The sequence below is a fragment of the Dromaius novaehollandiae genome, chromosome 6, assembly GCF_036370855.1.
Source record: "Dromaius novaehollandiae isolate bDroNov1 chromosome 6, bDroNov1.hap1, whole genome shotgun sequence".
NCBI lineage: Eukaryota > Metazoa > Chordata > Aves > Casuariiformes > Dromaiidae > Dromaius > Dromaius novaehollandiae.
In genome coordinates, this window is record NC_088103.1 from 25,707,212 (window position 1) to 25,848,317 (window position 141,106).

Sequence of the window (141,106 nt, forward strand, 5' to 3'; positions counted from 1 at the left end):
AGTTTATAGGTGTGGACAGATGACAACAAAAACAGGGTTAGGTAAGATAACAGCAGGGAGTTGACTCTAAAGGTAAGGGGATTAAATATATATGTCTCAAGTAGAATGAAATTAAGGGAGAAACCTCCTGGCAGCAAAATCCACTAAGGAAATTCACTATTTGGGGCTTTTGAAGATTGCGCTGAAGAAAAAGGCTACAGGGAATATTTCAGTGCCAGAAGAGCCTGAGCAGATGTTGTAGTACAATACATAGCACAGGGCGTGGGGAACCACAGTTCTGTTCTTGGCCCTGATAACAGCTCACAGTACAACCTCACTGCAGACTACATTTGGCACATGCTCAGATGCTGCTCCCATCCCTCCTACTGTCTGCATACAGAAGTCTCTCACCAAATTCAGTAGCTGGGATAGCCAGGCTACTGGCCAGGCTCTCCCTTAGAGGTAACACAAGCATCATGGCTTATGGGCCCAGGTGAATAATAATAGTTCTCTTAAGTTGTCTCAGAATTTGAGGCGGCATCTCATAATTCACTTGAAAGCAACCAGAGTCAGATCAGTCTCCCTGAAGAACCATGAGACTTCATGGCAGGCATAACAACACATACAGAAAGGGGCAACAACCTGAGGATGAGGTAACCCACCTTTAAGGGGTAGATGGCTCACTCCCGCTTGGGCTAACACAGGGATAAGACAATCAGGCTCTGCTGACAGGACATCTCTTACAACCCACTTGTGCAGCTCTGATGCAATGGGGCTCCAGATTTCACATGGCTTACAGGACTGCAGGGACATCAGGAGGTTGTCTCAAAAATTTTGTTGTGGCAGGAAGTTGAAGCATGGACATACTGAGCATTTTCACAGTCTCTGAACTTTTTCTTGGAAGATAATCAACAGGGCAGTGAGCGTATTAAGCTGGAAACTACATTTTTATTGGGGTTATGTTTTGAATTGAGTTTGTGGGGGGAGGGAAGAGAAAAAAAGGTTTTTCATGTTTCTGTCAACATCTTTTCCTCCCCAGCAGAAAAATTCCTTACTAGTCTGTCACAGGCCCCAGAGAGGTGAACTGGATGATCTAATTGGGCATTATCTCAGTCTTCTCCAATTTCTCTCTTGTCACACAGTCTGCTTTTTGACCTATGCCAAGAGAAACAACATTGGCATGCATCCTTTTTGGCTTTGACAGAGCCTGTTTCTGCTCAGCTCTCTTCCACAAATTCTTTCTAGTTATGCCATCTCATCCATTCACTTTACTCTTGCACATTTAACACCATAATTACAACAGACAAGACTAAAAATCACACTCACCTTTCTCCACCTAGTGCTGTTTGTTTCTTGTTCTTTGTACTTCCTTCAACAGAGACAATGAAAGTCAGCTAGTCTGTTCCACTTTTTGTTTATGGTCAGATTCATTTTTCAGCCTTTCTTCTTGAACCCAGCTATTTGCAGAGAACTACTTTGTTCAAGAACTTGCTCTCTTTCTCCGCTCACCAGTTGTCTGCAATCAGCTGATCATTCCCTCCCATCCGTTTGAAATGATTTGCTGAGTAATGTCAGTGAATTATTCAAACTATCTTGGTTAGCTTTGATTGGATTGAGGGGTTGTGTGCTCCATTTCTCTTCCTGTGGGTCTCCAGTCACTTTTCAAGTCAGGTCTCAGGTGAGAATCCTGGAGTTTTTAAAACAAAATTATTTCCCATTAGCTCCTGCTAACTTTTACTTAGAAGTGCCTCATTCCACAGATACTCTGGCTAGTAAACTTGTCTGCTGGAATATCATCAGAAAACACACATCTAAGAGGTAAATCCTAAGGAAATTTGTTCAAGTTGGATAGTACATTCATGGGAGATATTTGCTATGTGATTTTTGAAAGCATTGTAGGGTTGAGCTCAGTAACACTGCTGTAAATGTGGCCAGATTCTTTGACACCAAACAGAATGCTGAGAGCTCTGGACTTCATCCAGCAAAATATTTAAGCACATGAGCAGCTTAAGAAATGAAGCGCATGGTGAAATATCTAGCTAGATCAGGGCCAAAACATTTGACATCTCACAAGATTGCTCTGTAAAAATGCTTTTCATTAAAAAAAAAAATCCATTTTTCTTCAAAAAATAGATTAGGAATTATGAACTTCCTTCTTAGAGAAAATTCAATGTGGTTGTCTAACTTAAAATTATCCCTTTAACCCTTCTCTCTGTGGGCAGTTTTTAGAAAAAGGGTTCTTATATGTTGTCAGTCTGTTATACCATGAAGTCTATCTCTTGCTGAGAAGTCGGCCCAGGAAGCCCCTGATGGTTTTGATCATTGGGTCCCATCAGGAAAGGGAAGATGATCTGAAGGATACAAATACAAAAAGACTCATAATTTACAAGGGGTACTTTCCAAAACAGTGATGGCAGCAGGACATCAAGGGGCTGGCCCAGATTTGGAGGTCAGTTACACATGTGTAAACCAGACTTGCACTCTCTGTCTTTGTCGACCAATTACTTGTACTGTGGTTAGCACAGGCAGCTGAGAGATAGAGATCAGAGCCCTCTGTGCTAGCTACCGGCGTGAACGCAGAGTTACTGTCCCACAGACCTTCTGTCTAAATAAACACCGAAAAGACTGGGAGGGGAAACTGAGTCTATCCAGAGGGCAGAGGGAAGAGCTCTCCCCTCTCCCTGCCCAGAAGCACTGTTTCTGGGGCTAGTGATGGAGGAACCTGCAAGAAATTGGGAAGATCCACTGCTCCCCACTTAAAAGACCAGCTCACAGGCTTAAGAGGGCTGGCAAATGACTTACAATGTTCTCCTCTGCCCACTGCCACCTTCACCAGCCCAGCCTTGCGTCCAGCTACCAGGGATACTGGGAATTGGTGGGGGCAGGTAGGTAAACCAGTACCTTCCAGAAGGAATAGGTCAAGAGGAAATCAAGTCAAGCTAGATGGCCTTTACTGAATCCTCCCTCTTGGGGCCATAAATACGTGTCTTCCTCAGTGACCCTCTGCTTCCGCTGCCATTCCCCACTGCCACCCCCCCACCAGTGCAGGCTGCTCCTTGCCCTCTGCAGATCATTGTCTCCCTGCTAATTGCCCTGTCTAGGAGGAACAGGTCAGCAGCTTCAGGTGAGAGCCAGGCAGAGCTGTTAATAAGTAAATGATAAAAAAAAAAAAAAAAAAAAAGTTACAGAATGAGCCTGTTTCTTGCCAGGACTTGTCTTGAAATTTGGCACCTGTAACTGTCCTGTTGTAAAAGGGCTCAAGCTTTCTTTCTCCCCTTGATCTAAAACTCTGACAGTAAAATTGAGCTCAAACCCAGGGCCCCAACTCTGAAAAGAGTGCATGCATATATGTGTGTGTGTGTGTGTGTGTTTATGATGTGAGTCTTCCCAGCTCAGAGACTGCCCTGATAGCCACATGGTACAGACTGTCTATGTCACTAAATAAAACAAAACCTGGAAACAGTGTGCCCCCAGATCATCCATACTGCTTAATTACTTGCTGGCTCTCTGGCACAGAAATGGATCAGTCTCTAGGCAGTGCCTGGCCTTGGCCTAGGGAACAGCATGTGCCACAAACCAGCCCCACTAGACAGTATGGACAAATCCTTCAACATGATGCCGGCACACTTTGCACCCATGGACGTGCCATACCTCAGGCACGCAGCACTCCTGCCCTTAGCTTCAAGCTATGAAACACCATGCTGGTGGGCTGATGCACAGTTTTCATGTTATTTCAGTCATTCTTGGACTGAAATAAACACTCCACCAAAGAGAATAATTATGTCATAGTACCAAACAGGAGGCCCAGGGCCAGTGGCAATGCAATGTGTGCAATGTGGATATGGCCAGCCGGTGCTGCTTGGTCTGAGAGCTGGAGAAAAATTCCTGCCTGTTAGATTTATCCATGGGTTATATGTAATCCAGCCATTGGAGGAGGCCATAGAGGGACTTGCACAGAGCAAGGTTTTGGACTACTCCCTAGCTGGCAGCTCCTTCCCAGAATGAGACATTGCAGGAAGAAGCCTCTGCTGTTGGGAGACCTCAGAGCAGACTCATTCCCAGCCCCAGCAGCAAGCATCAGACAGAGGGCCAAAATACCCTGAAATGCCACCCGAGGCTCTCTGTCCTGTCCCATCCCATCCCATTGGAGATGCTGTGGTTATTGCCCCCTCAAGGGCATGGCCACTCCTTCTCCTGCCTCTTTCCAGGAGGAGGTGCTGTAGGGTGATTGCCAGACTCCTTCATTCCCATCATTTGTGAGCCTAACCCTGTGGGGTCTCGTATTCCTTTGAAACCCGAGTTGTGTTGATGGATATATTTGCTGGGTGCCTCCCTTCTCTCCCGGGCTGGGGCTGCCCTGTCTGGAGGTTCTGTGAGGGAGAGGGGTCTGGAGTTTAAGAGCGTTATTGTTACCAGAGGAAGGAATTTTTGGTCCTATAAATCAGAGGCAGGCAGCAGTAGGGCCAGCATACTTGGAGTGTGTGAACAAACTTCATTTCCTGGGAGACTGGCCTTCAATCACCCTCTGTCATACTCCACTGATCAGAGGTGGACATGAGAGGAGTTCATTAAGGTGGAAGAAAAATAATATAATAGGTCCTCCCCATGCATGCACTATTCCCGACCCCTGGGGGTGACAAGACACCCCTTCCTTGTGCTGAGATCCAAAACACACACACGCACACACACGATACACACACAACCTTGCTCACCCTGAATATGCTGGTATTCCTCTGCCTAAGCAAATTTCCTTCTAAAAATGGACTCCTTGAACATAGCTCAAGATTTTCTCTGGCTACTTTTCAAATGATCCCAGGTCCACTGTTTGTTGACTCACTTTGTAATTCTTGGCTGTACTCTACCAGAGAAGAATCAGGCCCAGCACTTGCTGTAGAAGGAATCAACAATTTTCCAAGCAAAACAAAAAACTGAAAAAATCTCCAAGCTGATTTCATTTCCTGGTGTTCTAAGTGGATCTATCTATTTTTCGAGAAGGGTATCCTCTGCTGTTTCTTTTTGCCTTCCTTTACCACTACTGATTTTGAAAATTATCAGAGATAGAAGTAGAAAGAATGACAAGTAGGGGAAAATTTTTAAAAAATTAAATACTATGAATGAAAACAGAAAATATTTTGAGTAAAGGATACAGAAAAAGTTTCAAAAATTGACAATTGTTTATAAAAAGTTTTGTGTTTTCAAGAGCAAATCCCCAGCCAACTTTTTGTATGGAAACACAGAAAAGAACTCTAATAATTCCTGAGAGGCTGAGCTGCTGTCTGCTTTGAACTGATGCTGTGGAGATGTCAAGCAGAGAAAAAGCTCCTTGGACTTTTGAGCTCCATTAGGTTGGGGGCATCCATTTGTATGGTTTTTACAGCAAGCACATATTGTGAGGAGAAATTTGATTGTTCTGACCACTTCAGAGACACTTCCTTAGCTGTTCCTATGTTTTCAAAATACAAATACAAACCAGAGAGTTTGGGCTCACAGGATTCAGGTGACTGATACAAGATAAACTATTTTATTTTTGAGGTGCTGCCCAAGTGCAGCTTGAGGTTGGCAGACCTTTGGTGCTCTCCTCCTTGTTCTTGGTGAATAGAGGCACTGAAGGTTTAGTGAGCTTCTTGCAGGCAGTTTGAGTAGATACCTAGTTATGGTGCTGCACTCAACTCCAGGAGGAATTTGTGGTACCAGTCAGGCAGGTGAGGGAGAAAAAGCAGAGGTCTCAGTTCTGCCACCTTTGGATACAATCTTCAGACTCTTCATCTCTGGCACATAGATGCACCCAATACGCCGACGAGGAAACAGAAGAACTTGGCCTGAACTGAGCATAGGGATGGACCATCCTGCAGAGTGCAGGCCAACTGAACACTGAGTAGATGGAGCCTCCGCTCATGGACCTGACTTCCCATGGCAGAGCTGCACCTTTCTAAGGAGCCTGACACAGTCCTGGCACTCACATTGGTTCACATCGCAGCAGTCACAGTGGTGGCTTTCTGCAGCAGACCCAGTCCTCAGCATCTGCTGGCAGTAGAAAGCCCAAGAGAAAGCCCAGAGACCCAAACTTTCTGGGAAAGAAGCAGAAAGGTGATAAGCCTACGAGGATGGAGGGATATGCTGATTCAGTGCACCCTCTCTGAAAGTCACACCAAGAAATTCCTTTTCTTGTGATCTCTCTCAAGACTTGAACCCACCATCTGCTGACAGGGTCTCCGAGGAAGGCAGCATCAGACATCCGCAAGCAGATCAGCTGTCCTAAAGAGCTGCAGACTGCTGCTGGTTTGAGAAGAAACTGTGCGAGTACCTCTTATATTAGTGGGCATAACATCTGTGCTTTCTGCTTAATATCAACATGGATGATGAGGCAAAACAGAGTAGTCTTCAATCATCCCAGAAAGTGTTGGAGATTATTCTCAGGTTTCTTGTGTGGACTCTTACTGCACAGAAAACATAGAACTGTTTTGTACCAAAGTCTTCTCTAGAGAGCTCTACCAGGCATTTCAGTGGCACTTGATGAATGGTTTGTGAAGGATTTTACAGACCTCCCAGATGAGAGAGATTGTTGGAAAACAGGACTATGGAGTGACATTTGCATCCTGGCTGTTCATCACCAGACAGGCTGTTTACAAACCTGCATTTTTATTTAATGTGTCAAAAATTTCTGACTGGACTTTTTACACTAATATCTAAAAGGACAGCTCTGCTGTTGTTAGTGGATATACATCTTCATTGGTTTCAATGCTGTTTAGCATATCTGCATTGAAGAAAAGTTCGCTGGGTTTGTTGGGAAGTGCCAGAGAAAGGAAAGATTACCTCCAAGCTCTGCTGGACTGAAAAACAAATGGAATAGAAAACTGAGCAAAAAGGTTAAGACCATCACTGCAGCGGAGGGAAGAGAATAGTGTGCAATATGGGCAATGCACTGGAGCACACCAGCAAGGGTAAAGGGACTGTGGCTGGAGATATCCAAGGATGCTGTCAGAAGAAAGAAAGTATGTGAATGAGGTGTACCCTATGCCCAAACACAGCTATATGCCCCAGCCCACTCCCACTACATCAGAGCTCTGTTTGGGTCATTAGTGCTTGTTTTAATTTATTTAGCCAATTTTATCGCTGGAAACACACGGTGATTTACAACCTTTCGTGAGTGCACAGATTAATAAGCCTTCTCCTCACTTCCCCTAGAGACAATTAGCACATAGCCATGATGGGAAATGACTGTGAGGAACAAGCCAGCAATATGCTGAGAGAGCTAGACATCAGACTGAATTCTGCCTACAGACAAGGTTGCTTGAAATCCACCACTCATGCTCAATTCCTCACTTGGAGAGAAAAGCCTCACCCATCATGATACTGGGCAGAAAGCACAACAAAGCAGACTGAACAGCTCTTGAGGCAAATTTGGCCTGCAGGGCAGACAGCTTGGATGTGAAGTCTTCCAGAGAGCTGGTATCTCTGCGGCCAGAAAGAGACAGAGACCCCAGCCTCGTGCCTGTTATGCTAGTGACTTACAGTGGGCCCTTGAAGCCCCCTTTGCCTGCTTAGACTGCTCCTGATCTTTGAGGCAAGAATGGCTTCTTAACATGTCTAATTTCAGTGTTGACCCTGCTTTGAGCAGGAGGTTAGACTAGAGAGTCTCAGTTCTTAACACAACATGACCCCAAATTGTAATGGGGTCTGAAGAAGTGTCTTAGCAATTGTCCTTAAGGCTACAGACTTGACTGACCACTTCAGAAGGCTGTAGCATTAGGGTGGCCTGTGTCTTTAAAATCCCACTGAAACATTATCAATAAGAGATTGAAAAAATTTCCAGTTATTTTCCTCTCTTTATTTTGCATTTGTTTGTTGTTTCCTTTTCCAAAACTGTCACTTCCTTTCTTTTGATAGTGGCAGTGGCTTCTGCAATACCAGTGTTTGCTCTGCTCTCCCTGCAAAGCTGGGGTATACAGATGTGAAGGACCTGATGCTGTTCTTCCACTCCTCATCTGACCCATGCCCACCACCCTGCTAAAGATGACAGAAGAATGTGTCAGTTATCGCCACTCAGCAGTGCCCTTTGCTGCACCTGCTGTGATGCTCGCCTTCTCCTCAGGAGCACTGTCTTTCTTGCTGCCCTCTGGAAACCCCATCTGTGAGCCTCTCAAATTGAACTAAAGGCCCTAAGAAAAAATCTGGGTGTGACACCTATGCCAGACCAGCAGCTCCTTGGAGGAGAAGGAGCTGTGTTTCCCTATGCCCTTGAGCACCTAATTCTTGCCTAGCAAAGAAGAGAAACCACCAGCTCTGTGTGTGCCCACTGCCTTCCCGGCAGTTGCAGCCTCTCAGATTTTACGGGGTGTGTGCCCCATGCAATGGTATACTCTCATGAATAACACTGTCTTGGTTTTGCTCTCCCATGAGGGGGTCCATCAGGTCCCAGGGACCACATCTGGCAGGTTGTCTATGGCTCTCCATGGAGCTCATTGCCGTGGTAGGGTCCATATGGACATCTGTAAGGAATATTTCTAGGGCTCACTTCAAAATGTCATTGAAGAATCCGATTTCTCATCACACTGTCAGAGCCTGTGCTCTCTCGGGAGTATCTCCTCTCAGTCTACAGCTCCTCTTTCTCACTGCTCAGACCGTCTGGCCATCCGTCCACCCCCGTTCTCCACAGATTCCCCCTCTCCCTTCCCAGAGCAGCAATGAGGTTTGAGGTGGCAGCTGTATTACAACACATTACCTGAGCAGATGATGGGTCAGGGATGCCGAGAGGAGCGACTTTTGTGGTGTAACCATGCTGACTATGTTGCCTTTTCCTCCTCTCTGAACCCAGCCCTGCTGATAGACATTAGCAGGTGGGAGGCTGGTTCACTCCAGAGAGCCTTTGACATAAAGGGAGTTTTCACCCCACCTCTCCATCAATCAAAACTTAAACTTATTTGTGCTTCTATGCTACTTCTTAAGTAGAGAAAATAAAAACTGGGTTTAGGAGAGTGCAAATATTTAACAATAAAAAAAACACATTAATTTACCCTTTTTCATTTCTACAGAAGGAACCTTAATGGAGTCACATGACTCTTATTCTAAGTGATAAACCACAGGTCATAAAGCACCACTTTATCACTCTGCACAAGCAGTATAAATAACAGCTATTACCCAACCTCACTCCATCTGATAAGCTCAGAGATTTTCTAATATACATTTCTGATTTTTTAAATAATATTCATGATCATTTCCTCTTGAGCGTTATGAGTCTCTGGCTATGTGGCCCTTGAAACCAGGGCCTGCAAGCCCTTGTACCATCTCCCTGATTTATGGCCACGTTGGTTGGGACTGACGCCCTAATGAAATCTGTGACACTGCATTAATGGGGCTGTTTGTTACCACCGGAGTTCAGCGGCTGGCTGTAGTCTCAGAGCTGTGCTCAGGGAGGCACACACAGAGTCTATAAAACCCACTGAGCGGGCAACAAACCCACCCTACCTGCACACACCGCGACACCACTGCACGCATAAGCTGCCTGGCGAGGTCCGCGAAGCCCATCGAGGGTGCGAACAGCAGGTCACCGCTCCACAGGAGACACTGCAGCTGCACAAACACAAGGAGCCTGCGACAAACTCAGGGTCTTCCCCAGGACCACAGCTACACACACAGGCACACATCTCTCAAGCGTGTAATTAATACCCAGCCCCCTGTGTGCAGCCATTCAGTTGCACAAGCCACAGCAAATGTGCACCATCAGATTATCTGCTAACAAGCACGTGTGTATGGACTGTAACCGACACATGGCCCTTTGACATGCCGGGACTGGGCAGCCGAAACACGACGTGCGCGTGTGCGAACAAAGATCTCTCCACACCTGGTTTGGTCCTGCCCAGGTCTGTTTTCCCCTCCACCTCGGGGCTGAAGCTGCAGTACAGAGCACAAAACATGCCTGTGGTGTGCGTGCATTTCTGTAGCAACATTTTCCAATGAGATCTACTCCTGCCAGCTGAGACACCAAAAGTCAAATAGCCACCCCGATCTAATCAAAACTAATGGCAGTTTGGGTGACGATTCATGTCCTCAGCTCGGAAACACTGAGCCAGCATGTATGCAACAGAGATCTCATGTACCCCTTGCACAATAAAACATACCTACAGGAGAGATATTTTAATGCCAACATGCCCTATATAGAGCTCAGTCTTGAAGCTACCATAGTAAACAGAGAGAATGCCAACTTTCTTTAAGGAAGGTGGGTTGGCTCCTCTCCTTGGGCTATGTACTGATTCAGAATATTTTAAGATATGTACATGCTTAAGTATTTGAATCTATTATAGGCTGGCTTTAGCTGTTAGTCCTTTTTTTTTTTTTTTTTTTTTTTTTTTTGTAATCAACCACTATCAGCACACACATTTTTTTGAGTTTTATTTTTTCTTGGTTGTTATTGTTTCATTCTTCCTTTTTAAAAAAAGCCTAGAAAATCAAATGCAAAAATTTGTGTTAATGCAATGCAGACTCCTGTGCAACAAGAAATAAAAATGCTGAAGGTGAATATTTAGCCTTAATTCTGCCTTGGAGTACAACACCTAACGCCTGGCAACAGACATTTATTACCTATCAAATAACGCAACACAGTATACAGTTTCTTCCACCTTAGGTACCTATGAGGAAGAATCTTCATTCCTGTGTACTTCATTTTACAACTTCTAAAGCAGGCCCAAAATGTGCGTTCATTGAACTATAAGCCTTCTTCAGAACAGAAAACATTCTTCAGAACATTTTGGTGTGAAAAGTGGCAATATTGCCAAACACTTTGCTGTGCATATAAAATTCTGTGCCTTTTTTCAGGATTGCTTTCCTAGCATTTTTAATAACCAAAATGGCTTACCAAGAAATTAGGGGGATGACCAGTTCAAATCTTCTGGAATTTTTAAATAATTAAAAATAATAAAGCATTGAGCTTAAAATTGACAATTTAAAAATAGTAACATTGATATGACTGAGTTCCATTCATTCTGAAGAGGAAACAACTTTGATAAGACCATATTTTTCATAAAATGAGGGTGGTGTTTTTCTATCAGATTTCTTGAATTCCAACACCATAGAAATGTGGTATATCCTTACTGATAGACTTTAGTGGGTGAATTCTCTTCTCTCTGCAGCATATATATGTTAATGATTTTCTCAGCACTGACATACAATAAGTTTAACCTGATGATTTTTCCTCTCACTCAGAATTACTTCTCTGAGCAGTAATTTAGTGGGCAGTTCTCAAATGACAGCTCGGAGAAATACACACACCATGTTTTGTTAAGAGTGTATTTTAATGATGTCTTGCTTGACTATGTTTCCTTTTTGTAGAATTGTAAATAATTCCTACTCTTCTTGTGATCGGTAGCTGGAGGAACACAAGACTGGAGGAGACCAGCTATGCTATCAAGTCCAGTGCATCTGCAGTCACAGACGACTGCAACAAGTGTTTAGTCCAAAAAAACTGCAGAATCCCCTCCCTATGCCACAAGCAGCAGAAGATTTCCCCAAATCCTGAACCAAACTCAGTTGTGCTCAAAAGACCAAAAAAACTTAAAAATAGTAATAGCACATCACAGGAAAAGAGCAGGAGATACCTGGAGTTGGAGCATCACCCGCCTACTGGGAAATGCATGGGCAAGGGAGTGTGTTAAGTGAATGTTCCCGCTTGATCTCAACACATGCAAATGTAACTCTAGCCAGGCACTAGATGTGCTCTCCTTAATGACATTACTGAACAGATTACATAAATGAGTGAGAATTTATGTACAGAATTTGCATGTGTTTGCAACTGATCTGAAACTTATAAATACATTTCTGTATTTATACGCACAAGTAAATTAATATTGATTTCCAACCACCAGCAACACCAAAATGACATTCAGGTGCATGTTTCCAGGTGCAAAGCAAGTGAATTTGCAATGAGAACAGTAAAAGTATGGATGCAGTTGTATAAAGAACAATTTGCATTACTTGCATTGCAGCCATGCTGGCAGATCTCAGCCACTGTGGGTCTCCTGTGCTCGGCACTGCACAAACGTATTGCAAAAGCCAACTTCTCGCCAGCGCCCTCCAAGCTGCAGTGAGACACGCGGCTCAGCATAGCCACACGGGTCTAATTCCCAGGTAGGTCCTTTCCAAATACAAGGGCTCATTCCCTGCCCTGAAGAGCTTTCTTTCATTGGCAGCACAGCTCAGCTAGATGGGTAGGCCATTGAAGATTTGCAAGCCATTGACATTAGCTAACTCAGGGACGTTGCAGCTACTGCAAGTGCCATGCCAGTTCCTGCACTGCCTTGCTGTCACCCCCCTGCACTGCTCTGTCACCCCAAATAGCTCCTGTTTGCACACATGCAACACACTGCTCCCCAGCGTCCTACCACCCCCCGCAACTCTAACACAGCCATGCGTTCCCCAAAGGGGACCCTCTCCCCTACTACCCACCTTCCAAAGCCTCTATCCACTGCTTCCCTCATCTTCCTACAAAGGCTCTTACCTTTCCCAGAGCAGTGCCACAACCCCAGGCAGCAACGGTGGGCCCCAGAGGCACCATCCCGCTCTCCTCCCACTGCTTCCCCAGTCTGAGAACAGAGCAATTTTGGACAGGGCTGGAGAGGGCGAGGGGAAGAAGAGCTCTCAGGGCTGTGAGATTCAAGTCTGTACCCCTCTCTTCTTCACTGAGGAAGTCAACTACTTCACCAAGGCTTTGTTTTTTAACCAGGGTTTTACAATCACGTCTTTCTGGATTTGCTTTTTTTTTTTTTTTATCTTTCCCTGAAACTCCTCCTGATGTTCGGTGCATTTTTCTTGGGTATGCTTTATTGTTTTTGGGTTGTTTTGTTGTTATTGTTGCTTGCAGCCACTAGAGAGTTCCCCTTCCTCTGGTTAATGGCCCATTAACTAGTTCTCTCCATGCGAAGGGTAGGGCCGGGGAATTGCTGAGTTCTGGAAAATCGTCACAAGCAAGAAATGTTTTGCCAATAACAAAATCCTCTCTTCTCACAGAGGGCTCCGTGAAATGGGGCGGTGAGGGGGGGACAGGCAGGCAGCCCTGGGGCGAGAGGGCTGAGGAGCTGAGGCCGCAGGACCAGGGTTAAGGGCGGAGGGAGCCTGCGTAGTTGCTGTTTCTTCAGAAAAGGAGCTGGCTGTGGGGAAGAGGGGGGAGAGGAGACAGGAGTTGGATTGTTAAAGGATTCAATGAGCTGTGCCCAATGTATTCGAAAGGTGCTTAAGACAGGCAAAGCTCCTCACAAAACACACACTGCTGAGAAACAACACAGCCCACATGCACCCCTGAGCGGAGGGCACACACCGAACCTGCCGACTGCGGAGAGATGGCCCAGCTCCCCCCCCATGCAATCATACCCCAGGGCAGTGAACCACGTCCGCTCGGCCGGCAGACCGGGACCCAGACCTCTGACTGCCCAAACATCCCAGTTATGTGCCCCGCTGGGCGCCTGCCCCCCACACTTGCGCCCACTCCTGTGGCACAGGCACCCCACATCAGCAGCGAAGAGGGAACCAGCTCAACCCCTTCCCTCCTGTCTCCTTCCTCCAGCTACACTTTCCCAGGTAGAAAATGATTGACAGCTTTATGTCATCACATTGAAACAAACCCCAAGGTCAGTCCAGAGAGGAGATGCAGAATTTTGCATGGACCTGAAAAGGGGAAGAAAAAACAAGTTCTGGTGGGACCAGGAGGACTAGTGGAACATGGTTTCTGAAGGCTTTGTGTCCTGATTCCTTGGCCCTTGCTCCATCACTGTTGTAATGACCTCAGCTGACATCCTCACCTCCAGCGCTTCCCCGCAAGGACCCTCAGCTTATCTGCTATCAGTGGCTCTGAGCCCCGTGCTGCTTGGCCACTGGGCACATAGGTTCTGGCTGGCCAGCACAAAAGATGTGCAGACCTGACCATCACTGGCACCAGCAGGAATCTTCCTTCTTTAACCTGCCATTAATTTTTGTTCCTCTTGCAGGAGAGGAATAGTCCGGGGGGTTCTGCCCTTCTGTCAAGGAAGGTTAACACTGATGGGGAGTTTACGCATTATTGTGCTGAGAAGGGAGACAAATGGCAGACAGTGCTATTGCTCAAGCTTTGTTTCCGTGAGTGTAACTTAAAGAAAGGGGACAGGCTGTTTCATCAGGGAAGAGTTTAGGCTCATGGTCATAAGCAATTGGCTCACCACAGTCTAATAAGTTACCACCCACCAGTGAAGCTGCAGAAATCACTTTTCTTGGGTGTCCTGTGGCCGAGTTCCTCTGGAAAGGCAAAAATCTCTCCTGTGAGGGCTTCTGGAAGGCAAAGGGTGAGAGACAACCGGCACACACTCAGGCTCCATCACCGTTGGCGCAGCCAGTGGGTCTGGCAGGGGAAGCCACACAGCCACAGCTCCATACCTTGAGGTGCCTGTGTGCACTCACAGAAAGGACATGCTTGATTTGAATGCTACACAAATACAATCTCAGCCTAACACAACTACCACGAGCTAGGCTGGAAAGCAGCAGGACTAATGTACTTCTCTCCAGTTTCCATGTTCGGCCAACCCACCCCAAATACTTCAAGCACACAGAGCCACTGCTGTTGTTTCTGGTACCTTATATACACCTTCCTGTAGCATCTCCCAGTCTTTGATATAGTTACTTTCCCAACACTGCAAATCAGATATTCCCAGCTAGGAGTCCTGGAGCCACAGGATAATTCAGATCAAGCTCCTTGGAAGGAAAGACCATGTTTTTGATGTGTACAGTACCTAGCTCACCTACAGATTACTACAACTGATACAGCAACAGCCCCTTACCTCCTGTTTTTCATGCATCTCAAAGTGCATCACAAGTGAAGTAATCAGTCATGATTACCACCTTTAAAGATAGAGAAACTGAGGAACCATGTGACAGAGTGACCCAGTGTCTCCCAATAGACTGGTGGCAGGTACAGCAGAGATGTCCAAGTTCCTCAAGTTACAATCTGGTCCTTGTGCACCAGGAGCTCTGCCTCTGGGTCTCTGGCATGCAAACGGGATTCACGGTGTGATGCTCACACTTGTCCTGCTGTCGCCTTGCCTTAGACCAGCTTTAGATCAGGGGTGGTCTAGGACTGGAGGGTGGCAGGGTGGGAAAGGGAAATTCCCTGACAAGCTTTTGCCTCGCAGAAAAGCCTGAAAGAAAGTTCAGCTCAAGGTCCCGGTGAAAAGGATGTCTTCAGGCCCACCCGCACTGGCCTCCAGTCACTCCTAAGCAGTGAATTTGTCTGGCTGAAGTTCTGGGGAAAGTGAAAAAAATGTGTATATGGAGACAGAAACTAGCCCCACCGACCACTCACACTATTTGACATTAAAAAGTGCTGACAGCAGAGAGGGAGGAAAGGAATGGAAGAAGGGCCACTTTCATCTCATGACAGTATCCTGCCAGCCCCCAGCCACCGCGTCTCCCGCTCGCCCCACCCCTCCTGGCCCCTTTCTTTACGAGGCATTTTATTAAATAGGGTCACAGCCTGCGTTGGAGTCCCTCCCACAGCCCAGGCAAAATGAAAACACTCGCCTGCCCCCATGGCACCCTCCCCTCCCAGATCTCTGGCTCCTTTGCAGTTTCCCCCTACTCGAGAACGGCGATCTCCACACCACTACAACCTTAAAGTTTTCCAGAGAAACATCAAGGCAAAGGGCTCTAGGGAGGGTGAAGGTCTCTCCCCATTTCTTTTTTCTTACATTAATTATCTCATTTAGTTGAAAGAAAAGTCCAAAAATGGAGCTTTCCCTCAGCAATTTATGATGCTGGAGCAGTAATTTATGGCTTGATACAATTTTATTTTGCTCATTCTTTACACACACACACACACGCACACACACACACACTTAAGGAGACACTAACCCAAATTTATCACACTAAGTACCTGCCTGCTGAAAGTAAAGGACTGGACATAATTTACAGAGCAAGATGGGGAGGAGTTTGTTTGTGCTGGGGGCGGGGGGGGGGACATTTAGAAGAGTTAATGTTTGATAGTTGGTCTTTGAAGGCAGGAGGCTCCTCTGGATAGAAAGAGAAAACTCAACTAATTAAAACTGATGTATCACTTTCAGGAGAAGAATGTGCCAGTAACGAATCTGTGCATGGGTGGAAACAATGGCAGGCTGCCTTAGAATGGCAACTTAGACATCCACTAGGAAAAACATCCTGATTTCAGCATCAGACCGATAGGGTCTGAGATCTATTTTACCAGGGCAGTAGCCAAAACCTTCTGCCAAAGTGACTGGCCTCATGCAGGTCACACAACTCGGGTGCAGAAATAAATGTGGGTCATCAGTAGGGTTTGAATCACGGCCATGGCATGCCAACAATGTAAACCATTGCAGCTCTGGTTAGGGGAGGTGGTGGGGACCTGCTGCTGCAGCTCTGCTGTTAACTGTGTTTCAGTAGCAACCAGTCAACTGTGGATGGCTAAAGAGAAGGTCAGTGCCTGCCCCAAAATACTGACAGGCAAAGCAGAGAATGACAGGGAGAGAGCAGAGGGCACAGAGAGGGGTAAGTGACTTCTCCAAGACCACCTTGCACATCAGCTGCAGAGCTGAAATTATGGCTCGGGATTCATGCCTGTGTGGCCAGTGCTGGGGGCCTTCTTTTGTTCTGCTGGGGGGCTCATGAGAAGAAAACCAAAATCCCGGTTTGAGGGGGGGGATCTCACCCATTATTCCACTCCACCAGGGAGACCACCAGCAAAAATAGTTCATCACAGGCCTGTTGTGAGGTGAGTGGCTGTGCGAGGCCTGGGCATTTTGGAGGTTATGAGTAGTCTGGCTGGGACACTGGCATTAAGGCTTTCATTGGGCATTACGAGTCAAGTGAAAGAGGGTTTTGGGCGCACTGGTCTTGGCAATAGCTGCATCTGTGAATTGATGGGTGCCCACGGATGAATTAAGGCTCAGCTTTCCCAAGTCCGTGCTCTGGCTGAAACCTTACATCTTGCTGTACTTACCTCTCTCCAAACTAGACTGCCTCCAGGGGAGCTGGAAGGGGAGATCAGATGGGAACATCCTGGCTTTGTCTCTGCATCTTCCAGTGTATCTTCCTGAAGTGTCCTCTTCCCACCTACAGATAGATAGATACCTGTGACCCTAGCACCTCCCCAGCCAGCCCTCCTCTCCAAACCACTAGGCTTGGTGACCTTCATGGCCAGAGGAGAGCTCCCTCCTCGCACTATATCCTGTAAGATGAAGGCAGTAAAGTCTGAGCAATTAAGTATGCCAAGAGGAGAAACATGTGCAAGGCATCTCAACTGCTAGTTACTTTCCTTCTGTGCACGTGAACTTCCTTAACTTCACGAGGAATCTCCATCCGTCTTCCAGCTAGGAATCTGAGCCATAGGACTCATCCAGTGACTGGGACATGGGTCACATAGCAAGCAAATGCCATTAAATCTATGTCAGCTGAGGCCAGGTAAGCCCCCTGCAGCCAAACCGTTCTTCCACTTTGGGAGACCTTCGGTTGCCTTGATCAGGCACTGGCCTTAGCCTCTATTCCGCTTTCTTTGTACGGGACTAAGTGCACAGTTTCCTCTGTATCACAGATTTCCTTTTTCCCTTAAAACTCTAAAATACTGAAAATCACCAAAGTAGAAGGTAAGTATGGGGATGGAGGAAGGAGGCAAGAAGAAATGACTTTTTGTTAAAAAAAAAAAATAAAAAGGGGGCTCCACTGTAAAAATTATTTGACAACTGCTTGTTACCCAAATGTAGATTCGTTCAAAAAGTCCCTTTCTGAAAAGCGTGGTCAAGCGGTAAGTGTCCCTTTAAAGCAATATGGTTTTGCATCAGGCAAAAGTACACAAGACAATAGCCTGTGCTTGTCAATCTATGCAGCAAATTTCTAGAGCAAAACAACAAAAGCCCCAGAAGGTGATTTGTATGTAAACACAGAACACCCGCTCAATTTGGTAGGAAAGGTGTTATTTTTCTTGCTGCTTTCTCTGTAGACATCAGCTTGTTCACGAATCTTACACCAACCCACAGCAGTGGCATTAAACAGGTGAGGAGAATAAGGTTTTTTCTTATTGATTTAGGGGCAGTTTCATTTGTAAGCGAAAGGGCAGCTGTCAATAGACTGCATGATCTAAGGCACCAGTCCAGAAAAATGTTAAGCACGTGAGCACTCTGAAGCAAGCATCAGATTCAGGGCTGTCGAATCGGGGCCAGCAGCTCAAAACGTGCTTTATTTCATGTTGCATCATAACTGTATTGCATGAATGAAAGAGAAGTATTACTAAATGGGAGGCTGGACAGGGAAGAAGAAAACATGCCTATTCCTTGTCCAGTAATGTTAGCAATATATTTATAAAAACAAAACAAGAATAATCTTCATTCTTCTGTGCTTCTCAGGGAGCCCTGTCTACATTGTCTGTTTTGTTTAGATTGCACACTCTTCACAACAGAGATTATCTGTATTTTCTGTCTTGTAAAGCACTAGACACTTTTATATAATAGCAATAATCTATAAAATACACAAATAAAAGGATCAGAGCAAGCAGTGATATTGCAGAATTGTTTCTGCCTAAAATGAACAGCGAACATCTAGTTAAAAATATCCGTGTTTCTTTAGATAATAAAACGTGTGTGTGTATTTGTGTGTGTATGTGCATGTGCAGGTATACATATGCGCATTCAGTGGGGGAAAAGAGACGAGGAGTGAGTAAGTCCTTCAGATCTCTAACTGTGCAGCCCCTCAGCATCACGGAAGTACCCGGGGCACAATCAAAGCCGACCGAGGCTCTGAGGGAGGCAGTGGAAGTACGCAGGATATTAAGAGCAACAGCCCATCAGGCCTGCGGTGTCAGCCCTTACGGAAGGAAAGCTGAACCAGCGCGTCAGCGCGAGTTGTCCTTATCCCCATTTAGGAAGCAGGGTTGGGCAACGCAAAGTTCTGGTAAGAAGAAACGAAACCAGGATATCTGGGGTTTAATCCCCCATCCCCCAGGCTGCACCGACTCAGCGCCTTGTACCAGCCTCCGCCTCTCTCCTGGTTCTGCTTTTGTCATCCTGAACATGGGGCCGACGATTTTCCCCGCTCCCAGGGTGTTCGCGTGGAGGAGCTGGGGTAGGTGCAGCCCTGAGCCAAGGGAAGGGCTTGGGGGAGCTGCGCTGTGCGGCAGGAGCGAGCGGCACGGGGAAGCACGACGGCCAGAGGGCAGAGAGGAAGGGTTGAGAGGGGAAGGCCTATAATCCCCTTGGTAAATCCACGCCTGAACTATAAAAGGATAATCCATGTGCAGCCCTGGCCCCACTTATAGGATTTAGCTCTTAGTGTGGAATACTAATATTTGGCTGTTTGTTTATGCCTGTAAACTAATTTGGCAGTTTCTTATGATTCTCACAAGGAGAATTTATTCCTATTTTGATATTACTCAAAGCCTTGGGTCCTGGAGTCAAAGGATTATATGCAAAGCTCTGAGCAGACTTTTTTAATCCTTTCTCTTAAGAAATAACAATTTGTTGTGGGTACAGCAAAATGCTTAAAAACTGGTCAGCTGTTCCACAGCACAATGGCACCAGAAAAGAAGCCACACAGTAATTACTTTTTTTTTTTTTTTTTTTTTTTTTTTTTTAACATGGTGATTTTTGAGCCAGTTTCACAACTGTGGAGGAGAATGGGGATCAATCCCATGGCTTTTGAAGAGTCAGGTACGGTTGAGCCAGGCTCTGTTTATAGGTTGATACTGCCTTGCTGAGTTTCAATGCTTGGTTGCCTGCTCCTAACCCAACGGCATTGCTGTGGGATAGCAGTATCACAGGTAGAAAGAAATAAGATCCTGCCAATTAAGGTAATATGCAGACTTCTGGAAGGAAGGGGGCAGAGGGAGAAAAAGCCACGTGAAAGGATCAGGAATTCAGCCTTCAATTAAAAAGTAACTTTCTAACCTTGGACAATGCAGAGAATGGCTTGAAAATGTGACACACGCACCCCCTTAAAACAGAAAGCCAGTAAAAGAATCCCAGCTATGTTATTTTTATAATCTTGATGGTTTGAGGGTTTGTTCTTTCATTTTTGAAGAGTTGAAGTTGATAATACTAGGAAAGCAGTGTCTGTTTTTTAATGCAAAAAGTAGTTTTCATTGCAAAGTGTAAAGAAATGGAATGAAAACCATGGTTCTCTCTAAATGTATTTGTTATTATTCCTCTCCCAGAGTCCTAAAAGAAATTAAAGGTTGCAACTATAATAACAGTTAGAAGCAGGGCAAGTTACACTGTTTATTAAAGATTTGCCACTCAATTCAGGAAAAGATTTAATTTTAATTCTGTGCCCGAGACCATCTATTCTGAGAAGATTTAAGCACATACCTAAAGTTGAATAACTGCAGAAGGGCTTCACCAAATCAAGGCCTTGAGGAGAAAGCTGTCAATAAAATATGAAAATTTATCATGACAAAAAATCTCTCCCTTAGTAAAAACTGAGGCAAAACCTAAAAAACAAACCTTCATAAATCGGGCAAACAAGACAGGCAGATAAGAATCACATCAGACAGTGGAAATGAGGCAAAAACAATTTAAATTATTCACACATTTCGAAACTTCACACGGCTGAAAAGGGAGGGTGAAACCTTGTTGAATATATCAGAGACACAACCAAAATTTGTGAAAAGCAGTTTAAACTGGAAACACTAGGTACAAATCCTACGAGTCCAACAGTGAGAAGTTTTTAGAGGATGCATTTGCATATCAGTACCTGTTCGGTTTTTTTTTTTTGCCTCCTCTTCAGATCTTACAGTGACTGATTCTCTCATATGATTTCAGCTTCTCGGGCTGCCTCTCTTTCAGAGCTGCCTGGACAACAAACTCCGCTCAAGGCACATTTACTTACCACCTAGTTGGGCTTCTGTACAGGAGCAGCACAGCAGACCGGCAGCCGTGGGGGAGAGAGGATGCTTGGGCACACCGTAACGCTTTCGTTAATTCCCACCGATACCCGGCGAATCTACGTGTGGTTAAATACACAGATCTGTTGTCATTTTTACCCCTCATTCAAATGTTGACAGGCTGTTCCGTCTCTGTTAAAAACAGTTAATAATTAATCTTTAATGATAGGCAGATTTGAAAAATATTTTTACATGAGTGATATTTTCCCAAATTTGTTACAAAGACAATGGGAAGGGGACAATGTATTCATACAGACAAAGGGAAGGGGGTGTTTGGCTGTCTGCTTTTGCAAGGGTTTGGACTTATTTTTGGTTTTCACCTCTTTTTTTCTAAGCTTGTTTTTAGTGACAGGATTGAAGAGCCCCCCAGATTACCCAAAACTAGGGAAAAAGCATATCACACCAAAGATCCATTCATTTAGTTTATCAAAAAAATCAAGAGGTGACTTGCTTCCCGCATACAAATTCTTTCAAAATATCAGGTACTAAAAAGCTCTTTAATCTGCCTGAGAAACCCACGACAAGAATCAATGGATAAATGCTGAAGCCAGACAAGTCCCAATTAAAAATCAAGCACTGGACTATTTTTATTTTGCTTTATTTTTTACAAGGAAGTCAGGGTGATTAACCATTAGAGCAAGCTATTAAGGGAAGGGCTAGAGTCTCCCTTTCTCAACATCACCAGATCAAGGCATGTATTCCTTCTGGAAGTGGGGCTTTATTCACACAAGTTATTGCATTTAATAAAGGGGTAACGGGGTAACAATTTCTGGCTCATGCTACTTAGGAATCCATTAAAATCATCTTAAAGTGTCTTGTGAGCTTAAACTGCATGAACAACTTCAGGGCCCTCAGCCTATTCTAAACAGGAGGCTTATTTTAAAAATTAAGGAAAGTGAGAACAACCCCCCCCAACAACTTAAAAATTATTTTTATTAAGGAAAAAAAGGGTGAAAAATTTGTAGCAGCAACAACAGATCTGAAGTGAAAAATGATCCCAGGATCCGGGACAGAGCTCTGGCAGCAAGTTTGCTGCCGCCCAGGGCCCAGCGCGGCTCTGCCCCCAGAGCCGGCGGCCTTCGGGGAAGGAGCTGCTCAGGCTCCATGGAGAATCCTGCCTTGCCGATTTCCAGCTGAGCAGCTTTCCACACTCAATGGCCGTCCCCGCTGCTTTCATGCAGGGATGTACTCTAGCTCGGAAGAGAGCAGTTCTGTTTAGATAGCCCCCAATCCTAGCTTTACCTCATCCCTTCCAGCAGAGTCACTGTAATTAAGATTTGTTAAGGTTTGGAAGAAATCTCATTAATCAGATAAGATCTGAACTTTATTTTCTTTTTAAAGACCCAATTTGATCTCTCTTGCTTGTGATAATTGCTCTCTTCTTCTGACATGGAAATTCATTTTCCAGGCACATAAAACACAATAGATTTCCATTGTCAACAGCAGCAACCCCACGAGAGTTGAAAATATTCCTCCAAAGGCTAAAAAGGGTGTTGGGAGCAAGCAAATCCAGACACAGGCAGGGAGAGGGAGAAAGACCCTTGCAGGCAACACAGGCCTGAGGGCTGTTGAAAAGCAGTGGTGGGGGAGAATAAGGTTTGTGTGGTCTGAAAAGGGGCAGGGGTGTGACAGGAGAAGGGGGACAGCAAGAATCCCATTGCACCCCTTGGGATGTGGGGCTGAGCTGGCAGTTCCTACCTAGGGACCCTGCACAGGGGGGAGAAAAGTTGTTGCCATTCTCAGTCCCTGACCTGGGGGAAAAAAAGCCTCCTTCGCCCGAGTTTATCAGAAACCAATGCTTCAAAGAACGATCAGAAAAGCTCCTGGATGGCTGACATTTCACATGAGGCAGCACCAGGATAAATGACACAGTGTGAAATATACTCTACCGCATCAAATCCTATCAATCAGCAGGATTCCTGGTTTCTAAATGTCAGGTGTGGAATATGAACTCCTTGGGAACATCTGAATTGGAGGATGGCTCCCTTCCCCACAGCTCTCCCCCAGCTCCTTGCAGACACCAGTGGTCCTCCCCCACCTCTCCTTACCGATGGTCACTACGGGCAGGCGCTGGGCTGGGAGACGGGGGCCTTAGCACAGGCAGCTCCTTGAGCAGGTGCGCCGTGGGATAGAGGGGGACCAGGGCTGGGGGTGGATGCAGATGGAGGGGCTCTTTCAGAAGAAGGCAGCCTCTCTAGCCCCAGAGCCCATGGGGTAGACAGGGAATGCATGCCATCCCCCTCATCAGTCCCTGCTGTCCACAGCCTCCTCCAGCTGCAAGTACAGCATGGGGAACGTGGTGGGAGAAAGAACATGGGAGGTCCCCTAGCTCAGATATCAGCTCCCTATCTCCTGCTAACACGTGGGAGATAAGAGGGGCAGTAGCACCCTGTGTGCTAGCTGAGCCTCACCCCACGGAAAACCACGCACACAGGTAAAGTGTCACCCACGGGCTAAGGGGACAAAGGAGGAAATAACCAGGAAGAAAGGAGCAGTCACAGCAGCTGCTCTGCCCCTCCTCAGCCTCGGCCTGTCGGCCCTTCTTCCTCACTGTGGCACTTCAGCCAGGCAGACGGGCACCAAATCAGGAGCTGGGCCTACCCTCTTCCCGCTGCCCAAAGTCCTGTGCCCTATCACCCCGCTGGCATGCCAGGCTAAAGCCAGTCCTGATGCCAGTCCCCTCCAGCGTGTGCTCTGCTCCTTATGCCAGAACAAGGCCAGGAGAGCCCCAGCCCCAGCTGCACCAAGAAGCCCATGGCTACAGGCAGCCTCAGCTGTCCTGAACTATTGCAGAGAGAATAAAGCTGAGCTGCAGTTTTCCAGCACTTCCACAGGGCCCCAAGATCCTACAGAGGCAGCAGTCTCTGTCACAGCTCATCCTGGCCACCTTCCGGAGATGCTGATGCTTGGGGAGGAACAGGCAGTGATGGGAAGCACTGCAAGTCACTTCGGAGCCTCCCAGAAATTGCTCTCTCTGAGGTGGCTGGTCAGCAAGACGGGCTGTGGGTTAGCAGATGAAACAAAGTAGGGAGAGCACCCTGCACCTCCAGCCATGGGGAGGCAGAGACCAGACACAGCTGGAACATGCAAAGACCAGCAGTGCTGCAGAGGTGTTAATAGAGATCTAGGGTGAACGTCCTGGCCCTGCCTGCCTCTCTCCCTCTCTTTGCAGAGAGAATCTGCAAACATATTAATCTCATCTCACACACAAACCCTCTGTCCTGATCCCAGAATCCATATATTAGGAGATTTACATAAATTACCAGCTATCAATAGGGCACATGAGGTGCAACGGCTGAAAGCCAGCACCCTTGCCAAGAAAACAGTACAAGAGGATTGGAAAGGAGGGAGAGGGAGGGGGCTGCAGAGTGGGGTGCAGTGCACAGCCCCAGGGAGCAGGAGGTCTGGGATGGCGGTGGCTGGCCATGGTCTCTAGGTCTCTCAATTTTACAGCCTTACCTTGCTCTGTGGAAGCAAAGGCCTCCTCCTCCTCCTTGCTGTGACAGCTTCCCTCAACATCTCCCCCACAAAGGACCTGGGCAAGCCAGCCCTCCCTGCCCTCCGTTGCCCACCGCAATGAGCACTGGGATACACCCTCTGGGGCCACGGCCTGGTTGGGGTAGTGGGTGCATATCTAATAGGGACAAGGCAATAGGGCCAAGCGCTTCACAACACTGCCTTGCTTTATTTGGGACTTTGCATTTGCCATCTAGCTCGAAGCTTGCCGTAGCCTGTGGTCTCCCCAAGCCACAGGAACCCAAGACATAGAGCCCTCCCAGAGCATTCAACACTTCCTCCACTCCCACTTGTTTCTTCCTGAAGTGTTTTGTCTTTCCTGGGAGAGCAGCAAGCAGTGCACATTTGCTCAGCTGCTGACCTCCCCACCCAGCCCATGGCAGGGTGCTCCTCCCCTTAGGGTGCACTGAAAAGGGCATTAAAGCCTCTCTGAGCTGCAAAGAACATGGGTGATGCTTAATGAAGGTTTTGAGAGCCAGGTACAGAGGTCTGGCATGTCGAATCAGATTAAAATGCCACCACACTTGAAAGAAACGCCCCTTCCAACATGCTTCCCAGAACAGACCTGCTCCGTAAGGATGCCAAGCATAAAGCAGACGCAGAACCTCAAATGTGTGCGAGCGTGAAGGTACGCCAGGCTGATGCTAGTTTGCCAGTTCCACTTCCCTTGGCACTGGAGCCAGGGCAGAGCCCCATTTCCACTACTGTAAGTCCCAGATACCCAGAAAAGGTGCCCTTTCCTGGGCAAGCCCGAGGTGAGCTCCGAGCTTGCAATGGGATGGGCATGGATCCTTCCTGAGAAGGCCAACGAGCCTCATCTCTCCTGCAGTATTTTTTAAGCCTCTTAGACTACAGCTCTGGAAAACTCTCCTGCCTCTGAACAGTTGAGGTCCCCTTTGTCACCAGCCGTTGGCCACCTCGGAGAAGAGCCTGCTTTTCCCGCAGTGTTTTGCTGCCCTCTCGGGCCCAGCGCACACATTGCAAGCCCCCCCCCCCCCGCAGGCCCGTGCCTGCACCCTTCGTCAGCGCCCTCTCTTAGAGGGCACCTAGGCACAAATTGTTCCTTCTCCTGCCAGGAAAAAGCGCAAGTGAAAAAGGGAGCCAGGTCCCTGGTTTGGGTCTGGACCAGGTGAAGGGCGCAGAGAGCAGCCAGAGGGGCCCCAGGGAAGACCCAAGGCGGTCTCAGTCCCAACCCCTCAGACTGTGGAAGAGAGGGTCAGAACGAGCTCCCTATGCTGCAGTGTTCATAGGAGCTAGAGCATCACCTCCACTTCAGAAGGGCATTACGGGGCACCCGTCCTTCCTCCATTCCTCTGGACAGATGGGCATCACCATAGCTCAACCTAACATGGCCATGGACTCCTGGGATTTTCTATGTCCCACGCATGTAGTGCCGAGTACCGTGTGATCCTGGCTACCTCCAAAGGCTGCAGCCATACTAGTTATCTGAAAGCTTTCTCTAGGCCTGAAGCACATCCCAGTGTTATTTCTAGTACTGGGGAAGATGGAAAAGCAGCCAGTGGTGAGAAGAAACAAAGCAATATGAGCCATAGAAAAGAGGCCTGGACTTGATTTACCTGCTAGAGAAGAAAATTAAAAAGGGGAGAACTTTTCTTCAGCTTTCTTTTTCCACTACCATAAAACAAAGTGAAGTGTGAGAAGTCAACATTGGTTCACACACACACCTTCCTCGTAGCAGTGACTAGAGTACGCACAGACCTCAGCAGAATTATGTTGATATAGGACAACATGTGTGACACCATGAAAACATGACTTACAGCAGATACTTCTAATTGCAGTCATACAGCACTTAACACACTAGTCGGCATCCTTCCTGCCTGCAATGCCAATGTGCAGGTGTAGGTACCTGCTTCCATGTATGTTCCCGGTATCTGTGTACACAGGCTAGGAGATGCAAATCCAAACCAGATCTAGCATTTATGTTCCATAAATGGAGGCTGAAAATGGATTCAAGTTTACAACCAGCATCTCTGACACATCAGGACTCCGTGCCAAGGGACAGAAGTTTCATGGGAAAGCTATTGCTATGAGACCCCAGTTCAGAATTAGATTATTGACCATTCTGAAAGTCTGTCTCAAAACTTCTGCAGTGGTTCTGGCATCTGGAGTCCAAACTCCTTTCCCCCAAACCCAACCCGCAAAACCTTGCAAAGCCTAGGAGATGGGGTTCTGCATTCACCTCTTCCTGTCTGTGCAGTCACATTTCACACTAGCACCTGAGGACCACCTTGCTGTCCCATTTGCCTGCAGCTCAGCCCATTGAGGGAACTGGGAGCTCCAGGCTGTGCTAACCTGTCACCCACAGGCCACCTCTAAGGCACTGAGCTACCAGGGACCTGAGGTGGGTGCCCTCAGCTGCAGGCTGAGAACACCCCCCCCCCTCTGTCCCCAGCAAGCCCCTTTGCATGTGCCAAGGCCCCTGTGCCCCGTGGGTGGCCCGCACTGCCCATGGGTGGCCCGCACTGCCCATGGGTGGCCCACGCTGCCCTGCGCAGCTCCACGCAGACCACGGGCTCCACGCTGTGGCCAGACTGCAGCAGCACACAGCAGCCCAGGGATGAGGGCTGGCAGGCCTGCAGGACTGGGAGCCCCTTCCCCAGCCAGTCACCCTGCGGTGCAGCAGCTTTGCCCAAAACACACCTCCCCTATTTACACACTTCCACAGGAGGATCACGGTTTTGTCTGTCTCTGCCTTCATTCTCAAGGGAGTTTTCATTGCTCTCCTCCTCTGCTTATTCCAGAGACCTGGATGTTGTCCCAGGGTTCCTGTCCACGCTAGTGTCCGCAAACCAGATCGCAGCACAGCCCAGGCACTTCAAAATTCATCCCTTTTGGGCCTGAAATCATCTCTCTTGTTCCCATAAGACAGCTCCCTGTTTGTTCTTTCACTTGCTAGGCAGCTCTGAATTTTAGCCCAACTATGAGACTGTCTTTAAGCATTTAAAAGAATGCCATGCCCTGAGCTGTCAGATCCTATGACTTTCACGTCCCACCGCAGCCGTCCTCTTTAACTGAAACTCTCCTATAAGTGCACCACTGCTCACTCTCCCATAGGGCCGTATGCCAGGGCCAGGAGTTACCATGGAAATTTGCCTACTCACCCTTACTCTTTTTCTATCCCAGTACATGTGAGCACCTGCAAACACATCCAGCGTCAGGCAGGAGCCCCACCACTTGGAAACTGCTAGGCAGTGACTCTCTGGTTGTGCACGAGGTGCAAGGCCATAATCCAGTGCCAATACTGTCTTAACAGGGTGACAAGTTATAACTCAGCAATAGGAGCACAGCTTGCTGGAAGCACCAGGCAATAACTCCACCAGCAGGTAGCTAGCAGGAGTGCTGCTCTGCTCTGGAAGGAGGGAGAGGAGCCCGACAGCTGTATGGAAACTACCAGAGGGGACAATTCCTTGGCCAGCTACACCAGGAGAGACTGCTCATCACAGTTGCTCCTGAGGTGAGAAGTAACTGCCACAGAGCTGAAGAGCCACTTCAGGAAAGACTGGCCTTCATCGCAGCAGCAGCTGCAGAGCCACTTCAGGAAAGACTGGCCTTCATCGCAGCAGCAGCTGCAGGCAGAAACAGCACAGCCAGCACGTGGCCTGTACGGCAAAGCCTCCCTCGTGCTGGACCAGGATGACCAGCAATGTCTGGGTGTTGTTCAGCAAGGCCAGCAGCAGGCCAAATAAACCAGAAGTCAGCACAGCAGGTGGAGCAGCACCCAGAGGTCAAAGGCAACTTGATTACTGTGGGCCAGGGGAGCATGCTGTTTTCTACCTGGTTATGTTGACAGAGAAAGAGAAGAACCTGAAGAAGCAGCAAAAACAGACAAGTTTCAGTCGAAAAAATGAGACCCAGTGATGGGTTTTACATGAAGCAATGAGGCCTTTTCACCTCTGGAGCAAATTCTTCAGAGCAGCAGTGGATTTTCTGTCCTGATGCTTTAAAACCCTGGCAGGAGACCCTTTGGGATGGATGGGTTTAGACAAAAGAAAGCAGGAGAATTCCCTCAGTTACTCACAAGCTTACACTCAGTGACTGAACAGCCGCTCTTGACTTAAAATTTGTCCCTGGCTCTGCTCGAGCCTTATGGCTCCTTCAGGTGTGACAGACAGACTTGCTTCCAGTACTGCAGCAACCGTGTGGGTGAGGACAATGGGACAGTGACTCAGCTGGGTTCCTAAACTCCACTTACTGCAGGAACAGCCAGCACGTGCGCTCCATCAACACTCCCATTTGCAGTTTGCCCATCTGGATATCAAACCACCTGCTGCCCTGGTATGGCTGACAAACTCCCCGTTTACCCTGTTGGCAGCTTTGGCAGAGCTGTGCACATTGGCAATCCTGGGATGCAGGGAAACCAAGGAGCAAAATGCGATGCGGCAGCAACCAGTCCCAGGATCACTGCATTCTCTTCATTACCCCTTAACCCAGCGCCTGTTCTCCTCATTGAAGCCAGAGTGAGGCAGAAGTCAGGCAGCTCTGCTAGAGGTCCAAGCAGGAGCTCAGTGAATGATATAGAGGGCCAAGAGAACTGTGCTACCAGGGCATGAGCCCTCTGAGCAGACCTGTAACAGCTCCAGGGACAAGGAGACCAAAGCCATTCGGAGAGAGTTAACAGCAGTGCTCTTGATTTGGTGTGAAGTCCATAGGCCAGATTTATCATTCCCAAGGATAACTACATGACAGCTGCTCCGGGCAGCAGACTGGCATCAGGCAAAGGCCTGAGTTTTGGAGGCACTGCCCACCCACAGTCACCCGCTCAAGTCAACTGTGCCTGTAACAGCAAACAGGAAAGAAACAGAGGGTGAAACTAGGTGGAAGAGCTCTGCCTGGTTTGCAGCACAGTTACTCCTCTTTCAGCCAAGCTGGAGAATGAACCTACAGAGTCGGCTGTCCCTCCAGCCCCAGGCTGGCTTCTGAAAGCATATTAAAGTAGAAGGAGGCCTTGTCAATGGGGCAAGAGGCTTCTCTTAGCCTTGGGCTTACTCAGCCTTGGGCTGCAGCAACCAAGAGGAGCAAGTTTCCATTCTTGATCTGTGTTAAGAGCACCACCAGTTGTCCATCTCAGAAGAGCAGCTGGGCCACAGGCCCGGCAGAGGATTGTACCAGTTCAAAGGGAGCAGTTTTCTGGTTGACCCACTGTCTACAAAGTCTCTCACAGAGTTGCTCATGGACTTACACATGGTCATAAACCGGAAGACCAACCTCTATGTTACCCTCTCAGTGCCCTTCACGGGGGTCGCAGCAACTGTACTGTAACCCTTGGGAAGAGGCAGCTGCCAACAAAAGTAGAACTAATTTGCACTTCAGGTCCAGGGACAGACGACAATTGTTCACAGGGAGGCATGAAGCACCCCCACTCTGTTAGTCCTCCTCCAGAAGTACTGCACCCCTTGTGAACAGCTCAGCAAAGCTTCCCCCAGCTAACCCAGCATTTTCCCAGCAACTCCTCAAGGAAACATGGACATATACTCATGAGTTGCAGGGCCCTGCTTCAGCCTGTTGTTCACTCACTCAAGCTGGATGACAATGCCATAACTGAGAGCTCCCTTAAGGGTCCAGATGCCCCGAACCTCTGGCTAGGCCAACGCACATCTCAGACAAACACACAGTAACAAATGCCTCAGAGAAAATCCTGCCTTCACACATTTACTTCCACTCATACTTGAATCCCCTTAATCTCCACCCCCACCTAAGGCTCTGCTCCCTTCACCCCTGAGGCTTCCTGCTTACCAGTGGCCAGACTCCAGCTCTGAGGCAGGATGGGTAAGGCTACTCAGCACTGACATATTTGAAATCGAGGGAACCTGGAGCAAACCTGGATCATTGTGGAGAGCTTCAAGAGGCTCATAAGTCCTGAGCATGAATTTTTCTGCAGCACCACATGTGCAAGGCTCACAACACAGAGGAGTTATGTGACAGACAGGGGAGAGGGCAGATATTAGCTGGGAGTGATGACACTAACTTACTCAGATACAGAAAGCATTACTGCCTTACTGTCCCCTTCTTCCCTGTGAAAATTGAGCATAACATCTCCATCCAAATCCCAGCAGATGTGATTCTCTGTCTCAGCTGACAGGAAGTAAGAGCTGGTGTTCTCAGCAGAGAGCTGAGATAGATGCATAAAGACTCTGTTGCTCTGGGCACCATACGTACACGGTCTAGGAGACCTCTGCCTCCAGATCTATGTGCAGACTGATGAGACAAAGCAGGCAAAGCGCAGGGATTATTAACCCCTTCTTTCATGTGAGGAATTGAGCCTCAAAACCCCTAGGCTTAGTGCTGCCGCAGTATGGAAATACTCAGAGAAAAGATCAAATTGGCAAAAAGCTACAATCCATGGGTAGCAAAGCAGAGAATGGAGTAGGCAGGGAGCAGAGTTCAAGCAAATGCAGAGCCCTTTAAAAGGGGTAAGCCTTGAGAGGAACTCTACAATTGAACTAGACCACAGCGGAACAGTTTTTGGGTTTTCTGGGCAATCCTTTGAGGGCTACCTTCATTTGAAGGTTATAAAGACAGAGGGGGACTCCTCAGAGAAATGCATCTGTATTCACAAAAACAGATTATATATAAAGGTGAGCATTCCTCAGCTTGATTTGGTAGTAGGACAGCAGCTTCCCTGTAGTACTTACATTTCAGCACAAGCAAGCATGCTCATAGAGCTTCTGTATTAGTCCAGTCCCTTTGTATAGGAGGTTAAGAACTAAGAATCTTGGTGTTTTTCCTCTGGCAATAAGAGGGACTGACATAGAAAGAGGAAAGAAGCACGGGCAGCATTTGGGTCCTCTTGTCAGCTCCAATCCAGAAGTGCTGGTGACACCAGACAGGTCATGGCATCTCTTCCCCACTTCCATTTACTTAGATGATCTCTGTGTTGAAGAACTCAGTCTCTATCAACATACATCAAGTAGAGCGGCTTTTAGCTGCTGCTGTAAACACCATGAGTGCCTAAGATGGCAAGTGACACAAGGCAAGAAATATAATCTTTCTTTCTCACATACCATAGTTAAGGAGCTAAGACTAAAAGAAAGGATTTCTTAAATAAGAACAAACATGTAATGGAAATAAACACTTAAAAGTAATTTATTAAAAGCTTCTCCTATCATTATGCTCAGTTATTCCATCCAGAGCTGAGTACTCAAGTTTGGCAGATATGATACTTAATCCTAAATTCAGCCCCAGGGAGTTTGCCAGATAAAGCCAAAGACATGAAGACAAGTCTGCCTGTAATATCACTAAAGTGCTGGCACACTATCACTTGCAGTTTCACTCTCCAGGATCAGACCCCACATCCAAGAAAAGGCATGTTCTCATGGGTGTCTACAGGTTGGCATGAAAATGAAGAGTCCTACGGTGAAAGGCAAGGAGACCCTGTTGCTTCACCCACAATAACTTAGGGCACTACCACGTCCTCATGCTCCTGTGAAGCAGTCACTTGTGACTTGTAGCCCAGAAACAATGGATTTGTCTATTTTTATTTAATTTGGGCAGTTCTCAATGTCACTGGTTAGTTTGGGAAGATTTCTCCCCAGAAAGGATCAGAATCAGTCAGGCCTTGCTGGACCAATTTTGCATTTTGATACCCTTTTCACTCCTTCAGAAGCCGTTTCCCTCATCAACTGCTGAGCAAATTTGTCACCAGATCCAGGATCTTAGGGCTATCAAGAGCTATCAAGACTATATTTCTCCTAATATTTGAGCCATGCTTCTATGTCCAGTGGGAGATGTACTGGCAAGCTGCACTTCTCCCTTCCTCCCGCTCGTAGGCAACCTGCCTAATGTCAGAAAAAGGAAAGATAGCATAGGTCAAGAGGAGAAAAAACACCACTTTGGTACTTTTGCCTTTGGCCAGTCAAAGAAAACTGCTTTCATATGCTGGCCTGACATGCCTTTGTCCCCTGCAAGTAGCTGGATCAAAGTGGGAAGTTTGGAGACTGACAACCAGCTGAGGCAGTGAAGTCCCACAGTGTTAGATACTAAAGACCGTAGTTCAGCTCCAAGACATGACACAGCTCCATAGCAGGGCACAAAATGATTGCTCACAGGAAGGACCTGAACTGCTGCAGGCTCTGCAATAGCTGAGAACATGCTTCCCCAGGCAGTGTCAGCAGATGGAGACTGGAGACATAGAAGTGAACCGGACCCATAGCTCCCTTTTTGGGAGGCCAAGCCAGCCATTAACCTGCAGTGACTCCATAGCTCCTGACCACAGCCAGGCCTGATCCACCTAGCCCATCAGTTCTGCCTCATTGACTGCAGGCAACCTCTTCCAAATGCTGCTGTAAACAGCAGGCTCTTGGAGGAGGCTGGAAGGTGGCCCTGGTAAGGTTCACAGGCCACCTCCTGGCTCTCTCCTCTCAAAGCACAGACACCTTGCCATGTGAAGGAAACCTTTGGCAGCTGTCTTGTGCTGGGAGACAGGGTTTGTTGAGCTTGGCTGAGTAATCCCAGCCGCTCCCGTCACTGCAGCTGCATGCATCCTTGTTCTCCCAACGCAAGGATCGCTGCCTCGCTGAATCACCCCATTAAATTGCTAATATCTTATTGTTCTTTAAGATTTTGAAACTTGCTGCGAAACGTTTACAGATAATTTTTTTGCCTGCAGTCACTGTGCCTAATGCCCAGTCATTGAGTGCCATATGTGTTTATATGCACTGCAATTTTCCACTTGATTACATTTTACCACAAACACTTTCATCCACTCCGCAAAGACAGCAGCAACACATCCATAACATTCAGAGCAGCCCAGACAGACAGAACCCAGACACAAATATCTCCACTGGCCAGGACATCTCAAAATGTTAGATAAGTCCAGGTGACCTAAGCTCCAGTTCCAAAGTGTCCAAGGTCACAAACACCTGTCACCTAAAAGCAACATGCAAAGTCACCCTCACGCTTCAGCTTTCCTGTTATGCATTGGGTGCTGCTCAGAGTACAGAACAGCTGCACAATGCAGAGATGCTTGCAGATAACTGAAGATGGCTCAGATCTTCCAGGAGACATGGGATGACCCAGGCCACTACAAGGATGTTTATCACCTGGACCCAAAGCTGCAGCAACCCATGGAGACAATAACAGTGTTGCATGCAAAAGGATTTTGTTCATTCTTCCCTCCCTGCAGCACAGACCTGTTCTGAAACTGGAACCTGCACCCCTGAAAGTGAGCCTCCAGCCAACTGGGGGTTATCCAACTTGTCCATGCTGGGGATCACAGCTCCTGATTGCAACACCCTCCCATTCGCAACTAGGCAAGTCACTTTACCACCCCACTGCAGCACAAAACACCCTGCCAGGAAGGTCAGCCATTGCCTGAGGACAGAACTCCCCTCAACTCCAGCTGGCTCAGGGCCGCAGAGGTGGTTATACAGCCAGGCACAGCCTTCCAGGATAAAACTGGCAACAGATTCATCTACACAGCAACACTGATACCCCTGTGTGAGCTAATGCATTTCACTGACTGAGCACAGCACTGAGCAGAGGACCTGACTCAGCTCCGATAATAAGACCTCAGCAGTGACCTAGGCCTCAGCACTGCGCTGATGTAGCAGCACTGCTTCAGTTATGCAAACGCCTCTGCCCTAATCCTGTGCTGTCCCCACCTGCTCCACTGCATGGTATGGATGCTCACGGGGAGAAGTGACAAGCATCTGCCGCGAGAGAACTAAGAGTTCCCAGTTCAACGTTGTCAACTCCAGCCTGCCCTACTAACCAGCTCTGCAGAGAAATAAGTGCAAGTTCAGTGAGGAATCTCTGCACAGCCCTGGAGACCAAAGAACATATCCCATGACATCCTGCCACAATAACTTCTGCATACAGAAATAAAATAATCTGATAATTCCCATAAATCCTGGAAGATATGTATTTTGTCACTGTGACGCTACATGATGCCCAGCCACGAGTGCATGCAACAGGCATGAATCCTTAAAGACCTACATCCCATCGGGGGGTTATTCATGACTTAAAACAGGCTTTCTAGGATAGCCATCACTAATTGCATTGCTTAGACTCCATTTCTGCTGATCCTACGCTTTCTTCCTGAAAGCTCCCAGCACTGAGATAAACTGTTGAAGACCTTGGCCATTTTGCCTTCTTGTTATATCCAAGAAGGAAACATTACTTCTCTTTTGTGGAACTAACTGTCCAGGAACAGGTCATTTACTGCTGCAAAATAAAGCCCTAATGAATGATTTGCAGTCCTAACTGAACACAAGGGAGCAAACATAACTTCCCCGAGGCCTCACACTGGAGACAAGACTGAAGCCAGTAGTGACTGCTAGCCTAGAATCACAAAGCCAGCCTTCCTCACCATTGACACGTGAGTACAAGCTGTGGAAAACGAGCCAGATCAGCTAGCCTAACTGCCAACAAAGGTCAACACTGCTATGCCAAGCATCTACAGGCCTCTCCAACAACACTGTTTAGCATTACTGGCACAAAATCAATATTTCCCTGAGTTTAGAGCAACTCAGCAGTGACCTTGGCAGAGGTCACTCCCAAGATGTGGGGCAGCATGTCTGTCAAAGGGAGTGGACACTGCCTTTTGATCTGCTGGAAAGTGCCTCTTAGCTCCTCTCCAGTTCAAGTCATCTTACCTGCCAGAGATCTGATGCAGTCAACCACCAAGGGACCAAAATGCCTATTCCAGATGAGTTCATTACCCACCCTTTGGACTTGGGGTGCATGAGCTCTTCGGTCTGTACTTGAAAGGAAATCTTCTCATGATGAGAAGAAAAACAACTGGGTGGTGCAGGAAGTAGGTGGTGTAGGAAGTAGGTGGTGTTTTTTTCCTCAGCATCTTTACTGAACCTATCCAGCCTGCTGCTAGTGGGCCCTGCTGCTAAAACTGACTCTCATGCCTAACATGTAAGGCAAGAAAAGTAGCTCACAGGGTAAGCAGTAACTACTGATGTTTCATAAGAGGGTGTGAGCTCCCAATTAACTCTGGGAAGCTATCACCTGTCTGGCTAACTCCTCACAGAGGTGTAGCTGCATTGAGCTAGGGGATTTGGCCTTGTGCTGCTGCATAGCTGTCTTGTCCCATCTCAAGAAGTGGTGACTTCTGAGCACAAACATCCACTTCCACCTGCCCTGCTCTGTGCCCATCCTGAAGAGTTAGGGCAGTCTTGTCCTGGGGCCTTTCAATAAGGATGATCCTGTTCACTGTCTTCTAGACTCAGTTCAGGACTTGTTGAGCTGTGTGATAGGAATATGAGACAAGAGGACCCCTTTGGACACTGTGTCCACTCCCCTACCTTACAATATGTGATCACCTTGTGTAAGAACTCTACATCGAGTTCCATCTGACTTACAGTGCAGCATCCTTCACTTCCTTTTCTACTTCACTATCTCCTTAACTTTTGTAAATCTTCGTTACAATCCATTGCTCTGCACAAAGGGTCTCTAGACCTCCCCAGAACCCCTGAGAGAGTGGATTTATTCCAGAGCCTCTCCTACCCCCTGCAGAGGGTATTTGCTTTCAAAGTCTACAAACTTCTTTCCCCATAGCAAGGGCAGACTCACAGGGGAGCACTGCCCCTTATGGAAGCGTAGCTATTCCTACATGATGCTAAGGTAGCATGGGAAAAGAAGTGTATTCATGTTAAGAGGAGAAAGAATAAATCTAGAAGTAGAGCATCCCTTGGTCCCATGCAGGGGGGATGAAGGATGCTGTACAGCTTGATTAGAGTGCATGCAAAACACTTTTGGGAGTATGATATGCCCCAGTCCACCCCATATCTATTTCAGTTTGGAGGCAGAGCATTTGCAATCACATATACCATGGCCTGAGAGCTCCCTTGGCTGCAGATGGATGGAAGGCACCTTGATTACAATGTGACAATCCATGTGAACCATGACAGACACTCAGAGGTAACTTCCATCCTGCACAGGGCAAAGGGAAGTTTCCCAGGGCGGTTTCCACTCCCATGTGCCAAACCATGCCCATTCTTTTCCCCTTGATGATCCTAGCCTGCTCTCATTCCTTCTCCCACAGATTTTCCCTCCAGCCACTCTGTTGGAAGCTGGTATTTTTCTGAGCAGCCTTGTTTCTTCCCAACTGCCTTTGCACTGAAACCAAGATTTGAAGGGGAGCTTGGGGAAAGGGAGGGGGGGAAATATGACACATCCAAGCTATAGTGAAACAACAGATTCATCACAGCTGAGGGGGGCCCACATGGTGCCCCAACTGGATGCTGTCCCAATGCCCATTTCCCCAGCTGGCTCTGCTGGAGTTCTCCCTGCCGCTTCCCTCTGCCTCTTTGTGGCGATGTCACTCCAAGAGAACTGGCTGGTCTGATTGGCAAGAGAACACGAGGGGTGTCAAAGAAGGTGCTCGCAGACATTTCTTGGCCGCCTCAAGGAAATAAAGGCCATCGCTGAGCCTGTCAAAATGATTAATAGCTTACAGGGAATGAGGGGGAGGGAGAGGGAAGGAAAAGGAAGGAGTAGAGACAGATGGGATGGGGAGAGCTATAAACAAACTGCAAAAGCAGGAGACAAGATTGCCTCTGTGCTGGGAAAGAGGTAGAAGCAAGGAGCTTGAGGAATGCTTCAGGTTGTGCTTGGAGTGAGTTGGTGGCAGACGAATGGACCCTTCAGAGTCCCAAATTCCTCTCAGATTTCCACTCCTGTTCCCTCCAGATTTGCATCAACCCTGAACATCAGCTCAAAGAGCATTAAGGTCTGCCTTGCCACAGTGGTGTCAGACCTGACAAGCCAAGGAACACTGCCCAGCCCTACAAGTCTCCGCAGTTCACATGAATGGACTTAAGACCAGAAATTTATTACCTCAGATCCCAAACAGGGCTATACTGCCCCTGTACCTTCCAGCTCTACAGCCTATGATAGCTAGCATTAGAACCAAGTCCCCGCCAGCACCACTAATTCTTTGCTACCTGGGGCTTATCACCCCAGTGAAATACAGAACAGGTAAGAGCAACTTCTGAGAGACTGTCAAAAGCTTGGACTCTGGCAAAGGAACTCCAAGCAGCCAGGCTTGGGGAGAATCAGTCCAGCATCCTTGGTACTAAGCTCTCCCACAAAAAACACTCCCTGGGATGCCACTGTTACCCTCCCATATACCCTCTCTGTGGGCAAGAGACTGTCTTATTATAGAGACAGGTGATTTTACCTTACTCCTTTATCAGCTTTCAGCTCAACTAGAACCCTCAGGTAGCTTATTGCATGAGGCCATCTGTGCTTAAGAAGTTCACAGAGTACACAACTTGCAGCAGATCTCCTCATAACATAAGATTATGTAGGCACAGGATAGCACATACTCTCTTTCCTATCCTGGCTTCGCAAGGAGTTTCAAATCAAATCCAAGGTTCTTCTCATCAAGACTTTCAATGACCCAAACCTGGGTATTCAGGAAAAAAACCCTGAAACTCTGGGATGAAAATCACACCTGCAGCTCCTGTTATCCAGCACAATGACATTTCCTACAGCAAGGGCAGTACTTTTCCATGTCAATTGCTGGGCTTTCTCAGGGTTTATTCCATGTTAATCGGTGAATTCCAACAGCAGCTCCACATTATCACAGCCTGCTTTACCATTCACACAAAACATAAGGTTCTCCAGTTGTAAACATTCTAAACACGCATTTAACATCTTACTATGAAGAAGAACCAGCCCTCCCCCTATGCATTTAAGCGGGAATGAAAGTCACTACCTGACACATCTAGCAGGCTGAGAAATGTGACCAATGATTCTCTTAACAATTCTCAGGCACTAGCTGAAAAGCCCAGTTAGATCCTGTCCTGAGATCTGCAGTGCTCTCTTCCATTTTTGAGTTCTTCTGGTAAACAATACCAGCCACAGGAAGAGGCTGAAAATCCAATCTGCTAATATTTGTCCAATCTTGGAGCCAGCTGGGCACAAGGACAAATTGCTCAGCTCCTCCCCTGTGCAGGTATCTGCTTTGATTTCTACTCACAGACAGAATAATCACCCTGATGGAAACCTCCACCCCAGGTGAACAACCTAGCCTTGCAAAGACACAAGTCCTTACTGAAATCAATGATTCCAGTAAGCTCAAGTCTTAGGACAAAACATCCAGCAACTTTACATGCCCTGGAACTTGCCTGTAATCCACCCCAAATTATTTTCATTGATCTAACAAGAGGCAGTCTTTCTTTCTGGAAACCATGCCCAGTTGTTTAATTTGACAAGACTTTGAAATACAAATCCATCTTATCCTTTAAGTAAGAGGACTAAAAACATGTCCTACAGCCTCCCCTCAATAGTATACACTTCACACGAACACTACTCCCACTGCAATATGTCCAAAGCTTCTCATATCTGCTATACCAGGTCCCTTGCAAGAGCCTCCTGTTCTTCTTTTGACTTTAGCCATCCCATCATATCCCTTCTCTCCTAAATATTCTTTCTATGTTCCATCTTCAGCTTGCTGTTTGCCTGGCCAAGCAGCACTGCAGGCTGTGACCAGTTCCAACCTTTATGCATGATGACAGACCAACTAGCTACTGCCTTTTCCAAACGATGAGAGCTGAGCTGTCCTTGTGCTCCCACTAAATAAGGGCATTAAGATGGTCTCCTCTACTAAAGCTCTAATTCATGTCATGCTCCTACCAGTTGTGTAGCTTTAAGGTCTGCAAGCTTTGTTGAAACAGGGAAATGGTTCAGGAGTTACAGGGAGAGACACTGGTAGACTGATCTCAGGAAAGAAGGAAAAAAAATCTATCACATAAATACAACTATTTCTCTTTACTTTAAGAGCTCTGAAATATCTTACCAAACTTCCTCAAGTTTTCTCCATATGAATATTTCCTGCTGGACAGGAAACTTCAAACAGACATGACTTAATGTGACAGAGTTGATGGAACAGTCTAGGCTATAATTCTGGAGGCAAACTAGCTTTTGGGTTGAACGTCTCTCTGTGCCTTGCTTACCACTGGCTTATTGGGTAAGCTGGGCCTTAGATAGCTGATTACATCCAATTCATAAAATCTAGCCTGTCCAAAATAAACAGAAGGATAGAACTGTAATGCTGCATGACAATGGCAGGCTCAGTGAAGAACTCCAAGCTAGAGGGAATCTAGATTTTATTTGCACAGGGTCTGCATTTAACATAGGACCTTTGTGATCAATGGAATTAATAGGGGGTTGTAGCTTAAAACAGTCCCTTGCTGTGTATGATTCTTGTGTCAGTAGGTTCTTCTAAAAAAAGGTAATCCACAAGTTTTTCCTTGAGCCTAACTTGATCAAAGATACAGTGAATTGTTAAACAGTTTCACCAGGAGTGAAAGGTTAAGGAAAGAGGGATGACAAGCACTACCTGCCCTTTCTCTGGGGCGAGATAGGTAGGTCTCCAGTCCTCCTCTCTCATAATTTAAGCCTGTGCTCTGGAATGTTCTAGGAACCTTAAATAAAGAGGAAGAGGGGTATGTTTACTCTAAACAAGATTACACAACATGATAATGTGGAAAAAAAGGATGTTTTTCGCTGGATGTTTTTTTCCAACTTGATTGCTCTGAGAGGGTTAATAACCACTCAGTGGCTGCTACAGATGCATAACATTATGTCCACTAAACAAACAGGACTGCGTATTGAGATCGAAGTGCCATTCCGCTGAAGGGAAGGGGTTTGACAAAAGTTGTCATATTCCTATAAATCAGTTCAGCATAGGTGTTGCAGCAGGGAGCACTGGTGCCCCTGACTGCCACGTAGCCATTTGTCCCTGCACTTGACCTGACCCCCTAGCCACACCTTGCTTTGGTGGAATATAAGCCCTCACCTGAGGGATATGATTTTGCTCATTAGTGTAAAGCTGAAGATGTTCTGCTCACTATATCCCTGTCTGTGCCTCCTGACAGCAGCAGTCAGAGAGAATGCCTTCAGAGACGACAGCTGTGAGAAAAAACAGGTAGTTTCATGTGTTCTGATAATTTGATCGAAAAACACAAAAACAAATAAATGTGTATCACTGGATTGTGCTTGGCTGGATGATCAGCTAAGCCAGCAAATGACAGAGACACAAAGCAGTCACAACTGTTTTCTTTTATTTACCTGTCATGCATCCCATCAGGTTCCTCCTTGCTTTCATAGGAAATGACATTATCAGGAGAAGAGCTGGAACTGTTTTCGCTTTGCTCATCCTAATCTTTTTGCATGCCAGTCAAGACCCCTTCCAGCTCTTCTCCACTAGAAACTGCAAAGTTGTATTCAAGGTTTGGGGAGGGGAGACTCTGCAAGAATTTAAGTTGTGGGGTTTTTTTTCTTTTACCTTCCCCCTGGCAATTCATGTCCAGGCACTGAAAAGGAAGCACAAACTGTTGATGGGGCAGGTAGAGGGCTCCAAAATGTCATCTCCCTTATAAAGCAGTTGGCTGAGAATCACTGTACAGCAAGGGAAGGATTTTCCTGCCTTCCTCCACAAGCTTTTCAAGTGAGCCAAGGCCCTTGCTGCTGCTCCATAGCTCAGCGGAGGGGGCTCTGTAGAGCAACACTAGCACTTGGGAGTTGCACAACTTACGGGCTTCACCGTGGCTCTTGTGGCTGCCTCCATTGTTTGCGGGATATTCTCCCCCCCCTCCCTCCTCCTAACAAAGATTCTGATTAATGATCGCTCATTCCTAATTGTCAAATTTCTTTTCCTTCATCCTGTGTCTAATCACCAGTGACAGAAGCCATTACGCAAATGAGAGCAGACGACTTCCCACAACTGTTCTCGTTGGTAAAAGCCTTGTAATTTAAAGCTCTGATTTGTAAAGGAAAGCTGCGTTTCCCCAAGGCGTCCGGGCATCTGTTCCACTTACGATCCAAGAGCCTCTACTTCCGCTCCCTCCCCCCACAATTAGTCCTCCGTTTGCAACAAATATTTGACTTTGTGAGGCAGTAATTAGAACTTACTTTGCATGTGTTTGTCACAGTAGCAGCATCTCCTCCCCTTTCCTTGGGGGTAACCCTACACAGCACAAATGCAGAGAAGTGCATATGGAAGATGGTGACTTCAGAACTTGCCAGGACATGGACAGAAAAGCTGCTCTCTCCGCAACAGGAATGGAAGATGGAGACCATAAAAGAGTGCCAGGAAGCTCCTCATACCCATGTGGCAGAAGGGAAGCTTAGAGGAAAGCACTATGAAAAAAACATGCCAGCGCAGTACTTCCTGCTCCGGCTGCTGCTCCACTTCCAGGGGAGGGAGAGCAGCATGATTTGATCGTGCATCAACAGTAAGGCCTGTTAAGGGATTGTCAAGACCCTGAGCACACTCTCCCCCTTCTAGGGCTTTGATTAGCCAAGTTAAGGAGTAGTTGGCTTTGTTCAAAGTCAGCTTGCTCATTGGTAAGAGGTGCTGTGAAACAAAAGAAGCCTCAGCCTGGACTTAACTCCTCTTTCTTGGGAACACCTTTTAAGCTGAGGCTCTACTTCCTCCTTCAAGCACCTCTGGAGTGCTAGAGGCCAAAGCAGGGAGAAAAACAGCATATCAGTCTAAAAACCCATGCTCTTCTGTCTACAGGAAAGCTCTGGCAGCCAGGATCTATGAGGATTAAGAGAAATGTCTCTCCTCCCTGGAAAAATCCCACTTTTCTAAGAACAGGGGAATGGGGGAAGCAAAAGAGAAAAAAGATATTACACGACCTAACAGAAACAGCAAACCAGGAAGACTAAAAGTATGAGGGAAAACCTTCAGAGTCTTATCTGGTTTTTAAACGACAGTTCTCGTTCCTCAGCTTCCTCTATTCCTCTACATTCCCCGAGACATTTCTAAGCTTTGCAGTACCATCCATTCATGTTACCCAAGAGGCATGTGGACAACACAGACTACAGGATCTGTCATACTGAATACAGAACACTGTATTCAGTAGACCAGTAACAACTGTGTGTTCAAAGAGATTATGATCCCAGCAGGCACAGCATGGAAGTGTGAATGCCCATGGCCATAGAAGACATATCCATTTGCCTTTCCTACTTTCTCCATATCCATATTGTCCCTCCAAGGGTGAGGAGAGAATGACAGTTGTGGGACCTCAGTATCGGACAGCTCCTTGACACACATGCCCCCCAAACCTCTATCCTCTATTCAATTCTCCCCCATAATACACATCGGAGACTTGCCACTAATGTTTCATTGATGCCAAAGGGGCTGTAGAGCTAATATTAATGTAAAATAAGTTGTGTTGAAAAAGTAGAGAGGACTCCACCACCCAAGGCCGCCAACACACAACAGAGGTACAGTGGAAGCCTCCCACCAAAATCACCTTGTCCAAAGTGTGATTCAGATTAAGGAACAAGGGGAGCACAAGATATCCCAAAGAGAAGCAACTGACACAATTCATTAGACTTGATGGTGTAGTTTGCTCTGTGAGTCAGTGACCAGAGCATAAATCTCCCACTCAGGCCAGCAGGGAAGGGAATTTGTTCATACTTGACAGAGTTGAAGGATACAGTCTCATTCCCAGCTTTCCTCGCAAACTTAGGGGAATGGTCAAGGGAAGGTGGTGCAAACACACAGTAATGAAGTTAGCACTGCTATTTCGAAGGCAGCTCTAGAGACCACAAGCCTTCGCTAGTGAAGAATACAAGCAGAGTTATTAGAAAGACTGAACAATAACTTCAGATGCACATCTCCTTAAAAAGCTCTCCTATCTAGACACTCACAGAATAAGAGCCGCACACTTCTGTTGTTCAACATTGGTTGTATTTAAGAACTACACTTCAGAAGGTACCGTGTGTTTTTCCACACCCCACCCCCTGCATTCCACACACACCCCTAGCATAGAACACACAGAGCTTCCCAATACCATGGCAAGGGGCATCGAAAGCACAAGGTGAAAAGGGAAGGGGGGAGTCAGTCCATCAGTGCATTGTAAATGAGCTTTCACAAAGTCAAGTGCAGCAAAAACTGTTCAGACACTTAAAAAGTTAGACCTTTGGCAAATAAAGAAAAAAAATCCTTAAGTTCCACTTGTACCATTCTTTCTCCACAAGGGATGTGAACTCCCACCCTGAGCTTCAAGAATTGATGGTGCCTAACAAATAGTACTTGAATCTACCATGTGCTAAGTAAGTAGCACAGAGCTGGAGTCTCACTTAAACATCTTCCATCTAACAGCAGAGGCTATGCATGTGCCCCAGATTCCTGGGAAGGCCTTGTTTTTGGCCAGAGTCAGTAGCCTGGCCTTCTTCCCCACCTGCCCAAAGGCGGAGTATTGATAACCATCCAGCTGAGTGACCTTTAAATCTAACCAGAGCTCTGAATAGTCTACAACAAGTAACACAGCAATCAGATTACTCAGTGACATGGACATACTTTTTAACAAGGGCCCTGCAGCTGCCAATTACACTTCATTTTTTTCTTCTGACCTGTAAAGCAGCCACAGAACAAGCCCCTGGGACCCCCTGTTAGAGAAGTCTTCCACCTTTGTACAAAAGAAGCTCACAGCAAGTGGTATGTAAGCTGTCTCAGCACAAGATGGGACCTGAAGCCAAAGATACAGAGTGCTTCCTCAGCAGCATCTTCTCAACACATTTATCAGAAACCCATGTCAGAACAAGCCCTGAAGAACAAAGGAAAAGCACTGGGAAGTCTCAATTGAACAATCTCCCACTAGTCTCTGGGATGAGTTAGAAGAAGCTGTTTCATACTCCATCTATCTCTAGCTCCTGGGACACATTACAACCACACCAAATATACAACTCCTTTGCTCCACCCCCCAAACCAGGAACAGCAAGGCAGTGCACAGTAGCAAAAAAAAGCCAGCCTCTATATGAGTCTAAGGCTTTTGCATGGAAGAGGTGGAAGAAAGCATAAACGATTTTTCAGGGTTACTGCTGAAGTCTCTAAACAGAGGCTCCCCTGGTTCCTGTGCCCTGTTTTTTGTTGCTTCCTGGCCTGCTAATGTCAAGACCCAGAACATAAAAAGGATGACTATAAACTTAACCACATTCAAACAAAAAGCCCTGACGTCTTTCACATGACTGTACAAGGAAGGGAACCACACACTGACATGAATTAAACTGATGGACAGGAGCCACACAACATCACACAAACATGCGCACCTGTGCGCAGACACACACACACACACACACACACACACACACCCAAGTTCTTGCAGTTTCAGTAAAAAGGGCACTTCCCATGTTAGTCCAAGGAGCCGGCACTCCCTGGTGGGGAGAAGGGAGGCTCTGTACCTATCTGACATGGCATTTTGACCTTATAGCTCAGCATCCCTGGAGAATTTCTTTTAAAATGTAGCTAAAACATCCAAGACTTGAAGAGCACCCTGGTGTTTATGCATCTCCCTTCATAATGCTACATCCCCTTTTAACCATTCTGCAGCTTCAAAACAGCAGGAGAGAAGCCTTCACTCTGCAGAGAAAGCTGCTGTCAGAAGGAAGGAGGTTTATCTATACTCCTGCAACACGGATGCCATTTGGACAGCATAGGATTCGGTGCTCACATACCAGATGAATTTACTCTGATCTCTCTATTCTGTATCAAAGTCCCAAGCATAAGTCTTAAATTGAAGGAAATGAATCATTTGTCCAGTTGCTCCTCACACACAGGCCATCACATGTTCATTTCCACTATACAAAAAGGTGCCAGAATTGAGCATGGACAGGTCCTCTAACAACAGAGGACTGTGAAATCTAACATTTCTCATCTTATATCCACTGCAGGCACCAACACATAAACCCAGCCAGGGAGACCAAACCCCAGGAGGCTGAGGAAACAAGACCACTCCTGGTTCCCCTCCAAGCTCTTCTTCAAATGCCTGAAAATCCTTAAGCAACATATCTGAGTGCCAGCAGCCATGCTTCTTGTTGTGGCAAACAGGGCAGAGGGAGGGCAAAAAAATAACAAGTTAGTGAGCATGAATCCAGCTTCCAATAAGTGCAGACTCTTTCTTGGGAGGTTCAGTTAGATGAGAGTGGAGGATGGATGGGATACTAATGGTTCTGCAGTTCCAGTAGCCCCCTTTATTGTAGTGGGGCAGGGACAGGGATGGGCCAGGAAACCCATCAGTCTGTTAAGTGCTGCGTGCAATACTAGCGCTCAATATCTTCCATTGCTTGTGAACAAAGCAGCTCCAACATCAGTCACCCGGGCAGCCAGCCATTAGTCATACCGTCCCTTAATCATCATATTCAACAAGGGACCCACCTGTTCAAAGCAAAGACAGATCGTTAGCTAGAATAGGTACACAGAAGTGGCAGCTGCACAGCCTGCTCCCTCCCCTTCGTAGCAGCTTATGAGCTGAGGAGCTCAGGGTAGAGGATCTCAACACACACACTGAGCCTACACTGAATCAATTTCAAAGTATCTTTTGAATTAAAACACTGGGACACCCCTGAGCACATCCCTCAAACATCCTACCACAGTCACAGGAGTTAACCAGGATTCTCAACCAATTTGGATTGTCACCGAAGTATCCCACTTGCAATGGGTTGAAACTTTTTAACTTCCCATCCTAGATTTGTGCTTTCTCATGATGTTCAACTAAAGAGACAATACTCATCAGGGACTGCTTTTTGCAGGGCAGAGAAGGAATGCTCTCAGCCTCTGTATTCTGTCTGGTCCTTGGGGTCACTTGGAAGAAAGTCTAGGACTGAAACCTTTGCTAAGGTTTTGTTTTCAGCCAAGATCACTCCTATTTCACAGTATTGCCTGATCAGCAAGGGAAGAACTTCAGCATGCCATGGCATTAAGATGATTCCAGGGGGAGAAGCCTGATCTCACATGGGTGTGCTAAAAAAAGTGTTGCTGCCCTGTGATAAGGGTTACTGACCATGAAAACATTTCTATTCACATCCAGTATTTCCACTTTCCTATCAACTGATCTTCAAAAATCATACCCTTTGTACTTCAATCTGCTGTTATTTGACATAACAGCTGGTTAAAGTTGCAACAAAATTCAGACAAGGCTAGGACAGGTGGGAAGGGGGAAGCACATGGCTTAATAGAAGAGACTGCTCAGATGTCAGGGATTTGTGCTTTGGCAAATACTGGGTATCTATTTTTCTTGTGGCTGCACTGAAGGCTAATGAGAGTTTGGGAGCAACACTTTTTCCTGGCAGTGCCCAGAGCCAAAGTAAACCTCCCAAGTACAACAACAATTACTCCCTTGTTTGTAGTGACCCTCTCCAGCATCATAATTTGAGGAACTTGCCTTTTGTAGCCCAAGGGCATTCTGAAAGCAGAGCATGAAGAACTGTTCAGAGCAACACAATGCTGCTTTCTCCCAGCCCACAGTGACACCTGCAGAGCCAAGCTGGCATCTTGACTTTTGTGCTAACCCACAACTATTTCAACAATTTGATCCTTTTTCATACCTCTTGTGGATTTCCTAGGGCCTCTCCCAACATCTTCTCAATGTTCCTCATTATCGCCACTTTCTGATGAGCCTTTAATGGATATTCAATTCTCTTTGGGGTAGGGGCACCCTGAAATATGAAAAATAGCTCCTTGCATGCTTACTGAATTAGCAGATTATTCCACTCTCTCCCAGCTCTTCATTCACAATATAAAAGGGAGAAAGCAGCTTTCAGCTTATGACAAGTCCTAAGGCATAGGATTTGGTGTATCGAAGTTCTCGTATTGACAGCGCCTGCCAATACAACTCCACCTGAAAAAATCCTCCGGCATAAAGCTATCCAGGGTGCACAGAAGGGTGCATATACTCACCTTGTACCAGAAGTTCACAGTGATGGTAATCCCCCCATTCAGGAGAGATTCAATGTGGTGCCACCTGCACAGAAACCACACACACAAAAAAAAGAAGAGAAACGATTGCTATAGCCTATGGTGAAATATCCTGAAAAAAAGAGTTCAGACTGCACTAGAGAGGCCTTGACCTATACCTCTATCACCAAAACCGCAGAACTTCTGGAAAGCTCTCCTTATTTAAATACAGATACTTTTCTTGCACACATTAGTGGATAGCCCACACAATAATGTAGTGCCAGAGAGAATTATCACTTCCATTTTACAGATGGGAAATAGAGCCAGACTGGTCCAAGTTATTACAGCAAATGCTATATTGCTGGGAAAGTCAAAACAGAATTCTCTTAAAAGCCAGCCCAAAATTTTGAACAGAAAACCCTTTAAACTTCTGTTTGCGCGTCACCACGCACATCCTTCTTACCAGTACATAGGTATGTACAGCACATCGCCTGGACCCACCACCGTTTCATAGCCTACAACACTCCGGAAGTTTGGAAACTTCTCATAATCTGGATTGTCAAAGTCCACCTAACACAAGGAGAAATATGAAACTCAGAATAATTTCCTGCAATGACAGCCCTCATTATTGGCTTTCAGTATCAAATCCTCCTGGTAATCTTGCTATATAACTTTTACATTCCCATTAGTGCCTAACTCCAGAGTGAGGTCCTGCAGTACCCCCAAAGCACCACCAACTCAAACAGGGGTCCGGAAACTTATCTTCAAGCAGTTTGTCTTCCACGAAGTGAACAATGAAACAGAACAGAGGAAGCAGTACCAGCAGCCTAGCCACACCATCAGGAGTAGATGCTTATAATCCTAGCACTTGTAAGTCACAATTGAAAATCTTTTGACCAGAACAAACAGAAGGACTGCTGGTCCTTCCATTTATTCTCAACGTGCTCATCAGTTAACAGATCCGAACACAGGTGTTGCAAAGCATCAGAAAGGGGTATGTGGCTCTAATTTCAGGGCAGCTTCCTTCCACCTACCATTTTTACAAATGCCCCCTTTCAGCATGGTGAAGAGGATAGATGTGCTACTCTCACCTGGCTCTGCCTGTCACATGGGTGGTGCACAGGATAAGGGTAGAGGCACTCAAACTGATCAGGAGGGAACAGGATACATCTCTTGTAGCCCTTAATCTGAGCAAAGAAGTTCTGCTGCTCATCATAATGAGCTGGTGTCACGTTCCCTGCATAGAGAAAAGGCTGATAATCAAAACAAGACATTCTCACATATACTTATGAAAGTTATAAACAAGATATATTCCATGCTAGAGCAAGGACAGTAAATACCCTTCCACATATAGGGAAAACTAAACAAGGAAGATGTTACATGTTACAAACTGATCATTATATCAGTCAGTCTTTACTAGAGCAGTTGCTACCCTGCTCAACAATTTCCATTCTAAATTCATATTCAACAACTTATGTTCTGCAGAATTAGGATTTCCAGCTTGTCTCCACAAACAGCAGATGGTGATTGCTGATGGGAAGCTTTTTCAGAAAATCACTCTGTTTAGTTGACAAATTGAGGGAGGACTTTCACAGAGTACTATTAGTCTAGAGAAAGGGAGTCCTATAGGTTGATTTTGAAAAAAGCCATATTAATTGTGCAAGAAAACAAGTAAACAAATCTTGTCACTGGGACTTCATAATACAATTGCCCCTCCTCTGTCCCAGGGACTGATTAACAGAGTTATCAAGACTGACTGCCACCACTGGATCTTAAATATAATCGTCTTAAAACACAGCGCGTCATTTTATACCCCTCGTAACTATCTTTTTAAGGTTGCTTGACAACTCAGGTATTACTGTTTTGAGTTGTTCTTTTTATGTATTTGCACCATGGAGAATTAAGATTAGAGAGAGTTAAGGTAACAGCTAACCCTATAACTTCATTAAAAAGATCACGCAACCAGATGCTTCCCCAGAGACATTCCTTTTTTCTAGCACAAACTGGTCCAAACAAATTCCTTGGTTATTGCAACTAACCTGTTCATAACAGGATTTTAGCTGATCATATGACCCACAGAGCAGCACTGGTGCCGTGCTTTTATATGAGGTTTTCTTCTCTCAGCTAGTAAAAAACATATGGCCAAGAAACTACTTTGAGCTGAGAACTACTTTCTGCAAGGGAGCAAAAACCTGCAGCCAAAAGTGAAAAAACCATGAATGGCAAAATAATTGGACGTACAGATGCAATGGCCACTTCAAACACAGGCTGACCTACATCACAAAGCTGTATATTCCTTGCCCAGTTACTGGGATTAGAGATCTACACTTTCTACTAGTATGCTCTCCTTGCAGACACTGCAGTAGTATCTATGTTTCCTAGTCCACCTGCCTATGAATCAGTCTCCACATTTATTTGGAATTCCACTCTCTCCAGATACTTTATGATTTACCTGTCTTCAAGTTCCCCAGTACCCTCTAACTTCACCAAATGAAATTTAGGTCTTACTTGAAAAACAGTTCCTCCCCACAGTGTAACAAGTCAAACGGGGAACAAATGGCTCACAAAATAATCAACATTTCCTCTTGTAAAGGACATCTCTTTAGGACAGAGATTGGACACTGCTAAGAAAAGCCCATAGGGCTAGCTTTGCTCAGCTTGCAACCCCTTAGGCTCTTGGCACTTTAAATCTACACTATCTGAAGCATTCAAATGATAAACAGGGATCCGTCTCAGAATATGATTAGTGATCACTGAAAACACAGCCCTAACAGCATCGCACAGAGCCTTTTCATGAGAGCTGACCTCCGGGCATTCACAGAAAGCAGGCTATCCTTATCTTTCTCTCTATATAATCCAGTTTAAGTTGTGACAACACTCCCCTCCCAACCCAAAGCTTTGTACTGCTTGCTCTGAAGGGACCATTAGACATTAGCATAAACTTCATTTGAAAGACTCTCTGGAACTGAAATACAGAACTGCTGACCAATTCTCCTCCCCTTCTCCTCCATTCAGAGGAAGTTGCTTACCTTCCATGCCAATAAGAAGTAGGTTAGAAGTCAATTGACCCCAGCCACGTTTCCCTTGCTGCTTGTTAATCCAGTTCCAGTTGAAGCCAAGAAAATCCACTACAATCTTCCTTCCAACTGTGTCATTCAGGGTTTGCTGCAGGTATAGCCTGTATTTCCCCAGCAACAAGCAGAAAGCAGTATTAAGCTTTTGCATGAATACAAAGGCACCTCTTTGCTCACCTTCAGAAAGACACTTCCTTGCTCCTCTATATACATACACCGTCACCAGACACCAGACATTTGAAGACAGAAGGTTTCATATACAGGAAGCAGTGGAAAAACTATCCCCCTCTGTACAGCATAAAGATCTAACTTTTAGGGATTCTGTTTTATGACCACCCACTACAAATATCCACAGAAGGAAACAGCTTCAAAACCCCCCAAACTTTGCTGAAAGATTTCCTGGTACAGAACACAGCTTTGCTGGAACAATCACAGGGGAAAAGCTTTGGATTTTTACAGCAAGAACAATCTCCGACCAAGCAGGATGAGGAAACCCTAAACAAACGAGCCACAATCAAACATCAAAAATACTCATGAGTAACCCCTGGATTAATGCTCTAAGCCATTCGCCATACAAGTTACCTTTTTTACGGTGTAGAAGGGCAAAAGAGGGCTCAGAAAACCCAGCACTTCTCAGTATCGAGTTAACTTGAAGCCACACACACATTTAGACACAGGGGATTGAAGAAACCAAACTTCCATATTCACAATTTCAGCATCAAAAACTATTGTCTGCAATGCTGGAAGAAAAAAATCTGTTTCTAAGCTCAAGGGCTGGCTTCTCGCTTGCAGAAAGTACATCCAAAGCTGAGAAAGGTAAAGGCAAGAGGACCAGTGGACATGGACACACAGAGCTGCTTCAAATAGCCATCTGTAAGTCCTCTGAGAAAGCTATTTGGTGACTGAAAAAGTCAACCAGAGGTTTAAGTATAGTTGTTCATAGGTATACTTTCATAAGAAAGAAGCTCCTCTCACTGATTTACAGCTCTGTTAGTCGTCTAGGTCAACATCATAAACACAAACACACAGCACATATGCCATTCTTCCTCATCTCCCAGAGGAAAGGTTAACAGCAACTACCTCAGCATTCTGTAAAAAGTCTGAGTGCCATTGCCTGTGCCTTTTCATCGGCTAACTAAGCTCCTTCTATCAATACCACAGTCTGGCAAAATAAAGTGACAATTAGGGCCTTCTCCATCCAACTCCTGCTATAGACAAAGGGGAAAACCCATCTCTGCAGATAGACAATTTAAACAGTTTGATTAACTAAGGGCATGACTTTAACCTGATGACACTGTGCTGTGATAACACAGGTGCTGTGAACTAACAGCCTCAAAACAGGAAAAGCCTATGGAAAACAAAAAAAAAAAGGTTCCAGAGGTTTTAATCATCGACAGTTACTTAAGTGAAACTTATCCCCTACTTAAATCCAGGTAAATGCAGAAATCCCCATGGACTGCTTACCTCTCAGCACTCCCTTTCTGTTGTATTTCTTTAAGTCTATCCACAAATTCAGCAAACTTCATCTCTTCCCTGCTTGACTTGGGCTTGAAGTTCTTGAAATTGGCCATCTTCTTCTCATCATAGTACAAAAACTTGTGTGTGCTGGCACTGTACACTGAGAAGTCCCCATTGCCAATGTTCTCCTGGAGGTAGTCCAAGTCCCATTTCAGAGCAGGATAAACCAGATTCGTATCTGTCAGCACCACTGGTTCCTGGAGAGACACAGGAAGTTTATTGATTCAAGAACCTCTTGAACTTGAGAATGAACATATTCATTACTACAGCCACAAATTCTCTTCTAAAACAGGGAATTAACAACAGGATATAAAGTAACCAGATAACTTTGTCTAAGTAGAAAAACAAGCAAAAAGCTATAGACAGTTTTAGGAAAGTGGTGGACTGCTCCCACAGCAAATTCCTAGCAGCAATAGGATGGACTCCGCTATCTACTGAGCTAATCTCTAACGTGAGAGGTTAGACAAACACTAGCTGGAAACAGTTTTAAGTCTACTTGGCCCTTCCACGTAGCAGGGAGACAGAGCAGATTCTGTCTGCTCGCTTCCAGCCCCAGCTACAAAGGCATAAATGGTGGTAAAAAGATAGTTTTGAATCTGGAAAAAGAGACAGCACAACTCTCTTTCCCAATAATCTCACAGTTAACTTCAAGACATCTAAAGGAGAAAGATTTCTCCATCTCTTTTACACCAAGAACGAACCACTATGGGAACAAAAGGGAGGTATTCGCTTGCCTCCTCAAACACAAATACTAAGAAACCCACACGAGAGCAACAGCTGCTGCATTCCCAAGCTGTGCACGCAAACTTCCCTTCTTACAGGCTTCCTTCCCAAAACCCTAGTAACTTTACCAAAAGTAGAGAGAACTTGCCTTCCAGAACCAATACAAAAGCGGCTACCACCACACAACCTTCTCATGCGGCTGCTCCCACTCGGAAAAGAACAAACGTGAGCCCACAGTTTTACATAACTTAACCACGATTTACATCCCAAAACCAAGGCACTGAAAGCAAACGTTTCCTGCAGATTTCACAACTCAACGTTGCGGCACCGGAATGAAATGCTCACGGCACCTAACACGCACCGAACACCGGCAGCAACCGGGCCCGTGCGGAGAGGGAGCGGCAACAGCGCGGCAGCCAGGGAGGCGCGCCGGCAGAGGGAGGAGAGGGCACCGGGACCGGCAGAGCCCGGCCCTCGGCGGTCGCGCCCGCGGCCCGGCTCGGCCCCGGCCGGGCAGGCAGGGCTGGCGGTCCCCCCCGTCGGGGCGGCCCCCCAGCGCCGCCGCAGCCCCCGGGCCGCGCCGACCCCCGGCACCTCATTCTCGATGAGCTCCTCGGCGCGGGGATCGCTGTAGCTGAGCCGCGGGATGGGCCGCGTCTCGAAGGAGTAGCGGCGGAACTGGGACTCGCTCCAGCCAGGCCCCGCCGCCGCCGCCGGGCCCTCCCGGCACCCCGCCGCCGCGGAGGAGGAGGCCGCCGCCATCGCCGCCTCCACCGGGAAACCCGGAACTGGAAGGCCGGAAGCGGAAGTTACCCACCCCTTGAAACGCCGGAAGCGAGGGGGGAACGGAAGGCAGTGGAGGGGGGGCACCATCGAGGCGAGCGGAGGGAGCGCCGCCGCCGCCGCGCAGTGGCCCCTGGCGCGGGGCGGGGACGGCGGGGCCGGGGCTCTCGGCGGGTCGAGCCCTTCTCCTCCGCTCCGCCGAGTCCCGACCGTTTTCACGGTTCTGCCGCAGTTACGGGAGCCGGGAAGGCAAACGAGGGAGAAGGGAGCGGGGAACAGGAAGCCTCGCCCGTGACGGCAGCGCTGCGGGACCAGAACTGCCGTATCACCAGGCTTACGGCATCATGGGGCCCGGCAACTGCGGTGGGAAACCCTGCCTTCACCTGCACCTCCTTGCTCGGGGCAGCCCAAACTCGCTGCAGAAGGCGGCATCGGACAGAAACAGAAAACAAATATTCACAATGTTTTATTTCCTGCTCGATTCTCCATTTACCGGTGAAATCAGACTGCCGCTGCATGTATGCCAGGGCGACCACATCACCACGTGTTTCCTCCAGGCCACTTCGGATGCCAGATGAAGCTGGAAATCAGCCCCCTGTATTATTGTTCGCGCTTTTAATTGATAACTCCTTTCCATTGATTGCAGCAGACAATAACAGAGGGCACAAATGGTACTGTTACTGCTAACTGACAAAATGTGAATGCTAATGTTTTGGAATTGCTTCAGCTGCAATGCCTGTAATGACTTGGGGAAAACAGCAAAGTACGTGTTGTCCTCAAACGGTCTGAAAGAAATGCATAGCCATGCTTCATTCCTGAAAACTGAGGTTTAATTAACGTTTACTACAAGGAAAAGGATGTAGCTTTGTTCAGTGTAACCCCTGCCTTTACATCGTGAAATGAATGGACATTATATGAATTGTGCTCCTAGGACCAGAACTGCCAAAATCTTTCTTTAGTGTATGTTTATTATGTGAGTCAAAGTGTGCATTTTGCATTTAATGTAAAAGCAGCAAGAACTGCAATCGCTCTTTTCCAAGAATGAGTGCCACAGTTATGCATCAGCTTTTGAGGAAAGTTCAGTCTCTGGCACTGAGTAGTTTTCATCTCATAGTTGATGGATCTGTTGTTCTAGCTGTGTATAGACTTGCGGTCATGAGAATAAGGCAGTCTATTCTGTCCTTCCAAGATTTATTTTCCTACAACTAAGTATATTAATAAGTGCCCCCTTTAAATCTGTGTGTGAAATCACTGTGTGTGAATATTCACACACAGTGCAAGAAAAACTTATACAATGTATTTGCAAAATGGGATTCTTAGGAAGCTTGAGTCATGTCTATAGAAGACTTTGAACATCAAGTCAGAGGGCCGTAAACACCCACCAGTGAAGAACCCAGGTAAGGAGCAACAGACCACGGTCTGGACCTGGGGTGAGGTCTGACACCAGCAAGCGAGTAACCAAAGGCCCCAACTTGCAGGGTGGCACTGCTGGTCCCCGAAGCACCATGCACTTATGCGAAAGAGGCACCAAATGCTGCTCCGTGGCAAAACTCCAGCTGCTTCTGCACTAGAGGGTTGGGGTCTGAGATAATAACTTTATTAAATAACTAATTGATATACTAACTTCACTGCATACTTGGTTGTTAACTGTAAAGGAGTCAGCTGGACTAAGGCCTTCCCTTGGATTAAATGAAAGGATCATATTCCAACCTGTCACAATGCTCCCCACTTCAGACACGCTGTATTTCAGACAGATCTTTGTGGTTCATCGCTATCTTCATTAAATTAGTAGGCTTATAATTAATGTTGTTATTAGAATAAATGACTTTAATGACAAATTATCCATGATAGTTTTTGATCTGCAAAGGTTTGTAATGTAGATCGTTATAGAGACATTACCCATTATGGCTGATGTGAATAACTGAAGGAAAATGAGTTCAACTACCACAGAGTTTACATAATGAAGTAAACTGCAGAATCCGTTAATGTTAATATTGATCTTATCTGCAATAATATATTGCTTACATTTGAAAAATAACATCGCTAAATTAACATGCCATTTCAGCTGTTCACATTTTCCTGGCTCCGCTGAGATAAGACAATTACATTCTGGTATTAACTTTAATAATATTGATACTAATACAAAAAAGGCAATTTGCATAACACAGCCAGCCACAGAATCGATCTTATTCAGTATCGATCCGAGTTTTCCATAAGATGCTGCCCTGTATGTGAAAGATAATGTCCATAATAAATTCTCATTACCCCGTTTCAGATGATGACATCCAGAGTGAAAGATCACTTCGGTGCCCTTTCCCTGTATTAGCTTTTGTGTCGATATTACAATAACAACGGCTGATTAAATAATACTCCAGACGGGAGGCTTTCTCCCTCCTGCGGCTGCCGGGGGCGACAAGCCGGTCGGGACCCTCGGAGGCGGCCTGGCGCTCCCGGGGGGGGCGCCGCCCTCCGCCGCCGCTGCCCCCACGGGTCACGGGCACGGCGCTGCGCCGCAGCTAAGCCATTCGCAAAAGCGGACTTTGCTCCGCCGGCGGCTCGCCCGCCACCGCAGAGCCGCGGCGATGCCGGAGGGGCGAGGCGGGCCGGGGCGGCCCCTAACCCCCTGCACCGGCGGCTCTGGCCGCCATTTCCCCGGCGGCCCGGCCCCGCCCCGCCCCGCCCCCTCGCCGCGTTTCCCAGCAACGCCGCCCCCGCCCCGCGCCTTTCTGACCTTGCCGGCCACCGTCCGCGGCGCATGCGCGGTGGAGGCGATGATGGCGGCGGCGAGCGCCCGCGGTGTCCTCTGGCAGCGGGCGGCTGCCTGGCTGCGAGCGGGGGCGGTGGCGCCGTGCGGGGCGCGGGCGGGTGAGCAGGGCCGGGCGGCGGGGCGGTTCGGGCGGCGGCGGCGAGGGTGCGGGGCGTCCCGTCTTTGGGGTGGCTGCGGCGGGGCCGAGCCCCGCTGCCGCCGCCGCGGTGTGAGGCGGGCGGCGCCCCGCGCTGCTGCGGGCTCTGCCCGGCCCCCGGCGCCCACCCTGCTCCCTCCGTCTCCCGCCAGCCTCGGATCTGCCCAAGGAGCTGATGCCCGGCCCGTACCCGCGCACGCCGGAGGAGCGGGCGGCCGCCGCCAAGAAGTACAACCTGCGGGTGGAGGACTACGAGCCGTACCCCGACGACGGCTTCGGGTGAGCTGCGGGGCCCTGGGAGCCCCGGGCGGGGCCGGCAGCACCCTGCCCCACGCCGCCGGTGGCAACTCCCAGCCGAGTGCCCGCGCTGCGAGCAGAACCGCTGCAGGTGCAGCTGAGTGTGTTTAACCGAGAGCAAACCGAATGGATGAGAGGCCGGTGTGGATAAAATAGTGTGTGAGAGACTTCAGGTGCTGTTGTAGTGCAGGGCTGAGGGGGGTGGGCTGAAATCCGTCTCTGGAATAAGGATTTCAAGAGACGTCTAAGTGGTGGGGAATATTATGCAATGTGCAAAGCAGTGGACAGGACGGGATCTGTATTTCAGTTAGGCTTGCATTTTCTTCCAGACAGCATAGCCCAAGAAAGCAACTGCAAGGAATGCTGTTTATCACAATGACTGATATTGAGCTGGTAGTTGTTGTGCTAGTTGAGAGTATGCATTTAAAATATGTATATGCTATAGTTTGGGACCTACTGTATTGCTTCATTCCTTCATTTTAATAAGTCTGTAATATTTTGCACAAGATGTTTAGAAACTAATGTAGGTTTCTTGTACATTTTTTTTTCTGGTTCTCATAGGTACGGTGACTATCCCAAGCTCCCTAATCGATCTCTTCATGAGAGAGACCCCTGGTACCAGTGGGACCAGCAAGACATGAGGCATAACTGGGGACAGCCGGTAGGAAGGCTAGTAGCTGTTTCCAAGCTACTAATCAATGCTACTTTTACAAAATACTTAAGTGCACTTCCACTTGGTGCTTTCTCGGTATGACTGTTGGTCCAGTTGCACCCCCAAGTGTGGGAATGTATTCCCTATGCAAACAGGAGCAGTCAGTTGGAGGAAAAAACTAGACCATGGCCATCAGGGTCAATTCTTGTTTTGAGGATGCCAAGGAATGCTAATATAAGTAGCTTTTCAAATTTAACTTTCCCTGTAGGAATGCCAGTTTTAGAGTAAAAGCTTTTTTTGTCCTGTGGGTGCAGCCATTGCTACTTTATTACTCTAGGATTGTTTTGGGGTAGAAGAAGCAAGGTGGCCCTTTCCAATGAAAGTCCCTAAGATATCCTGAACAGAAATGAGCAAGTAGATTTCAAAAGTTAACCTAGGTGCTCTAAGTTCCTCAGATTCCTTGTCAGGAGTAACTTTCCAGGTAGTGCATGGTGTTTCTATGAATGACTGAAATCTAACCATGAATACTTTTCTTAGTAACTGACTTGAGCTCCCTTTACTAGAAGTAAAAGGGAATGTAAGCATGTGTGTGTAAAATATATCCTAATATAAACATGCAAGAAGATCATAGCATGTGTACCACAGAGTAGGATTCAAAGTCCTTGTTGTAATGAATGTAGAAGCAATCACATGAAAACCCTTGCGATGATTCTGTATTCTTGTGCTGCCTGGCACAGGGAAGGCTTGTGCAGGTACTCCTGCCCTCGAGGTGGGATAAGATGTTGATTTGTAAGAAGTGGCTTTTGCTTAGAACTCCTAGTTGTGACGGAGCTTTGAAAAAGTGCTTGGGAACAGCAAAACCCTCACATTTTCCTTGATATATAACTGCTTATTAGGGATGGCTTCATAACATGGGAGGGCAAGATTCAGTTGCCTAAGCATAGATTTCTAATGCCTCTTGCATGCTGTAGGGTATTTGAGATTTCCATGTGGGGTTGGCAGCTGAGGGCCAGGTGAAGTATGCTGGTGCATTTCAGATGTCAGTACGTGTCTGTTTAGGCAACTGAATTCTGCTCAGAGTCTGGCTTTCCCGGGCTGATTGGAAATGGCTGTGTATGCGAAGTGAGCAGCTAGGGAACTAGGCACAGTATTTAAGCTAAAAATTAACGAGTTCTCTGTTTCCTTTAATGAGAAAGGAGACAATGGACAAGAACGTAGGAGTTTGCTTTGTATCTTTGTATACGGAGACAGAAGTTTAAATGCCGTTCTGCTCAATCAAGAGGGGCACTAGCCAGCTACCGCCCCTGCTCTTTTCCTGTTGTGGAATAACAGTGGTGGATGCTCTACCCATTTTGAGGAACCAGCTTCCAAGTAGCAAGAGGTTGCTGCTTTATTTAAAGTAACAATGCTACTTAGTTTTGGGGGTGTGACTGACTTCCATAAGCCGGAGTACCAATTTCTGCCATGCCTTCTCACCACCAGCAGGGGAACAAATGTGAGGTGGAGTGATTATATATATAAAGAAAAGCTGCTGGTATTTTAGAACAATAATAATAAAGCATCATTGTCTGGTATAAACAAATGCTGGAATTTGGAGTCCTGGATTTTACTGTGAGCAACAACTTGCTGTGACTCTAGGTAAATCACTCTGGCTCCTATGTCTTTATGTCATGTTGTGAGGTGCAGATGGAACTGCTTCTGGCAGTTTTGTGAATCTGAATGGTGTAAAGCACTTGTTTTCTAGGGAGAAGTGGGTTGAGTGTTGCTGGATAAATGTGTAGCCTTTTCCTGTGTTTTTTAGATGCACTGGGACTTCGACATGTATATTCGGAACCGCGTTGATACATCCCCCACTCCAGTTCCCTGGCATACCATGCGCAAACATTTCCTTATCTTTTTGACTACCATGCTGGTCATGTTTGGTATTGGAGAGATGTACCCGTCTTACAGGCCTGTGGTGAGTGATGCCCTCAGGCAAAAGGAAGAAGAGTAGCTGTGTTGCATGTCACTTCCAGGTGCTCAGGAGAGTGTTTTGCTGAAGCTGGGTGATGAGCGTGAGTGTGAAGCCCTGCTGTGAGCAGGAGTTGGGACAGGGTATCTCCTGCAGCCTCATCCAACCTGAACTGCTCTCTTGGCTGGCTTGGCTTAGCACAGGTTCTGTCTCTCACTGAACAGAAAAACTTCTACCATTGCTGTCATTCTCATGGAGCTAATTTTAAATTACCTGACTTATAATTTTCCTTCTTTGGCCTAGGCATTCACTTTCCCTGTGTATCTGAGATGCATTTTTTTTACCCTCTGTCTAGGCCAGTAGACTCTACCTGCATAGAGACACTTCCTGGGTCCAGTCTTTTTATTAAGTAGTTTGCACTTTTTCTATGTGCTAAAGACGAATGCTTGATATCCCCTGTCTTCTCCTGGCTGGTGTTTTTAGTTGCATCTTATCTGATCTTGGTCATTTGGAATAGTTTTGATGAATAAGTCTGAACGTACATGTGACTTTTGCAATATGTTATGCTCATGCTGTGCGATGAACTGTTGGTTAAGGTCAAGTGTGAGACTACCTTATGTTTCTGTTAAAGGACGTGAATTTGTCCTATCACTCTCTGAATTTACAGACTTTCCTCCTGCTCCACTATTCCTACTGAAACACTTACAACTTAAATTCTTATTTCTTAACTGACAAGCCTTGATTGTATGTGTATGTGGGGAAGCATTCCTCCCTTTTCCTGTAAGTTGCTTGTTCGAATGTAGTGAACTTGCACTTCAATCTGTCTGTCTTTGTAGGGACCGAAGCAATATCCCTTCAATAACCTATATCTGGAGAGAGGAGGAGACCCGAATAAAGAGCCACCAGTGGTGAAGCACTATGAAATCTGAAAGTTGTTGGAAGTGCAAAGTTCCTCCTGTGTCAGCTCTGCTTGGGATGGCGTCTTCTTTAGTGTTCACTGTGGCTTATGTTAATGCTTGTTCTTCAAAATTTAACCACTAACTGCAGTGAAATATATTGATGATACCTATTGTGCTGGTTGTCTTCTGTTGGTTTGAGAAGGCCAAATAATAGCCAATGAAATTAAATGACCTTTGCCATTTTTCTAAACAGGCTAATATCTGTGGAGGCACAGTTCTTTGAGTACAGTCCTAGGACTGCTGCTAGTTTGTATACATTGTGCACAAATGTTCCTTAGCTAAGCCTGAACTATTCAGGTAGGAAGCGTTGCCTATTACCAAGTGGCTTACTGCAGGTGCTGCTGGGAATTGAGGAACTAGAATGTATTCACTTAATATGAAGTGACAGGCAGAACCAGACTGTTCAGTTCTGGTACCTGGGAGTCACATACCATATGAATAACTGTCCTTCCTCACTGGAATTTGGCTCTGGCCTCTTCTTTCTTTAGATAAGCTCTTAAGTGAGGCTTATGAAACCAGTGGGCAACATTAGAGAGGCACAGAGCCATGCTGTGCATGGCTTGAAGCTGACAGTGAAGCTGTCTGTAACAGTGATACAACAAGGCTAAGGAGCAAGTCCAACTCTGGCCAGACCTGTTTTGCTGTGTCCGAACTTTGTTCCTCGTTCCAAGAGCACGGACATCTGAGCTGGCCACACAGGGCCAGAGCTGGCCAGCCAGGGTTGTGGTTATGTCTGACCCATGAACTGTGCCAGTTTTGCTGCAGACCACTGTTCTAGGGCCGCCTGTGGCTTCAGCTGTAGTTCAAAATTGGGAAAATTATCCATATGATTTCATTAAGCTCCTAGACTTTGCAGCTCCACACTTCCCTTCACATAAGCCTTTCCCTCTATTATAGGAGGAGAATACTCTCAGTATGGTGAAAGTTCTTACTTCCGCTATTGCTGTGTCTTAGGCCCTGCTGCTTAGTTGCAGGAGTGAGCCATCACAGAACGCTAAGGGCTTGGGCTCTTCCTGGTGCTCCTCATAAACTGGGTGCTGTGCTTCCCTTTCAAAATCCTGTCATGACTCATGTAGTTTGGTGCCTTCTTAAGGGAGTAGGCGTTTGGAAAAAGTTATTCACAAATTGCCAGTCTTTAATGATTTTAAACTCAGATTCTAAATGACAGCTCTCATGACCCCTATGTGGCAGTTTCTATAAGGATGTATGTTCAAGGGAATTAAATGATCATTAAGTGTTAGGATATTCAAATATTTATGCTTAAATAAAACTAACCTCCTTGGAGGTGCTGAACAGTCACCATTTCTCCTGGCTTGTGTAAGCTGTCACCTTTTATCCTAGTTAAAGAAATAAAATACATCATCTGTAACTTGATTTCCTTTCCCATAGAAGAGTTTTTAAAATATTTTCTGAGCTGCAGGTGCCTTAAAACTGACTTCTGATGCTTAGTGTTATGCATAGGAAAGTACTCCTTAGGCATACTTGAATAAGAATTGTTACTGTTCCACGCAAAGCACAGCTGTTACAGGATATTGTGCTGTGACAGCACCCTATACAATGTCTTGAAACTGTCTTGAGTTAAACTGAAAAAGGTCATGGCAATAATGGGTGCCAAGTCTTGAACCCTATCTTGGTCTATGCAAAATTATGTCACAACAATTACTGAGTCCTGAACCTGCCTCAGTTCAGCTTATTGTACTGCATTCCAAAGGGCTGCCCTGCCCAGAAGGGTATTTGCTGCTGCCTTTGAAGATGTCATCACCTGTGCAGCTCCAGCCAGTAACTTATTGTACTAGGTGATGTTTTTCTGCATGGGGAAGTTATAAGGGGTAGGGCAGAGAATATGACTCAGAAATCTTTAAGAATGCGCTTCTGCTTTGAGCAGCAATGACAATTAGAAAGATGTAATTGAAGGAGAAAAGACTGCTTATTATGTAACGTGGACAAATCTTTTTTTTTTCCTCAAAAAGGGAAGAGGTGAGGGAAGAGTGTCTGGGGGCGGCTTTCTTTTTGCTGGTAGCTAAAATTTATTTAGCAATAAATACCCCTTGCCTATGCCACATTCCTTTCCCTCCTGTATGCTGTATCAGAAAGGTTTAAATTCAGAGCTCGAAGGCTGTAGTTGAGGTGAAGATTCGTGGAGGGAAATGACTTAAGTGGTAACAGGCCCTGGCTTCACCTGTGGTGATCCTTGGCCTAAAGAATGAAGCGGGTATCAAACTGAGCAAATCCAAGTGTCTTAAAAATGGAAAAGGTGCGTAAGATCCTCTTGGCTAGGAAGCGCATGCGATGCAAAGACTGGGCTTGGAAAACCCCAGTTCAGGCTGTAATAGGTGCTGTACAGTAGCTGAAAAAATGAGAATGAAAAGGGGCAGAAGGAAGCAAGAAATTGTATACGATATCTGCTGACTGTAAGTGGATATGAATTTGAGTCATATATCTCTGCTGAAGGATGGGAAAGGACCAAGGTGGTAGTTGCAGATCTCTGGAAATGTGGGTTCTCCTCCTCGTGTGCCTTCAGCAGTTCTGGATGACCTGTTCTGCTTAGCTGTGAGGTTCTCTTCAAGCTCAGAGGCTTCACCTGTTGCTTCACAAAATTGCTATTATTTCTTTTACGTAGTTCAGGAAAAGCGACAAAGGCTGCCCCCGTGGTGGTGAAACCCAAGCAGAGAGCTGACCCCCCCCTGCTCCCTGGTGACGCTCGGTGGCTATGGAAGTACCTACCACCAGGAAATCCAAAATACCCCCAAGCCATAGAGCAGACCCCAGACAGCCCCCGCTCCTGGGCCGGGGCCAGAGGGGCTGCCTGCCGCCAGCCGTGCAGTGCCCTCGCTGCTTCCTATACGCGCTAGCGTATATATAGGTCCTGTACACGCCAGAAGGGTTTAATGGCTGAAGGCGCAGACCGAGGCGCTCTCGCCGTCCCTCTCCTCGCCGTCTGTCCCCCCGCAGTGTCGCCTGGCGCCGCGTGAGGGCGGCGGCGGCGCCGCGCTAACGGCTCCCGACCCCCGTAACGGCTCGCGGCCGCCGCGGGGGGGCGGAGGGGGGCCGCGGGGGAGGCGGGGCCGGCCGCGGAGGGGGCGGGGCCGTGCCGTGCCGTGCCCGTCAGGCCGGGCGGGGCCGCCGCTGCCTGCGCCGCCGGGGCGGAGTCGCGGCGGCGCTTCGCGGGCGGGTCCTTTTCGGCTCCTGGCGGCCGCCGTCGCGAGGGCTCAGCTGCGGGAGCCGGCGGGGCTCGGGTCGGCGGCGCGGCGGGGACGGCCCGGGAGCCGGTAAGGGCCGCGGGCCGCCTCCCCCGCCGCGCTGGGGCCCGCCGGCGGCGGCCGCTCCCTCCGGGGTTGCGCCCCCGGCCCGGCCGCGGGGTTGCGCGCCCAGGCCGCGCCCCCGCGCAGGCCCCGCTGCCCGCGGGCGCCCCGGCGCCGGGGTCCTGCCCTCCCCCCACCCCCGGCGCTGCCGCCGGGCCGCGCCCCTCCCGCCCCCCGGAGCCAGCGTCGTGCGGCCCCGCGGGTGCTGGGTCACCGCTGCCGCCGGGGGCCGGGGCCGGGGCCGGCGCTGCGCGGAGCAGCCCGAGTAGGTGTGCGGGCGGGCGGCACCTCCTCCGTGTGCTCCCGGTGTGAGCGTCCTCACGTGTCGCGGCAGCTGTCGCGGAGGGGCGCGCCGAGCCCCAGCCCGCCCTGCGCAGCGCCGCCCTGCAAAGGCCGGGGGGGAGCTGGGCGCAGCGTCCCCGTGCCTGCTGCCCCCGTAGCCGGGATTTATAGCGCGCACTCACGGGAGCGGGCTGACGAGGGTGCCGGGGGACTGAGAGGGGGGAGTGTCGGACCGAGGCGGAGGGGAGGGGTGGCGAGAAGGCTTTAGATTGATCCTGGGATGTGGAGGCCGTCGGACGGTTTGTTTCTGAGCCGCTGTGTCATGGCTGAGAGGCTTCTTTCAGTTCTTAGGGCTGCTGTTTGTCTCCCGCATGACCTTGGACAAGTCACTGTCCTGCTGCCCAAGTTTCCCCCTCCGCAAAGGGAGCTCAGGCTACCAGCTTCCTTTGCGTGCTGTGCTGGAAGTCCAGCACCGTCGGGAATTACTCAGAGAGGAATGCCTGGGTGCCCAACGGCGGCGGGAACACCGGAAAGTCAGTAGGAAGGGATTTCAGATTGACAGTGTTTGGGTGGTGAGAGAGAGAAGGCTTTGCTGGAGCGATGCCAGCGATGGTTATCATGGCAGTGCTCAGGGTCAGTTAGCTAATACAACATCGACCACTGTCTTTGATGATGTGCTCTGAGCAACAAGTATTTCGTGTTAGCATAGGTGAGGAATTTCTGCCTCTGTCAGCATTGCCTGCACAATCCACCATGATTTGAGAGCACATGCATTTAGTTTTGATTGCTTAGCTGCGTGCTCCCCGTCCCTCAGTGGCGGGGAATGCTCTGACCTGCTGGGTTTTGCTTTGCAGACAGTGTTACCTTCTAAGGACACCGTGCAGGAAACCATGGTTAAGGGAGGCTTTGGGGAAATGCGCCTTCTGTTCTGTGACTCCTCTTGGGGTGAGGCATGTTAATACCTTAGGTCTGTAATCAGATGTCTATCTGCAGGAGGAGGAGGATTGTCATGATTAATTAATTAGAGGTCCTGAGAAAAGCATGAGCTTTCTCAGAAGTCTTAAATGCTGTTTTGAGAGATAACAGCAGGTGGCAATCTCTCCTTAAAATTTTTCTTGTGGAACAGTGCAGTGCTTTTGAATTTTTGTCAGGTGGCCACAAGAGGTTGCTAAAGAAGGGCTTTTTCTGCTTTAGGGGTCATGAGTCCGGTTTTGGATATAGAGGTATATAGTGTATGGAAGGATCACCTCTCTCCAAAGAATAAGACTCAAATCAGTCTCTTTTTCCCTCCAAACTTAGAGCCCATTCATTTGAGGAGGAGGTGCTGCAGTGGAGCTGAACTGACAGAAGATGCTTAGGAGAGGTTGTGATTCTGTGACCTTTTGACTTCTTATGCATCTTCTGTGGGTCTTCTCAAGTCTGGCACTACTGCTGCTTTGCCTTCAGGGACAGGGACATCTGTACGTTTTCAATGCGTATGATCCAGTACTTCTGCAATTGTTCTGTTAATGCATAACCAACCTAAAAGGCGCCTTGTCTGCTTTCCTGTGACTGGCTAGGGTGCCTTGTGCAAGGCACTTTACCTTCCCATTCTGTTTTGACTTAATTGTGTGAAATAGGAACACCAGTATTGACTTTCTATGCAAAATGCTTTGTGATCTATGGAAGAGTTGGATGATTGATCGCTACTGTTTGGCATGTTTTTGTGGCTTGTCTTTGTATTTGCCTGTTAAATGCAAATTGTGCCAGCCATACCCACAAGCCGTCTGACATTGAGGGAAAAACGTGAGAGTTGGTGCCTTTGACCTAGCTAGTTCCTGATGATTGCACTCTTTGTTGCTTCCATGCCAATTAACTTAGGTGAGGGGAGAGGTCTCTTGCTCATTGCCTTGTGATTTTGATGGGTTAGCAGGGGAGTTGCCCTCTCAAAAGCCAAGAAACAGCGATGCGTGCATGTACAGTGAGCTCCCGTGACTGGTGGATTGTAATCGGAGGAGGAAGAGGCAGGAAAGGGTCTGGTAAGTAAAATACCAGCTGTTCTGCTGCCCAGCATCAGAGGAGTCGGGCAGTGCTTTGTGTAATGGACAACAGGTTCCCCCAGCCCCCTGGGCACGGTTTTGTTCCCCTGCCTCGCTGACAACAGGAGCAGATCAGGAAGGGGTTTCTGCGCTGTTGCAGGAGACAGATGAACAGGGCCTGCAAGCTTTAGGTGAAGAGACTCTGATGGAGCCCTAGAGAGTAGCAGACAAAGTGTGTGCTGGAAGACAGGAAAACAAGGTCTGTTTAGAAGTCTGTTACGGTGATGCTGAGGAGATGACCTTTCCACTCGCTTCTTAGCATGCATGAGGAAATAAATAGTAGTACTTGTGTTATTGTACATGTGTTCTGTTCAGAGTCCTCTGGGCCTCGGCTAAGTTGGTATAAGGCTAATATGAGAATAGAAGTAGGTACTTTGAGGTTTGAGAGATTCTGCTGCAGACTAATGCTAACAAGTATTAAAGAAATCCTAATCAAACAGTTATCCTGTAGTGAAAGAATAGCTCATGGAGGGGAGAGAGGATATCCTTATCTTCTGACTGGTGCTGAAGAAGAAACCCTAAAAAGGGTGTGAGTTATTAGTCAGTAGGCCCAAGTCGGAGAAGCAATGCCAACCAGATTGCCCTTTTTGTGGGCTTCAGATAGTTGGAGGCAAAACTTCATATGAGCCACAAGTCTCCTTCAAAGTCAGTTTTTTAAATGATTTGACCAGACAGTGGGCTGGCCACAGCAAGCTATGTTTATGAACTTGGCTAGGAATGAACATGTATTTTCTGGTCTAGGTGAGGCCAAGCTGTCAAAAGCTGATACTTGTAGCTGTGCATCTGAACATAAGGCCCATGTGATGCGAACTGTGATTTTGCTGTTAGCCTAGCTAAGGCAAACAGTGTGGAGTAAACAGGGGAGGTTAATCACAGCGAGCAGTCAAGATACAGAGTGTTGTGCTGTGCTGCCAGTTTTACTTTATTCAGCATGATATCAGGTGAATGCGTGGTTAGCAGCTCTGTTTAGCTAGAGTTAAAAGATTGTTCTGCAGCCAGACTTGAAAGGTTTAGGAACTGCTCATGAGCATGACCCTGCTAGCCTGTGAATGACACATCTGTTTGAATATCATTGTTATTAGATATTATTTATGTTACTGACCTGCCTAGAAGGCCTGGGCATAGCCTGGGACCAAAAGGTGTTGGGTGCTTTATCCTCAGCAAGAACGGGATCTTACATAGAATAACAATTTGGTGTTTTGGTATTCAGTGTTGCAGCCTCCTGGCTGCCTACTGTTGAAGTTTGACTTGCAATTATCCTGCTACATTATTGCCTGATTAGTCCCTCTCCAGTGAGGTGGGGAAGTTTTGTTGCCATTTTATAGATGCCAGTTGATCTATCCAGAGTTATTAAAAAGAATTGTTGTCAGAGCTGAGATTGAAATGCAACAGTTTCTTTTGGATCACTCTGCTTCTCCTACCAGTTACAAACTGAAGAAGGAAGTGAAATGATTTTTTTCTTTGGGCTTTTTGAGAGGAGCGAGAACAAAGTACAGTAACTGAATTGGCACTTAATGGTATTGCACTTTGTTTTCTGTTGCCACGTCACTTTGCTACTTGGAATTTAGCCTGTCCTGAGATTCTTTCTGCTTCTCTTCTGCCTAGGTATATACCGACATCAGCTTATTCAGAGAGAGCAACTAGAGCTTTGCAAAGACATTTGTTTAAATGAATTTCTGCAGCTGATTTAAACCAGCCTGGACTGAAGACTTGAGTATGTTGTTTAATTTAGATTCCCTTCCTTTTACTGAAACTCTCCTATAATTGGGGTATAGGAAGAAGAGAGCTATGTGTGAAAGAAAATTTGGGATTAAACAGCTGGGATTATTTTTTTTATGAATTCTAAAATACCCTAATTCATCTCAATAAAGCTATATTCACTGGCTCAGGAAGTAGCAAATAATTTTTCTCTATTGAGAGCCATTTGTTTTCACAGTGCAATCCTAAGGGGGATATTTTGTTACTGAGGTGGTTATTTCCATGTTAACTTTGTCAGGCTGTTCTAACCACTGTGTGAAATTTCTTCTAGAGCCTGGAAAATGAAGCTAAAGGAAATTGAGCGAACAGCTGTTCAGGCATGGAGTCCAGCAAACAACCACCCCATTTATCTAGCAACAGGTAAAGTTCTTCATAATTCAAGAAAATTAAAGTATGAGTCACAGAGAGAGTTTATGTGGAGTTGTATCAGCCTTATCTTTCAACAATTCCCACTCTAGTAAATGCTGGAAAAATTAGAAGCAATGCACTGGAGATATTATCGCTTTTTTTTTTTTTTTTAGTGACTTGTGGGGGATTATTTTTATGCCAGTCTTTGACTCTTTACAGGGCAGTGATTTTTTTCAAAGAGTGAATACATAACTTTTCAAATGTATCTTCTAATTAAGTCTGTTTGCTTCAAGTATCTGAACTCTAACACCTGCTTGCTATAAAGGTAAATCAAATTAAGATTACTTATTTGGTATGTCTGCAGAGCAAAGTTCATTCTAATCACGTCCATTTAAGCTCACTTTCACTTTGCTGGATTTCAGACACTATCACGTGGCTTGAGAGTTCACGAATAGAAATCTCTTTTTCCTAAAATTGCCTGTTTCTGCTTACATTCATTTTTGCAAACCCTCAAATTTGCATGTTGTTGATATTATTCATTATTTGCTATTAGTATAAACCTTTTATTTCCTGAAGCTTAAAGTCAGCATGTTCGCTGAGTTGGCAGTAGGTGAGTTTAGTGTCTGTGTGGAACTGTTGGCCTGAGTTGTCTACCCAGTGTGAGAATGAGCCAGCTCTGTTTCCTGTCTGGGTTGCACAGCGCTGCCATGTTGTTTTTGCTTTTTTATAGGGCTGACTGTCAGGAGAATGTGACTAAAGTTCAACTGTTGCCTTAAAAGCAACATTACTTCTGGGGTAGATGGTGTATTTTGTGCTTCTCTAATAAGGCCAGAGTTTTGGTTAGACCAAAGGCCTTGGCTTCAGTCTGCTTTAGATCAGAAGCTGCATAGTTTCATAATTTGTGCGGCTTTTTTATGGTCTCTTGGGCACTTCCCCTCCCATAGACAGTTACAAAGCATCCCTGTGGTAACTGGGTGACTATTTGCATGGCAATGTCCCGTTAGGCAAGCTTAAATCTATTTTTAGCTTTTATTCTGTAAACTAGGGAGAAGTAAGGAAGCCACCACTGTGTGACTGCTACCTCCCTGTGTTTCATCAGTGAATGTTTAGACAGCTAAGGTTGAGGAACTTTTGCTGTAGACTAGGTTTAGAAGGTCTGATCAAGACTTTCTGATCATGGCTGGGCCAACAGCATACAGAAGTATTTGGGATCATAATTGTACCTGGATTTCATGATGCAACTGCATTTGTAATTTGATAAGGACCTATTGTCACAGGCTGTGGCTGTTTGGAAGAGGGTATATGAATTATATCTCCCCAAAGAGAAAAAGGTATTTTCGCATCAGTGACCTGGATGCCCAGAATTTCTTGAAGTCCTGATTTCTTTCAAAGTCTTTGTCTTAACTTTTGTCTCCTGCATCTGAGCTGTTTAGACACATCCTCTCCTTGAACAGGCACAGCACCAAGGATAACGTGACTATCAGTCAAGGATTGGTTCGTTGGTCAAAGATTGGTTGCAGTGCTAAAGCCTTACTCTTTTTGTCCCTTGTGCTCATGAAAAAAGTGCCTACTTGTAAGTGTCCCACTTATACTTCTGTTAGGAACATCTGCCCAGCAACTGGATGCATCCTTCAGTACAAATGCCACCTTGGAAATATTTGAGATTGACTTCAGGGACCCCTCCCTGGACATGAAGCGGAAAGGAACCCTTCCTGCCTCAAACAGGTATTAGAGGCTTATACCAGTCGGTAGACATACCAGCTGGTAGAATTGAAAAGGGCTTTTCTAGCGCAAGAAAGGAGAGAAGGTGAAATTGTATTTTCTGTGTATAAAGTGATCTCTTGGAATTGGCTTACCTTCTGTCTTTAAGGACCTGAGCATTCTTGGCTTGAGACAAATCATGCTTGGTATTTAATGTGTTCGCAAAGGTACAGCAGTTGGATTGGTGGAGAAGTCTTAAGAGGACTTATATGGTAGTCTGGAGAGTCATTCTGTATCATGTGAACTAACTGGGGCTTTTGGTTTGAGTAAAAAAAACAGCAGCAGAGTGAAATCTATCTTCCAGCTTTTTAAGAGGAGATGATTTATTACGCTTGACAGTGATGTTTGCACCCAGTGCAAAATACAGTTACCCTTTATCTGTAACTAGCAGCTTTTTCAATGAATAAACATATTTTTCAGATTTGAAGGCTGGAAAGGAAAGAGTATAGTAGTCTAATCTAACTGTCCATATAATGTAGTTTAGAGGATTTCACCCACCAAATCCCACATGAAGTCCTAAACTTCTTTAAAAAACAAAAAAACAAAAAACCCCGCCCAAAACAACAAAAAAGAAAACTAAAAAGAAAAGATCTTCTATTGTAGGTACCTTCTCCAAAGACACTGGAAGGAAGCTCATTTCTTTTTGGGTGTGGGAGCTGCAGTCTTCTTCAAAAGGGCATAGTTATTTAAGGTATAGACTGATAGGTGTGTTTGATAGATTGGAATATGGATGTTGTTCTTGGTTGTGCAGGATGTCTTGGTTTCCACTGAATATTGCGGCTGATGCCAGCTTCATTTTCTCCCTCAGGTTTCATAAGCTGATCTGGGGTAACTTTGGAAATGGGTCCCCTGAGTCCTCTGGAGTGATCATTGGTGGAGGGGATAATGGAGTACTGACAATGTATAGTGCACACCGGATCTTGGCTTCAAAGAGCGAGCCAGTAATTGGGCAGACAGAGAAGCATTCAGGCCCTGTTCGAGCTCTTGATTTCAACCCTTTCCAGGTATGCAGCCTTAAGATACTTGAACCTAAATGAAGGTTAGCCACCATGAGTTTTTCCCATGTTTATGCAGATTTATAAACCGAAGGAATGGATTTAACCCAGAGGAGGCATGGTAGTTGTGATACAGAACCGGTTTGGGACCCAGATTTGAGTTCTGTTCATGGCTTTTTCACTGAATTCCCCTTTCCCTGTGAGCAGGAAACTCAGCTGACCTTTTACTTTCCCTACAGAGTAACCTCTTGGCCTCTGGAGCCAATGATTCTGAAATTTTCATCTGGGACTTGAATAACTTCAGTGTGCCTATGACACCAGGAGCTAAATCACAGGTAAAGGAGTTTTCCTCTGGGCAAGACCCCTGCAGTTTTATTTCTCAGTAAGCAAGGTGAAATGATATGAGGGTGTGGAATGATCCTGCTGTATTCACTCTCTGAAGAGGGAAGTCATCTTGATCTCTCTCAAGAGGAAGATGAATCAGAACTGGCTAGTCGGCCTCATTCTGGGGAGGTGGAAGGAGTGGTGTAAAGGGAAGGGAGGTAGGCTGTTAAGCTCTAGAAGCATGCATATTGCATGGATGGGTAAGCGCTTTGTGGATTTGAATCAAGTTACTGACCAGTTTGTCTTGTGATTCAGCTGGGGCATATGTGATGGATTAAGAAGGCTTATTGGACCTTCTCTGAGGTATGAATCTGCTTCAGCTGAAGCTTTTCATATCTCATGATAGTAATATCCCCAGCACAGCCAGTGAACCATTTAATGCATCTTGGCTATTATTTTCAGATAATGTTTCCTGAGCTTGGAGGGGAAGCTTCTGATCTTCTGATCCTGGTTATGTTATTCAAGGCAATCAGCTCCTGAAAGTAGAAAGATCATAGTAAGCTTTCTTAAAAGCAGGCCAAGTTTTCCTGCAGTAAGCTTCCCATTTGTCTCCTTGCCCATCTCCTTCATTGCTGTAGATGCAATAACAGGAATTAGCCTTGAATGCTTCATTGTCCGTCTCACTGCACTCTTGAAATGTTGCACAAGGTCGTCTTTCCATTTAAGTTCTCTTCCGGGAGTCAGGGTAGAAACATCTGTGTTCTTTCTGGTCTGCAGCCTGATCTCAGTATATTGCAGGCTGTTCTATGTGCATCTGTTCCTTTACTGTGGAATTAATAGTTTATGACACGTTTCGCTAATGCAGACTCAGATGTAGAATCTAATACCTGCTCCCAAGGTGCAAAGGAGCTTTTCCAGGTGACATTCTCAATAGAATCAGACTGTCCACTGCACTTTCTGTGTAAAGGATTTCCCCTGCTCCCTAGCGTTCCCTGTCAGTGCTGCCGATATTTCCAGTTGGTTGATCAGAGATTGAAGAGAGGAATCTGCAGGTCCTCAAATCTCTTAGTCAAGCTGGTGACAGAATCCTGCGATTGATGTTCCCTCAGCATGGTGGTAATGGATCTGTGGCCTTTGCTATCTTGGCAGCCTCACGAAGACATTAGTGTGGTGTCCTGGAATCGGCAGGTGCAGCATATCCTGTCCTCCGCTCACCCCAGCGGCAAGGCCGTGGTTTGGGACCTCAGGAAGAATGAGCCTATCATCAAAGTCAGTGACCACAGCAACAGAGTGAGTGGAGGAAAGACTGTAATTTTGATGGGCCTCCAGCACGCCACCTCAGTGATTGCAACGCAGTAGTACAGGCTCTAGGGATGAAGTGTTTTTACTGTGGGAGCTGTTGGGATTGGTCGTCTTGGAACTGGAAGGCTTTTGTAAGAAGGCTATAGCAGGGGGTGGCAGTGGATCTGTGCAAAGCATCCTTAAGTTTTAGCAATTCTGTGCTGCTGCAGCACTGTTTGGAGTCCCTCCTTGCAATGGAAGGAGAGAAATCAAGGAGCAAGTAGACTGTAGAAACAAGATACTGGCTTGCTCTTTGGAGTTCTTGTCCTGGGTCAGAGCATGAGGCAGCCAACTGTGCGCATAATTGACACTATTGCCATGCTGTAGCTGTCACTCCAAACCAGCATTTGATACATTTTAAAGCATGAAAGACTGGAAATAAATGCAGCAAATTGTTATTTTGGGAGATTTAACAAGCTGTTGAACCTTGAGAAAGATCTGATTGTTGGTACAAATCGTCCTTGGAAGACCTAAGGTTTTGTGTGTCTGTGCCTACAGGCAGATGTTCATATGACCTTGCAGCAGGAGATTTGTAATTCATAAAGGGATGTGTAAGGAAATCTTTCTATATCCAAGGCAGGTGGGAAGGCTCCCACCTGTGCAGGAATAGAGTAGAAGTCCTCCAGCTCATAAAAGAATGCAAAAAACCCCCCAAACTTTCAATCACAGCTCACTTCCTAGATAATTGAAGGACTACTTCTAGGTTTTCTATAGACTTACTGAGTTTTTCTGCTGTGTAGAAAAGGTAGAAATACTTGTTTCCCACAAGATATTGCTGGACTTGCTTTATGTCAAATGTTGGAGGAGAGTTAGGTGGAGAATGATGTGGCTCTGGGCCAGTTGCTCTGTTGCCAGCTTGCTTTGCTGAATTTTCAGCCCATGCTATTTTTGTCCCTAGATGCATTGCTCAGGAATGGCCTGGCACCCAGAAGTTGCAACCCAGCTAGTCCTTTCCTCTGAGGATGACCGCTTGCCAGTGATCCAAATATGGGACTTGCGTTTTGCTACCTCTCCTTTGAGCCAGCTGGAAGGGCACATGAGGTAAGGGCCTGCTTGTCATGTTGCCTTTTCAAGGATTTCCATCTTTAAAAGGAAGGCAGCTGGGAGACTGGGCTTTGGCAAGCTATGATGTTTTTACAGGCTGCTTTGTTTCACCGATTGGTCTGGTTCAGGCAGAGATGAGAACCAGCATTTTTGAGCTTAAGTGCAAATGTATTCTGCTTTCTTGTTGACAGGACAGGAAAGTGGGTTGGGTATGGAATATGACTGTATTTTCTTTCTGCTCTATTTTAGGGGAGTTCTGTCTGTCTCTTGGTGCCAGGCCGACCCTGAACTGCTGTTGAGTAGTGCCAAAGACAGCCGGATCTTGTGCTGGAACCCAAGTATGGGGGAGGTACGTAACCACAGCTGGAAGTATGCATTGGCTGCCTTTCGCGGAGCTGTGTGCCATGCTATGCGTGTGTCCCTTCTCTGTATTTCTGTGGAGTACTGATGTCATTTCCTCCAATATGTCTTCTGCACTCTTCCTGTCTGAAGAGAATGAGGTTGTTGTCCATGTCCAAACTGAAAACAACAGAGACTCTCAGATATTTCCTCTAACTGTATACAGAGGTCACAGAAGGAGGAAAGCTTTAACTAAAACTTAGTTTCAGCTAATTTTGATTGCTGTTATTTTGTTCACATATGTAGTGGTTCCTGTGTCCATTTGTTTCTTCTTCCTCCTTCTCCTAGGGTATTCAAAAACTGGCAGAAACTTCAAGGAGAATGAGGAGCATTTGTTAGGGAGCAGAACAGTGTAACTGAAGATGTGTACAAACTTTTTCCATAGTACAGTGGTTTCACACGTGTGTTTATCTAGTCGTGTATCTCAAAAACACCATCTTTGAAACATTTAGGCATCACAACAGTTTTAAACATTTAAAATAAGGCTGTGCAAAAATGTTTCTGGATAAAACTGAATTTTGAACTTTGAACAAAATTCACTTAGTTGATCTCAATGATAGCATGGGAAAAGTACTCTAACAATATTAACAAATTCCAGCTAGGAGCCCCAGATCAGATGCATCTCATGGGACAGTTTCACTGAGCTGACCACCTTTGCCTTGGAGGCACGGAGAAAAGTTAAGCCATTTTTGTAGAAAGCATGAAATGCTGCTGTTGCGGCTTCGTGGGATTTGATGATCACTCTGTACCGATGTCTAATGACTAGAAGAGAATCTGACTCTGAAACTTTCCTGGTGTCTATTTGTTACTAAAATCTTTTCACTGTGTTTTAGGAGGAGAACTTAAAAGCCAATTTTAGTAAAAGTGGCTTGTCTTTGTATGCATGCTGCTGTAGATTTGCAGGGTCCAAAATTAAGTTAGACATTTATGCAGAGATTATCGTTAGGGGTCTGTTCTTGACTTAGTGCCAATCTTTAGCACTGATTAGAAAATTTTCAGATGATACAAAAACTGGGAGGGTTCTGAACAGTAAGGACGGGGAAATTATAGAGTATGGCTGATCTCCTGGTAAGCTGTTTTAAAAAACTTTTTTGTTGTTGTTTAGCAATCTGTATTTTAATATAAGACAATGCAAGATTGTATACTTGAGAGCATAGAACACAAATCAAGTTCCTAGGCACAGAAACGTGAAAAGAAAGTTAGGATTCTGTGTCTCAGGAAACTATTTATCTGTGAGGCACAGAGGAAATCTCCATTTTACAAACTGTAGGTTTAAAGTCAAGGTTATATTAGTGAGCTGCCTAACATCATGCAGGAAGTCTGTGACTGGCCCTTGAATTGAACTTTGGATTTTTGAGGGCTGGACTAGAAACCTGTTGGCTAAAATATCCTTTGTAGTTCATTTGTACCTTTTACCTTGTACCTTGTACCTCTTTTGCCATTCTACTTTTTTTTCCTGTAGCCTTTCATTTTCCCTATCAAGTTTGTTATTCCAGACAGTCCTTTTGGTTTACATGTTCTTACTCCTGACATCTTTTTGCCTATTGGCTTATGTTTTTCTGGCCATTGTTTTTGATGCGTCTCCTTGAATTAACAGCAGGTGCCACAGTTAAGCACTCTGGTACAGTAATACTTAGAGCAAAACTGACTTGTTGCTTATTATTTTATTCTATGGTCAGAATATTGTTTAGCAGCTTTTCATGGCTTTCCACTGCTTGGGCTCAGTGCGTTGCAACTCTAATGTTGCAAATATATCCTTCAAGCAGCAAAAATAAGAGACTCTTATACATGGTGAGGTATAAATAAGGTAGACAAGTAAATTGAGGAGAGCAGGGGAATATTCTTATGTCATGTGCTTTTGCCTTCTCTTTCTGTGATAGGTGGTTTATGAGTTGCCCATTCGGAGTCAGTGGTGTTTTGATGTCCAGTGGTGTCCTAGAAACCCCACAGTCTTCTCTGCTGCCACATTTGATGGGTGGATCAACATTTATTCTGTTATGGGTGGGAGTTTAGAAGCTCAACAGAAGACTCAGGCTGACAAGGTAAAGTCCTGTGGACATCCTAGGGCTTAAGGCATTGGCAGCTTTTTATCTGGCTTCTAAGAATGTGAGAAGGATACCCATGTAACAGTGTGATTTTAAGTAACACAGTCATCTCATCCATGAGGATGTACTGCTGCTGCATGATACGTGTGAGAACCAGAAGCTAGCTGAATGAGGACTTAATATCCACACAAGTTCAGAAGGGCTGTTTGCCTGTGCTGCCTCTTGATAAACAGGTTTCTCAGTATCTCTTGTAAAATCCGTTAAAGTACATAAACAAAATCAAGTGGAGTTTTGATGATACATGTATTCTATGATTACTACTACTAGACTAGAACTAAAGCAGCACAGCTATTAGAGCAATAAGCTTTTCTTGCCATTAAATTGAAATTAAATCAATACTAGGTAATACAATGAATTTTCCTTTATTAGCTCCGAAGAGAATCTTAAAAAGTAGCTTATAAACCATAGTTAGTAATTTACCCCAAGTCAGTTGACTATAACTTGGAGCAGGTTAATATTTTGAAACTGAAACCCATTATTTAGCTGATGAATAGATGGCCAAACTCTGATCAAATTAAATGCCAGTGCTGTCTAAAATTTTAGTTTAATTCCTTCCATCTCTCAGCTGACAGATGTAGTATAATACAGGTTTTAAGAGAATACATATAAGCATGTTTGTGTTATTTATACAGTAATTTACAGCTGACTGAGTTCAATTTCATAGGATTTGCAAGAGACAAAATATTTTATGATGCAACAGCCATAGGAGATTAAGGATTTACGTAACCCATAGAGAATTTTCTTTATGTGTATTCTTCACGTGCATGTGATCACACTCCCACACTTCAAAACTGGAGAATAGTAGGGTAGAACAACTCCTAGATAAATAGAATAAAAAATAAGTACGTAAGTAGAAGATGACAACAATAGTTACAGAGACAAGGGAGTTCATGACCTTTTAAGCTTTCTGTCCTCTGAATTTGATGGTATCAGGACAAAAACCCTTTGTCAAAGATCTTCATTCTGATGTTTCTAGTACCTCCATAGCGTGTATTTATTTTTTAAGGTTTAGGAGGAGTTATCTGTTAAGTACAAGCTGTTACCCCAGGAAACGATCCGTTTCAGAATTACTTTCCACTAAAGTGACTCAGTGATGTGAAGGACAAAGCATCTAGGTCTTGCCTGTGATTCTTTGTTTGGCAAACTTACTTTGCTCAAACTTGCATTGTTTCCTTTCAGGTATGTCAGTCAGCCATTCTTTGGACCTGTGCCCTATGATCCAGTCAAGCTTGAATGGGATTCTCCTTTGCAAGCATCAAATCTGTGCCATCAATGTTAAAAACTGTAAACGCTTGCAAGCAGCATTGTGTATATAGTCAGTGACTTCCTAAATGTCAGAAATCAAGATCGGGGGCTAATTCTGATACGCTCTTGTCTAGGCAAGAAAGTCTGGAGAGATTTATTTTACCAGCCTCCTCTAAAGTCTTATAAAAGCTTGAGACAGTCCTTAAAACTAACACATTCCAAAGACTCTGACAACAGAAGGGCAGTCTGCATTCCTTTATGAGCAAAAAGAGAAATAAGCTGGGCAACTTTTGACCATATGTAATCGTTGCCTTGCATAAAACAAGTAATTTTGTAACTCCTGTGTTTATGAGCTGGGTGCTAGGCCAAGCAGTGTTTGTTAGGCAGTTTTCATCTTGCTAAGGAAAACTTTAAAATCTCTCAAGGTGAACCTTGCTTAAGAAATAATTTCCAGAACTGTTTGGAAATACTGTTTCTCTCACATAGGGGTTTGGTGGCACTCCAGGAAGAGGAGTTATAGCCTCTTTCTTCATCAGCAAGGAGGGTAACTAATGACTAAGCAATAGTTGAATGTACTTATACCCTACAGAGAGGAACAGAATTATATCTCACTCCCTTCTCCATTTGATCCCAGATCTCCTCCTCCTTCAACAACCTTGACCCCTTTGGCACAGGACAGACCCTTCCTCCTCTGCAGGTGCCGGAGCAAGTAGCTCAGACCACCTTGATTCCCCCATTAAAAAAGCCGCCCAAGTGGATTCGCAGGCCTGTGGGCGTTTCATTTGCAGTAAGTAAATGGAGCATCCTTAGCTGAAAATGCAATAGATTCTTCTTGTTGTGATGCAATCCATTTCTCGTGTTAGAGAAACCTTTTTATTTTCATGGTACTTGCTCTTTTTTGATGCCTGTGTAAGGTGCAGTGTGGTATCCCATGCAAGGAAGCTGTCTTGCTCTGTGTTCAGATACATTTTGAGCAGAGTCCTATAGCAGAGCATGTGAGTTTATAAGTAGGATTTATGGAGCTAAGGAAAGCCCATAAATCCTTTCCTTGTAGGCTGTGTGACATTCATTCCCTTTCTCCTTCTCTCTCTTTTTCTCCTTGCTATCCATGTATGTAATTTTCAAGCCCTTTCCTCTCTCTGTCTGTCTGTCTAGCACCTGCCATTCACATTATGGCTTTTAATCAGTGCAGCCTGCCTGTCCATTTCAGAAAAGAACAGTTCCAAACAGTATTTCTTCCTCTGTGCCTCTCTGGCATTTCCAATTGGCTATGCCTGACAGCACATACACAAGTGTTATGGTTGTCAGTGAGGGCTACTAGCCCTTCAGCTGAAGGGCTTGTGATGTGAACTCCTTCAGTGTCACTAACATCCATATGCATGTAGCTGTTTTTGTTCTTTGTGATCACAGCTGGAACTTGAGTCAACTTTGCCAAATGAAAAGCTGAGTGAGTTGTTTTTACCTTCACTTACAAGAATGCTTACTGTGTCTCCCTTTGTCCTTCTCAGTTTGGGGGAAAATTGATTACCTTTGGTCTTACCAAAGTTCCTGGACAGCAAGTGCAGCAGATTTGCCCACGCCAGGTGTTCATCAGTCAAGTCACTACTGAAACAGAGTTCCTGGTCCGATCCAGAGAACTGCAGATGGCCCTGCAGTCAGGCAACCTCCTCGAATACTGCAAGGGCAAGATCCAGACAGCCAAGCTGCAGTTTGATGAGAACCTCTGGAACTTCCTGAAGGTAGTATGGCTGTGGAGAAACCCAGATGTCAGTTTTTCTTCATTTCTGGGGTGGAGTGTGGCCATTATGCTTCTCTATAGCTATATATATTCCTGTTCTTCAAGATTTTAAACTGAACTAGATAAACTAATTAATCTTTTATCTAAAGAAAAGCTTTGGCAGTTGAAGTCTTGGAGGCTGCCTTATTTTTTCAGTTGGAACGGTCTTTTCGGTGGACTGTTTTGGGCTTTCTGTCAATACGCTAAACAGAATTTTCTCATCTCAACCTACAGCCATACTGTATTTGCTACCCGTAGAGCTCTACCCTATTCATACTCAAGACAAAGTCCAAATGGGCAATGAGGCTACCCTATAATGAGGGAGAGAGCTGTGACAGCATGAGAACTGCCTTACAGCCCTACATAGGTTGGTGGTTCTGTTGACAATTTGGTATTTATGAGAGTGCAGTAGTGAGAAGTGACCACCCTTCTGGAGAGACAGGGCTAGTGGACTCTTAGCCTTGATAGCACTGCACAGACACTCATGGACTCATGTTTGTGTGTGTGTGGGGTGGTGGTGGTATCTTTTGCATAGGGTAACACTTGCATGTGGAATTGAGTCTCTCGAACAGGGTGTCCAGGTGCTTTCCAGGTGATGACAGAAGTCTCCATTGCAAGGATCATTGCAACAGTGTGTTCAGCTGTGTCAGATGAGACAGCTCAAACTGTTTGTTCTAATGAATTTGGGTGGTCTCATGGTCCTGTAAGAGCAGTCAGGATATGCAAGATCCATTGCTATTGATTGTCTTGAACTACAAACCAAGCATCTTAACTGTGTACAGAAGACTGCCCTGCATGGTCATTTCTGTACCTGCAGGAACAGTTTCTACTGACTATTTAAAAGTTTCTCATCTGTGTACAATTTGGTCAATTCTACAGTAGGAACTGCCTGGGAGAACTGCTGAGACAGACACATTCTCCTCCCAGGATGTTAATCACACATTGAAGCATGCAAATAGTGCCCATCCATTTAGCAGTGGGAACCTGTGAGAATCCCTAGAAATGTCTGAAATTCCCACCTGGAGAGTTTCTGTAATAATTAGTTAAATACTTTGTTGTGAAGCTCCAGCTAGGAGTTCAGGCAACCACTCTGTCTCAGGTTGGTCTGTTGTCTCAAATCAGTGCGTTGTTTTTATGTGGAGATTAGCTGGAGAATTCTGGGACTGTCCAGGGAATTAATAAGCAAGAGTGCTGGATTTACACAGAGGCATAGCTCTGATACGCAGCTACACCACAATTATAACTATGTGATAAACTCGAATTTTACCTTCATATCACAGTTATAACTTAAATTCCATACGTTTTAGAATTTAAGTCAGCACAGTACACAATAGTCACTAGGTGGATTTGTCATAGTTGGGTCCATTATCTGAGCTCTAAACTTTGCTGCTGCAGAAGTAGCCAATTGTTGACAGCATGTAGATATCTAGGATTTTACAGATTTTCTTGTCTTTTTCAATTTCCTTTGGGACCCAGGTGAATCTGGAGCAGGAGTCCAGGACTAAACTCCTCAAGTTGCTGGGCTACAGTAAAGAAGATCTGCAGAAAAAGGTGAGGGGTCTACAATAGAGAGAAACCTATACAGGGCTAAGGCCACTGAAGGAGAGTTGCAGGGTCCCTGCTGGAGATGAGTGAGTGATCTTGCATCACATGAGACACTCAACTATATGAAATTTCAGGTGAGGGGTACCTCATCCCCCAAGCTGAAACCTAGTGCAATGGTCAGGGAACATAAGCACAGATCAATCTATAGTTTCTTTTGGGACTACAGATGGGATGCTGGATCAGTCTGGAATCATTCCTTTCCCCTCCTTACCTGGAGCTCTACTAACACCTCTTGGTCTTGCATACCACTCTGAAATTGTTTTTCTAGATCTTAAATAGTAAAGCTGACCTAGATGTGATGGGTATGATCGTGAAACCTCTGCTGAGATCTGAGGCCTTCTCCCCACAGCTGAAAGATTAACTGCTTATCCCAGAGATCTGCTTTGAGAGGGTGATGTAGGAAGATGAAGTTTGAAAAGACTGTTCAGATCCTTTCTTCTGATTGTGCTGGGCCCAGATCTCCTGAATTCCTATTAAAAAGCAAATGTTGGCACCTGTAAGAATATAACCATAGATGTGCAGGATCAGACCAAAGGAACCTTGAACCCAATATCTTGCCTCTAGTTGCTGATGCTCAGAGAAGTGTATAACAACATGGCAGTTGTGAGAGCATTCTTCTAGCTCCCAGCTGTCCGTGCCTCAGAGAATTCCTCAGTGATAAAGTAAGTGATAGATGAAGGCAGTCTGGCATAGCACTGATGGAGCTGCAGGGGAAGAGACTCTTGCAGCAGCATGGTCTGTGTCCTTGTGAAAGGGACAAATAACTTCTGCTACATAACTAGGCAGGAATAGTGAGAGGTGGAACTTTTCAAAGAGGTGAAAGAGCCAGGGGAATTGTCTGCAACTTACTGGTCAGTTGGCTACTTTGCTGCCCATGTGTTTAATTTTAACAGGGGCTTCACCCTGTGAATGTCTGTTCCTTTGTAGATCTCCTCCTGTTTGAGTAATGGGATACCAGATAAACAACCCCTTCCTGAGGCAGATGACAGGAATGCTGTGCAGCCAGGTCAGGTATGTCCTGTACATTTTGCCAGTCTGGGAAAAGAGTGGAGGGCAGAATGAATGGGAAGGTTTAATTCCAACCACAGGTTGTTGGGCTCAATGCAGGAATCGCAGAGGGCAGTTCACAGGCCTATCAGACCCCCACAGGGTCAGACTAAACGATCATAACGGTCCCTTCTGGCTTTAAAACAAATCAGCGAATGATGAAGATGGACTCCTGGCTGTTAACACTGCAAGAAGGCTTGCTTCACCAGTGCTGATTTCTCCAGTGATAGAATTAGCCTCACCCCAACTTAACTTCATCCTACAGTTCTGGATTTCCTCTATGAAGCTTCTGCTGTGGTATTTCTTTTGCATTTCTTTCCTTTTCACTTCTGTCCTTTGAAATGTATTTTCACATGATTTTGGGATGTCCATCTGCAGGTGCCTTCCAGGGCCTGGTTCAACATCCACCATAAATTTTGCTCCTCTAAGGTATATAAAGCTGCTCCACTCAAATTAGCAATTTTTTTCACAAACTTTAAACACTTGCTGAGATAGTCTAGGGGCAGCAGTTTTGTCTTGCATTTCTGTAGAGCACCGAGCATGGCTGTGATCCCAGCTGTTAATTACAGGTATTGCTTGTGGGGCTCATTCCTATTCCATCCAAAATTGTTCAGCTTAATTAAGGGCTGGCAGTTGAATGGATGAATGCTGGCTAACAATACCGTTGTCATTGCATGTTTTACACCAGCAAACTTCGAAGGTATGTCAGTAGCAGCGCTGTTCTTATTGCTGCCTCACTGAAGCTATATGGATTGATAGAACAATGACAGGAGGCATGAATGGTTTCCAAGCTGAAATCTGATTTACATGAGCATTCTCAACCAAGTGGGGGAGCACCCCATCCCACTCTGTAATCCACTAAACTGTTTTGGGCAGGGGCCCATGTGTTCAATGAATTAACTTCTTGTGCTCTTTGCACAGCTTTTGATAAATTCCAGTGATGATGTAGCTGCTGTTTCCTCCTCTTCAGCCTTTTTTGACAACCTCATCCCACAGGATATGAGCACTTTGGAGATTCCTGTCACAGCAGGTGTGTTACATGAGGTGTGCTTCTGCCCTATTTTAAGGAAAGGGGAGGAGGGAAAACCTGAAAATGGTGGAGAGCAGGAAAAACCTGGTCCATTTCAGCACCAGAAGAATACTTCTAAAACTTGTGATCCATCCCAGTGTCTTGCAACATCTATCAGCATTTTGCAAAAGAATATTCTTCACAGATAAGAGACCCATGAAGAGTATGGGAAAACCTCCTAGGTAATAGGAGACTTGCTTTTAAGTCGGTGATTTCTTTGGAGATACATAACCTGATTTGTATTTCCAAATCTTCCTTTAGCTGGACTTCCATAGGTTATTGTTTTTTACTGCCTATTCTTTAAAATGAGCATGATTAATGTATCTGGGTGGTGCCCCTGTGGCTTAGATCTGCTTTCTCACCTCTACAGATACTGATGGACTCATCAGCCAGGCCCTCTTGCTGGGGAATTTTGAGGGTGCAGTGGAGCTGTGTATGCGGGCAGAACGCTTTGCCGATGCTATTATCTTAGCTATTGCTGGTGGAGAGAACCTCCTAAGGGAGACCCAGAAGCGCTACTTTGCCAAACGGAAAACAAAAATCTCCCTGGTAAGTGATAGTCTGGTATACCTGCCGAGCAGTGGAAGGTGTGTTTGACACCTTGGCAGATGTTTGTCTGAATATGTAGAAATGCTTTGGGGGGAAAAAGAAATGTCACCAGTCTGTGCATCTCTTTTTGGCTTGATATTTTTTCCTGTTTGCTTGATACTTTTATGACAATTTCATGCTACCCACTTAGAATTTATGTTCTCTGTTCCTTTCTTTTTGTATAATGGTTTCTGCCTCAGCTCCCTATGCCTGTAACCTGTGGAAAATACTATCCTTTTAAGGCTCTCAGCTAGGAAGGTCCTAGCTTACTAATTGCCAATTGGAGAGTGTAGCAGGGGTCGGTCTGTCCTAACCCAGTATTCCTAATCATCGATACTGGCTGCTGTGAAAGAGAATGTGTGTTAGCTAGATCTTTGGTCTGGCCTAATGTGGCCATTTTCATATTCTCTCATGTGCTTTGGTGGGCCTTTTTTTTTAACCTTCTTTCAAGGCATCAGGTTTCCAACTGTTGATGCTGGGGTGCTGGGATTGGTGGACCTTAACATGCAGAGAGGTAGTTGCTGCATATGATGAAGCATGCCCAAAAGTGAGCTATCAGTATGGATGCCCTTGCTCAAATAGACAGCATATCTTAGTCTTCAGTGACTGACAGGCTGCCTTCTTCCTTTACAGCTTCTTTCCTCCATTGTGCAACAGAACTGGCAAGATATTGTTTGCACATGTGATCTACAGAACTGGAAGGAGGCACTGGCCATCTTGTTAACATACTCAAAGCATGAGGATTATACCCAACTTTGTGGTATGCAGTTACTCTGTTTTGATAAGGTTTCTTTTAGGAAAGGGCACCTCTGAACTGTTTACAGAAAGAAGCACATCAAGTTGAGGAAAGACAGCAGTTCTTACACATAACAGAACTTGCAGGTAGCTGGAATTCGAAATCAAGTGTGGACTGTTGAGCTAGGGGAATGAGTTATGCGCATTGTGTCTGAGAGTAATGGTGTATAATGAGACATGCTGGTATTTCCTGCCACCTGCACCAATAGCTTGGAAAGACCAGGGTAGGTACCGGGCTAAAGCACTAAGAGAGGGTGATATTTATTGTTTTATTTTGGGGGAGAGGGATTTCCTTGACAGAAGAAGGTCAAGTCCTCCCCATGTGGATGGGGTTTCCTCTGCAGATTCCTCTCCCTTCTAAGCTCATAAACTGGGGTTGATGACTGATGGCTTCAGTAGTTTACTCAGTCCTGTTTATAGTCAAATATGCTCAGCAACTGATGGTTCTGAGAGTCGGAGTTAGGGGACAATCCAGTGACCGAATCTGAAGAAGTTACTCAGATTGCTTGTCTGGTAACTAGCCTGTGGCTGACAAAAAGAATGGCTGAGTGATTTTGGAGAAATGCCAGTACTTGGTACAAGTAAAACAAGGGTACATGAAATGCAAGAAAACATGTCATCTTGCATGGAACAAATTGTAGGGGTGGAAAATGACTGTGGTGGCGATAATGAGAAAGCTCCAACTCCCCTCTATCTCCTTGCTTTTGCCAGACGTTGATAACTACCAGGTTACCAGCTGTCTGTGGTACTGTATACTACTATTGCATGGAGAAGCCCACACGTCTTTTGAAAAAGAGGGTTGGATTTTGTTCACTAAACTCCTCTGTCTTTTTTAAGGATTTTCCTTTATTTTATATGTCTGGGCAGGCATATAAAAATGGACAGACATATAAAAATGAGGGTTTTTTCCAACCAAATTGGCTCTGTGATTCCTTAATGGTGTCCGTTTCTCTGCGTTATCCTAGAATTAGGTGCAGTTCTTAAGTTGTCAAAACCTTTTCATGCCAAGCCCCAGAGTAAGATTGCTGAGAGAACCTCAGGGTTAAAGAGATCCTCAGAAAGAGACAGTTAAATGTCAACTGTGCTTCTTCCTCTGTAGACATGCTGGGTGCCCGCTTAGAGTTGGAGGGAGATGCAGCCCTGTCCAATGATGCCTGCCTCTGCTATATCTCATCAGGCAATGTGGAGAGGTTGGTGGAATGCTGGGTAAAAAACCATGAGACTTCGTCACCCCTTTCCCTGCAGGTACAGGTGCTGTGATGTTGGTTTGACACATCTCTAGGCCAGTCTGGTAGCGCCACTCTGTTTGCATTATCCCATCAAACAGGATATTTGACTTCTGGCAGACAGTGCTGTCACCAAAGTATCTCCTTCTAGCCTGTATTATGGGGTTACAATTAAAGGAGACTTGTACTCTTAAATGATAAGGGGTTTGCTTAGAGGGTACTGATTACACTTCACATAAATCCAGCCAGAGGCAGGAGCTCTGGGCTGCCTGCCTGTCTTTGTATTTACTGTTGCCATCTCTGAGCTTCCATTTAGTTGGAGAAGTTTAGACTGTATCTGTTATCTGGCTGGTAGTTGCCTGGGAACACATTTCCTGCTGTGTTAATCATGTCTAACTGTAATACTCCTGTTATCTGGCTCTACTTTCATCCAGAACAGCCTCTGGCAAAATAACATCTAGACTGTGGTCTTCCGACTGCAAGCAGAATGATCGTGTATGGAAAGTCAGAGCAGAGCTTGAGAATGAAACCAGGGCTCCTAAGTCCTTCTAAGTCAGTGTTGTCTACCTGTTATACTTAAACCAATCCTGGCCAAGTCACTAACCTCTGTTGCGTCCACCAGTCACTATAATGAATAAGACAAGTCTTCCACTCGGATACCTGCAGATAATATTCTCTGATACAGAGGTCCCTGACCCTGCTGCCCCACTAGTGATTGGCAGCAGCAAAAAGACATCTTCACCATTCCTGGTTATGTCTGAAACTGGCCTTGTCCCTATCTGTTATCAGTCAGTGATACTTATATCATTCCGCAGTTACAAACATTACTTTGATTTCTAGGAGCTGAAGGAGATCAAATAACTAAAGACCTTCTGGTTGTTCTGTCAGCAGTAGCAGTTTTTCCTAATTAATTTCTCCTGGTACCGCTTTAATGCTTTCTTTTCCAAACTGATATCTTTTAACTCATAGAATTACAGGAGTAAACTTCCTAATCAAAAAAAAAAAAAAAAAAAAAGGACACAGTTGATTAGAATGTCCTTGTGGCTTCTGATTTTTCTTTTTCTTTTTTTCCCTCCCCTTACCATGAAAGTGGCTGTGTCAGGGATTGCTTCTTGGTTCCTGTTTTATTCCACTAAGTGCTTCTGCTCCTGTGTTTCCAGCTCTGTGCGGAAAGGCTTTCAGTGATAGTATGTGGTGCCAAGTGGATTAACTTCTAATCACATTGGCCTCTGTGTCAGTTGAAAGTGGAGAAAGCCATCTGGCATTTTCTCAGCATGAGATAGACCAGTAAAGCAAATCAGATTCTGAGGGGTCTGTTTCTTCCCTGAGATTTTATTTCCCCACCTGCCTATTCAGGATCTGATAGAGAAGGTGATGGTGCTGAGCAGGTCCATTGAGATGCTCCGAGGCACAGCAGGGCCAGCGCCAGGCCCTGTCTTGGCAGAACGAATCACCCAGTATGCCAGCCTCCTGGCATCACAAGGATGCTTGGCAGCCGCGATGAATTATCTACCCAGCAGCTCTAAAGAGGTGAGTGAGAAACAGGTGGTTGTGGGACAGAGTAGCATGTGTGGAAGGGGGATACTTTCTGCAAAAGACTCATAAGCTTGGGTTTCTGCATCAGGACTTGAGGTTTCACCTTAGTTATGGTAACTTGAGGGTAGAGATTTTAGTTTTTCTAAGATGCAGCATTTGTCTTAATTTGCTTTTTTTCATAGTAGCTTTGATTTGGGGGGGGGAAGGAGAGGAACTATAGTGCTGTTAAATGGTTCCTGGAAAGCAGTGCTGGGAAGCAGCTTCCCAGGGAAGATGCGCCTAATCCTGAAACCGGCTGTTGGAGGAAGCGGAAGGGAATGGGGAGGTCACATTGTAGTTCAGAGCAAATCTGTTCAGTGTGCAAATGTGGGTGGGGAAATACCCTAAATACTGGGGGAGGGATCAGTGAAAGATGGTTGAGACTTTATCTGCTGGGGGAAGTGATAGGTGGTCTCCCAGATCCTGTGGCTTGTGGTTTTTTCCTTGTGGTTATTGGAGAAATGGTTAATTCTGCAGGTTGATGCTCAGTGTTTTTGGTCAGGGTCTGCTTTGAATGCCTCCACAGCATCCTCAATCTGAGGCTTCCAAGGCACTTCCCTAAAGTGTAGTTTGTTTCAGCTCCTGATCCAACAGCTTCGTGACCGGCTGTTCCATGCTCAGGGAGAGAATGTGGCTGATCAGCAGCCACCACCTTTCCCCTACGCTCGTGTCCATGTAGGTGGTGTTAAACACACATCTCCAGCAGCCAAGAGCAGCTCCACCCCTGAAGGAGCAATCCACAAAGCAAGTCCCAGACATCCAGAGAAGGTAGGTCCTAAACTCAGGTGTTCATGGCCTGAGGGAGGAAAGCTACTGGACTGGGCGGGGTGGCATGTGAAATTCTGAGATGGTGCAGATTACAAGTGCTGAGGAAGACATGGCCCACAAGCCTTGAGCTGGCAGAGAGGGCAGCACCTAGTCTTGTGCTCTTTGCCACCTCCTGCCAACCATGGTGATGGTGGAGATCTTGTGTGCTCCTGAGAGCAGTGAGGCCTTTGTTCCAGTCTCTCCAGAACACTAACAGAAGCAGCATCTTCCCTTGACTGAGAAGTGAGAGGGATAGAGAGTATATCTGCTCATGTGTGTGTTTGCATGTGCATCCCCACATGTCTGTCAGCCATTATCAGGTTCTTTTTCATTGCAGCCCACCTACCAGTCATCACTTACCCCTTCAGCACCTGTTCAGCCTTCAGTGTCTTCCCTCTTCACGCCTCAGCCAGTGCCAGCAATGTCTGTGACTCCTCACAGTGCTGCACCTCCCCAGACCAGTGCTGGTCCACAAAAAAACATATATTCCAGAGGGCCCCCATACCCACAGTACAACTTGGGCTTGGCTCCGGTGGCAGTTCCAGGGCCAGGTAAGCATTGTTTGTCATCAGTTTTCCCAGTGTGCTTCAGGCTTTTTTAGACCAAAGTCGTCGGCAAAGGAGGCTGCTCTGCCTCTTCCTCATGGGTCCGTTGTACTTGCAAAGAACAAGTCAGCTGTCAAAGTGCCTTCTCAGTGCTTCTGACACAGCTGGTCTTAGCAACTGTGCTTTACTTGCAGCCATGTTAGCTGCAGATAGGGGTGGAGAAGCTGCTGCTAACTTCATGACAGGGTTTGTTCGACTGATGTAGCCTGACTTATAGGGGGATACCCCTGATCCTGAATCTTCTAGGGCATGGCTTGGAGAGGGAATGCTTAGTGACACAAGGGAGAGCAATTGGAGTAGCTTGGACATGGAATAAGTGGTGCTGATACATTCTTTCTCATTTGTAGTGCTGTCACAGTCTCAGCCGTTCAGCCCAGCCAGACCTGCTGGTCCAACTCCCTTCCCCAGCCAGCCTCCTCTATCAGGACAGGCCATGGCCATGGCATCTCCTGGTGTGCCACCGCTCGGACCCACCCTCTTCACTTCAGCCTCAGTCCCATCATCTCAGCTCCCTGCGGCTTGTCCTCTCCCTTTGGCAAGCCAGTCTCCTCTTGGTTTCTCTTCAGCACCGTTCAACTACCCCATGAACATGGGTTACCCTCAGGGAGGTCCTGGAGCTCCGTCTGCTAAGCCCCTGGCAGCATCCAGCATTCCTCCACCTCCCACAGGTAAATACTGCTTGTGTGGCATGTATCCAAGGCAGTCCTGGATGGGGTTTGCAGTACTTAATGGACATTGGCCTGCTGAGCTCTGATCTGCCACCATAAAGGCTGGATGTGGTGCTCTGTGGGGTTGACGTTACAGGTATGTTGTGCTGTGTCTTGCTGTGGTGATGAAACACAGGGATGGTGACAGTTTCAGGCTATTTGGCTGCTCTGTTCCCCAGGCTGTTGTTATAAAAGTACTGTCTCTTCAGGTCCCCAGCATTCCCTGAGTAACCCTTCACTCCAGAGGAATCTGCTCTGACTGAAAGGGTGGTGGTTCCCAGGAAATGCTGTCTTAGACCCTGGTGAAAGGCTTGCTGCTCTCATCTCTGCTTACATTACTTAATAAATGCGTTTGAAATGTTGAGAGAGCAGGGCGGTTCTTTTCTCTCCATGGGACACCCGTTACCTAGCTTCAGGATAAAATTCCTCTATCTGCTTGCTCCAGTGCACCCAGTTGCTTCCTGTTGCCATGAAGTGCTTGCCCGGGAATCTCTGTCTGAACTCAATCTGAATGCTTCTGTGCAGTGCTCTAGATCTGGAGCCTTTCCCCTCTGGGTCTGTGGTTTGAATCCAGCCCAGACTGCAAGTCCTGTGAAGTTCCCACTAGTACAATGAAGAAAATGGAGAGAGTTGTTGGAACTAGTTCCCAGTGGATGGGCAGCCCCTCTTTCCAGTTCCCACAACATCAGCACAACTGGTGCTTGTTAATTCTTTGTTTTCTGCCTCGGGAAGGATTTGGCCAGGCTGTGGAGACCCCTCAGAAAAAGACTAATGGTCCTTAGGTCTTTGAGCAGATGCTTCTCTGAGCCACACTTATTCTGAGAGTGAAAGAGTTGATGCTTTGTGGTTTGCCTCCACCTGGAATCCATCGCTAAGCTGGGTTTAAGCACGGATAGCAAATCCCACTGTGTGAAGCCTGTGGTGACTACATACAAAGGCTCTAAGCTTAGGCTGGACAAATCCCTTCTGAAAAGCTATCAGGGACAGCAGTCATGTACATTACCAATAAGTAAAAGCTGTTGTTGACACTGACTCTCACTCTTACTTCCACCCTGCCTTGATTTTCAGGTTTCTTCCCTTGGCTAGATCCACACTTGGATCGTGCAGGTAGTACACAGAGAAGCCTCCAGACCTGTGCGGGAGGAAATGTTGCTGCTTCCAGTGAAATGTGGGGTGTGTGTGTGCATGTGTTTGTGTGTGTGCATGCATGCTCATTGCTGTTCGTCATGTTCCTTGCATGCCTGGGGATATGTACAGCTTGGGTAGTGGATTTACCTGGAAACTAGCAAGTGACGTTTGGGGGTGGTGCAAGGGAATGCACCCTGTAAGAGGTACAATCCTGGAAGGACTAGAGCATTTTAAGTCTGAGTCCCTTCTGACAGCTGTTGGGCCAGGAAGACAGGGACAAGGGCCGTGCTCCTTTCTTGTGTCCCTAAGTAAGGAACAGACCTGCAGTTTTAACTCACCTCTTGTTTTCTCCCTGTTGTACTGCTAGCTTCATGGATGGCTTTACTTGTGCTTGTGTTCTTTCCAGGTGGGCTGGAAGAGGCAAATGCCAGTAAGGGCAGTGGTGGACCAGGGCTTCCCCAGAAGAATCTGGGGGCTCTGTTCCAAGGGGAATCAGAAAGCCTTTTGGACTTCAGTTACGGGGCAGGGTTTGGGTTTGAATCTCAGTCCATCTGCTGAGAGAAGTTGGACCCTCAAGCTTTTCTGGCTGCTGCTTTGTACTGATTTTTCTCCTTGGGGTTTGATGACAGAGTAGGTCTTTTCCAGTCTACGCTGTTGGTGGGGTAAGGCTCAGTGTCTTAGTGAGATGGTTCTGTACAGTGTCTGTTGCTTGTGTCATGTGACCATCTGCTAGGCACAGAGATTATCCAGGGAATCTCTAGTTATCCAGTTTGTTTAGGAAATCTGGGTACTGAGTACCCACTTGTGCCACCTAGCAAGCCCAGCTGTGTGGAGTAAGACCCTAGAAAAAAGGATTTCCCTTAAACAGAGAAACAAAAGATGATTCCAAGGCAGAGATATCTATCATTTCCTCAGGCTGAAGGTTTCCTGTGGTACTTCACTGCTGTGAAGTACTCTTACCCTGGCAGGCATTTGCCACGATTAGTTTTAATGGGAGTGAAAGGCATACCCAGATCAGCATGTGCAAATAGGTTTCCTTCTTCCTTGAGGCCTTGAGAGTGCTTTCCTGCCTGTGTGTGTGTGTGTGTTTTAGGCTGGCCGGAGTTTGTAAAGTCACTCAATTTGACTGGTCAAACTTGCTTTGGAAATTCCTGTAGCTGAATTTGTGGACAAATTCTCACTAACTTAGTGAAGAGAAACCTTTGTTTGTAGAAATCCCACGCTCTTGGAGAGTGTCAGGGACAGGATGAAAGACAGTAGTAACATGTTGGCTCATCTCTCTTCTGGCCAGGATAATCCCTGATTCCATCCAGTGACAATCTTGATTTTTTTAGGACAGGCATTGCTGGAGCCTGCTGCTGTGGGACACTCCTTCCAGGGTTTGAGAGAAATCCTCTTTCACCTATAGTGTAGGCAAGATAGTCAGAGTTTCATCCCAGAAAAATGCAATAGGGTTCTGTCATCTCATGTCTGATGACTTTAAGTGCCTGGCTTAAAAGACTATAGTTTAAATAGCTGTTTCCTCTGAGGATTCAAAGTGCCACTGAGCTGGAGCAGTGCCAGGGACTGCTAGGCCACATTCTCGGTGGGGGCCAGCGGAGTTCTAGGGCACAGAATCCCCAAGCTAGAAATAAGTGCCAACTTAATTAAACTTCTGATTCAAACTCATCAGAGAATGAGCCTTGAAATCATGGGAAAAGGGAGGGCAAAAAGAGGCTGCCAGAATTGTAATAATAAAGGTAATTAAAGTAATGAAGCACCTATTGCATCTTTCCCCTGTGATTTTTTTTTTTTTTTTTAAAGCTCAGTTCAGAATCAGTGTCTCATTAAGTGTGGCACTGAGCTCCAGAAATTCTTCTGATATTGCTTCTTAAAACTATGCCACTTTCTCACAGAATCCTCCCATCCCATAGGCTTGAGGTTAATACTGGGGTGACAAATAAAAAAAATACAATGGGGTTTTATCTAGAGATCTGGGTACCCTTAAAGAACAGCAGCAAGCAAGATAGTTGGAATTTGACCCTAGCAGAATGAAGTGTAGTCACAAGCCTTTGGATTTCATGTTGTCTGATGGATTTTTAATTGCCTGGAGTGAGGTTAAAAGCTAGTTACCACAGAAACATCTGCTGAGATATGTCTGCTCCCAAGGAATTTAACAGTTAATTCTGTTCACTTCTAGCTGGGAAGCCAGCAAAATTTCCCAAGCTTTGGTCCAGAACATGCTTTTAGAAGGGGAAAATTCAACCACAAATTCAATCCTCTCCTACCACAGCAACCTGCATTGCTATGGGCTGCCACCATGAGGCACTCCTGTGAGCATTGATGAGAAACCCTCTCTCACCTATAGCATAGGCTTTGCTGCAGTATCACAGCACTAGATTCTCTGGGGAACCCCCAGGCAGTCCCTGAACCCTGATGTGCACCCACATGCAGGTCCTGACCAAAGCTTGGGCCTGACTCTGAGGCCGACTTCTGCAGCCTATGCAGAATATGGAAAGCTTCAGGTTAACTGCAGAAAAAGCTGTGTGTACATGCACCAGGATAATCTGAGCAGATGTCACCTCATACAGTCTGTGCACATGCTTAGATGCTGCAAATGTAATTAAGAAAGAGAAAGGGAAGGGAGAACAGTTCTTGCATTGTGAGCTGGGCTTGAAATTCCTTGGTTGAAGTGTCTGAAAATACAGTGATGGGGAGGGGAAAGAAATCAGAGGTGTGAGTGTTTTTGCTGAGGGAAGTTCCAAACCATGAAAGCAACCACAAATTGCTACTCTAGCTGCCTTCTTAAAGTCTGACATCCATGTCTCATTCTCTGTCCTGGCAGCTCAGGAATCTTGGACTGATCCCTCTGCTGCAAGAGGAGGCCTTCAGAAGAAAAAGGTAAGCTTTCAGCTCAAGTTTCTGCTTGTTGTCTTGCAGCCAGGGACTTGCATGCAACAGCTGAATTCTGATAAATACTCCCTATTGCACTCAGCAGCTCTTCTTCCACATAGATCTGTCCAGTTCTGCACTGTGCACTCAGCTAAGGCTAGAATCCATCTGAGTCTTGTCCCTTTGCCATCCAGACTTGCATGCCATTCTCCAGGGTGTCTGTTTTGCATTTTATCATCTGTGGTGCTGCATTCTCTGTCAGTACTTCCCAGGCTGACTGCAGTTACTTGTTTCTAGAAATACAGATGTAAGCTCCTTATGCCCTTGCCCACCCACCTTTTTTGACAGGGGCTGGAGAGATCATGCTCACTTTACATCTGACAGTTGGGGGCAGCATTTCCCCTCAGCGCAGTGAGAACCACAGTGATTTTCCTCAGAAGCTGATGCCAACTGTGTGGCACCTTATGCTGGAAAAGTTGTAGCTGTGAGCTGCCTGCCCTGTTGGCCCTGCTGCACTCTGCCTTGTAGTGATTCCACTGGAGGACCTGTGAGCTGGGCTTTTTTGCAACATGCTCTTCATACCCCGTTTCCATCACTGCTGCCTGCTGGCAGGTGTGATGAGAAGCTTCTTTGGCACCATTCCCACCCCCACTCCTGTTCTTTAGCTTGGAACAGACTTCTAGCCCTTTTTCTGGCAGCATAGCTGGGAACCTGCTTCAGGCTGTGCTCACTACAACAGGATTAACCTCTTGTTAAAGCCATCTCCTTTTGATCTAGCCCTGTCGGAGAGAATCTATCCTGACTCTGGCTTAGTAGGGGCACGATGAAGTGTTTGCAAGAGGATTCTCCCCCCATGTTGTGGGATTTTCCCCAGTGCTTCCTCTGTTGGACACTTTACTGCTGCTAATCTCTACATTCAGGACTCGTGCCGTTGCAGAGCCAAGGCGGCTTTCAGAGGACCAGTGCTTTTGGGGGCAACAAATCTGTTTGAGCAATTTCAGTGGAGTTTTCTTGCTGTCGCTTTGCTGTTCATCTAGGATGTGAGAGGAAGGGCCCCATGCTCTGAGTCAGTGGGCTGAAAGAAAAGGGGTGTATTGCACATCACCTTAAGAAATGGGGACTCTGCAGTTTAGAAAGGATATTAAATTTGACTGGGGAGAGTGCGACCAACCCTCCTTCCTTGGACTTGGTTTTCTTGCAGCACTGTTTTTCTTTTTTTTTTTTTTTTCCCCTCTCTTCTCATTTTGAATCATTCCTGTTGCTGACAGTTGCCAGAGAAATTTACACCTCCAGCCCCCATCACAGCTCCAGTGATGAACCTCCCCACAGAGCTCCAAGGGATCCATCCTCAGCTCTCCAGGTTGCAAGAATGTGGCCAGTCACCCCCAGGAGCACCCAAGGAAGGCAGCCTGCAGGTACCCAGGGAAACTTGGGGTGTTCCTAAGGCATCAGCTCCTTGTCAAGTAGAGAAACAACTCGGCTTTTGAGATTCTTATTGCATGGCAGCTGCAAGGCTTATACCTGACCCTTTCCCTGGGTGTTAGAGGAATTGTTAGCATTGCTGCCAGGGTGGAAAATGACACCTAGACACGGCTGGGAGGGATGGAGGCCAGCCAGGCAGTCAGCCTGCTGGTAATCAAGAATCCACAGAGGCCTGAAGCTATACTGCAGTCTCAAGATGATAATATAACCCAGTGCTTCCAGGTGTTCTCCAAATTTTCCAAGGAGTGAACTTCTTTCTGTCTGTAGTTGCAAGTGGGGATTCTGCCTGCCCTGGTCTTTCATGCTCCTGTTGCATTCACTCAGCCACTTCTTTCTCTGTCAGTATCACCAGCTGCCCACGGAGAGGGTGGAGAGGAAGGAAGTGCCCCCTGAGCACCAGGGTCTGAAGACCACATTTGAAGATTTGGTGCAGCGCTGCTCTGCTGTTGCCACTGATCCAGTAAGTCCTCCCTTCTCTGCTCTTTAGCTTTTTTTTTTTTTTTTTTTTTTTTTTTTTTTTTTTCTTTCTTTCTTTCTGTCACAGATCTCTGGGAGGCACTTCTTTCCTTTGGCAAGGAAAAGAGAGGAAGAGTCTTCTCCTGTATTCAGATTAAGCTCTATCTGCTTTCTCCCTTCAGGCCCTATGCTTGTCCATCTTTTGGGATTGGAGATGTGTTCTCTAGCACTTATCCTCTTGTTGTCTCTCAAGTGTGCTTGGTTCTGTCCTCCTGGCTGTTTTCTCTGGGGAAAATAGAAGCAACACCCCAGGAAATCCAGTCCCTTTTTTTCACTGGGTTGACCTGTAGATAGTTCCTGCAGAGCTGACCATCCTCAGACCTTAGAGGGGAAGGCCTTAGAGGAAAAGGGCTACCATGGCTAGAAGAGAAAGCCAGACAATCTTTATTTTTGAGACACTGTAGTTTCTCCACCCTGGTTCCTGGAGGGCTATTGGCATGCATGCCATGTTGCATGAATGTATCAAGCTTGACTGTCTGGAACCAGAAGAACAGTGTTTGCAGCATTGTGTTAGGCTGCTAAGTCTTCCCAGACCTTGGGGCCACTATGAAGTCTCCCAGATGACCTCTGCTTAGTGGGTGTTGGGACTAGCACTTGAGTCTAAACTGTCAAGCCATCCTGGAATTAAACAATTTGTGTGTAGCTTCAGCTTGTTTGCTCTGTTCTTTCTAGGAGTACAGAGCAGCAATTTCTGGGAGAGAATCTAAAGGTTCCCTGTAGGGACAGAAAGGCTTGTTGGTTTGGACTCAGTAGTCCATAGCTCCAAGGTGACATGGAAGTTGAATAGCTGGGTTGACACAGCAACACATCTGAGCTTCTAAGTCCTTCCAGGCCTGTCTCATTGCTGCCCAGAGCCAACTGTTGCTATCCACAGTATTATTTACCTGTGAGTGGATTATCCAGGGTGGGGCTAATGTAGTCTGTCCCGCCAGAACTTCAGTACACAGCCCCTTTCTTTGGTCACCTAGTGGGGGAAGGATGTTCCCTCATCTCCTTGAGGAGACAGGGAACAAGCTGTTTCTTAGGTCAGCCAGGGTGAGGCTGTCTGAATGCCCAATGGGTCATTCAGTGGATGTTTCTCAATCTTTGGAAGCAGTTGCTCTGTCCTGTGGTGTGCAAGCACTAGCAGAAGAGAGGAATGCCTGGGCTGGGAGATGGGGAAAGTAACAAATCTAACTGCCTGTATAGGGGAGAGAGCACGTGCACATATATACATGCACACCAAGGGCATGGCATGCTGGCTTGTATCACACAGTCCCTGGCTGTGATCTGTGTGGCAGAGGCTGGGATGCAGCTGAATTGCAAGGGCCTGTGGGGAGAAGAGAGGAGGGAGGGATTGAGCCGGGTCAACTTGATTCTGGGAGGTGAATTCGAAGCCCTGGCAGAACCAACAATGCCTGTTTCACTTCAGAAAACTCGAAGGAAGCTGGAGGATACATTGCAACGGCTGGAGTGCTTGTACGAGAAGCTCCGTGAGCAGGTGGTAAGTAGGCACCACATTTCCCTGTAGTTCGGCTGGGTTCTCGATCTCTCCTCTGTGCTGTGTTGTGGGCCTTGGCTTCTGTCCCAGTGTTTTTAGCGCAAACAAATGAGGAAAAAAAAAATCAGAAAACCAAGAGGTTTCTCTCTCTTGAAAACAGCAAGGGGAGTGCCAAACTCTACCACGCTCCTTGAATCCAGTCCGCCTCATCTCCCTTCCCCCTTCACCTTGGCCCAGAGACTGTGTAAGGAAAACCTGGGGAGGAATTCGTGTGGTGCTTTTATCCCTGGGAAGTGTGCTGGCATACAAACAGGTTCCAGACAGGAACAGGCAACTTGTAAAGGAGTAATCTAGGGGTGGTTAATACACTAGGGGAACCTAGTGTAACCTCCAACTTGAAAAGCTTCTAAGCTGCTGATTCCAGCTGCTGGAGGGTTATATATCACGGATAGAATCCTTATAACATTTCCCTCAGTGTCTGTATTAGGCCCCAACAGAGACAGGATTTTGTGCTAGGTGGACCTGTGGCCTTCTAAAATGCATCAGATAGTCAATTAATGCTGAAATGTCATTACCTAGGACCCATGTTTACTATAATCCAGCACGAGTGTTGGATTAATGTATGTTTTGTGCTGGGAAACTCAGGGAGGAAGCAGGATACCCTTTACGCTAGTACCTGGTTCTGTAGGTTCTGTGTTTGGTGAGGATGAGGACAGCAGAAGGGAAGGGTGTGGAGGGAGAAGGCCTATGTTACAGTGCTGAGCATGCTGATGCATTTCTGCTTCCTCCCTACAGCTCTCTCCAACCATCCTGATGGGTCTCCATGAGATTGCCCGCTGCATTGAGGCTAGGAACTACCAGCAAGGTCTCCTGGTTCACACCCAGGTGGTGAGCAGCAGCAGTTTCAGTGAGGTGTCTGGCTTCATGCCTGTCCTGAAGGTCCTCATGACCATTGCTGGCAAGCTGAATGTCTAAAGTCTGGAGCAGCTGGTGCAGTGATGCACTGGTGGGCTCCCTTACCTGTTGATGTGCTACAGGTTGTGGACTCTTCCTCTGGATCTGGAGAAATAAGTCTTTGCCAGTGCCTGGAACCATGCTGGGCCAATGCACCTGGTCCCATCTACTCTCCAGACAGCCCACTGGGGCCTGGATCTCTTGGAGACTGTTCTTTCTCTTTCTTACTCATCTGAGGCTGCTTCCTAGCCTAGGGATCTTGATTTCAGGCTGTTCTGGTTGCACAGAGATCCTCCCAGAACTGCTCTGCATTAGCTTCCTCTTCCCTGTTCCCCCACCAGAGATGGGAAACTCCCCTCCCAGGCTGACACTACTTTTCACTGGGAGGCAAACAGGACTGGCACCTGCAGCACCACCAGACAGAAGAGCCTCAGGCTCTATTCCGTGCTCCTGTGTAAACTGGTCCTGGGTGACAGCTGGGCTCCCTTGGGACTTAAGCTGGAGTGTTCCTGCTCCATTGGGCTGCAGTCAGGTTCTCTCCTCTGATTCCTCTTTTTCCTTTGTTCTAATCCTTGACTCTCTCTCTCCCCTCTGCCCCCTTATCCTGCTACCACTAGGGCTGACTACCTGCGTGCTCTGGGCTCACTTTGGTCCTGTCTTACTTCTGCACTCAGTCCTCTCTTTTCATAGCCTTCTCTGCACCCTCTACACCCTCCTTTTTCTTTTTTTCCCTGTAAGCCCCAGGTTTGAACCTTTTCTGTTTCAGGCCCAGGACTGTTTCCCTGCTTCCAACTCTGGGGACTCTCCCATCCTCAAGAATGCTGGCAGGTTGGACTCCTGCTCAGTGTGCTCCTCCTCAGAGCCAGTAGCGTCCTGTGTTTGAGCTGAAAGCTGCACTGTCTGGCTCTTGGCCTTTTTCACTTCCTTTATGTTAGCACAGTTGGTCTGTTGCCAACCAGTGTTATCTAAAGGCTTCCCACATTGGGATTTCCAGACAGTCTAAGGGCTTTAGAAGCAGCAGGGGTTGTAGAAGTCCCTTAAAGTGTCCCCTTAAGCTGCTCTGAACAGCCCAGATTTGAGCAGGGGGAGACAGCTCATTGCTACAAGTGTGGTGGGTGCATTCTGCCTATAGTAATGGATATGTGTGAGGGTGGTTCTCAAAGGCTCCGTGGTACCACAATGATAGGAACGTGCTGCAGGGGGTGATGCTGTCAGGTCTTGAGGAGACAGGGCTGTTCTGAGGCTTTTCATCACTGTGGTGTTTCCTTTGGGCTGAAACAGATGAACGAAGCATATTTGTCCCGTGGGAGGAGTCTGGGAAGGCAGATGGGATTTTGGGGCACATCTGTGTGTGTGTGTGTGTGTCTTTTCCTCCCTCACTTACTCTTACCTCTTTCATACTAAACAGTATGAAATCCTTGGACCCTAGCTGGGACCAAGGCTTCTTCCCACCATTTGGCTACAGCCTGCCCTTACTTCCTCTGCTTGCTGCTTGAGTGATACTGCTATTATGGGCCCATGGTTCAGCGCCTTATGCGAAGCAGCCTGCTCTACCCTGAGACTTAGGAGGGAGGGTAGTCAGAAGAGGGAGAGAGCAGGGCTTACTCTCTCCTTGCCAGGTCAAAGTGCCTCCTTGTTGCTGCTGTGTTCTGTTGCCATTGCTGCAGTTTGATGCACTGAGAGATTACAGAACAGTGAAATAAAAGCTGTGTTTTGTGATGCTGCTAGCGTCTTTCATAGGCTTGGGCCTACAGGCAGCTGCCTGTCACCTCTGGCTTCAGTGGACTTGTCTCATGTGCAGGGCCACCCTCTGAGTTCTCAGCTATGGCGAGGGGAAGAAGTCAAAAAGGTTTGGGGAAAACTGGATTCTGGGCTCTGCTGGTGTGGGCAGCAAACATCCTGGTGTGGTAAGACCTCAGGCCTTACTGCCCAGGGCCGCAACTCAGAGAACCGTTCTTCTCCAGATCACCTTCCTCAGTTGTGACTATTCATCTGCATCAGATACAACTAGAAGGGCCTTGGGGTGGCTGACATTCCCTTGGGGAATCCCGGTATTTTTTTGCCATGATCTCAGGGATTTTGCACTTGATATCAGGACTTGAAAGTATGTCAGCAAGCAAACAGAGTCCTGGATGACATCCTCTCCTGCTGCAAGTCTGCTTTACACCACTAAAGCTGTGTTGCTTAAACTAGCATGAGGATGTGACCCCCTTTGTGTAAATCAGACTTATATCATTGAAATGTCAGTTCTTACCAGGGGAAATCAAACTTTCTTTTGCAAAAAGACTGGCGTAAGTTCAAAATAGTTGTTTTCTTTCTGCTGCCAGCTGGCCAGCTAGTGTACATGTATGGGCCAGCCAGTCAGCACACACAAAGGTAGGAAATAAGCAGGACTGTTGCCTGGCTTCTGGTTAGAGGACTTGGGAGGAGGCAAATGTTTAGAGAGGTTGCTTGGTTTATGGAGAACATTATAAGGGTCATTGCTAGAAAGGGAACAGGATTTATGAGGGATCTGAGGTGCATGGACACAGTATGTACAAACAAGAAAAGCAGCTTTCGTTGGTCCTGCTGCTCACAGAGGCAAATATAAACTGGAAGGGAGTCCTGCTTGCAGAGATGTTACAGCCAGGTCTGGGAGCAGTTACTAATCAGGCAGCTCTCCAGCTGTTCCCCATCAGGGAGATGCAAGTTGGTTTTCATGAGCTGCACTTGTGTTATGACCCTTTCTGAAGCTGAACAAATAATAGCCCCGGAGATGCTCATGTGCTTAACCTGTGTGTAAGGAAAGTCCTCAGACTCTCAGACATGATATAACAGCCTCGTATTTCTTAGATTCTGCCTTTTTGGATCCAGTTATAGTACCTTGTGCAGTCCACACTGGCTATTTCTTTAATTGAGGCCACTTGTACCATGGAGAAATAAGCATGGATTTTCATTGTGTTTCTCAGATGTGTTTGGCTCTTGAGTTCCCTCCAGTGCACTGCTTCTACTATCTGTGGACTCATGCAGGGACTGGCTATTTAACCTGCCTTTGCGCGTCCTTCCTGCCTGTCCCCTTTGCCCTGCTGTTGCTCAGTTCTGCTCCGGGTTTACTCCAGTGAGCACTGGAGGGCAACCATGCAAGGGGGGGGGGGTGAGTTGACCCACCCAAGGGTCCTTGATGGGCTCGTGGTAGAGCCAAGGACAGAGCGCAGGTCTCTAGGGCCCTCCTGTCATGTGCTGAGTCACAGGCCCCCTGGAAGAAGCTGCTCCAGTTATAGCACTATCTCTTCTGGCTGGTAAGAGCTTCTGGTTTACGGACAGCAGCTGCTTGGCATTGCCTTCTCCCCTGTGGGCACATGCTCCTGCAGCATCCTGCACCGCTCAACAGAGAAAGCGTTTTCTGCTGGGTGAGAAGGCCTTTGGCTTGACAAAGAGCTGGGGGGAGGCAGTAGGAAGGGATCCCTGGGCACAGAGTGAGCTGAGCTCTAATCCTGTTGCAGATAACATCATGTCTGCAGGCTAGGCTTGTGTGTGTTTGGGGGAGCTGGAGGGGCCGAGATTGTTAGGCAGTATTTGTTTGTAAAGCCACTTGCTCTGAAGATAATGCTTGCACTAACTTCTATTGAAGGAGCAGTGTGAGTCCCCACAAAGTCCTTTCCCAAAGTGTCTTTGAAGCCAAGAACCCATTGAAAGGAAGAAAGGCCAAGAGAGGGGATTAGTTTGTTCAGCAGCTGTGAATTTCAGTGGGAGGCTGATGAACTCCAAAGTCTTTGTTGAGATTTTTTTTGTAAGGAGCCCTGCTGGAGGGAGAGACCCACACGGGGGCCGCGGCCTTAGACAAGAAGGAATCCGAAGCGGCAGGGAGCTGTAAACGGGCCACAAGGACTTTTCCCAAACACTTTTCGGAAAAGGTGTTGTGAAGAGAGCGGAGGGGGATTAGCATGTGAAATGACACTTTCCATTGACTCCACAGAGGGGAGGGGAAAAGGGTTGGCTGGCTGATTTATTAGCATTTTGTTCCCTTCTCTATTCTGCTTCCCCGGCTGCCCCCCTCCCTCTGCTCCCCTCCTCCTTGAGCCCTCTAAAGAGGTTTGGATTGGAAAAGGGAGCGGGGGGCTGCCTGTTTGTGTGTCATCTGGGCGAAGGTGACCACCTGGGAAGCTGAATGTAAATATTTCTCCTCTGAGGAATGCGCCTTCATTAAACCGAAATGAATACATGGAAGCATCCAATCCTGCCGCACAATGGCAGCAGTGCCTTTACCACTAAGGGCTCCTTTTGCCTGGGAGGAGGACCCCTCCGGGGCCCGACCTGCTGCAGAGGTCAGCACATTTTGCAGCTGTGGTGTCGCCATTTTGTCCCAGAAAAAGAAGCGTGCGGTGGTGAGGCCCCTGCTTGTAATGCTCCCTGCATGCCCCCTTGCTCTGCTGGTGACGGGGAGAGGGGTGCAGTTGCCCTCCACCAGCAGGCGTCACTGGGCTAAGAGGGTGCATCCTGCACTGTGCTATAGCCTTTGTGGGGCAACCGTGTGGGGCAATCATGAGGGCAAGGGAGAAAAGGGGTCACATGGCCTGTCCTGTACTGGAGATGGGGAGGAAAGGGGGAGCAACTTCCACATCATCTCCTTTTCTTTCTTCTTGAGCTGGCTTTGGAAAGGGGGGCTGAGAGGGCCAGGAGGGAGTCAGAAGCTGTCCTCTGTGCCTTGCAGTCTGACACTGTCAGAGCCAGCCTATGTTGGAGCCTTCCCCTGCAGGGTGAGGGGTGGCAGCTCTCTGCTTTCCTGCCTGAGGACATATCCCCACTGCAGGGAGATGGAGGGCAGGGCAGGGTGAGGGAAGATCTGCTGACATTGATGCAAGTCTATGGATATGATGGAAGTCTACAACAGGGTCCCTGTACTGATAAGAACCCTTGAACAAACAGCTGGTGGCTTGTATGTGAAGTGGAAATGTTTCAGCTTTCCCTGAGGATGGGCTCAGATTGTTTCCTGCAGTTTTTGAAAGGCCAGATTCTTGCTTGATGTGAGTGGTCTTGCTCTGATGAGACCCTAGGTTTGCACTGGGTCCAAATTCCCATCCCCAGCAAAGTAGTCCTGATATCAAGAAGATGTTTGCTAACCAAGAGACACATATGGATTGATATGATTGATGAGTGTCTTTGATTTGTCATCTCTGAAATGTGCAATTGGGCCCCTATCTGCCCCTCCCAGGTAGCTGTATTGCAGTTAGATGCAACCTCAGCCAAGTTCATGGAGAGAGCAGGCCCTTTCCCCTTGTGGTAGGGGCAGAGGTGGTGCTAGGTGCAGGGAAACGGCGCTTCTTATGCTGTCTCCCCACCAATGGGTGATTGGCTGAATTTTAGTCTTCAGAAGTGTAACCACATATATCCACATGCAATACACAACCATTTACACACACCACCATTTTGCAAGCACTTGGCTTCTGATTTATTGCATTGGCTATTGGTTTACAAAGGTTGGGTACAAGACAGGTCTAATGGCCAGTCACTTAACTCTGCTGGCTTCTCCTCTGTCTAAAGCACACTTCAAACAGCAAAGTAGACAATAACCTCCCAGCCCAGGGGAAATCACTGTGATGGGCAGTAAGCTACCCCAGGGCCTGCAGCTGACAGGCTCTTCCCTCCCTACCTCAACTATAGCAAGGGAACAGAGATGCATCAACCCAATCTTCCTGCTGCTTGCTTAGCCTATAGAATATATACAATAAGTGGTAGAGAAAAACTGTTATGTATACATCACAGTAACTGTGCAATAAATTAAACTTCAAAGTGCTTCACTTTCCTATTTACAACACCATTAAATAGTAACTGACATTATTTTCTCAGGCTAGGAAGAAATATTTAGTTAGTTAGCTGACAGGGTAAGAGTGCTTGGCAAGTACACCAGGAGGTGGGGAATAGGCTCAGCTGGCAGCTCCTCTGTGGGGGAGATTTGGGAGTGAAGAGGGAGAGAAGAAGTATGAGGGTATCTTTATGGCATTAGTCAAGGGCTTTGGATGGGGTGCTGGGTGAAAAGAGTAGCCAGACCTGGGGGCTTAGAAGATACAGAGTAAGTGTGTGAAAGCAGGTGATAGGACCCCTCTTTTGGACAGCTCTTTAATGGGCAGGTCAAGCAGCAGCTTGAAATCTTGCTACTGGAGTCCCTCAAATGCAAAGTAAGGCACAGGAGAGCTTAGCAAATTTGTTAATGGATGGGATGTGAATTTGTGGCCATCCTGGAGGCTGGCTTGCTGCAGAAAGGGGTTAAGCGCTTTTTGTCTTCCCTCATAGTGCAGGGCCTAATAAAAGGCAGTGACAATTTCCTTAATGCCTCTATATATATATATATATATATTTTTTTGGATACAAGAAGCATCAAACAAGCCTCTTCTGTTTTAGGGACTACTGCCCTGAGTGGCCCAAATCTGGTGGTGTCTTCTGAGCTTAGTCATGCCTTCCTGGCAGTAGTCAGGAGTGTTGATCTCGCTTGCTCGAAAGCCCAGAGCAGGTGCTTTCTTGGGGAAGCAGACAAGCTCAAGAGAATGCAGGCCTCAGCAACGGGCTCTATTTTCTGCCATAAAACTGGAGTCAGCAAACAGAGTGACTCCGGTTCGAAGGGAGCAAATCTCACTGTGCTTTGTCGATACCTGAGGGTCTTTCCAGAAGTCATCAGCCACTGCACTAATGGGAGATGCCCTGTGTGGACATGGCCCTGGGACTTACACCAGTAATTTTCCATTATCCAAGCCCTAGTGAGATGGTGTCGGCTGAAGAGACCTTGTTTGGAAGTGGGACAAAACTAAGCCAAAAGGGAATGGTGCTGGGGAGATGGGGAGGGAAGGGGAAAAGATGAGCAAACAGGACCATGGAGGAGCAGGGGGCAGTTAGAGCTTCCTCTTGAGCTTGTGGCTGGCCCCACCACCCCCACTCCGCTCCCGCTTCTCCTTGCGGACACAGAAGTACTTGGTGACCCTTTTGCGGCACTGCTCGCACCGCACAGCACAGCACCAGTGGAACTTGCAGTTGCAGCTGGACACCATCTCGGCCCGCCTCTCCTCCACTGCCAGCCCGCAGTCCCCACACAGCCGCCGGCAGCTCCGCTTCTCCCACTTGCTGAGTGCCTTGCCTCGCTTCAGGCACTCCCTGCCTTCCGTGCCCAGCAGCCCCAGTGTCTTGTTCTCCAGGCAGTAGTCAGGAGAATCTTCTAGGTGGACCAGCTCCTTCTTGGAGATGGAGCTGAAGGTCTCGGCGATGGCCCCCCGGCTGGCAGCGCTGTTCCCTGCCCCCTGCAGCAAGTCCACCTTCAGGGCCTTGTGGTACCTCTCCTTGAGGTAGGTGCCCACCTCCCGAAACTCAGGCAGCTGCAGCCAGCAGGTCTGGGTGGTGCAGCTCCCAGACACGCCATGGCATTTGCATGTCCGCTTCATGGTCCCTTTCACGGCCTACAGGATGAGGAGAGAAAAGGATCTCAGGAAGAAGCCCAGAGGACTTGATGGGGTCATTTCCATACTGCAGCTCAAGGATAAGTTTGGCCCCAAGCCTGTGGAGGGATTTCCTATGGACAATAGCAGTGCCCAGGGACAGTTGTTTTAAAGATCACAGATTTGCTTCTCCAGGGTATGGTACTATTTACAATGGGAGGAAGGAGGAAGAGGGCACCAGGCAGGAGTTAACATTGTAATCATGGAGAGTTGGCTATGTTAGAACAAACAACATGCCTCCCTTTCTCCTCAGCAAGGTAATCATTTCTTCTGAGCACATGCTTTTAGCCACAGAAAGAAGCACAATTCTGCAGTGAATAGCCAGAGCAAAGCTGGTACCCAGATCTGGAAGCAGAGATGGGGCTCACCTTTCTACCAGCCTCGTTGTTGTGCAGGTTCATAGCAGCTCTAGCATCTTGTCCAGTCTCCAGAGCATCCACAAACTGCTTGGAAATGGCTTCCCCAAAGCCCACGTTATCGCTGCAGCCTCCCCACAGCCAGCCTTGTCCCCCTAGGGAAGGAGACAAGGTGAGCACTTTCAGGGAATCCCTCCCCTTCCTGGCTTGTGGCTCCAAGGATGAGAAAGGGTCCCAGAAGTGATGGAGGGAACGGAGTTGTGGGAGAATATCCAGCTTTTTGCCTAGTGATACTCCCAGATTCTCTCTTCTCTGGCTCATGCCATTTCTACAAAGATTTAGATATGAAGTGGTTCATGCAGGCAATGGCAGGGGGTTGTCCTGTGTTACCAGCCCAGGGACTTCCATGCTTTCTCTAGAGCAGGATTCAGAAGCTGTTAATTATCATGCATTAGCAGGCTTGTACAGATGAAGCAGCAGGTCTTTTATCCCCTTCCCTCAAACTCTGACTTTAACTGGTTCAGTTTGACTTGTAGAGGCAGCATCTCAGGTTGCCAACATGAATTAGTTAACTGGTTTACAGATCCTGTCAGAGCGGACAGATTCCCCTCCACTAGGAAACAAACCAACCCTAGTGCATGTGTACCTAGGAGGCCCTCTTTCTGGTATACCCAGGATCCCAAACTGATGCTGGACATCTCTAATGGGTCTAATTTTCTAATTATCATAAAGGGACAAAGGAGTCAGCACAGAACTGGGAAACTCCATAACCAGATATGGAAGTTACTTTTTCTAACTTGGGCTTGATAATTTAACTCAGCTGACATGAAACAAGTCACATGGTTTATTTTCCTTCTAGAGAAAAATGCCAAATTCTCTGTGAAGATTTGAAAGGTGAAATATTCTGGCTCTAAAGTGTCTTGGTGGTACATCTTGGGAGTTATGGTTTAATGGCCCTGTGCCTCTCTCTCTGAAAGGCCGGGCCCTTAACTGGGCTTCCATAGAGCATCGCAGTCCCCTTTCCCAGTGAAAGGCAGCAGTATCTCAGGGGACGAGAGTAATTGCAGTGGATGATGAAGTCCAGATCAAGGGCCCTGTGCCTAAGGGAGAATGGAAACACTAGCAAGCCCAGCTATAACAACTCTGAGTCAGCACAGTGGCATTCAGAACTGAATCATATTGTTTTGGAAAAACTCATATTTTCCTTCGCCTTCCAAGGGTTTAAATTGGCAATGGAAAATTTTCATGGAAAACAGACATGTTTTTTTGGGAAAAAAAAAGGTGTAGCATGACTAACTTGATTTTCCAGAGAAGTTAAAATTTGGTGCGTCATTGCCCAAGTCCTGCTCTCTTAGAGATGGGCCATCCCAGACATCAGACACCTGAGAAGCACTGGTTGTTTTTAAGACTATTAGCCAATAAAGCAAATTATGAAATATTGGACACTTCTGTTGAGTTTGTCATAAACTGAATAGTACTGTTGGGCAGTGCATGGCTCTTAAAATGTTTGGTAATTTGAAATGTGGCTTCTTTCCATTCAAAACAGAACACAAAAATGTTAATGTTTTCTGTGAGAGGTGAGTGGAGACCCCGAGCTGTGAAGCCTGGAAGTCTTGGGGGCCCCCACGAAGGGAAGGCCCATGGCTGCAGGCCTGGGTACAGCTGTGATGAATGTAATGGGGCGAAGGCTGCATGGTGCCACAGTGGTTCTGCTGACTGTGCCACACTGACTAATACTGATGTGGGTCTGTAGATGCCACCCTGCTTTCCCTTCCCTGTAATTCTAATAGTTATGTTCCTGGGCTACCCTGGTACTGTGGACCTGGGAGCCCCGAGGTCCCTGATCTGCACTTTTCTAACCAGACATACTATTTAGATATACAGCACCATATCTGCTCTTCCGCTTGTCTTACGCTTCCATTCCCTCCAGTGGTTTAAACTGAGTTGTTGTTAATTTGAACCAGAGGAGCTGCCACCCCCTTCCACATTCTTGCTCATTTTATTTCTCTAACAGAAGGTAATGGAAAACATCAAGGGCCTCAACTGGTGTAATTTGGAGGTGGCTCCATTAAGTTCCACAGAGCTACTTTATTTAAGCCAGACAAAACTCTGTTCTGGAAGTACCTGCAGGTGCTGGGACCAGGGGAAAGAGCTGTTTCTCCAGGCCTCCATGCAGGAGAGGAGAACAGCTTTCCACAGAGCGTGGGGCGTGAGAGATGGACCACAGCTCATCTCCTCCTTACCAAGCTGTCCATTGCGGGAGTCATCACAGCCACAGTTGTCAAAATCCCCCAGGCTGCAGTTCCGGGTCAGCGTGTACATGACACCCGCAGAGCTGATGGCATGGACGAAAGCAGTTTCTCGGTTGGCTGTCAAACGGGAATACAAGGAGAGGGGACATGCTAAGGATTTCATGGTGAGTTAGAAATGCTCCTGCCATGCAGGAGACTCGGTAGGGAGATATTTGCAATGTGCAGGTCTTTGTGGGTTGGAGAGGAACCACCCCCGTTGCCTGCATGTTAGATTAGCCTGGTCTTGTCTTGAGCTACAGAGGGACAGAAGCTCTGAAGTTTGATCCGGATTGACTTGTGCCATTTCCAAGAGCATGAAGGAGTTTTGGATGTCACCACTGGAGCTCACCAGCAGGGATGCAGCACAGACCAGTATGTCTTCCACCTCTTGCTAATACACTTCAGAGAGGAAAGGGCTCTGCAAAGATCAGAGAGCTCATGCTCTGCAGCCCACTTCAGCCTTAGCTTCTGCTAGGCACCAAGCTAGAGTGTGCAGGGCTCAGGGCAATGTCCATAACTGCCCACTGGGATCTGTGTGGTGATTATCAGCTCACTTCCCTGAGCCTTTGGCTTACGTTAAATATCAGCAAGGTCTGGATTTGAGCAGATAACCTAGACAGGAACAGTTCTGGGACCTGTTCCATGTCTCAGGGGTGTCACTTCATGCTGCAATTTCCTCCTCAGGGCCCCAGGCAACCTTTCTCAGGTTTTGAAGCCTCTGACTCCCTTCGCCTAGGGCCTTGGCCCTTCATCTACTGCCAGTGCCACCAAAGTCCTCAGGATCTCTGCTGTAACCAGGTCCTGCCTGTACGTAACAGGTATGAACTCAACCCAGCAGCGTACGTGAGTCTAGAGGATTCACGTCTACACTGAAGCATTTCCTGGCACCTGCAAATAGGTAAAGAAAGGGCTGGCAGAGAAAGGGATGCAGTGACAGTGACAGCACCCCCATGCCCTGTGCTGCCATGGGTCACTGGTGCTGGATTTCTGGCCAGGGTAACTCTGACATCTCAGTCTCCAGGAAGCTGTGGGAAGACTTCCCTCCCTTTCCTGCCACTTGGCCAGAGCACAGCCGCTGAAGAGCTCTTCGTTGCTCCCTTTAGCCAAATCCCTTTGCTCGCCTCTCCCTTACCCCCACTGGCTCTCAGCCTTCCCAGTACAACTTCGCCACAGGCATGACTTGGGCCCGGCATACCTGGCAGCCCTTGCGGCCTTTTTTGTCGACACTCCTTCGCGGGGCTGGCAGCCACTCAGGGAGCCAGCTGGGCCCGGCTGGGCAGCACCCTCCTGTCTCACACCAGCTGGGGCCCCAGCGAATCCCGAGGTGATGCCAGCACTGCGAGACTACCATGTCGGGAAGCTAGTTCCCAGCGTGTGTCTGGGGAGAGGACCCTCCTGAGACAGGGACATGCTAGGCGGAGGAGGAGGAAAGGAGGCACTTGCGAAGAGAGGAGGGGCCCCTGGGCGCTAACCTGCAGCAAAGGGGTCTCGGTAGTGGCACCCAATGCTTTCCTTACCGCTGCGCAGCCCGCCGTGGCTGGAGAGCTGCAGCGCCCGCTCAGGGCAGTTCCAGCGGTCCCACGCAAACTGGAACTTGCACTCCTCGATGCCGCTCTGTGCCCCCGCCGCCACGCTGCTGGAGTAGATGAGATAGGCCTAGGAGCAGAGCAGGGGTCAGGAGGGGAGATGCCTCCTCAGGCAGCGCCGTGTTAGTGGTGGAGGGGCCGGGGTGCCTGGCACAGAGACGGGCCCCACTCCAGTACCCCTCGGGCTAGCATTACCCTGCAAGACCAGAGTCGCGATTCCTTGGCTAGCAGGCAGAGACAGCACCGTGTGTGAGGGGGGGTTGCCGGGAATTTCCCCGGGCTGCTCCCAGGCCATCAGGGCTCAGGACAGTCACTTAACAGCCAGATGCTCTGGTTTCCACTCCACGTAGTGCAAAGTCAGTGTAGCCCCAGCCTCTTCCCACCAAGCTGTGAGGCCGACATGGCCGTAGTTTTCCTGCCCTGCCCTCCAAGGTGGATGTGCTATGTGCTGGGATGTTTGGTGCTTCGGGGTTTAGACGGATGGAGGGGCACACCCAGTGCACACACCCCAGGGAGAGCAGGAGGGGCTGTACTTCAACTGCAAAGGACTCTTACACCATCTTACAGAAACAAGACATGCAAAACTGAGGAGCATTCTTGGGTTTAGTTGCCCAAGGCACCGGCGATTGCTGGCAGCAGCGGGAAATACATTTTCTGCTGTACTGGGTCAAAGCCTGAGTCTCCCTGGAGGAGAAGGGCGAGCGGAGGTGTTGGCTGTCAGCCATGCTAGGGAAATCCTGGCTTCCCCTCAGAGACCAGGTTGCTCCAGGCCACAGGCCCCTCAGCCTGCCTCCCCTTCCCACAGCCTCAGGGGGACGGGCTCTGTTTTGAGGTTGCTCCACCATAGTGTTAGGAGCTTCCGCAAGAGCTAGCCATGCTTGAAGGTGTTTCTGAGTAATAGCTGTGCTTTTTAAAGATGAATTTTTCAGGAGGGGTAAAAATCTGGGATGAATTTGACAGCTGGTTCCGGCTAGAAAAAAATCCTCTGAAAGCAAGTGCAAGGAGAAAAGGAGGAAAAACACTGAAAAAGGTCCTGACAAGTCCAGCTGTGCTCCTTGGGGAAGTATGTTTTGCAAGACCCACAGAAAGGGCCCTTTCACCTCAGTGAACATAGGTCCTGATGTAACCTGATCGCTGGGAAGCAATAGATGACAGGTGAGATCCTCAGCTGGTGTCAATAGACACATCTCCAAAATCTGGAGATGGACCCCCTTGGGCCCTCTTTGATCAAGGCTGGCACAGCCCAAGGAAATACTGATTGTACCAGCTTGTTTCTGGCTCTCCCCTGCATTGTCCTTGGAAAACTGGGTGCCAGGAGAGTGCTGGCCGAGGCTGGAGAAAGAGAGGGAAACATGGAGCCTCCTCCCCTCCTGGTTTAGTGGAACTGGGGATAGACATCAAAGGGATTTCTCTTACCTTGGGGCCTGTCATCAGGAAATTATTCACTGACCTGGAAGAGAGAGAGAGACACACACAGTGTGAGTGGGGAGAGGGTGGTGGTAGAGGGCCAGGGAATGCCTGGCATCCCAGGGCTCTCCTCTCACCCCCTGGCTCCAGGCATCTTTGGCCTCACTGCTGCATGGAGAGGCAGTGCCTTCTCCTTCCCCTCATCCGGGCTGTACCTTCCCTGCCCACCCAGCCCTGGGAATCCCTCCTCCCACTCTCAGCCTTCTTGGGCCTTTCCCCTAGGATGAGCATGCTCTCCCCTGTACTTGCTTTCCCCTACTCCCTCTCCATGTCTGCTCTAGCCCCTGGGGGTGACCCCCTCTCCTCTTCTCTCCTTTCCTCTCCTCTCCCTCAGGCCAGTTGCATACTCACCTCCTTTCCTCCCCCAGCTGCAGTCCCCTTGCCCTCTCTCACCCCTCTTCCCTTCTGCTTTCCTCCTTGTGGCTGCCTTTCACACTAATTTCCCCATTTTTAGTGCTTTCCTCTTCCCACAGCCTTTCCCTTTGCCTTATCAAATGTCTGCTCAGCTCAGCCTAGCTCCCTGGGAGCCTCTCTGGTGCCTCCCACCGCCCCGCGTGCCAGCACTGCCGAGCCCAGCACGGTGGCAGCTCACCTCTCGGCAAGGGATCTCACAGCGGGGAGATCGCATTGCTTCTCCTTCACAGCGCTCGTCCCCATGGGATCCCCCAGATCCCAGCATCCCTGACCTCTGTTGGCCCGTAGTCTCTCTTTGGTGGCTATTGCTGCACTAGCCGAGCACCGCACCGGGCACATTTGTCACCCCGACCCTGCTGGGTAGCCCTGTCATCCCTCCCGTGCCGAGAGGGGAGTGTGCGGATTTGCCCCGGGTCATTCAGGAAGTAAATCGGGGAGCGGAGCTGTGCAGCTTGTGCCCTCCGTGCCGTGCTGCCCTCGGGCTCCCGCAGTCGGCACCAGCTGGGCGTGCAGAGGCATTGCTGAGGTTTGGGGGCACTGGGTTTGCTGGTTGTGTTCCTCTGGATTTTGTCAATGAAATAAATAGAACAGGATCTTTGTATTTCTGTCTTGAACCAAGATGAAAGTATGCAGCAATTTCGAAAAACTAAAATGGGACAGTATGTTCCCAAGTTTCAGCTGGCCTCAAAAAAAAACCCTCAAAAGGGTTTTCCTTCTGTGATGTGGTATCTTTTCATGCTTAATAATAGCCAGCAACTTGAAAAGTGCTAGTCAAAATTAATCTTTCTGATGTTTTCTAAGTGAAATATGAAACTCAAGATGAATTGTTTCAAAAGTTGTCTACTTGTAAGTATTCCTGCAAAACATTTGATTTTGTCACTATTAATGGAAAACTGTTCCATTGAAAATGTTGGGGTCTGTTTTAGTAATTTTAAGTCTCAGGCTCCAGCAACCTTCAGCTCCGGGAGTCAAGTGATTCTCCCCTCTTTGTTCTTTGGATCAGCAGTTCCTAGTTTTTGTGCAGAAGGGAAAAGACTTCAAAATGTGGTCCCTATCCCTAAGGATGTTGGAAGGCAAATAAAAGGAACACTAATATTTATTTTAAAATCACAAGATTTTAAGATCAATTTCACAGCCTTCTGGCACCTGTTTTTTGCTTCCCGGCAGCTTGCCATGGCCCAACGAGGTCATTAATCCATTCCTCCCACTTCCAGGTGGGAGGGGAGGAAAAAGCAAACCAGCTCACTCAGCTCATTGCTCCCACCTGACTCCTCCATGCCCCAAAGCCCTGGCCATCACTGCTGGTACCGGGTGCTCTGTGTAGCTCTCACCAGGGCACCGTGGGCCTAACTTCAGCCCTAGTGACGGGAGGCTTTGTCCTTCCCTCAGCCAGCAGCTGCCTGCTGAGGATGAGCTCTCTTCGCAGGGTGCTAACAGCATCCTGACTTTCCCAGTGTTTTGGGGGGCGGTAGAAGGTGGCACTCATCTGTGAGGCACCGAGGCAGAACTGGAGCTCTCAGCTGTTCCCAAGTGATCCCCAGACACGGCCTCTCAGACAGGTTATCCCCTGCTCAAGCCCCACGCTGGCCAGGCAGCAGACAGGGCTCTTGTGCGTGTCCGTGGTTCCTAGGTTTTAACAGCTTCCCCCCGCAGCAGAAAAGAGGGAGAGGAGGCAGCTGCATCACGTGCCACACTTTCATGCTTAACAGAGTGAAAGGACTGAAATAACACTTTGCCGGTGGGCAGGGTCCCTGTGTCTTTCCTTCCAGGGTGCTCTTCTAGACTTGTCACTGAAACTGCATTTTAGCAGATGCCACGTGCCGAATCAGGGCCGGGGGAACAGAGACCGGAGCAGCTGAGGGTGCTGCCGTTGCCCTCTGTAGCCTACAGCCCTTTGGGCAAGCAGCTTGCTTTTCTTGGCTTGCAGATTGTGTGTCCCCTGGACTTTTGTTGACAAACCCCAGAGCTTGAAGCCCAGCGCCAGCCGCCATCTAAGGCCAGGTACCAGTGTGATCGCACATGAGCACAGACCGTTTTGAAGAGGGGCTGCAAAGAGCAATTTAAAAGCAGTGCTGAATTCTGTTCAGTCTCTGCTCTGTCCTGCAAGACCTGCAGCCCAAACACACTGAGGGCTGAGCACAGGTGACATGATGCAGAGCTGGGGCACCACGCAGCTCGGACCCCGGGATGTGGGTGGCCTTGTACAGGCTGCACTGAAATCCCCTGCTCATAGCTTCCCTGCTCTTGCTTCCTCAACATGCACATGTCCAGGCATATTTTCTCACAGCTGTGTACATACAGGCCAGTGTCCAACTATATATTTCTCCGCTGGCAACATCTCCACCTGCTTCCTCCGTTCACTGCAGCCCTGGGGTCTTTCACACACACCACCACAACCGTTTGTAGGCCTGTGCTAGAAACCAGGGTCACAGAAATGGTCTGGATCTCTTTCTCCAGCAAGAGAAAGTCTATTTCAATGCAAATAGTCAGTGTGTTAGGGACCCCATGGTGCAGTGACCATCACTAGGAATTCGGAGGGTGGCTGGGTGAATCCAGCTTAGCTGTGCCACTGCAGAAAGGATCAGGGCTTTAAAAGGGCCCAGGAGGCCATCCTAACTATTCCTAGCCAGAAATAAAACTAGATGAGGGAGGGTTTACAAGATCTGCAAAATTACTCTCATCATCCATCCTGTTGAGTCTCTGGAGTGTCTCACTGGGCTGCACCCAGACACCCTACAGAGATGGGTAAGTGTCCTTGTCCCCAGGAAGGACACTGAGGACCAGAAATGTGAGCAGGGCTGACAGAGACCTAGCAATGACAGGGGAAAGCTAGAGCACATACCAAGGGAAACAGGGCTCTTCAACTTCTAAAGATGATGTTCCGTTTTAAATGTTGGTTGTCTCCCAGTGGAGGATGCCTCTCCTTCCCCTTTTAGCTAGCCCTTGCAGAGCCTGAGCTTTAATTTGCATGCCCCACTCTACCATTGGACTACCCAGGAGTGATGCCTGAAGCCTTGGTTTCTGCTTCTCTGTCTCTGTTGTGTTGCTGGCTGGGATCCACTCCGTTCCCTGAAAATTCCAGTAGTAGAGTTGGGCAGAGAGGTCAGAAGTGGTAGGATGGGACTACAGTTTCAGTTCAGTTCCCTCTCATGGCCCTCACATCAGCATTTGAAGACAAGGGGCTGTGGGACCTTCTATGTCTGCCTGTGGGCTCAAGCTTGCAGGGGCTGGAGAATCCCCCTCTGGATGACCCCTCTCGCACCCCAAAGTGCCAAGGCCACCAGGCTTTGCAGCAGTGTTCCTCACCGAAGAGCAGCTGATGCCTCAGCCACAAAGGCAGCTGCCCAGACCTGTGCAATCCGGGCACACGTGCCCCTTCCCTTGCTTCGTTACAGCCACACACAGCCTGGGCTAGAGGGACCATCCTGAAAGGTGACTGCTGCACACCATCACACTCCCACTGGCACCAGCGAGCCCTGCAGACATTTCCCGTCCTGGGGGGTCTAACGCCCCTTTCCCAGCACATATGCCACTCGGGCTGTGTGTGCCATGTGTTTCGATGAGGGATGTGAGAAGCTCTAGCCAGAAGCTAGTCGGAGACCCCAATGCCTGGCGGAGCTGCTCCTGCAGCCTGGATGGGGCTGGCAGCGTGGCTGGTGGGGCTCAGGTGCGGAGCACGGCTGCGTGGCCTGGGGTTTTCTGCACACCGGGTAAAAGGCAGATCAGGGGATGGATGCTGGCTGCGTGGGGAGGCAGGAAGGAAGGTTCGGTTACGGGTGCCACAGGGATGCTCTACAGTGTTTTCAGCTGAGAGCTGGCTGTCCAGCTGGTCAGCAAGCCTCCTCCCTGAGGGATGGGAGAGCTAATGAAGGAGCTTTGGATATTTTGTTCCCTGGGTGTTTTCAAGCAGTGTTTTTTGGTGCTACAGGTATTGCTGTTTAGACAAAGGCACTGTTGTGTTGTGATACAAATCCAAAATGCAGAGAGAGATACCAGCCACATGAGAGATTCAGTGAGGATATTCCCCTGCCCTGGAAAACTGCTCCTGAGGTCAGTGAGCCCATCTCACCTTAACTAGAATTGCCTTCATGGAGGTCCTCTCAGATGCACCACAAGAAGGAGATCTAGCTACTGTAGCTTGGGCAAAATCGTAGGAAACCTGCTCTTTGTTATTCAGTGAAAGTATCTTACCTTGTTTAGAACTAGCTGAGAGTTTACAAAGAGTTGAGAGAACTAGTTTCTGAAGTTTCTCTTTGGAAAGGCTAAATTTTTTTGTGAAAATGTACCCACAGTGAAGCTTGCATTGGGAAAGACTCCTCTGGGTGAAAACGGGAGAGAGGGCTGTGGCCAGGGCAGGGTGTGAGGGTAAGCACTCCTCATCTCTTTGTTCCAGGCCAGAGATTCAAACCCGGCTGTTCTTCAACCCCTGTGGGTGCTTTTGCACTAAGTTGATGACTGTTTTGCAGTGGAATTTTCCCTTGGGAGCTGCTTCTGCATTGTACAGCTAATTAAATATTTCCTGGGACTCAGAGAGACGGGATCTGTCGCCTGGTGATTAGAGCATCGGGTGACCTGAATCACATAGGGGCATGAACCTGGGTCTTTTCAGACTTTGTAAGCTCCATGGGTCCCCATCTTAGTGCAACTGTGTAGTCGCATGAACAAGTCATTTTTCCTTCTGTTTTCCTTCCTGTGCTCTGCCTTTTCCTTAAGTGCTTCGCTACGGGGACGGCTCTAGCTCGTTCATCATCACGTCAGTGCAAATCTGACCTCCAGGAAGCAGCTGTGAGAAAATTCTGGTAAAATGCCCTCACGTAGGCAAGACTAAGAGAAAGCAAGTCCTCTCTTGTCCTGCTTTTGAGACCAAACCAAGAGATACATCCCATCTGCATTGCTTCCCACTTCCTTGGTGGGAAACGCTGAATTCACGACACCCCAGAAGTATCTGTTTCAAAGCCTTGCTGGCTTCATCTTGGGTTAGAAACACCTGAGCAGCTGCAAGGATGGCTTTTGGAGCAGGGCAGTAATCCACAAGCACAGGGTTTACAAAGACCCAGCCCGCTAGCAGGTGTCAGTCTTCATAACTGCATTGAAGCAGAGGGTCTGTTCCTCCCAGGATAAACCTCGAGGTTCACAAAAAGGCCAAGTTCAGGATATGCCAATTCACCATCTGCAGCTGAGCAAAAGGTACAGTAGCAATTTCCCAGCAGGATATTCTAAACATTTTTATTAAGTTGGAGAGACAGAAGGCATTTGCCCTGGGCTCTCTGATCAGCAGGCATGCTGCAGCGGAGGGGTTGTAGGAGTCAGGCATGTAAAGGAGTCATTTAGATTCATATACCTAACCCCCCCCATTTAACTCTTGCAGCTGCAGGTGGACTGAGGAGAAGGGGAGGGGGGACAGGTTGGCTATCAGGATGCTACGCACTGCAGGGCAGTCATGTGGCTGGGAGGTAGCTGGAATTTTGTTATTTAAGTCGAGAAGGAACAAAAAGTAATAATGGAGGCAAATTCTCTGTGCTTTGTCTTTGCCCATATCATATAGCTAAGAAAAATACCTCTCTATTCTGGATATATTCCCCAGTGATGGCAGGGAGCAAATTTGCCACTCATGCCACAAATGTAATGCAATATAGACAATAGCAGTAATCTCTGCATTATAAATGGGAATCACTATGAAAATGAATCTCTCTTCATTTTTGCCTCTGTAGGCAAAAAAAGATGGGGTCTTTTACTACTAATCCATGCCACTGCAAAGGAAAGCAGAATCTAACCCTAAACTAACTAGCTGGCCACACCAGCAACTGGTGTAAAGCAGCCCAATTCCAGCAATTTCAGTGTTGCCACACTGATTAAAAACATGAAAGGAAGCTCTTGATACAATTTTTCTGCTTCAGCAGAGCTTGTGGGGATTCCAGCTATCTGCTACGCTTTCATTCCCCCTTCAAATTCCAGGGAAGTGTTATGTGGATTAAAACAGGAGCACAGATAGACGTTGGCAGGTAGCAAGAGAAGGGTCTCACTGAGAATTTCGGTCCGTTCCGCAGCCCGAGCAGGGCATGCTTCTTTGCTAACCACAACTCAACTCTGCTTATCCAGGGTGAAAACAAACCTGGGGCAAGTGATGTTTCATTACATCCTATATTACAGATTTATATCAAAGCTAATGAATGTCTACTGCAGGAGTTATTTAACATAGCTGTGTTGGAAACAACAGCAAATTACCCTGCCAAGCAGCCATCCCGTTATATTTTATACACATGAAACACCAAAAAGCTTTTGACAATTTCAGCTCAGTTACAATTTTACCAATAACTGCATTCCCCTCCTCAGTTTTGTTGAATAAGCATCAATCTTCATCACTTGGAATATGCCCTGAGAGTCTCGTCAAGTCTCACATGAAAATATTTTTTTGGTGCTTGATCATCCACGAACAAGCTAGTGCGCTGCTGATCCAGCTCTCTCTTTTTAGAAAAGTATATGGTTGCATTTAGATCTTTACTGTCATTATTGTAAATACAGAAAATGGATCCAATTTCACTTTGGATCTGAATCTTGTTCTCTAGTAAAAGAAAACCCTCAAGTTATTAGAAAAACAGCGACACTGGAAACTAGACACAACCTCATAGCTGAAGTGTTAAAAACAACTAGAAGCAAGTTGTCATGTTATAGATTGTTGAATTTTTTCCACAAGATAGGAGACTAGGAGGCAACTTGCTAACATTTGGGGGCTCTACTTTTTTTTTCTTCTTTTCTTTGTTACTGTTTTGTTATATATATATATATATATATATATATATTTCTTCCTAAATGCAACCCTGATATTTTATTTGTCTGGAAATACACTGGCCATCCAACCTAGCCAACACAGTAAAATCACCAGAGGCCTCAAATAAGCATTCAGAGAAAGGAAGTGACCATCTATATAAAAAATATTAGATATTGATCTAAATGTCTGCCCTTCCCCCCAGATTCATGTGGTCAGATCACAGAAAAAATAATCTTGTTGCATTTTTAATGATTGGATCAGATAAAGAACAGTAAGAATTGCAAGCAGGACTTTTGCATGATTTCCACGAACCTTACTTTTTTTCCCTTCAAGAATTAAGGGAGAGGGTCTATAATAGGATAATGGGGAATAAAATTTTTGCAATATTTCCTGAAATTCCTTTCTCTCAGAAAATCATGACCTATCAGCAAGACATCTACAGAAGGAGGACTATCTTGAGCTATAAATTTTTCCCTTAAATAAAAACTTCCAAAAGGCACAAAGAGCACTTAGACACCCAGCTTTCTTTGAAAATGTCTGAGATTTGTGTATTTAACTACACTTTGTGCTTCCAAAAATTCTAGCCTTTGAACTTTTCCTAACAAGCTTTGATTTTTTTCTTTTAGCATATGCTAAACCTGTTTATATTGAGGAAAAGAAGGTAAACATAAGGGGAGATAGAGAAAAGCAAAGGAGAATCAGCATGAGTTCTTGCCTGGCCTCGCTGCATAAAATTACATATTCTCCTTGTTCAAGATGGGGAATTTATCTTGAATTTGCTATTCTGTAATATTTAGAAATATACAAACAGTTGCATATTTTTTGGGGGGAAGGGAGGAGAAAAGCTTGGAGAGAACATGGATTTCATCCCCAGCGTAATGGGAGTGAGCTCCCATTTAGTCTTGAGTTTCTCTTTCTGTAATTTTGGCTTCTCCATCCATGGTAATAACTCTAGAGATCTGCTATAGGGCAGGCAGGGGATTTTAGTCACTGAATGGGAAAAGACTTCCCTTGCTGTTAGAGATAAGGCTGTAACCCACTGCACAGATTCCCCAGGGCATCACAGAAAGAGAGAATGAAGTGTGGGTACTCAGTAGAAATTACATATGAAAAAATACCTGCAGAGCCAGGTCGCTTGAGTCCACCTCCACATGAGAATGGGACAGGTATACTCCCGAAAGGAATGATACTAGATTTTATGTAAGCGTAATCTTTTTCTGTCCACCTTGTAAAATGTTTCTGGAAATCAAAGTAAAACCACCCTGAGGACAGAGCAATATGCCCACCAGAGATGACTGCTGGCTTATACCGGGGTGATGGTCTGACGGGGTCCAGGTGGTTGGGAACCATTTGAAAAGGGAGCCAAACCTTAGCAGGCTCCACACCAAAATTTCCTTCTCCCAGGAAATCCAAACACCTGAATTTCAGACATATGTAATCCTGTCCCTGTGCCTGCCAGGGAGTCCGGGTTTCAGTCTGTTCTTACGGAGTGACTCTCCTGTGCATTTAACTTATCCCTGCTGTCTCTGAGCTCTTAATCAGCGACTGTCCTCTTTGGAGAAAACAAGAGAAGCCCCATTTGATTAAGACAAGAGACAAGCAGACTGTGAGCCTTTGGGAAAAAAAAGAAGAAAAAGAAATCCCCAGCTGTCCAGTTGGGTTATCTTCCCAGTTGGAAATGAGGGGCAAAATCTTCCTGACTGCTCTCAGGGCATCTACTCTAATTCACATTAGGTCATGATTTGGTCCATAAAATTACTACAGAAAGTTGAGAGAGGAAAAGGGGGCTTTTTCTGCTTAGGTCAAACCTCTCTAACACTGAGCATGTTTCAAATTAGTTAAATATCTGATCCCATTAAAGGCCAGAACTCAGTTAAGTGGAAAAGAGGGGACATTTAGGAAGGTGAAGAGGAATACCCGTAGGGTCTCTGGGAAGAGCACCTGCCTGTGACACAGACTGAGGTGCTCCCAATACTCACCAGGCACAGCAGGATTGGAAGAAGGGAGCGAGGAGGAAGATGCCCAGATAAGGGTCCATGTGAAACACAAAATCCAAATAAGGAGGGAGAAAGGAGATCTTAAAAAAACCTTGGGTACCACCACCAGGGAAAAGAAAAAAAAAAAAAAAGAAGAAACACAACAAAATTAGGGAAGGGATGGAGTTATTTTCCACTCGGCGCTCCTGGTGTGATGAAGAGGCATATGCCCCCTGAATCCCAACTTCTGTGAAGGGTAACCAATCCTAAAGTAAGAGCTAAAGGGGGTTGGTGAAATGGAGCCGCAGAACTTCCTAAGAAGAGATTATCTACTTAATTAAAGATTTTTTTTTCCCTAAGTCCTTCAGCCAATCAGGACTCAAGTGCCAGAGAGAGATTGAACTGATGAAAAGAACACCCCAGGTTCCTCGAAGACAAATGCACCACGAAAGGGATAAGAGGGAGGGAAAAGGAAAAAAAAAAAAAAAAAAAAAAAAGGAGAGAGAGAGAGGGAGAGAGGGAGAGAGGGAGAAAGAAAGAGACAGAGCAAATCCCTTAAAGTAGTCACTAGATTCAGTCTCCACCAGAAATGCCTTCCTCTCCATCCCCCAAAGGTGACTTGAAGGGCTGCTTTCTGTGAGCCCCATCCCTCCTGCCTTTGGGATGTCACTGATAGCTGAGGCCGGGGTCCACCGGGTGCTGTGAGATGGGGCTCGGGGTCAGGCCACCAGTGCCGGTCTCTTGGCAGCTGTGGAGCATGCTTGGGGAGAAGGATGCGAAAGGATACACTGACTCTGGGTCTGCCTCTGTCTGCCCTAGGGGTTTAGGAGGAATCGGGGCCAGATCTAGCTGACCCAGCCTCAGCATGGTGACCTGCCCTTTCCTCCCAGCTGCTGTCTGCAATACACCATCCTCGCCCTGCAAGAAAGCCCTCTGACTACCTCCTCGCTTTCCCTCTTGATTTTTGCAATCAGGGTTTCCCACAATGTGCACAGGAGGGGATCTTTCGTTTGGGAGAACTAGTGGTGAGGGATTTTCCCAGGCCAAGAGTTACTGGAGCTGCCTGGAAATGCTCCCAGCCTGTCCCTCCAGGCCATGTGGGACATGCCACAGTTACTGCTACGCTGCACACTGCAGCCACCCTGAGTGTCCCCGGTGGATGACACCTGGCCTGACCTCCCTGTCCTGGATCTGCAGGAGCATCCTCTGTGCCAGCCCAGGGGCACGTCCCGAGACCTACGGGGTATAATGGAGGTCCACATCCAGGCTGCCGAGGAGAGTGGCAGGACGCAATCACCCGTTGCCCCACACCCCTGTCCCTTCCCACCGTCGTGCCCATGATGTTGCCAGCAGATCTGCCACCAGAGCCCAGGCCCTTTACATATTCACACTCTGAGCTGTATTTTTCCTCCGTGCTGCCCTCTCAGACGTGGGCTGCATCTTCTCAGCCCTGCTCAGCTGCAGGGTGGACTTTTGTGCTGTGGATGGCGGTTGGCTCAAAAGTGGGCTGAGACCAGTCAGGCTCATTCCGTCTGACCTGCAGCTGTGGGACAGAAGGGGTGCACCACCCTGGGGCAGGATTTGAACCAGAGTGAGGGCATAAAGCCTGGAGCTGAATGTTTAGCAAGGCCGGCGGGGAGCTGCACTGTGCCAGGTGCTGGGTCAGGTGGCCAAAATGTTTCTCTCTGGCCATGCGATCTCAGAGAGGGGCGCAAGCCCTGACCTCGGTCACAGCACGACCCTCACGCAGCCTCCTCTGCCTTTGGTGTGGAGCTGACACAAAACGCAGAGGTGGCCCGGAGGGGCATGAGGGGGAGCAAGTGCGGGGGATAATCGCTTGCCTTCCAAAATGAGGAAAACCCGCCCAGCTGTTGGCTCCATCCTTGCGTCCCGCAGAGGTTTGCTTTCAGCTGGACTTTGGACTGAACCATGCAGAGACCGTCTCTGTCCCAGGTCAGGGAGCTCTGGCCAGGCGCAAGCAGGGCGCAGCACGCAGGACCCTCCTGGCAAATCAGTGCCTTTGCCCCAGCGCTGCCAAGCCCGCTGGTGGGCCCCCTCACAAGGGGGTTTGCTTGGCTGTTTGCAAACACCTAGGCGAGAAGAAAATGCTGCTACTGGCAATATATGCCAGGGCCAGTTGTGCCTTCTACCTGCATCATGTTATGGGAAAGCTGATAGTATTTGGCAGTGATTAAAGCCTCAGCTGCTGGAGACCTGAGCACTTATATAGTCAGGGTGTTACACGCTCTGAGAAAAAGTTTGAAAATGTATCTAGCAGAGGTTAAAACCCCAGAAACTGAAAGGCAAAGGAAATAAGCCCAATTATCATTTTAATACTATGCAATTTAGCACAATTGAACTGTTTTAGTGGCCTAACTCATGCCTCTGAGGTACTCAGAGCTGGCAGTGTCGAGAGAGCCCTCCTCTGTCAGCAGCCGTTGTCCTGGGTCCCCGTGCAGGGCGAAGCGGCTGAGGGGGAGCGCGGGACGGAGGGGACACAATGACCACACTCCACCTGCCTGGGTGGGAGGTGGGATGGGGGGCATGGAGATGCTTGTGGGGCTCCTGAGTATCTGCACCCTGGGTGGGCTGGAGAAGGGGCCCCTGAGGAAGGTGCTGGCACTGGTGGAGGAGATGCTGGAGAAGGCGAGCAGAGCCCTGGTCAGGGTCCAGGTGTCCTGGGTCCTCAGGTCTCCCCACGTCCTCGTGCGGCAGGGCTGGGGCTGCTCTGCCCGAGGAGTAAGCCTGGGAGGGGAAGAAATACTACAGCCACCGGGTTTTTTCCAAATGCACTCTGCATTTGGCAAATGTTTTCAATGGCAGGCAGAAGATGATTTTTCAGTTGTTTCTTCTAAGTGTCCAAATGTTTGTTTCACTACTCTTGAATTAGAGCTTCGTGGTTCCTTGGGTCGAATGCCATTAGTATTTTGAAATCATGCAAAACTTCAGACAAGTCTTGACCAACTGAAAGGGGAGGACATATACTGGGTCCACTGGGATGAGCTATTTTTATTTACTCCAAGCCAAATTACATTTGTGGAATGCAAAAATGAGGAAAACATAATTGTAGGTAGATCCAAAACACAGACTGATAATTTATTTTTTATTATTCCAGCTGTGGCAAGAGGCAGTCAGGGCTTTCTCCTAGCTCACAAAACACCAGGATCACCAGGCTGCTTCCCAGCCAAGAGCCTCCCCAGCCAATTTCTAATCTCGATTAAATGCAATGGTAACTTTCCTGTAAACAAACATGCTCTTCAAAGCCAAAGAGGCTGGAGGCAAAGCCTGAGACGGAACAGTCCCAAATATGTTTCAAAGCACTTAGTTACAGCTTTCAAGAGCTATATAACAGAATCTATGAGGTACTCTCTAAAGAAATGGACTGCAAAACTGTTTTATAATGGTCCCCAAATTTTGTTACTGCTACTGACAAAAACTCTGTAAATTGTCTAAAATGAGCCCAGAAAGCATTAAATGCATTTTATGGCTAGAGGGACTGGTATATTATCCCATCTGGCCTGCTGACTAATACAGTTCTCTACTGACCTTTGCATTGAGTTCTGTAATGTGTGCCTGACTATTTGCACATCTTCCAGAAAGGAAGCTGGGGTTTGAGGACAACAGCGGATATAGAACCTACCACTGTCTGTGGTAATTTGTTCCAGTTTGTTAAAAAAAAAAAAGAAAGAAAGAAAAAAGAAAAGGTATAAGATATGTAGCTTTAATTTCAAGAGTACAGGGAACATCTGAACTTTCATTAAAGAGCTTGTAAAAGTAATCACAGAAATTTTTAAAAATAAAGCCTCTATTGCTCTTGCTGCCTCCCATCCTGATATCACTTTGGCTGATGGATATGAAAATTGGAGTCAAGAGGCTGGGGTAAAAATTCAAAGTCTGGCCCATAGGGATATCAAAGGTTTCTTTGTGGCAACGCCAAGTGCCCAAATGGACACATTTTTAAAACAAAATGATCATTAAAAAGGTAAAGAAGAGATCAAAAGAGTCTTCTTTTAAAAGATATGCAAAAGGTATCAAAATAAAGAGATCAAAATGAAAGGAAATTAATCATGTCTAGGGAGTGCACAGAATTCAACTCTGAAAGAGCTAGAAAAAGATGCCGGCAGGGCTCGCTGACCAGAGCAGTCACAGACTTCGACTGACTCGACTGCAGCTTTGCTTTTTACACCAGCTAAATACGGCATCAACAGTATCTAATGCCTGTTAAAATATCCCCAAATGGCCTCAAGAAAATGTAAGTGTTGCTTGCAATCTAACACCAAATATACTGTAGTGCTCTTACAGTCATGTGGTCTCAGAGAAACAGCAAGACAAGCACTGGGGGAAATTTAATAGCTTTTATTAGACTGATTGATACAAAGTGGAAGAAACAAAGAAGTTTTTTGAGCATTCTAGCTCTGAAAAGGTGAAAAAGGTGCTGGTGTGCCCAGAAGCCTGTCTGTTTATTGTTTTTTTAGGTCTATCAATATGAGATGGTGCCACTGCAGATGACATTGACACACCTGAACACGCAAACGGCGGTGTGACCTCGTCACTGTGAGCTCGCCGTTGCAACCCTTATGCTCTTTAGCACTGTTCTCTGCCTGGGTGACGCACGCTCAACAGTCTCCCATAAGATCTGCTTGTGCTTCACCAATACTGAAGGTATCCTCATAACTGCAAGTTCTCCTTATAGTTTATGTAGGAACAGTTCAGGGGATATTTGTCTTTTGCAATAAGCAGGCCAGCTAGGAGTTGGACTGTACAGTTGATATCCAAAGCAGCTTGCCTCCAGTAAGACTAGGAAGTGTCTCAGGAAAAAAGAGGCACTTTTTAGATTTATAGCCTTTTTCTTTCCTTCTTTTTATTGGGGGGAATACCTTTGGAAAAACTGCCATTGTGACTGGCTGCCTGCATGCAAAGCAAAATGCCCACGACCAAACCTTCTCCCTGTCCCTCCCGGGAGGGGTCTGCACAGCCTGTGCCGCCAGCAGAGGAGAGAAAGCAGGGAGCAAAAAGCTGCATGTGTGCCATGTAGCTTCTAACTGACGGCCAGAGAGCAAGACTTTGTCTCCTTGGGAAGGATCCTTGCTCGGGGATGGGGATCATGTCTCAGGGTCCAATGTGCAGCCGGGCAGCCGGGCAGTCGGTCCCTGCAGTTACAAGTGAGAGGGGATGGGCAGAGCCAGCCCGCTTGCAGGCAGGAGGAACCTGCCTGGATTCCTCCATTCAGTCATGGGTCACCTTGGAAACTCAGAGCAGGTGAAATAAGAGGCATTTGTCTATTTGCTAGGCAGGGATTTCACCTAGAGCCTGTCGAACAGCTGTCGGATGATGCTCGCTCCCTGGGATACTTCGCTTGGGTTAAGCTTGACCCTTTGGACTCTCTATTTTCACTGACACACTCTGACTAACAGCTTGTGATTGGACACATTCATCACATATCTCAGAGTAAATGGCTGGGAAAGGTGAGAGGGTCAGATTTTTAGGCTGTTTTTCAGTTACTGGAAAAATCTTAATGTGTGCACAAGAAACCAAGAAAACAAATTTACCTCAGAAGGGACAGGAACATTGCAATGTCTGTAGAGGATCTGCTCAGAGTTCAAAACATAGGCATTTACAGACCATTTTCCTTCTGCAGCACTTCTGCAGCAGCTAGTGCACTTTTCTCATTTTACATAATGTGAAACTGAGGCACTCAAATGGGAAGTGCCTTGGGGATAGATCCAGTCTCCAATGTCCTAAGCTGGGCCCCAGCCTCCATTTGAACAGGCTGCCGTCCAAGGCAGCCAGCTTCAGGGGAAAGGCAAAGGTCTCTGAGGAAAAGTCCTCTCTAGCCGCGCTCACCAGCGGCTGGCTGTGCGCAGGAGCAAGTGAGCTTGGAGCACTTCAAAAGCTCCAGTTCACCCTTCAGCTGTAGGACTGTAATTCCTTAATCTCTTACACCTAGTTACAGTAATAGAGGATATTGCCTCCAAATGGTCTTCACTTGCTGTGGCAGTGACTTGTGCAGGCTCATGCTGTGTTGCCCAGAAAAGTATTTCTTCCAAGAGTTGAAAAGCAAGTATGGGTGCAGAGCACCTTTCCCCAGCACCTGCTGAGCAGGCAGCCAAGAACTGCGAGAGGGAAAAGGACAGGAGTGCTGAGAGGTGAAGTTACTGGGCATGACGTACCTCTTGATAATCAAAGGAAAGCAAGGAGGTGTCATACGTTAAAGGGCTTGCAGGATCAGCTTAAAGAAAAAGGACTGTGAGGGTGGGAGAGAAATTGTATATAGCACTCCAGGAAGGTATAATTAGGAAAAGCTGGAGCACACTCTTGACTGGCTAGCAGGAGGCCGTGCCTGCTGGCGAGGTAACCTGGGAGGTGAGAAGCGCTATGCTGAGCTCCCAGGTCCAGCAATGTACCCAGCCATTCTCCGACCACACCTCACTCCTGCTGCTGTGCAGCTTGGAGGAAACCCAGGCTCATGTGCTGATGTGCCACTGTAGCGTGGCCTCTGGGCCGGGATCCCAGCCACATGCCACCACTCAGCTCGGATGCAGCCACACTCCTTCCAAGAACATTGCCTGGGCCATGGGACACCGGCTAGTGGACACAGGGAGTAATGCTATCGGGAATAGCTGCGGGCAGCATGGGGAAAGGATCATCTCCTCAGCCCCCAGGAGGGTGTTTTCCCCTTTGTGGCCTGCTAAGCCCCTGCACATTAAGATTTGGAGAAAAGAAAAAAAAAAAAAGAAAAAAAAAAAACGGAGAGGAAACATCATTCTGTGTTGGCTGGAAGGATTAGTTGCTGGAGGGGAAAGGTAAATGGTTTTGAGAGGCGTCTGGAGCTCAGTGGGCCAGATGCTGTGGTAGGTAAAGCAGGAAGGTGGCTCAGCAGAGCAGCGTAAAAAATTGCCAGCTTGGGTCTTTGGTAGACCTGAGGAACCTGAGAAAATCTACATGGGAGCTGATTAAATGAGGTTACTGTTAGACCAGAGAGTTACATTTTGTTTCCCTTTCAGGCTCCCTGTGTTCCCTTCAATATTATTATTATCAGGAACATTTTGAAACAAAACCTCATTCCAAACCGAACAAAACCAAGCTCCCTCATTAAGAAAACTGCCCAGTGAAATGCTTTGATTTTTTTCAGCTGAAACTATCAGTGAGTTCTGCAGGAGCTGTGAACAGCCCCAGCTGACTTAGAACTGGATATCCTTCGCCAAAGCACTTTGGTTGGCTCTAGTGCACAGCAAAGACTATTAGTCTGGAGTCTCCGTCATGATGCAGACAGGCGGAAGTTTATCTGAGGGCTGCCTGTGATCCTGTGATCATTTTCATCTCTGATTTGTTGCGTGTTCTAACGACCATGCATAGGCGTAGACAGCTCTGAAATCCTCTGTAATTTTTCCCTCTCCTGATGCCTCTCAGCGTTGCTGCAGCCGGCAGATGGTGCTCCTGGCCTGGCCTGCAGCCGGGCTTGGGCTCAGCGCTTGTTCTGAAAAGCACCATTTGATCGCGGGAGTCCAAGGAAGTGCCATGTGCGACACTGACAACACAAGTTTCAGGGGATCTCGTCTCCTGAAAAATATCTCCCCTCCTCCTCCCCCTTTCTCCAGACCAAAATACCCTCGGGCCTCAGCTTGAGTTAACTACAAAGATCATCACTCAACTGGTTAAGAGACCAGCTTCATAGCAGCACTGACGAGCTGTTGGCTGCTGGGCCCTTAGATGGAGGGCCTGGCATGAGCCCGCTGCCTTCGTGGTCCGTCGGAGCCCCAGCACGATGCGGTGCAGCCACCGCACGTGTGTTGTGGCATGCTTCTCTGCGGTGCAGCTGTGGCAACCGCCAGTGAGTCTTCCACCGACGTCTGGCCTTAGCTGGGAAAGGATCAGGTACTTAGAAACCGCAGGCATGGAGATGGATGTAAAGTCATCAATTATATGCACAGAAGATCTGGAACTACACTCTTCCCCCAGTCATGTCCCCTAATAAATCCTAGGTCAAATCCCACAGCCAGAGACGAGCAAGTCTGACTCAGGCCTTTGCTCTAAAACATTGTTAAAAAACGTGCTCGCGTCAGGCCAGCAAAGTTCTTCCTCTCTTCCTACTGATGACTAATATGTCTAACCCTAGGCATTTACCCATAATGAGTCAAGCCTTCAGAATCATGATGCTGGCTTGAAAATAATACACAGTGGGAGCTATTTGTGTCCAAGCCTTCAAGGTACTCTTGGGGCTTGTTTCCTCTGGAATCGGCAGGCTGGGAACAGTGTGTTCTCTGAAATGAAAGGCAAGCTGAGAGTTTGGGCTACGGGGGATGGGGCTTTCCAAAAAACACCAAATGTCAAAAGGCTGGCAATAAAATCTTAGGAGGCAGAAAGGCTGAGAAGCGATTTAGGACCTCTCCGAGTTGTCCAGAACTTGCTGAGTGGGGAGCCTGGCTAGTTGTATGAGAGATCTCATGCATTCAATGCTCATGCATTAAAATACTAGATTTTTTCTGCTCTGTCCTTGATCAGGAACTCCTCTTGGCCTTTAATGTGTTACTTGTACTTTTCACCGTGGGAGTGGCTGCATTTCAGTGGTGAGCATCAGACCAGCCTGCACGCTGCTGTGGCTCCCGGTGAGCTGCATGGGAAGCTATATTGTTTCATAACAAAACCCAGGGCTTAAGTGCTGGCTTGAGCTCCGGTGTTCCCCTGTGTCATTTGTACTGACTGAGATCATCTCTTCCACCAAAATATTCAGTCAGTCCCAATAAATGGCAATGATCAGGAGCTTGGAGGCTGAATCAGACAGCTGAGATGAAGAAACAGCTTCAAGATGGCTGGGGTAAACAAGCACTGCACAGTACATTGCAAATTCATTGCAACTATCATTGCTGACAAAGTCAGAATCCAGCTTCTTGCCAAAATCTTAAGCAAGAGGCATTTTTATTGATGTGTGTTGGAAAAAAATTGTGGACACTGTTGTTGGCCAACCCTGACCTTTTTTATAAAAGTATTCCAACAAGCATGCTGCCATCCAGACAGTAAAGCAGCACTTGTGTTGGCCTGTTGGGAACAAGACTCTTGGCTTTCATACTGTCAGCTCGGACAAGGTTTCAACCCTGATGAGGATCAATACAGAGGGAGAAGCTTTACTGAAGCATAACACTCGCTGGGTATGTTTCTTTTCTTGATGGGACCAGACATCTTGGTTACAGGCTATGGACATGGTCTGAGGTCTGCTGCAGTTGAACCAATTTTGGACCAAGCCCTAAAAAATAAGGACCTAGAGAGTGAGGGAAAGAGAATTGTGTCACAAATAGTAACCCTTTGCTCAGTGTGAGTGTTGGAACACAGCTAGGAAGGAGGGCTTCATTCTGCTTAGGTGCTGCTGAAAGGAGTCAATACATGACAGCTAACTTTCTTCTGGACAGTTACAATCATTTGTCATGACTGACAGCAGTCCAGCTTGCTTTGTATCAATGCTTTACGAAGTCATCCTTATCTTACCTCTATCATTGCGGCATCTGAGGACACAGTCTACCGCAACCTCTTGGTACGCTTATGAAATGTCAGCCCTAGGCTAGAGGCAGGGAACTGAGGCATGGCACAGATAAATTGACTTGCCTACAGTCAGGCAGTGAGATGGCAGGAGCTGAGTGCTGGTCTCCAGAGACCTCACCGAGTGCCTTCTTAAGTCTAAAGTAGAAGAACTGTAATTCTGACTCCCCCTAAATGCTCATACGCTACCCCTGGCATAGCCTGCCATTTAAGAGAGGAAGGTGGGTGAGGCTGCTTTCTACAATCTGATGCTGAGATGGGGGGGTACCCCACGGAGGCAGGTGCAAGAGTATCCTGTGAAATGGGGAGCTTCTGGTCAGGGCTTGTTTCAAGCTAAGACTCCAGTGTACTGGGAGCAAACCATTTCAGGAACAAATGTATGTGAAAAAGAAGATTCTCTATACAGTGAGTCTTTATAAAGGTCTCAGAATATATATCAACAGTGAAGTTTGCACTGGTTTTATGTTGACACATCCAAAGTAGGAATGAAACCTTATGTTTAGAGGGCAAAGCATTGATTACACCATGCATGTCACACCAGTAGAGAGAAGAAGGGAAAAAGCCCCAATTGTCAGAACTTTAAGAAGAGACTAATGTTCATATTAATCCATCACTGGATGGTATTTTCTATACTTTGTCACTACCCATCACTACTGTGAAAGACATGTGCTAACTCTGAGACTTTCTGCTGTCAGGTTTCATAACAGTACAGATTTGGAGGAAGATTCTCACCCTTCCTCTCCCTCAGCTTTTGGAGGTATGGCAAAGAGATTCAGACCTCATGTCATCAGGATGAATGAAGAGAAATAAGTAATCCACAACGGCACTGCAGGCACAGACTTGGGCTGGGTTTCCCCTGCAGTTTCCCCTCTGACTCCGGGATGGCGATACTGTCTCAGCTTTTCTCTCAGCCCGTAAAGCACACTGTGCACTCTGTGAAGGGCTTTTTTATAACACTACAGGGCACGCTGATATTTGATTGCATATGACAGGATTCATTCTTACAGCTGAAGTCGGTCTGCCATTGCTAAATCCAAAGCCTTGCATGCAGCTGCTGGAAAGTCCTACCCGCCCATGGTTTGTAACCAGAGAAAGAACAAAATGTCTTCAGAAATTAAGTGCGGCTGGTTTCTGGGACACTTTTTATTATAACTATTTGCAGACTGTATCAGTGATTGGTAGGTGGTGATGCAGAGGGGACAGAGCAGGCCCCAGTCAGGATACAGAGGCTTCTAGTTTCAGCTCAGCCCTTTGCTTTGGAAAAATTATTCCCCTATCACATGTCCCAGTCTCCCTCTCCAGTCAAGTATCTACTTAGACTGTAAGCTTTTGGAGACAGTATCTCCCAGTGTGAGTTTGTACAGCATCTAGCACAATACAGACCTTGATCTTGATGGCAGCTTTCACTCATTATCTTAATAATAAGCATCGAAGTCTTTATAGAAATAAATTACCTGGACACTCCCTTGGCCATGTTGACTCTAGATCAGATGTGTGATAAAGAGTAGCAGAGGAAAGTGTGTGTGTCTGTGTGTGTATTTAAAAACACTTTCTAGGTTTGGTGTGAGTTAAGCTGTGACATCTGGGTCGTGAGCAGCGGTGACAGTGCCCCTCATGTACAGCGCTGCACTTCAGACATGATGTTGTCTGCTGTCTCCACTGCCTGCTGGAAGCTTCCTTCTGTGTAGGAAGAAGGAGTCAGCTTCTGGTCTTGGATCCTGAAATGTGATCTTGTAGCAGTTGTGGTAGTTCTCCACAGGGAGCAGCTTGATAGAGAGGGGGCTAAGAACACACCAACACTGGAGGATAAACTGGTACCTTCATCACAGATAGGTGCAAAAGGACACCCCTCACCCCATCTGAAGAGGGAGCAAAAGCCAGAGCCTTGGGGAGACTGGAACATCCTGTCCCTTTTCCTTTCCTAACCAGAGACCAGAAATATCCCTGGAGGTAGGAGGTATCAGTCCTTCTGACTAAAGGAAGTCTCAGAGCATTTTAAACAGAGGTGTTTGTCCTTTTTTCATTAGTAATGTGAGGCCTGCTGATCCTGTTCTGTCGGTAATTAAGAGGATGAACTTCCCATCTAGCACAGCAGAAGAAGGAACCCCACCGAGAGCCTCACTTCCAACAGCAATGTCACCTGGCTTTGCTGAGCTGCAAGGAGCAGATCTGTGCAGGCTGTACCATACAGAGGTTACTTCACTGGCTTGTTCCCTCTCTTGATCAAGACATCAGCCACTCATCCCAGAGAGCTGGTGTTGTTTCTCACTGTGCTTCTTCAGACCAGTCTTGTGTCTTGTGTGTCTCCTCTACCCCAATTTAGTGGAGCCACATCAACACTGTGCAGAATCTTTCTGGCATCACTGGGCATCCTGAAGCAACAGTGAACTTCTGTTCCTCAACTGCCAGCCAGTTTCTAATCCAGGCCTTACTATTTTTATCCAGTTAGGATTTCTCTGCTCCCTTAATAAATATATAATGTTGCATTCCCTCAGCTGTCTGGCCAAAGACAGGGCAGTTTGCAATCATTGCTGGCCACACAGGCCCAGAAAATGACTGGCTAATGAAATGGCATTTGGTTCACTGAACTGACTCCAACAGCAAAGTCTCCTCTCAGTGGAAGGATATACATGTCAGGACTCTGTGAGCATTTCCACCAAACCTAGACTCTTCTCCTTCTCTCTCAAATCAGCTTCATTAATGATGTAGTGGCAGGGGAGTTTAGCGGAGTCCTACCATGCCAGCCATCTCTCCCATGCACCAAAGGAGCCCCAGGGTGTCATTCACCTGCTGCCTCCGATGGAGAGCTAGGTGCCTCTTTTTGTTCGGACCACCAGCAGATATTGCTAGGACTTCATCTGAGCTGATTCAAAGCACATTCCAAAATGTGATAAGGCCTATAAAAACAGGCAGAAGGTGACCCCAAGTTTTTTGTTTGTAGCACTAGCTAAATGGTAATTTGGATCTGTTTTCCCTCCCCCTTCACTGGGTAATACTGGGAGGAGAAAAGCCAGAATTTCCAAGGAACTAATGAGTGCTTTGGTTTCCAAGAGCAGAATTCAGAAACACCTAAGAAAAAAAAAGACCAAAAACCATCCCTTTAATACTGGTTTCCAGTAAGGACAGGCCCCCTGCCCTCTGAAAACTGGGTACTTCACAGTTTCTTTGGCAGGATTTCCAAAATCACCTTCAGCATACATGAACCTTCAGCTGGATATCTTCTATCCAGGGCTAAGATGACAGATCACTCATTTATGTTCACCCAGATCCACAGATAAATTTCTTTTAGGCATAGTTAGGGGCTTGCCTGTGCATTTTGCCATCTAGTGAGGATAGCATGCACTGAAACTAACAAAACCTTGCAGCTTCTCTCGTGAAGAAAGGTGGACTGACCCCTTAAGGGGAGCCAGGCTGAGCCTCACCTGTGCCTGCTTCCACCTCCCAGGTGTCAGGGATTGAGGTACTGAGTGATAGAGAGCAGCTGGTGCAGTGAGCCTTTCCTGTAAAAGGAGCTTACTGGCACAGAGCAAAGCTATTTGAGGGATGTGGAGACTCTGTTGAAGCTGTGTGCTAGGGGAATGATATGCAGGAGCAAAGCTCTAAGTGCAGGTTTTGAGATTAAGCCTCCAATTCTGGCTGTGAGTTAGGCAGTTACTTAAAGCTAATAACCTAGCTGCTTAGAGAAAAGGGGAAGATGTGTTTGGAAAGTGCCTATTATGGCTAGTGCCTTGTAAAGGATAGGGAGCAAAGCAGTGTATGGCCTGCTCTGAGAAAGCAAGTGCATTTTTTTTTGAGAGGGAGTAGTCTTCTGTAATTCTTTCTTGTCTCTGGTTTCTGGGATTAGGTGATGTTCTGGGGAGTGCGGAAGAGAGATGCTTTTAAGCTCTGATATTAGAAGCCTGAAGCTATCCTGAGACTCTAGAGCCTGTAAGCATTTTGGCAAGTGTAGAGTCTGTGCCCGCTGCCTTTAGCACAGGGGTACCTTCATGTCCCTGGCCACATGTGCAATGAAGGCTTCTGAGAGTCTTTTTCTCTTCTGATAATGATGTGATAGCCTGATCTCCTAGACAGCATTTCTCTGCTCACTACTGGGATATTGCTAGTGAATTGGCTCTGTGGGTGGAGCTGCTAGCAGAAGTGCCTCTTCTCAGGGGTCTGGGAGAGCTTGGTTTCTCAGGTGTCTGAGCAATTCCCTGCTGGACATGTAGGTTCCTCCCTATGCTAGCATGGCTCTGCTGCAGAATCTCTTGTGCCAAGCCAGTAGCAGTTCTCAGCTGGCAATCTCACAGATCATGGGGTGGAGAGCAGAGCTCAGGAAATGTCATCTGAGGATCTGTAAGCAAAGTCCATCTGTAGAAGGCCACCCTTCTGACGAGGTCTGTCCCTGAGCTGCTATCTTTGGGCGATTTCAGACTAGAGGAAGTTCATGTGCTGGCAGTGCCTGGCAAGTGTATTTCACTTAGGTAACGTTGATTTTCTGGTCTCGGAGTGTGGGATGTCCATCAGCCAGCATTTTCACTGTCTGGCGTGAGTCCTATCATGCATGAAGTTTATTGTTCTTGGGTTTCTGTGGTCAACCAAAGATTCAGCAACTCCCTGGCCCTGGTGCTCATAGACAAACAGAAAATCTGGCACATTTGTTAGTGTGACCATGTCCCTGAGGTAGCTGGCAGACTGTCATGTCTGAGGGCTATTTTGGAGCTATTTGATCTCCAAACAGTGTCTGTAGGGAATTTTACTAGATCTGAATGGCTATCATATCTCTTTTGATATCTGAACAGCAGATACACTAACTGAAAGGTTTAGAGTAGCTATATTTTCTTTGTTTCATCACTAAGCAAATAAATCGCCTGCAAACCTTTATATTGCTTAATTATCTCAATTTTAAAAGTGTTTTTGCATGCAGTTTACTTTCTTTCCCCATCTTCAAAAAGATCTTGGGCAAGAATGCAGAATTGAATAGACCTTGGGATGTTTCGAAAACAACCAATTTCTCAAGCCTCTGGAGATCTAGGACAGGTCCAACTATCCCTTTAATGTGTGAGGCAAGATCATATAAGCTACAGCAAGCTTATTCCATCTTCTATGGAGTTGAAAGGATAAAAGGTGAAGGAGGAACAGGAAGGCATGACTAAGGTTATTCAGTATGTGAGTAGGGATGGGCATTCAAACTTCCCAAGTCCCTGTCCAGTTCATGTTTCCAGCATCAGACGAAAAACATACTTTGATGCCCATTCCCATGGGAGGGAAGGAGGAGGCAAGTGTTTTCACTTCTTTGGCAGAGGAGATGGTATGTTCACCTTGTTGCATACAGATACTTCTCTGGGGCAAGGGAGTGGATGTCACTCAGGTTTATCTTGAGTAGGTGTGTTGCTTAATCATCTGATGCAAGTTCCTCCATCCACTCCTTTCCCTTCCATTTGCACTGTAATTAAGGTAACCCCCTAATGTGATGGGATTTAATCTTGTGGTTCTTGCTGGTTTCTCTCTAGCAAGGCCAGAGATACAGCCTTGGAAAATTAATTTGATATCCTGTGGCTTTCTAAATGCCACCCTGCCTCATAGAGATGACATCTGCTTGAGTACCCATTGCTGCCATGTCACCAGCTACCCTGCTTGGTGATGCCTGAGGGGAGTTAGAGGGAAAGATGTGTTGCTTTCTGAAGGAGGAAGGTTTCTGCTTGATATGTGGAGATTGGACAACATTTTGGTGCCAGTAGAGAGGACTGGAAAGCAGCCCCTTTAGCTTTACAGCTGTTGACTTCCCACAGGTTTTCCTTGAAGTCTGAGATAGAGATGGAAGTGTTGGTGCTAAGCAAAAATTTCAGGAATGTCTCAGCACCTTTGATATCACCTGTTTCACACAGATGAAAGAGATAAGAGGAAACAAGGAGAACAAGCTTTGAAAACTGAGTGACTAAAAATTCATTACTCATATCATTAAAGCACAGCTGGGACAAGTGAACTATCTCATGTTCTTTGACCGCACCTGGTTTAGTTTCTTTTACTTGGGCTTTGAATGGATCTAACAGCTTTAGGCAAACATGTGAGCTCAGGAAGCTCCATGGGCTGGGAAGGGTGGTGGTGGGGGCTATTTTGCTGTTCAAGTGCAGTGCTGGCCTCAGATGCTAAGTACTTAGTCTGTGTGAAGGGCAGGTGAAAGCACGAAGTCAGCTGTCTGATCACAGATGTTTGCTGACTGCAGCTCACTGAGGGTACCAGCTCAAGAAGGCACTCAAAGCCAGGACCTAATTGGCAATGAGAATGGGGGGGGGGGAAGAAAGAAAAAAAACAACAGAAGAACACTGCTCCAGATCTTAATAAATCACAATGTTGCTGATATCAATGTGCTGGGATTGAAGGAGTTACCAGAGACAACAGGAAATATGTTCACCAAAGCAGAAGGTTTTGCCTGCTTGCTGTTTCAGCTAGGCGTGTGTGTTCACACTGGACTCCTGTGCACTCACAGAGGTTAGTGTGCATGTGAAATTTCAGCGATCAAGGCTGGGACACCTCCAGCAAATTTGGAATTAAGTCCCAACTGTCAAAGCCTTTGTTTCTTTAGTTTGAGTGTTTCCACCATGTTTTGGACAGATGATTTTGAGAATATAACCCAGGAGTAGGTCTTAAGAGACTGTTTGATTCTCAGCTTTGCCATGAATGCTTTGGGCTGCCTCTTACAAAGCAGTTCTGTGCCTCAGTTTTCATCTGCATAGCAGGGCTTTGCTTGCTTTGGTTATAAGCTCTCTCTAGGGCAGGAGCTGCTTTTATGTGCAAGATCCTGTGATCTGGTTGAAGCCTTTCAGCACTTACATGGGAGGCGTGCTTCACAGAGGATGGGCCTGCTGACAGTTATTAGACATGAAGGTCCAGTTGTAATCTGCCTGCTCTTCTTTAGGTATCTAAGTATCTGCTGCTGGCTGTGGTTGGACGGAGGATACTTTTGGTCTGACTCAATAAAGCTAGTTTTGTTGCAATAGTCATTAAAAGTAGAACCCCTGTTCTTTTTATAGATGGAGAAATCTCCATCTGCTCCTTAACTGGAGGTGCAGACATGACAGCCCTGGAGAGATGTGAATGTAGGTCACCTTGAGTTAGATTGAGGGGGAAGCTTACAAGATGAAATGTTTCTGGTTTCTCTTTTGGGGGCCAAGCAACTTGTGACGCTTGTTGTTTTTCTGCATTGGAACTGCTGAATCTGCATAGTTTCTCTGGACATCAGTGGCAGCCCCAAGGCATTACCTGTAGAAACACTCCAAATTAGCACATACTTTAGAAAAAAATGCAGATTTAAGTGACAACCCATGTCTGTATGAGTGACCCTGAAGCATGCAGGGAAGACAATAGGTGGGTGTTAGAGCAGACAGAGGTTAGCTGGCTCTTACATGGGACCTTCTCCCTTTGACCAGATTTTGCCCTTATAAACACGCACATGGTTCCTGTCAGATTCCTCCTGAGGGCTGGATTTGACTGAGTTTCCTACAGCATGTTTCAGAAAGATATATTCCCCGTATCCGTCAATTTCTTCTGGCAAGCAACAGCAAGGATTTCACTGGGATTTCAACAAACTGTTCCATGGCTAGTGGCTTGTTCAGTCGAAGAAGCTGTCCTGTTCTAACGCTGTCTGTCCTAGCTGGGTCTGCAAGTCTCACCACCAAGATGTATGAGTGTCACACCATCTTTATTGCGTTTCTCCCAAACAGATGATGTAAATTCCTTTTTCCTTGATAGAGGATAGAGTTGGGAGGAGACACCGATCACAGCTGCGGTTTCTTATAATATCTATCATCCACTAGTTGATGTTATTAATAGAAACAATCTGTTATTAATAGATAATTATCCACACAACAATTCCCTACTTCACTTGCATAGTTGGCTCACGTTCACTCCTGTTACCCACCTGGAGCAACATCTGGGAGGCCAACCCTAATGTGCATACTCAGAAGCAGAGTCATCCTGACAGACCAGTGGTTTCTAGGTAGGTGTCTGGAAATGTCTTCCCAGAACTTTGTTTCTTCAGGTGTATACTTTGCTCTGCAGTCTTCATCTGCATGTAGCAGCCACTGCCCTCCTGGGTGTGATGCAAATTATAAAACCTGTTGTTAATGCTAATGTGTGCTAGCAGCCTTGTACAGCATTAGACACTGGTGGTTTAAGTTTATCAGTTCTTGAAAGTTTTTCAGGGCTGCTAGTCTACAGATCTTATCAGTCCTTGCGAAATGTTCATATAATATCTCCTTAGCACGTATGTTTCTTCTCTTTGGCTTGTGTTGTTTTTGGGAACTATTTCTCCATCCAAACTTATAGAAACATATGTAACTCAAATATACAAAATTCTCACAAATGGGGCTTTTTTAACTCTGGGAGGTATCACTTTACTGGGATGGTGGCAGGCAAACTTTCCTGGTCAGGAAGATGGACTATGAGAGCAAGCAGCCCATTTGAAATGGAATCTGGACTGTTTGTCCCTGTCAAAGTCTCATGCATCTAAGCTGAAGTGAACACTGTCATCACCTCAAACAGGCAAGGCATAACGCAAATAAGCATCATGCCTTGTAGCACAGACTTGTTGCTAAGGTATGACCTTGGCAGAGTATGTGACGTTGTGGTACGAGGGTTCAAATTCATTGGGAATAAGCTGCATCAATAGGTGGATGGATCAGTCCTTGGGCACACCACCACCATCTTTATATGGACGGACTCAATGTTCATCTGCTTCAGATGGTCTGAGCCTATATATGATGCTTCATGACTCAAAGGAAAGACTCTCTGCACAGCTCTCCTGAGTGTTTTGCAGGACTTTTTTTCCCCTCCCTTTGCTGTTCCCTGGATCTCTCCATCCTTGGAAATGCCATTCCCTTCCTGTTTTAAAGCCTCTGCTGGGCTTGTGACCAGCCCTCTGACTCATCTTTGTCTCTCTGCTTCTGACCAAAACTATTCAGTTATATCCTTTAAAGTGTATAGACACTTGACAAATTTAGGTAGAACAATTCTGGTTCCTGATTTTTAATAGTGTCCATGGACTTTTGTCCTCTCTCAGCACTTTTGTCTTCAGGATGCTCCTCTTCTGATGCCCCATGGAACTGGATCTGGACATGCAGAGGTTTTTACAGATGGTCTAATTGTCTCTCATATGGAGCAATGACCTTCTCTGAAAGGTTCTTTGGTAAAGCATAGCTACCCAGTCTCTCTGCTGATAAGCAACAGATTCCTCACGGACTCTAGAAGGGTTAAGATGGGCAATATAACCACATGGCATCCAGCAGCTAGCAAATTATGTACCTGCCATATATGGGAATGTAGCAGAGTGGGATGGCCCAGGCTTTCAAACCAGGAGAGAGTTCTCTGGGCACATAGCCATATGACATGCTGCACTGGACATTAGTGAATAGGTTCGTTTGGGGCTTTCCTACATGTGGTTAATGAGATAGTCTGCTCCTTCAGCAGGTCTCAGTTAGTCTGGCTCCTTTGTGAGCAGCACTGGCTTAGTCTGGCATCTTCTCCAATGGTCTCAGTTAGCTTTTTTTGGTTTCACCCAGATGATTCTTGGTCTCCTGCTGCTGCAGGAGGAAACACCTTTGCTGGCTGCACAGCAAGGGTCTCCAAGGAAGTCTGGTGTGTGGCTGGCAAGCCTGAATTTAATGCCAGCCAACAAGCCTGGAGAGAGGACTATTATCATCTTGGGTTTCCACAGTGGAGGAAGGAGTGAGTGCTCTGAAACTCTTCCTTATTTTAGCCTTGCCTTTTCCCCTCCAAGGACTCTGATCCTCCAAGAGGTTCCTGCCCTGAGCCGTCAAAGGGGCTGAGGATGAGGGCTGGGTAACAAGGCACTGTGAGGGAGAATCTGTGGGCTACTGAAGAGGCTCCTAATCACCAATGTGTGGGTCATTCCCTTTCCCACTGCAGGATCTCTCATGTATTGCTCCACATCTCACCAGTAAGGCAGGCTGGCATGTTGGCTGAGTTTCAGTGTGACTTGAGCAGCAGCAAGGGGAGAAACCACCCTGCCAGTTTGATCAGTCAGCAGCCCAGTGGTTGGGGGGAGCACATGCGGAGCCAGGTCACGGTCAGCAGCAGAGGAGCGGGGAGGGACAGGGGAGATTTGACTAGGGTAACCAAGAAAAGAGGAGGAGTCAGATTTTGTATAGGGAGCCAGAATGGCGAAACACTCTGTGCCTCACTCAGACATGTTGTGGTGGGGAAGACTTGACTTCAAACACAGTCTTTGTGGTGAAAATTGAGAGGGTTGTGCTGCTGTGCTTGACAGCAACCGTGTAGCTATGACCTGTGATGTGGGGATGGAGTCAGTGGGTGTGCAGGTTAACATACATTCAATTGTTTTGTTGTTGGCATTTTGTTATGTTTGAAAACTGTCCAGGAATTCCAGACACAATCAGAAATTAAAAGTAGATGGTTGTCTGTGGTTACCATGATAAAAAATATAAACCAGCTGGAAAGTGTGAAAAGGCCAAGCTGACATGGCAGTAAAGAGTCACGAGCTGTGGATTTAAGTCTTAAGTGATGTCAGTTGTTTCACAAAGCCAGGTTCTTGCCTCGTTATTACAGAACTGCCATTTGAGAAATCAGAGGCACATGCAGCCCTTAGTGACAGACCCTGGCTTGCATGGACTTTGGACGCTTGCAATGCCAAGCACCTCCTTTTTTATTTGAGGATGTCACTATGATAGGTACAGCACCAACCATGGCAATTGCAATTTATCTGTCACACCCTTAACTGGAATTAACCCCCACTCCCCTGCTGGCTCAAACAGCTCAGCTCTAGATTATTTCTCAGCTTCTGCTGCCTGTTTCTGGAGAGATGGTGCTCTTGTCCTGCTGTCTTGCAGTAGGAATATTTTTGTTTCAGTGTACCATCTTCCCTGACAGGAAGAGCTGCCTAACCCTGTCCGCTTGGCCTCGGAGGTGATATTTCCAAGTACAGGGGGAAGGAGGAGGTTTTTCCAGTACCTGTAAATCTGTGCTTTCACTGGGGGGTGCTTTATCTATGCCAGCTGATCTAGAGTGTCTCACTATTTTTCACTGAGGATGAGAGGGATTAACTTTAAACTAACTCACTTCCTAAGTGAACACTGCTCTCTTTTACTGCTGCGCTGGGGCCCCTTCATGACCATGAGTGGATTCTCTTCCCCACAGGACCCTTTTTACAGAGGAGAACCAAGTCCATTTAACAGGCTAATGTGCATTGAAGCAAAGTTTGCATGAAAGGTATGCTGCCAGATCCCAGCCTCATCTTATAAATATTTACTCTTCTGTGTGCCTTGACCAGTCCTATGCATTTCAGTGTGGCAATAAGCGGCAGGCGCATTTATAAGCGTGTGTATTGGTGGTAACCTTTGCGTTCGGGCTGGTGCAGTGAGGTCAGGAAAGCTGTCTGTCCTGTCTCCTGGAGACCAGAGAAGGTTCAGAGGCATTGGCTCTGATACCATTCACTATGCCCAGGCAACCATTTGGGTTAGAAATATCTGCACGTGCTGGCCATACAGAATTGAGGTGTTTCTTTATTGTATGATTAAAGGGCAACGGGAATGTATCTAGTAGGAGCTGAGCCAAGATTCTGCCGGTGCCACAGCTCAGTCACTGGACTTCTGGGTAGCACAGCAGGGCTGCATGGGAGGCAGAGGAGGGTTTCCCCACCTAAAGAGAAATCTGTTATACCTCAGTGTGGTATTGTGGCTAAATGAGCCTAACAGCAGGGCAGGGAAAATTCAGCTGAGTTGAAGTAACTGACAAAGACGTGCCAGGTGATTAGTGATGCTTGTGGTACGTCCTGTCCCTGCTCAGGTAGAAGGAGCTGACAGTAAACATGCTGCTAAGGAATGAAATATGTCCACTTCCCATGGCAGAGACTTTTATTACCAGGCTGTGCTGTTCTGTTAGCTTACGACATCCAGATGAGGATGCAGGCATAGAATAAACCAGGCATTAGGAGATCTATCTCAACCCATCAATCATTCAAAAACATTAAATATTTACACGTACAACTAGAACTGATTTAAGTCTCTCGAGAGAAAAAACCGTGTATGTGTATCCTGGGAAAGGGTGCTTTAGTTTCAGTGCTTATTGCAGTTCCTTCTTGTTGCACAGGAATGTGGCTCTGTCAAGAG

The 141,106-nt window shown here is 47.0% G+C and overlaps 4 protein-coding genes and 1 long non-coding RNA gene across 10 annotated transcripts in view; 2 read left to right on the top strand and 3 right to left on the bottom strand.

Moving 5' to 3' along the window:
• Positions 1–31,468: 31,468 nt before the first annotated feature.
• Positions 31,469–53,192, bottom strand: HIF1AN (hypoxia inducible factor 1 subunit alpha inhibitor). Its single transcript, XM_026094884.2, has 8 exons — positions 52,967–53,192; positions 51,596–51,846; positions 50,087–50,235; positions 48,149–48,294; positions 47,521–47,627; positions 47,061–47,124; positions 46,709–46,819; positions 31,469–45,539 (listed from the first exon to the last, which is right to left on the bottom strand). The coding sequence occupies exons 1-8, from the start codon at positions 53,132–53,134 to the stop codon at positions 45,495–45,497; spliced, it is 1,041 nt and encodes a 346-aa protein (XP_025950669.1). The 5' UTR covers positions 53,135–53,192; the 3' UTR covers positions 31,469–45,494.
• Positions 53,193–55,881: 2,689 nt separating this feature from the next.
• On the top strand, positions 55,882–60,028 carry NDUFB8 (NADH:ubiquinone oxidoreductase subunit B8). Its single transcript, XM_064513960.1, has 5 exons — positions 55,882–56,020; positions 56,211–56,337; positions 56,917–57,016; positions 58,809–58,964; positions 59,795–60,028. The coding sequence occupies exons 1-5, from the start codon at positions 55,927–55,929 to the stop codon at positions 59,885–59,887; spliced, it is 570 nt and encodes a 189-aa protein (XP_064370030.1). The 5' UTR covers positions 55,882–55,926; the 3' UTR covers positions 59,888–60,028.
• Positions 60,029–63,006: 2,978 nt separating this feature from the next.
• Positions 63,007–98,850, top strand: SEC31B (SEC31 homolog B, COPII coat complex component). 6 transcript variants are annotated; one of them, XM_064513963.1, is made up of 29 exons: positions 63,007–63,186; positions 65,411–65,519; positions 67,185–67,293; positions 67,609–67,697; positions 69,287–69,410; positions 70,255–70,450; positions 70,681–70,776; positions 71,915–72,055; positions 73,005–73,147; positions 73,400–73,499; positions 75,430–75,591; positions 77,534–77,686; positions 78,408–78,638; positions 80,153–80,227; positions 81,209–81,292; positions 82,250–82,358; positions 82,768–82,946; positions 83,619–83,745; positions 84,880–85,025; positions 86,363–86,536; positions 87,161–87,349; positions 87,726–87,939; positions 88,341–88,661; positions 89,769–89,873; positions 92,653–92,708; positions 93,968–94,114; positions 94,525–94,641; positions 96,109–96,180; positions 96,973–98,850. In XM_064513963.1, the coding sequence occupies exons 4-29, from the start codon at positions 67,619–67,621 to the stop codon at positions 97,150–97,152; spliced, it is 3,720 nt and encodes a 1,239-aa protein (XP_064370033.1). In that variant the 5' UTR covers positions 63,007–63,186; positions 65,411–65,519; positions 67,185–67,293; positions 67,609–67,618; the 3' UTR covers positions 97,153–98,850. The 6 variants fall into 6 exon arrangements, with proteins under 6 accessions (XP_064370033.1, XP_064370031.1, XP_064370034.1 ...); XM_064513961.1 differs by lacking the exon at positions 65,411–65,519; XM_064513964.1 differs by lacking the exon at positions 65,411–65,519 and having other exon boundaries at positions 89,769–89,807.
• Positions 98,851–103,946: 5,096 nt separating this feature from the next.
• On the bottom strand, positions 103,947–119,598 carry WNT8B (Wnt family member 8B). The gene is made up of 6 exons (XM_026094883.2): positions 119,454–119,598; positions 110,241–110,274; positions 108,756–108,894; positions 107,191–107,316; positions 104,960–105,102; positions 103,947–104,552 (listed from the first exon to the last, which is right to left on the bottom strand). Exons 1-6 carry the CDS (start codon positions 119,510–119,512, stop codon positions 103,995–103,997), a joined length of 1,059 nt encoding a protein of 352 aa, XP_025950668.1. The 5' UTR covers positions 119,513–119,598; the 3' UTR covers positions 103,947–103,994.
• A 21,235-nt stretch (positions 119,599–140,833) lies between these two features.
• LOC112980238 (uncharacterized) overlaps positions 140,834–141,106 on the bottom strand; it is a 4,430-nt gene continuing 4,157 nt past the window's right edge. The window contains exon 2 of the long non-coding RNA XR_003258380.2: positions 140,834–141,106. This exon is cut by the window's right edge and continues 1,818 nt beyond it. This is a non-coding gene — a long non-coding RNA (uncharacterized LOC112980238).

What these genes read in the sequence shown, in the direction of transcription:
- HIF1AN (XM_026094884.2), bottom strand. Translation starts at nt 53,134, where the DNA reads ATGGCGGCGGCCTCCTCCTCCGCGGCGGCGGGGTGCCGGGAGGGCCCG. An exon ending in ACTTCTTATTGGCATGGAAG is followed by an intron (nt 48,295 to 50,086) that starts GTAAGCAACTTC and finishes TTCTCTATGCAG; the next exon opens with GGAACGTGACACCAGCTCAT. An exon ending in CATGTGACAGGCAGAGCCAG is followed by an intron (nt 47,628 to 48,148) that starts GTGAGAGTAGCA and finishes TCCTTGTGTTAG; the next exon opens with GTGGACTTTGACAATCCAGA.
- NDUFB8 (XM_064513960.1), top strand. Translation starts at nt 55,927, where the DNA reads ATGATGGCGGCGGCGAGCGCCCGCGGTGTCCTCTGGCAGCGGGCGGCT. An exon ending in GCCGTGCGGGGCGCGGGCGG is followed by an intron (nt 56,021 to 56,210) that starts GTGAGCAGGGCC and finishes GTCTCCCGCCAG; the next exon opens with CCTCGGATCTGCCCAAGGAG. An exon ending in ACCCGTCTTACAGGCCTGTG is followed by an intron (nt 58,965 to 59,794) that starts GTGAGTGATGCC and finishes CTGTCTTTGTAG; the next exon opens with GGACCGAAGCAATATCCCTT.
- SEC31B (XM_064513963.1), top strand. Translation starts at nt 67,619, where the DNA reads ATGAAGCTAAAGGAAATTGAGCGAACAGCTGTTCAGGCATGGAGTCCA. An exon ending in CTGTGGGCGTTTCATTTGCA is followed by an intron (nt 77,687 to 78,407) that starts GTAAGTAAATGG and finishes TGTCCTTCTCAG; the next exon opens with TTTGGGGGAAAATTGATTAC. An exon ending in GGTGGCAGTTCCAGGGCCAG is followed by an intron (nt 87,940 to 88,340) that starts GTAAGCATTGTT and finishes TCTCATTTGTAG; the next exon opens with TGCTGTCACAGTCTCAGCCG.
- WNT8B (XM_026094883.2), bottom strand. Translation starts at nt 119,512, where the DNA reads ATGGACCCTTATCTGGGCATCTTCCTCCTCGCTCCCTTCTTCCAATCC. An exon ending in TTCCAATCCTGCTGTGCCTG is followed by an intron (nt 110,275 to 119,453) that starts GTGAGTATTGGG and finishes TCTCTCTTCCAG; the next exon opens with GTCAGTGAATAATTTCCTGA. An exon ending in CTCCCGCAATGGACAGCTTG is followed by an intron (nt 105,103 to 107,190) that starts GTAAGGAGGAGA and finishes CTCCTTCCCTAG; the next exon opens with GGGGACAAGGCTGGCTGTGG.